The sequence below is a fragment of the Mangifera indica genome, chromosome 1 (genome assembly GCF_011075055.1).
Source record: "Mangifera indica cultivar Alphonso chromosome 1, CATAS_Mindica_2.1, whole genome shotgun sequence".
NCBI lineage: Eukaryota > Viridiplantae > Streptophyta > Magnoliopsida > Sapindales > Anacardiaceae > Mangifera > Mangifera indica.
The window spans coordinates 28379622-28488402 of record NC_058137.1 but is presented as its reverse complement, the minus strand read 5'-3'; the positions used below and the strand labels follow the sequence as shown (position 1 = coordinate 28488402).

Here is a 108781-nt window from a genome sequence, read left to right as displayed (position 1 = left end):
CCTGCTCCAGCCGGATCTACCTACGCTGACCTGACCCTGCCTCGCAGCTACCTCGATCACCTGTACCTGCAATCAGGAAAGAAAAGGGAGTGAGTGATAAGAACACTCAGTAAGGGGAAAAATTAAGTAAACTATCCCTTTTTCCTGTTCTAACTCACTTTTGGGACTCAACCCCACATCCTAACCTCTATAAGAGATTAAGGGGGTAATTTAGTTCACTCTTTACTATTTGGGTTATACTTTGTCCCATCTGGTGTCTATTTAATACTTTCTGGAAGCTAACTATAGGGATTTGACACTTTTTTTTTTTAAGCTCAAGCTCTTTTTCTTTCACTACACTATTTCTGACTCTGAATTAAGCTCTACTGCGAGCATGCTCTACTGCGAGCGGACCCTACTGGGAGTCTATGTCCTACTACGGACGTGTCCTACTACGGACGTGCCCTACTGCGGGCGGTGTAGTGTAAAGTGCCCCCTCATAGTTTATAGCATACATACGGGTCTTATATTTTACTACATTTGCTTCCATTTAATTTTATTCATAACTCACCAGACATTACTCTTGGGACAACCCCTAAATCTTGAGTCCTAAATTCTTTTTCTTATTTTTCTTTCTTTTTCTTTCCTTCTTTTCTTTCCTTTCCTTTCCTTTCTTCTTCCTTTTCTTTCTTTCTTTCTTTCTTTCCTTCTATCCTTCTTTCCTTCTTTCTTTCCTGCCCAAAATTGCAAAACACTGTTCACAGAACAGTCATTTAACAGGGCAACCTTCTTTTTCATACAATTTAACATCCCAACGGTTTCTAATTCATACAAGCTATATATCATTGGAAAGAGGATTCAAAGAGCTTTCCAACGACCTATAATAGCACTCATAATTTAATAGATAAGACAGTCAAAACGTGAGCTAAACTCAGTGATAAAATTACGAAATACTGTTCACAGAACAGACATTTAGCAGGGCAGCATACTTTTTATACAATTTAACAGCCCAAATGGTTTCTAATTCATACAAACTATATATCGTTGAAAAGAGGATTCCAAGATCTTTCCAACAAGCTATAATAGCACTCATAATTCATTCAATCAGGCAGTCAAAACAGCAGATAAAGTCAGTGGCAAAAACTGCCTCCCCTGTTTTTCTTTAGTAAAACAGTCCTTTCGGTTTATACAATCTTTAACAGTCCAAATGATCTCTAATTCATACAAGCTATATATCATTGGAAAGAGGATTCAAACATCTTTCCAACAAGATATAATAGCACTCATAATTCATTCAATAAGGCAGCCAAAACATGGGACGAACGCAGTGGCAAAAACTGTAAATATCATGCAACTCTCTGCCTTAAACCAAATCACACACATAGACATCCCAGATGGCAAAACAACATTCCTCAACTTCAAAATCACCATTTATAACATAGATCCGAGGAATCAAAAGCTTAAAACATGCAACATATCAATAATGATTCCCCTTACCTTGTTTCAAGTCAGATCTTTGCAAATTGGTTTCCTTCTCTTTGTTTTGCTTCCTTTATCACCAAAATCACTTTAAATCAATACCAAAACACTCTAACATATTCACATAACATGCATATAAACATAGATAAAAGAAGAAGGAAGGAGATCTTTGGTTACCAAAGCTTCCAAGTGCTTCCTCTTCTTTTTCTTTTTCTTATTTATCTTCCAAAAGCCTTCCAAATTACTCACTGTGCAGCAAAGAAAGGAAGAAGATTGTCTTCTTCTCTGAGGGTATTACAACTCTTCCCCCCTCACAAGAATTTCGTCCTCGGAATTCACAAAAACAACTCTGGATGCTTCTCCTTCATGGTTTGCTCCATTTCCCAGGTAGCCTCCTCTAACTTCTGGCTTCTCCACAAGACTTTTACTAGAGGAATTTGTCGATTCCTTAGTTGTTTGATTCTTCTGTCAAGTATCTGAATCGGTTTTTCTTCATAACTAAGGTCTTCTGATAACTTAATATCTTCTGTATTCACAACCTGGGAATGATCACCAAGACATTTTCTTAACGATGAGACATGAAATACATCATGAATCCGGTCCATACTCGCTGGTAAGGCTAATCTGTAAGCCACTTTACCAACTCTCTTAAGTATCTCATATGGACCAATAAATCTGGGAGCTAGCTTTCCCTTCTTTCCGAATCTCATCAAATGCTTGAATGGAGCAACCTTTACAAATACAAATTCACCTACATTGAATTCCAAGTCTCGACGTCGATGATCTGCATAGCTTTTCTGTCGATCTTGAGCCTGTTTTATTCTCTGCCTGATCAGTTGGACATCATCAATCATTTTTTTGGGTCAATTCGGGCCCAAGGGATTGGGATAACACATCTCTCTCTCCTATCCCATCCCAATGAAGAGGAGAACGACACCTCCTACCATATAATGCCTCATAAGGTGCCATCTGAATAGTCGTCTGGTAGCTATTATTGTAAGCAAACTCCACCAAGGGCAACATTTCTACCCACGTGGCTTTATGATCTAGGCAACAAGCTCTCAACATGTCTTCCAAAATCTGATTAACCCTCTCCGTCTGACCATCTGTCTGAGGATGATAGGCTGTACTAAATGCCAAATTAGTACCCAAGGATCTTTGGAGACTCTTCCAGAAAGCTGATACAAATCTTGTATCACGATCAGATACTATGGTCCTGGGTACACCATGTAATCTAATAATCTCCCTAACATATAATCTCCCCAACTGATCTGTGGTAGTAGTATCTTTGATGGACAAGAAATGAGCTGACTTGGTTAATCTATCAACAATCACCCAAATAGCATTACATCCATTCTGAGCTCTAGGGAGTCCACTAATGAAATCCATGGAGATATGCTCCCATTTCCATTCTGGAATAGGTAGAGGCTGAAGTAACCCTGCAGGTCTCTGGTGTTCGGCCTTAATTTGCTAACAGGTGAGACATCTAGTAACAAACTCACCTATATCCTTTTTCATGCCTGACCACCAAAAATATCTTTTTAAATCTTGATACATCTTTACACCCCCAGGGTGGGCAGTGTAAAGAGAACTATGAGCCTCTGTAAGAATTTTCTATCTCAAATCAGTTATCTGGGGAACATATACTCGATCTCTGAATTTGAGAATTTCATTCGATACTTGAAAATCTGTCTCAAGACCCTCTTGAACCTTTTGAAGTTTCTGTTGACACCATACATCTTGTGTCTGAGCCTCTCGAATCTCATCTAGGAGAGTGGGTTGAATCTCTAACTTGGCGAGGGCCCCAATCACAAGCTCAATCTGCTCTCGGTCCATCTCTCTCTGAATTTCTCTCTGGACCGTCAATTGTGATATCATCACGTTTCTACTAAGGGCGTCTGCAACCACATTAGCCTTACCTGGATGGTATTTAATATCACAATCATAGTCTTTTACTAGCTCGAGCCATCGCCTCTGCCTCATATTTAATTCCTTCTGAGTGAAGAAATATTTGAGGCTCTTATGATCAGTATAAATATTACATTTTACCCCATACAAATAGTGTCTCCAAATTTTCAAAGCAAAAACCACCGCTGCTAACTCCAAATCATGAGTGGGGTATCGTGTTTCAAATTCTTTCAATTGTCTTGAGGCATATGCTATCACCTTGCCTCGCTGCATCAACACTGCTCCTAAACCACCATGTGAGGCATCCGTGTATAAATCATACTCAACTCCTTCCTCTGGAAGTGATAACACTGGAGCAGTAGTCAATCTTCTTTTCAATTCTTGGAAGCTTGTCTCACAGGCATCTGACCACTGAAATGGTATTGTTTTCTTTGGGAGGGTTGTAAGAGGTCTAGCTAATCTGGCAAATCCTTCCACAAACCTCCGATAATACCCTGCCAAACCTAGGAAACTCCGAACCTCTTTGACTGTCTTTGGTCTTTGCCATTCAACTATTGCCTCAATCTTACTGGAATCTACTGATATACCTTCTGTTGAAATCACATGCCCCAAAAAGGTAACTCTATCTAGCCAAAATTCACATTTTGAGAATTTGGCATATAGTTGTTTCTCTCTCAATCTCTGAAGGGTAAACCTCAAGTGTTGTTCATGCTCCTCTCGACTGCAAGAATATACTAAGATATCATCAATGAATACCACAATAAATTTATCCAGACAGTCGTGAAATACCCTGTTCATCAAATCCATAAATACTGCAGGGGCATTTGTCAATCCGAATGGTATCACTACAAACTCAAAGTGGCCATACCTCGTTCGGAAAGCTGTCTTAGGTATATCCTTCTCTGTCACTCTCACCTGGTGATAACCAGATCTCAAATCTATCTTGGAGAAGACCACAGATCCTTTCAACTGATCAAATAAATCATCAATCCTGGGTAACGGGTACTTGTTCTTAACTGTGGCCTTATTTAGCTCTCTGTAATCAATGCACATTCTCATAGACCCGTCTTTCTTTTTCACAAATAGGATGGGAGCTCCCCAAGGAGAATGGCTCGGTCTGATAAAACCATGTTCTAATAACTCTTGAAGCTGTTTTTTTAATTCTTGTAACTCGGCAGGGGCCATTCGATAGGGTGCTCTTGAAATAGGTGCTGTGCCAGGTGCCAACTCTATGCTAAACTCAATCTCTCTCTCGGGAGCTAATCCCGGTAGCTCACTTGAAAACACATCTGGAAACTCACGTACCACTGGTGTTTCCTCAATAGTTGGGCCTGACTCAACCTTGCTCACTATATGAGCCAAATATCCTGTACACCCTTTTTTCAATATTTTACTAGCTTTTAACATACTGATCATTAAACTCCGGATATGACCCTCACCGAACTCGAATTGATCTCCAGAGTCTAGGTTAAATCTCACTTTCTTCTTTTTACAATCAATTTCAGCTCCGTATCTCCCCAAAAAGTCTATCCCTAAAATCATGTCAAAATCTGGCATTTCAAACACAATCAGGTCCACTAGTAACTGTCGACCCTGAATCATAATACTCTGTCCTAGTAGCATCATCTCACTAATGACTGACCCTCCATCAGGCAATTCAATCATAATCCTCTGGGCTATTCTAACAGGTTGTAACTTTAACCTCTCAAGCAAACCTTTGGCTATAAAACAATGAGTAGCCCCACAATCAATTAAAACATAAATAGGAGTATCAAGATAGAGAATCTGACCCGTAACTGCTGATAGGTTAGCCTCTGCTGGGCCCTGAGTGATCGTATAAACTCTGGCTGTGGCCCCTCCTATAGGCTGATGCTGCTCTACTCTAACTAGGGCAGCTGTACAGAAACGAGCGATATGTCCAGGCTGACGACATCTGAAACAAACTGCCTGACCTGTCAAACACTCTCCTCTATGGTGCTTCCCATATTTCTGGCAAGCTGGTATCTCAGGTACTCTTTGTTTCTTTCCACTCTTCCAGTTCTTTTTCATGCCTCTGAACTGGAGAGGTCGTTTACCTTTCCTGTCTCGCTCTGGAGGAGGGCCTCTCTGTACTGAAGCTGAACCACTACTCACCGGGGGAGCTGGCATGGTAGAAGGAGGTGTAACCTTTTGCCCTGTAGTCTGACCAAACCTCCTCCTAACAAAAACCTCTGCCCTCAAAGCTCTATCAAGGGCTTCTGCATAAGTTTTGGGTGGTTGCGCCCCGGTCATAACGTCTCGAGCTATCTCTGGATCCAGCCCGTACACAAACTTCTGCATACGCCCCATTTCTGTGCTAGCTATCTCAGGGGCATACTGGGACAATTGATTAAACTTTGTGGAATATTCTTTTACAGAGTCTGTCCCTTGCACTAGACTGATAAACTCCTGGGCCCTGATACAAGTAACATCGGCGCCCCTGTACTCTGCCTCGAATCGGCGCCTAAACTCGGTCCATGTCATTTCTGAGACATTGACCGTCTCCCTGACTAAGTTCCACCATATTCTTGCCCCTGACTTGAAAAGATAAGTGACATATCTCACTCTTTCTTGGTCAGTCATGTCAAACAAGGCCATGGCACTCTCTACTGATTCTAACCACTCTTCAGCTGCTATTGGGTCCTTTGCACCATCAAATTTTTGAGGTTGGTGCATACTAGGGAGGTTGAAAATAGGATGTAATTGAGTCCTCACTGGGGCTGCTGTAGATGCTGAAGTAACCTCCCTCATATCATGCCCCTGGATTGGCGGCGTATGAGCCGTCTCACTTCCCTGTGTAGGAGCACCTTTGTGCTCTCTCATCATCTCTCTGAAAATTTCTCGCACATCATGTGCACTGATTGCCCCCTGGGGTACCTGAGGGGCTGTTCCTTCATTTTGGCCCCTCTGAGAGGGATCTACCGGTGTTTGACTCATAGGTCCTGAAAATGAACACATTAGTTTCATAAAACTCAGCAGGTATAAATGAAAACTTAACTTACAGTGATCGGCTGCGAGGGTGGTCAGCGTGGCTGAAGGGTATTTCATCTCTGTGTTACTTTGATTACTCCATTTTGTTTTAGAAAACATCTTTTGGGTTCCAAAATCATGCTCTGATACCAACTGTAACATCCCTCCCTAGAAGTACTACCCACCGAAGGAGGAATGTTACGAATTAATATTCGTAGCGTCTATTTTTTTCTTTTTAAAAATACTTTACAATAAACGCATCTTTAAAAGTGTTTAGAAAGTATTCCAAGAAAACTGAAAATCTGGAAGCGAACAAAAGATGTATATACTCATATGAAGACTCATCTGAAAGTATCTGAAAATAGGGAGTAATCATACGTAACTGTACCATAATCTCAAAAAGTCAAAAGTCGATAAAAACATGCCACTGTATGCATGTAATATAAACCAGAGATAACCTGCTCCAGCCGGATCTACCTACGCTGACCTGACCCTGCCTCGCAGCTACCTCGATCACCTGTACCTGCAATCAGGAAAGAAAAGGGAGTGAGTGATAAGAACACTCAGTAAGGGGAAAAATTAAGTAAACTATCCCTTTTTCCTGTTCTAACTCACTTTTGGGACTCAACCCCACATCCTAACCTTTATAAGAGATTAAGGGGGTAATTTAGTTCACTCTTTACTATTTGGGTTATACTTTGTCCCATCTGGTGTCTATTTAATACTTTCTGGAAGCTAACTATAGGGATTTGGCACTTTTTTTTTTTTAAGCTCAAGCTTTTTTTCTTTCACTACACTATTTCTGACTCTGAATTAAACTCTACTGCGAGCATGCTCTACTGCGAGCGGACCCTACTGGGAGTCTATGTCCTACTACGGACGTGTCCTACTACGGACGTGCCCTACTGCGGGCGGTGTAGTGTAAAGTGCCCCCTCATAGTTTATAGCATACATACGGGTCTTATATTTTACTACATTTGCTTCCATTTAATTTTATTCATAACTCACCAGACATTACTCTTGGGACAACCCCTAAATCTTGAGTCCTAAATTCTTTTTCTTATTTTTCTTTCTTTTTCTTTCCTTCTTTTCTTTCCTTTCCTTTCCTTTCTTCTTCCTTTTCTTTCTTTCTTTCTTTCTTTCCTTCTATCCTTCTTTCCTTCTTTCTTTCCTGCCCAAAATTGCAAAACACTGTTCACAGAACAGTCATTTAACAGGGCAACCTTCTTTTTCATACAATTTAACATCCCAAACGGTTTCTAATTCATACAAGCTATATATCATTGGAAAGAGGATTCAAAGAGCTTTCCAACGACCTATAATAGCACTCATAATTTAATAGATAAGGCAGTCAAAACGTGAGCTAAACTCAGTGATAAAATTACGAAATACTGTTCACAGAACAGACATTTAGCAGGGCAGCATACTTTTTATACAATTTAACAGCCCAAATGGTTTCTAATTCATACAAACTATATATCGTTGAAAAGAGGATTCCAAGATCTTTCCAACAAGCTATAATAGCACTCATAATTCATTCAATCAGGCAGTCAAAACAGCAGATAAAGTCAGTGGCAAAAACTGCCTCCCCTGTTTTTCTTTAGTAAAACAGTCCTTTCGGTTTATACAATCTTTAACAGTCCAAATGATCTCTAATTCATACAAGCTATATATCATTGGAAAGAGGATTCAAACATCTTTCCAACAAGATATAATAGCACTCATAATTCATTCAATAAGGCAGCCAAAACATGGGACGAACGCAGTGGCAAAAACTGTAAATATCATGCAACTCTCTGCCTTAAACCAAATCACACACATAGACATCCCAGATGGCAAAACAACATTCCTCAACTTCAAAATCACCATTTATAACATAGATCTGAGGAATCAAAAGCTTAAAACATGCAACATATCAATAATGATTCCCCTTACCTTGTTTCAAGTCAGATCTTTGCAAATTGGTTTCCTTCTCTTTGTTTTGCTTCCTTTATCATCAAAATCACTTTAAATCAATACCAAAACACTCTAACATATTCACATAACATGCATATAAACATAGATAAAAGAAGAAGGAAGGAGATCTTTGGTTACCAAAGCTTCCAAGTGCTTCCTCTTCTTTTTCTTTTTCTTATTTATCTTCCAAAAGCCTTCCAAATTACTCACTGTGCAGCAAAGAAAGGAAGAAGATTGTCTTCTTCTCTGAGGGTATTACAAAAGCCTTTTTGTCAACATGAAGAAGAGCAGAATCTCTAGAGTAAAAATTGGAAATGGAGATTTTTTGCAAGTGAAAGGAGTTGGTACAGTTTCTATCACTACATCATCAGGTACAAAAATGATTAATGATGTTTTGTTTGTGCTTGGTATAGCTCTTAATTTATTGAGTATTGGTCAGATGCTAGAGAAAAATTACTCCTTAAAATTTGATAATAAAAAATGTCATGTTTATGATTCAAGAGGAGTAGAAGTAATGGTGGTAAATATGATGCATAGAAGTTTTTGCTTAGAGTTAAATGAGTTGAATGCTTAAGCACTTTTTAGTAATGATCAAGAGTCAATTAAATGACATAAAAGACTAGGCCACTTTCATGAAAAAGGGCTCAAACTTTTGTATAAAAAGGAGTTCACTGTTGGAGTGCCAAAGGTGGCAATGATGAAAGGAGTATGTGAAGCTTGTCAATTAGGCAAGCAAACAAGACTTTCATTCTCAAGTAATGAAGCATGGAAAGCCAAGGAGAAGCTGCAGTTAGTACACACTGATGTGTGTGGCCCCATGACAGAAAATTCCTTAAATGGCAGTAGGTATTTTATTCTATTTATTGATGATCTTAGTAGAATGTGCTGGGTTTACTTCATTAAGCTGAAATCTGAAGTTTCAGATGTGTTTCTGAATTTTAAGAGACTTGTAGAGAATGAAAGTGGATGTAAAATAAGAATGGTAAGGAGTGATAATAGAGGGGAATATACCAGTGAAAAATTCAGAAAAATTTGCATGGAAAATGGCATTAAACATCAACTCACAACTCCTTACAACCCTCAACAAAATGGGGTGAGTGAGAGGAAGAATAGGACTATGATGGAAATGGCAAGATGTCATTTGTTTGAAGCTAATTTGCCAAAAAGCTTTTGGGCAGAAGCTGTGAATACAGTAGTGCATTTACTTAACAAATTACCAACAAAAGCCTTGAAGGAAATCACACCTTATGAGGCTTGGTTTGGTTCAAAGCCAAATGTGAGTTATGTGAAGATATTTGGCTGTATTTGCTGGACTTATATACCAGAAATTAGGAGAGAAAAGTTGAGTAAGAAAGCTAAATTAGGCATCTTTGTTGGCTATAGTGACTTGTCAAAAGCATATAGAGTATATCATCCTTTAACTAGAAAAATTAGCATCCACAGAGATCTAAAATTTGATGAAGATTCAGTGTGGAATTGGGAAGCCAATGAAGTTCAAGTGAAGGTGAAAAATGAGCCTAACTTGCAAAGTGAAAAGGTGGTAGAAGATAAGCTTCAAGCTAGTAGTGATGATGAAGATAAAACACCCAAAATGAAATCACTTTCTGAAATTTATAGCAGGTGTAATACAACTATATTAGAGCCTGCAACATTTGAAGAAGCATCAAGGTTTCCTACTTGGAGGGCTACAATGCAGGAGGAGATAAAGATGATTGAAAAGAATCAGACTTGGAAGCTTATAGAGAGACCTCCTAATAAGCATATAATAGGTGTTAAATGGGTGTACAGAACAAAAATGAATGCTAATGGTTCTGTAAACAAACTAAAGGCAAGGCTTGTAGTGAAAGGATATGCTCAAAAGGAAGGTGAAGACTACTTTGAAACCTTTGCTCCTGTTGCAAGGTTTGACACCATCAAACTCCTTATTGAATTAGCAGTATAAAAAGGTTGGAATCTCTACCAACTTGATGTTAAATCAGCATTCCTCAATGGTGAATTAAGTGAAGAAGTGTACATTGAACAAGCTCTTGGATTTGTAAAGAAAGGTGAAGAAAATAAAGTGTGCCTACTTAGAAAGGCCTTGTATGGCCTAAAACAAGCTCCTAGAACATAGTATAGCAAGGTGAATGCATACTTGCTGAAGCTTGGCTTTGTAAAGAGCCTAAATGAGGCTACATTATATGTGAAATTTGTTGAAGAAAATGTGCTAATTGTATCCATTTACGTGGATGATCTTCTGGTCATAGGAAGCAATGAAGAATTGATTGCTTGGTTGAAATTGGAGATGCAGAATGCCTTCGAAATGACAGACTTGGGAAAGCTCAACTTCTTTTTAGGAATTGAAGTAATTCAATCTGATGTTGGGACCTTTATTGGTCAAGAAAAATATGCAAAGGAGATACTGAAAAGGTTTGGCATGGAAAATGCAAAAGGAGTTGATAATCCTTTAGTGCTAAACCAAAAGCTGGAAAAGAATGATGGATTTCTGGAGGTTGAACTATCTATTTATAGAAGCTTGGTAGGTTGTTTGCTTTATCTAACAACAGCTAGACCAGATATAATGTATGCCACAAGTTTACTTTTCAGGTTTATGCAAAAGCCAAGCCAACAACACTTCAAAACAACCAAAAGGGTACTTAGATATGTCAAAAATACAGCTAACCTTGGAATTTTTTATAACAGAAAATTGGAGCTGAATTTATGTGGCTATGTTGATAGTGACTGGGGTGGTTCAATTGATGACTTTAAAAGCACTTCTAGTTATATATTTTCTCTTGGATCCGGTGTTATATGCTAGAACTCTAAAAAGCAAAGTGTGGTAGCTCATAGTACAGTAGAAGCTGAATACATAGCTGTTGCTTCAGCTGTAAATCAAACCACTTGGCTGAGAAAAATTTTAGATGATTTGCATGAAAAGCAAGTGGAAGCTACACCTATTTATTGTGATAACAAAGCTGCAGTAGCCATAACAAAAAATCCTGTTTTCCATGGTAAAACAAAGCATATCAAGATCAAGTATCATGCCATTAGGCAAGCAGAAGAAGAATCAGAGGTGAGGCTAATTCACTGCAGCTCAGATGAGCAATTAGCTGACATTTTGACCAAGACATTAAATACCAAAAGGTTTGTTCAAATGAGAAAGAAGTTGGGTATGATAAGCAAGTTTGTCAAGGAGGAGTGTTGAAGCTATGAAGTTGTGAACTTGGCTGCTGAAAATTCTGAATTTTTGAAGATGGTTTTGCTACAGAAAGCTGAAGATGATATGGATTATTTTCTGCAGCCTTAAAATGGTGACAAACTTCCTTAACCATTTTGTAATGTTTTTAGTTAGAATGCAACCAAACTAAATTGTATTTGTTATGTTAGGTGTACTTTGACTTAAAGTTTGGTTAGCTTGTAAGAATTTGTGTGGATAAACTTAATTTAAGTTGCTTTTGTACAGGGGTTAGGAAAGCTATCTAAATATACATATATGGCAAAGAAATGACAATGTTTTTCTTGTCACAAAAGCAAAAGAAAAGCAGACTTCCGTTCCAGCTCTCTGTTTTGTTTTTTTTTTCTGCTTTTTCATTTTTCCTGCTTTTCTTTGCTTCCAGATCTCCATTAAAAAATCAACAGAACTAAGGTCAAGGCCAATGACATCACCTGTAAAGCTATCACAAGTGACCCAATCGCAGGAGCAACGATTGCTACCCTTTTTCCAGGAGTTGGTCTTAGGATAATAATGTTCATCACAGTGACTAGAAGCTGAACTGTGAATTGAAATGGTGTTCTTGAAATGGAGTAAGGCATGACTTTGTTGAGGAGAGCAAATTGGCAAGAAGAGTTTAAAGAGGATGAAAGAGCAAACTGAAAATGCGAGAACAAGGATAGGAGGCATGGCACTAGACTCTGGCAATAAAATCCCCACTTGTTACTTACTTCTTCATATGATTTTGGGAAGATGATATGTCTATCTGTATCTTTATAGAAATAATATAAAAACTTCTTTCTTGTTCTGTCTCATTAAAAACTGGCTACAACATTGGAACTTCCATTGGGAGAACTGTGGACAAAACTGAAGAACAAACAAAGATGAAGAATAAAAATATATTTCAATTAAAGTTGAATTAAATTTCTTGGTTGCTTGTGCAAACATTTTGGCCGGCAAAAGCAAATATTGTTGAGTGATATATACCAATTCACCTTTACGGATTTTCCAATGCATGCAGTCCTCCCTCAACAATCCTTACAACCCACTTGTTCTTCCTTTTTGAGAACACACGATATCCCATCGTCACTCTTAATATCATTTCACATCCATAGCCAATCAACACTTCTTTCCAATCGAATCCAAATGAAGATTCCTCGTAATCTTCTAATTTTGAGACTGGGGGTGGTGTCTCATCATAAGTGTCACCTTTATTTGACAAGGGAAATCAAGATAATGCCAAATTCCTGCCAAATGGACTGTTTGGGAAGGTATCAAAGGGATGGTCTCGTGTTATAGGCCCGTTGAGGCTGTTTTGTGACAAATTCAGAGCTTGAAGAAAAACTAATCCTAAAAGTTTATTTGAAGAGGATCTAAGGATTTAGAGTAATCATATTTCCAACAGTCTGGATACAACCCATTAGGTTGTTTTGAGAAAAATTGAGAAGACAAAGAGCATGAAATTTTCCAATTGCTTTTGGAATCTTTTTATGAAAACAATAATTTAAGAAATCAATGGTAGTGAAGATAGTTCAGGACTACTTCTTGAATTATTGATCAGTCTTGGTCTTCACTATATAAATTTGAAGAAATATCATTCAGGACTCAAAATAGTCAAGATCTCAAGGATAAACCTAATTTATTAATGTTAATTATAAGTTAATAACTCAATTATAAGCCTTGGTCTACTAACTAGAAAACAATATTGTCTATGTTGATTTCCAATCTCACATTTTATCTAATTTGTTTTATGCAGAAAAAGAAATTTGTAACGCTTGAGATAATCTAATTTGAACAATAAACCACACGCCAAAGCAGAAGTCCAGATGTTCACAGATGTTGCAAAAGAGAAAATAGATACTTTGAAATTGATCAATATGGCCAATCAAACACGTATGAAATATTAAGATCTCTAAAATAAGCCTTCACAAACGAACAAGGCTGCTGAACTGGTAAATGAAACCTGGGAATTTTTTCTGTTGCATCAAACAAGTAGCTTTTTCTCTGACTGTAAAATAGCACAATTGATCCACTTGGACTTGCTAATTTCTTCTTCCCCTATATCTTCTCTTCAACCTTCTCTCATTCATTGGTAGCAGTTTTTCAACTATCCATATAAACCACTGAGGTTCTCTCATAAAGAACACAATATATCCTATGGAAAAGCCTAACACCAATCCACATCCGTAACCCATCAAAGCGATTTTCCAATCAAACAAGCTCAATGCATTGTCTTCTTCCTGGAAGATTGATGTTGTTGGTGATGGTGGCTCAGTTACTACATTCTTTGACAATGGCGGTCCACACAACCCAAAATTTCCAATATAGGAATCACTTGAAAATGTATTAAACTGATTTCCTTGAGGAATAGATCCCACAAGTTGGTTGTATGCAAGGCAACACGAAAAGAAATGTTAAACTTGCCAACTGACTAGGAATCTTTCCTAAAAGCTTGTTGCAGGAGAGATCTAATGATTCAACTTCCGTTAAATTTTAGAACAGAGATGGAATACTATTGGTAATATTATTGTGAGATAAGTTGAGCACTTCGAGAAACTTAAGCTTTCCAACCATATCTGGAATTTGTCCTTGAAATAGATTACTTGACAAATCCAAAGCTGTGAAAGTGATCAGAATTCTCTGGGTTTCCTGGTCAACTCCTTTCAAAGTAAAAGTCATAGAATAATATGAATCAAAACCTGAATGCAGATTACTCAATCCAACAGTACATAATGCCCTTGCATCATAGCTTTAAAGTTTTCAAAATACCTCATCGGCAAAAGACCAGTGAACTGATTATGAGACTGGTCGAGTACTAGCAACTTAGGGAATGGAAACCTTCCATTGAAATTGCCTGTAGGACCATGAAATCTATTAGATCTTAGGATAGCAACTTTCAAAAGTGGAAGAGTTCCTAACCAATGAGGAAATGTGTCAGTAATCATGCTATTTCCAACATCCAGCACTTCCAATATACTGCAATTAACCAAAGAAGGTGGCAATGGTCCCTCCAGCTGATTCCCATTAAGTTTAAGATATTCTATGCTGCCCTTTGAAGTGAATGTTGTATGGATTCTACCATGGAAATTGTTCATTCGTAGATTCAACACTGATAGCTTGTCTAAATTTCCTAAACATTGTGGAATGGTTCCACTCAGTTTGTTATTAAACAAGTCAAGATATTGAACGGAGCTCAAATTGCAAAACCATAAGGGGATCTGTCCGAAGAATTTATTATTTGAAACTGAAAAATAAACTGTGGAAGGTGGACGAAATGGAAGGGGTCCTTAGAACAAGTTGTTTTGAAGTTCAAGAAATTGCAGGCTTATCATTGATGGAGTTTGCTCAAAACTTGTCAGAAAATTGTGAGAGATTTAGGATGTACAATTTCTGCCACAATTTTGATTCCATCTGAGGAATTTGGCCAGAAATTCTGTTGTTGGAAATGTCCAAAAGCTGCAAAGTTTTGGAATTCCTTAAGAAACTTGGGAATTGAGTTAAGTCGCAAGAACAGAAACCGAACAGCATAAGCTTGAGCAAGGTAAAGTTGATACTGTTGTGGGTTAGCTTCAGTTGGCTATTATATGAAAGTTCAAATACTTCAAGATGTTTAAGTTTCGGTAACAATTCTGACTTGACTGTGCTACTTAAGTTGTTTACTGTCAAGTCAAGAACTGTAGATTGTAAACATATTGTACTTTACCCTAGCTTCGTTTCTTCTTTGTTTTACTTCTCCTCACTTCAAAGTGTCTTAGTTTTGATAAAAGATCAAATGGTGTTCCAGAGTTTAGGTTTGATTAGTTAAAACAGTTATGTTTGAACAGTGCTGATTTAGATGGCAAGTCTGGCAGCTGATTTGTTGTATAAATTCTGTGTAAAAACCTAAATCGAATCAATTTAAAAAGTGTGGAGGAATATTCAGTAACTGGCGTATTCTTTCATTCTATTGCTCTGTTTTTTTTTTCCATTTCTTGTTTGGCTACTTTTATTTCTGCTAATTCTTGGAATCTTTCATTAAATGATGTTGGAATTGCTCCTTCGAACAGACACTGTGAAAGGTCATGGCCAGTCACTGAATCACATGTGTTGACATCCCAAGAGCAGTAGTCATTATCCTCTTTCCATGACATCATTTTTGGATAAGAAAGGACATTATTATATTCACAAGAGGAGAAGTGTTTTTGAAGGAAAAAAGTTGCTTGAGCTGCAGTATTGCAGCAGAACTCTGGTGATGAGTTGCACAAGTTTGAGAATAAAAGAGGAATGGAATGAGAATAAATTATACATTATAGCTGCTAATTCCAGCTCCAAAATTATTTAGAATGGTATGATAAGACTGTGTAAAGACTCCAAGATTCCTCTACAATATCAAAACAATTGCAAGGACAGTCAAAATTATTAATTAGTCAATAAAATCATGCTTATAATTCTGCCACTCAAAGAATAAGCATTTAAATGCATCACCTTCTCAAAAGGTGGCAATTTCACTTCCACAATGTTAGATTTTTAATTAATTCAAAGGAAGATATTGTAAACCTAACAACCCATTTAGGGTTTCCTTTCCCATTGAGAATCCTAGATATCCCATCGTCACTCCTAATACCATTTCAAATCCATGTCCTATAGCTAAAATTTTCCAACCAAATCAATTTAAGGACTCTGCATAATTGACTATGGTGAGTGTCCTATCATCAATGCCATCTTTATTTGTGACACAATAATTGAACTGGTTGTCTCAATGGGGAAGAGGAAATCACTCTATTAATTGCTCAAAGTAAGATTGTTGGTTGTAATCTTTAGTAAATAATTAAAATTTATTTAAGTTCTGGCCATAGATACGCTTGGCTCATTCAATGCCTCATCAAATAACCATTTTAAAAATCTTACTAAACAGAAAATTTTCGAAATTACATAATGATTCTTTAAAAGAAAACTTACAGTGTGCAACACATTGGCTATTATTATAAAAATGTTCAATGCTGTTCACCAGTGTGAAAATATTACATTAAGTTGGCCTTATGCTAATTCCACTAAATCTTGTCTCATGTAGTGGAGATCCCATAACTAATTAGTATGAATTTTGACTAGTGAGTCAGCTATAAAACCAAGTCATACTCATCCACTAGTAAGAACCACTCCATTAAAGTCTTGGTCGTGCACTATCTAGTGGAGAATAGGTAGTGCATAACCAAGACTACCATTATTCAACAACTATTCTTTGTCTCACTCGTTGTCCAATTTGTGTAGTGGAGAACGAAGCTGAATATCACTGTATTGCCACTCAAAGTCACAGTTTTGGTTGTAATCTCTCTAGTATATAATTTAATTAGGATGAAATCTGAAATTTTGCTCGAGTGTGAATAATATGGGATTGGGATTTATCATATTGTAGCCAATCTATGTTCTCTTTCGCAACATCTGTGATCATTTGGACTTTTGCTTTGGCATATGACTTCTTGCTCAAAATAAAATATCTCAAGCACTACAAGAATTTTTCTTCGTGGAACAAATTAGATAATTTGGAAAGGGAAAATGAAAAGCACAGATTCAGAGTTTTTACTTGTTCAAACTACTCTTATTGTTGTGAGACAAAGACTTTGTGCTTGTTAAATTATTGAAGAAGACCACTACGACTACCACAATCCTCACGCTCAACTTTCTTTTTCTTTTTCAAGAAAATTTTAATCCTTTTATGATAATATTATGCTTGTATTGATTCATAACGTTCACAATTTATATTCACAGGCATCATAATCACAAAAGAAAAAGGAAATGGTCTTTTAAAAGCATAGTATTATCATTGGTCACATATATATTCACCTTATCTTTAAACTTGAGTTGTACAAAATTTCAGATTTTTGAATGATTAACTATCCAAAATTATTCGAATATACTCTAAAATGATTTCGTTATTGGAGAAGTCATGCACCCTATTCTTCACCGCATCAGCCTAATTGTGAACAAGTATGAATATATGTTGTGATCAACACACATGGACTCAGTAATTTTGCTTGTATCATTAATTATACTGATGTGTTTGAGAAGAGAAGTTAAAAATAAAAAAAAAAGACATTAAATATCATAAACTTCTGCATAACATATATCTCAATCAACCTCTGTTAGTCATAAATAAGGACATTAGTCATAACATGATTTTTTAAAAACGAAAAACTTTATACAAAAATAAAGTTATTAATTTTTAAAATCTAAAAAAAATATAATAAATTATATATTTTTTTAAATATTATTTTTAAAATGATAACCCTTATATATAATTAAGAATTTTAATCAAATTTAACTTATAAGTGACATTTTATGTTTTTAAAAATCAGCGTAAGAATTTGAAATTACATCAATGATCAAACCTTTGAGTGGGAACAAGTCTTTTGGCCTTTTAGATATATTTACTATTCTAAGTCCTAAATGATATTTCCTGGAATGTAATGTGAAGGGCAAGACTAATCAATAATTTATGAAGTAGTCTTTACTCTGGAAAAGTTATTTCCTCTTTGACAATGTAGGCTGCCCCAAATGCTAGGGGAAAATACATTAAATTTTGAAAAAGGTAGCCAAGTAATAATTTATTTTGCCAATCCAGGCAACATAACTTAATAAACAATTTGTTCAATTAATTATTACAGCCATACTTATTAAGTTCATAGACGAATTGAACCTTCTGCGTTGAATTTTTCATATACAAAAAGTTGGGCATCACTCCATCCATAATAATGAACAGGCATGCAAAAAATCCATAAAATTCAATTTATTTAATATATTATATAGATGCGACTTCTGCATAAATCTGTCAGGTTAAAGTAAAATCACCAAAATTACAAGGGCCAATCAGAGGGCTATGATTCAAGACCCTTAAAAAGAGGTGCAATCTGTTAATAGAAGCTAATTTTTACCAAGCATGTCAAAAGTATGGTTATAACAATAAGCATGAGACAACACGAAAATACTAAGTTATACATATATAATAATTAAACGCACAACCACACAGGATAACAATATTAAGAGATGAGGAACTATCATGTTTTTTTTTTTTTTAATTAAAGGTATTGAACTCTTTGTGATTTCGATTGAAGATATCTCACAAAACAATATCATTTATTCAATAATAAGGAAAATAACATTATTTTGTTAATAAAACACAAATTTGAGTCACAAATTTAAGTTATGAATTTAAGTCATACTCAAATTGAACTCTCTCTTACTCAAATTTGACTCGATTTAAAAAGCGATTTGATTCTCTTAATTGAAACTTTGCTCAAATTTGAATTAAATAAACTTAAACTAAATTGACTTCTAAGATTGAGTTGATTCGATTTGAATCTATCTCTCGTCCTAAAAGGCAAAATATATATTTAACCTAACAAAAAAGAAATTATTAAAAAAATGGGACCCAAAATTTAGAGGGCAAGCGTGGCATAATTTGAGCGTGTGTGGGTTGATGGACCCAAGGCTTTCATTTAGTGGGCCCATAATAAATGATTAAATAAAAAATAAAATAAAGGAAAGAAACATAAAAATGAGAAGCACTGTGTTCTACATCACTTTGATAATGACATCAGTAATTTATAAGAAGTTTACATATGGTTGACCAAGACTTTAAATTAGTTGCTGATGTAGTGACCCCCCATTTTTCCTTTCTATATATAATGATACATCTTCTTGTGATTTCTTCATAATTAAGCAAAGATGGGTTGTCTAACATGCTCTTATCAACTTCTTTTCCTCCAATTTTTCCTCTTTTATTTTCAAACTTGTGCAACACTCTGTTCGCATCACCAGACTGCTGCATTGCTCCAGTTCAAGCAACTATTTTCTTTCAAAAATACTTCTACCTCTTATTGTGAATATAATCATGTCATTTCTTATCCAAAAATGATGTCTTGGAAAAAGGATAATGATTGTTGCTCTTGGGATGGGGTCACATGTGATTCAATGACTGGTCATGTGATTGACCTCGACCTTAGCTGTGGTTAGCTTTATGGAAACATCCCTTCAAACACTAGCCTTTTTCTTCTTCCTCAATTGAAAACACTCAATCTAGCTTTTAATGATTTTAAACTCTCTAAAATTTCCCCTGATTTTGGTCGAATAACTAGTTTGACACATCTGAATCTCTTATTTTCAAACTTTAGTGGTCATATTCCATTTGAAATCTCACATTTGTCAAAATTGGTTACACTAGACTTGTCCTCAAACTATTTTGAGATTGACAGTTTTTCAATCAGAATTGAAAGACCAATTTTCAAAAGGCTAGTTCAGAATTTGACGGTGTTAATAAACCTTGTTCTTGATGGTGTGGACATGTCCTTCATTGTGCCTAGTTCGATGAAGAATCTCTCTTCCTCTCTAACTTATCTAAGTCTATGGTATTGTAAATTGCAAGGGAACTTTCCAGTTGATGTCTTTCGCCTACCAAATTTACAGATCCTTTGGTTAGGAGGTAACTTCAACTTGACAGGTTATCTTCCCAAAGGTAATTGGAGTACACCACTCAAGTCTTTGTATGTCTCTGACATGTGCATGTCCGAACAGTTACCAAACTCAATCAGCAATCTCTTGTACTTGAGGATATTGAGTCTTCAGAATTGCACTCTACAAGGATCAATTCCTCCAGTACTTGGAAACCTTACACAACTTACATCTTTGGACCTCTCATGTAACAATTTTAATGGTCAAATACCATCATTTCTTTCAAATCTTGCCAATCTTGAGGATTTATCACTTTCGTACAACAATTTTATTGGTAAATTTCCTGAATTTTTTTCAAACTTAACACAACTTCAGTTTTTAGCCTTGTCAAGTAATCAACTCACTGGCCCAATACCAACATTTCTTTCAAACCTTGCCAATCTTCATAGTTTATATCTTTATAACAATAGTTTCATTGGTCAATTTCCTAAATTTCTTTCCAACTTAACACAACTTCAGTCTTTAGACTTGTCGAGTAATCAACTCATTGGCCCAATTCCAGTTTGTTTTGTTAACTTATCGCAATTTTCTTATCTCTACTTGTCAAGTAATCAATTAACTGGTCCAATCCCAAGTTCGATCTTTGAACTTGTGAGTTTAACATACCTTGATCTTTCTTCAAATAGTTTAAGTGGTATTATAGAGTTTCACATGTTTTCAAAGCTCAAAAACCTTAGGTACCTTTCTCTTTCTCATAACAATTTGTCTGTGACCACTACCAGATTCAATGTCAACTCATCATTTCTTCAACTTGAATCTTTGTATTTATCCACTTGCAACATTAGTGAATTCCCAGGTTTCTTAAGAAGCCTAGATCATTTATATCAGTTAGATCTTTCTGAAAATAAAATTCGTGGTCATATACCTAACTGGATGTTGGAGATTGGAAAGGATTCTCTGTTCTGGCTAAATCTTTCCCACAACTCTCTCACAGGCACAATACAACTTCCATGGAAAAATCTCCTATATTTAGACCTTCATTCTAACATGCTCCATGGATCGCTTCCAATTCCACAACCTTACTTAAGGTTAATTTCACTGTCAAACAACAATTTGACTGGGGAGATACCAAACTTGATCTGTAGTATGAGCTTCATTAAGATTTTAGATCTATCAAATGACAGTTTAAGTGGTAACATTCCAGAATGCATGGGAAATTTTAATAGTCTTCATGTGTTAGATCTACGGAAGAATAGATTTAATGGCTCCATTCCAAGAACATTTGCAAGGGGAAACAACTATAGGACCCTTAACTTCAACAACAATGAATTGAAAGGGTCAATTCCACAATCATTGATCAACTGTTCAAGGCTCGAAGTTCTTGATCTTGGAAACAACAAGATAAATGACACATTCCCATATTGGTTGGGAAATCTTCCAGAGCTACAAGTGTTGGTTCTTCGTTCCAACAAATTGTACGGTTCTAATTGGGGTTGTTCTAAGAAGAAAAATTGCTTTCCTAAGTTGAGAATCTTTGATCTCTCAAACAACACAATTAGTGGTTCTTTGCCAGCTAGGTATTTCAAAAATCTTAATGCCATGATGGACTTTGGTGAAACTGAGAGAAGGTTGCAATACATGGGTGAGAATTATTATCAAGATTCTGTGATGGTAACTTGGAAAGGATTTGAGTATCAACTAGTGAAGATTATCACTATTTTCACTACCATTGATTTTTCAAATAACAATTTTCATGGAGAGATTCCAGAAGTAATTGGGAAGCTTCATGCTCTTCGTCTTCTCAATCTTCCTCAAAACAACCTAATAGGTTGTATCCCACCATCTATTGGGAATATGAGTGACTTGGAATCCTTAGACCTTTCTTCAAATAAGTTAGTTGGGAAAATTCCTCGGCAATTGACCAAATTGAATTTTCTTGGATTTCTCAATTTGTCAAAAAACCATCTCAGCGGACCCATACCTCGAGACAACCACTTCGATACCTTTCCAAACAATTTATATGATGGGAATTTGGCATTATGTGGATTTCCTCTGTCAAACACATGTGAAACTTATGAGAAGACACCACAACCACTCTCAAAATCAGATGATGGAGAATCTTCAAATGGTTTTGGTTGGAAAGCAGTATTGATTGGCTACAAATGTGGAATGGTATTAGGAGTTACGATGGGATATCTTGTGTTCTCAACAGGAAAGCCTCTGTGGGTTATAAGGATTGTTGAAGGAAGACAACCTGAAGAGGGGAGAAGGTTGAACAACAAACGTGGAAGAAGAAGTACTTAATTGATTCAAAAAGTTCTCATGGGTGAGTAGTAGTGCAAACTAGCTTGTTGATAATATGCAGTATTTTTTTTTCTCTTGCTTTGAATCTTGTGTATTTTTTTTCCATACAAGCTGTCAATCGCTATGTAATAAATCCTTTAATAAAATGTTGAAGGGTGGACTCTGTTGTGTGATTTCTTTTCATTATTTAAATTAGTTAATCTCTTCAAACAACATAACAATATACAATCTAATACTCTTATTTTACATTCATTAACATTTACAGTCATAGGAAACTTTACTTTAAAGTAGAAAATTAATATGAAGTCATGACTCATGAAGAACTGATGGAATTTGTATTCATAAATATTTTTGTTTACTGAGTGACATGGATATTTTCGATTAATGAAAACTCTTCTCATTGTTCTATTCAGCTCATTCTCCTTTCTCTTAGCATTCTTTCTATCAAATTAATTGTTTACATTCTGGAAACTGTATGAAATTGTTGAGGATTGTTTCAGAGTTCTCTACCTCAATCCTCACTGCATCAACTTAAGAACAATTTCTGCATTTCAGACTAATACAAGAATGTTTAATAACCACAAATTTGTCTTATCATCTATTCATTTAATTTCTTTTTCAACAGTTGCAATTAAGAACTGTCAAAACCTGAGAAACTTTGGACCAAACATCCTTCAACGACAATCTGCTCTGTCCATAACTCCACACCCTCCATTAATTTTCTGCATTTTCCACAACAAAAAACTCTGAAAAGAAGGGTTTAGTGTGTTGTGTATTGGTCGGTGAGAAAGAGATTCACCCTTAGAGATGTTTGTGTATATGAATTGCGAAGGTGATGAGATGAATTTAGGCCTCCTTTGGAAAAAGAAACATGACATTCTGATACATGCTACTCCCTCTGCATTTCAAGAAACAGGACATTCTGTTACAATTGATCAGTGAAAAATAGTACACTTGAACATACTAATTTCTTCTTCTCTTCGACCTTCTCACAGTCATTCGTTGCAACTGTTCAACCATCTGTACAAACCATTGTGGTTTTCTTGTTCACTCGGTCAACTGTTCAATTAATATCAGCATTTACAAAATCCTGTTTGCGTAATTACCAAATAAATAGGAATATTAAAAGTAAAATTTAAAATATAAATTCAAAATAAGGTTAAAAATGTTAATTTATAGTATTCTCTATCTTAAGAATTATGAGTATTGGAGCTACTGAAAGCCGTTGCAGATTGCCGCCACTGGGTTAACGCGACACTGAATTAATGCCAAAAGTAGTTGGAGAGTTTGACTTAAAAAGAAAGAAATTTATGTGAACTTTAGTTGAAAAATATTTTGAGTCTTAATCTCTGTTTGTTTTTCAGATTTGTCCTCAGTTCTACCACCGGAAGTTCCAATGCTGCAGCCATCAATGATACACAGGAGCACTCGTTGGTACCAACTCACCAATTATTGTAGAATTTCGTATCAAATTGTAGTTCCATAAAGTCAATTCACTTGGATCTCATTTGGTATGCATATGCGAATGATGAATAAACTCTTCTCTCGTATCATCCAGGTAGATGCTTTTAGTTTTACTAGACGCAATCCTTGAATGACATCCAACCCCCTTTATCTTGTTTTCAATACAAAATTTCTTGTTCGATATGGAAGGCTCCTTGGAACAGAGTTATGCTATTTGCTGGGCCCTGATGGTGGAACTGGCATTTTTGGGGGGAAGAAAGCGGCCCCCTTTTGCGGCAGAGTGGAACCCTCCATAGCAGATTTCCCAGAACATACGAATTTCTTCTCCCCTTGAATCTTCTCACGGTCATTGGTTGCAGCTAGATTAGTCTCAAAACCGAATCACAGGGCCAATTCCACAGGCACCCCATTTTGATGCCTTCCCAAATTTTTCATACGCTGAAAACTTGGGATTGCGTGGATTTCCTTTGTCAAAAGAATGCAGAAGTGATGGACCACTACAACCACCCTGAATATTAGAAGATGATGAAAAGTCTTGAAGACAGTAAATGGAGAGAGAGCCATATTTGTTTCCAAGAAAGTAGACCAAGACTTCATACAAACTAATTAAATTACACTGGATGTTCGTGCAGAAATTGTCTCAACTCATGCCCCTTGGTTCATGGAGATGACAATTACACGATAGAAAAATACTGCAAACTAACAGCCACCTAATTGAAAAGCCCTTCCTATTTCTTCACTGCATGCTTTTTCTGTTTATAATGGCCAGATTTTCCACATTATATATAATCTCCATCAGCAAAGTTTATGAAGTTTCAGCTATGGTGTTCTATAGCAAATTATTTTTTGCGTTTAACATTCAGTGTTAAATGCAGAAAATAATTTGAAGTTTAACTTATTACCTTCAAAATTTTAAGTTCATAAGTATTTGCAGTCACAGGATCTTGACCTTTGACTCAAAAAATAAATGCAAAGGAAACAAATAATGATAACCATACGCATATCAACCTTATCATATTATGGCCAATCTATGTTCTCTTTCTCAGTATCTATGATCATTTGGGCTTTTGCTTTTGCCTGCAACTTACCTGTTCAAATTGGATTATCTCACACACTACAAGAATTTTTTTCCCGTATAAAACAAAACAAACTAGATGGGATGTGAGAATGGAAATTAACATAGACAATATTGCTTTCTAGATAGTAGACCAAGACTTACAATCTTTGTTATTGTCTTATAATTAACATAGACAAAGTAGGTTTATTTTAGATATATTGACTATTCCAAGTCCTAAATGATATTTCTTGGAATGTATATGTGAAGACCAAGACTAATCAATAATTCCTGAAGTAGTCCTTACTCCAAGAAAGGTATTTACTCTTTCCATGAAAATCGTCTAGACAACAAGTTTCATGGCTGGAGAGGTGAAGAAACAAAGACGACGATGGTTTAGGGTGAAAATAGGGGTGAAGTTGTTAGTTTTTAAAATTTAGGAGAGAATTATAATAAATTATATTTTTTTAATATTATTATTAAAATGAAGATTTTACTTTTATATCTAATCGAGAATTTTAATACAATTTGACTTATGATTGGGACTTTGGATTTCTTAAAGTCAGTAGGTGGGACTTTAAGCCCTAGGAAAGGGAATGCAATTTTTCAAAATTGGAAAACTTTAGACAAGGGTGAAGTTTTAGTTTTTAAAACCTAAGAAAGAATTATAATAAATTATATATTTTTAATATTATTGTTAAAATAATAATTTTACTCTAATATCTAATTTAAAATTTAAAAAAAAATTCGACTTATTATTTGAACTTTGGGTTTTTTAAGTTGGTAGGTGCGGGTTTGAAATTACATCAAATCTTGGGCGGGAACAAGTCTTTTGGCCTTTTAGATATATTGACTATGCCAAGTACTAAATGATATTTCTTGGAATATATATGTGAATACCAAGACTAATCAATAATTCATGAAGTAGTCCTTACTCAAAGAAAGGTATTTACTCTTTCGATGAAAATCATCTAGACGATGAGTTTCATGGCTGGAGAGGTGAAGAGACAAAGACAACAATGGTTTAGGGTAGAAATAGGGGTGAAGTTGTTAGTTTTTAAAACCTATGGAAGAATTATAATAAATTATTTTTTAAATATTATTGTTAAAATAAAGATTTTACTCTTATATCTAATTGAGAATTTTAATAGAATTTAACTCATGATTGGGACTTTGGGTTTCTTAAAATTGGTAGGTGGGAGTTTGGAATTACATCAAACCTTGGGTGGGAACAAGTCTTTTGGCCTTTTAGATATATTGACTATTCCAAGTCCTCGATATTTTTTGGAATGTATATGTGAAGACCAAGACTAATCAAATGAATAATTCATGAAATAGTCCCTACTCTAAAACGTTATCTACTCTTTTCATGGAAAAAAGGTTGGAAAGTCGTTTGTATAATGATTTAGCTTTAGCATCACTATAGTGTAGTCTGGCTAAGTGAATTTTTTCCTTTACCTTTTTAATAAAATGGGGTATCAAATTATGAATTTTTTTTTAATTTACGATACTAACCTTTCTATAATTCTGATTGAAAGTACCTTACAAACACAATTAATATTATTCGTTTTATTTTGTTTTGAAAGTAAGACAATTAGTTTGATACCTTCTATAAAAAATAGTGAAAGTTTAATCTCTTGAATGAGAAAATCTAAAAGTTTGATACTTTTAATAGAAAAACTTGAAAGTTTAATTATTTTAATAATAAAAAAAAGATAATTTGATACCTTTAACTATTGTTTTCCCATTTATATTCACATAATATAGCAGAATGCAGTAGTGTGGCCATATTATAGTATTATATATAGGTTCAATATATATTTGAACAAGAGAAATTGAGATTAAGCAATACATGAGTTTACATTTTCTTATCAAGTTCACAAGAATGATGATTTCATAGACAATTTGCCTGAAATCACAAATTCAATCAAATAAGAAGAAAAATGTGATATAAACAGAAAATTTTCGAAAATACATAATGATTCTTTGAACAAACAAAAAAAAAAGTAACAACGTGCAACACATTGGCTATTATTATTAGCATTTATTTTTCCTTTCCCCGCATGACTTGCTTTCAATATATAAAAATGTTCAATCCTCTTAACCACTGTGAAAATATTACATTAAGTTGGCCTTATGCTAATTCTACTAAATCTTATCTCATGTAAAGGAGATGCCATAACTTAATTGCATGAATTTTGACTAGTGACTCACTTATAAAACCAAGTCTTAGTCATCCACTAGGAAGAACCACTCCATTAAAGTCTTGGTCATGCACTAGCTAGTGGAGAATAGGTAGTGCATATCCAAGACTACTGTTATTCAACTACTATTCTCCTTTGTCTCACTCGTCAAATTTGTGAAGTAAAGAATGAAGCTGATCTGAAATTTCACTCGAGTGTGAATGATATGGGGTTGGGATTTATCATATTGTAGGCAATCTAAGTTCTCTTTCGCAACATCTGTGATCATTTGGACCGTTTGGCATAAATTGTAAAGGGAAAATGAAAAGCACCGATTCACAGTTTATGTTAAACTCACTACTTGTGCAAACTACTCCGCTTGTTGTGAAAGCAAGACTGTGTGCTTCTTAAATTATTGAAGAAGACCGCTACGACTACCCCAATCCTCACGCTCAACTTTCTCTTTCTTTTTCAAGAAAATTTTAACCCTTTTATGACAATATTATGGTTGTATTGATTCATAACGTTCACAATTTATATTCACAGGCATCATAATCACAAAAGAAAAAGGAAATGGAATTTTTAAAAGCATAGTATTATCATTGGTCACATATGTATTCACCTTATCTTTAAACTTGAGTTGTACAAAGTTTCAGATTTTTGAATTATTAACTATCCAAAATTTTTCGAATATAATCTAAAATGATTTCATTATGGGAAAAGTCATGTACCCTATTCTTCACCGCATCAGCCTAATTGTGAACAAGGATGAATATATATTGTGATCAACACAAATGGACTCAGTAATTTTGCTTGTATCATTAATTATACTGATGCGTTTGAGAAGAGAAAAGTTAAAAAAAAAAAAAAAAGACATTAAACATCATTAACTTTTGCATAAGATATATCTCAATTAGTCTCCCTTAGTTTGGTCAATATGGGGATTCCATATCTAATTTCTTTGGCACCACTTCGAAAATGACATTGGTCATAATCAAGGAAATTAGTCATAATGTAACTTTTGAAAACTAAAAAACTACATATAAGAGTAAAGTTATTAGTTTTTAAAATTTGAAAGAGATATAATAAATTATATATTTTTAATACTATTATTAAAATAACGATTTTATCTTTAAATCTAAGTAAACATTTTAACCGAATATGACTTACAAGTAAGATTTTGGATTTTTAAAAATTGATAGATAAAATTTTAAAATTACATCAATGATCAAACCTTGGGCGGCGGGAACAACTCTTTTGGGCTTTTAGATATATTTACCATTCCAAGTCCTAAATGATATTTCCTGGAATGTATATGTGAAGACCAAGACTAATTAATAATTCATGAAGTAGTCCCTACTCTGAAAAAGTAATTTACTGTTTCCAAGAAAATAATGTTGGAAAGTAGTTTGTATAATGATTTAGCTTTAGCATCAATATGGTCTAGTCATGCTAAGTTATGCTTTTCTTTAATGTTTTAATAAAACAGGATAACAACACCGAGAGTTATCGAAATATCACTTTTTTGGTTGGTTGAAAATACTGATCTTTTTGTAATTTTGATTAAAGATATCTTACAAACATAATTAGAATTATTTGTTTTATTTTGTTTTGAAAGTAAGATGATTAGTTTGGTACCTTCAATAAAAAAAATAGTAAAATTAATCATTTCAATAGAAAAATTTCAAAGTGTAGTATCTTCAATAGAAAAACTTGAAAGATCCACTGTTTTAATATTAAAAAAAGACAGTTCGATACTTTCAAATATTGTTATCCCATTTATATTCATATAATATAGTGGTATGCAGAGTATTATATATAGGTTCAATATATATTTGAACAAGAGAAAGTGAGATTAAGCAAAACATGAGTTTACATTTTTCTTACCAAGTTCACAAGAATGATGATTTTCGTAGACAATATGCCTGAAATCACAAGTTCAACAAAATAAGAAGAAAAATGTGATGTAAACTAAACCACATATTAGACATAAATTGCATGTGATCGAACGAGATGGAGACATATAATTGTTTTCTTGTCGGTAGACCAAGACCTTGTGCTGATTAAATTATTGGAGTCCTCAAATTGCATGTGATCGAACGAGATGGAGACATATAATTGTTTTCTTGTCGGTAGACCAAGACCTTGTGCTGATTAAATTATTGGAGTCCTCTACCCCGATCTTCAAGATTGTTTATATCATCTATCAATTTATTTTGTCTTTCAAAAGTTGTAATCAATTGGACTTTTGCTTCCACTCATTACATAATTGTATGTGAACGCAGGACTTTCATTATTGGAGAAGTCATGCACCCCGTTCTACACGGCATCAACTTAATTGTGAACAAAACAACATGGACTTGGTAATTTTGTTTATTTGACCAAGTACACTGATGTGTTTGAGAAGAGAAAACTTAAAACAAACACATTAAACATCATTAACTTCTGCATAAGATATATCTCAGTTTTTTATTAGTGATTAAAAAAACAATTTAATTAGATTGACAACATAAAAAAATTCTTATATATTATTAAGATAAAATTATTTTAGAAAATACAGATATCAAATATTTAATTTCAAAGAAAAAGAAGTTAGTGATAAACTTATATCATTTAATTCCAAAAAATCTTAATCGCCATTTCACACCTTTTCTCACTCAAGGCAATTTTGGACCGCAAAATAATTTATCAGGTGGGGTCTGCTCTCATTCCTTTTTTTGAATAAATTGGCACTTAAATTGTGGAAGCTACATGATGGCTGATGCTTATGCTGTTTAAAAATGACATCAATAATCTATAAGAAGTTCACATATGGTTGACCAAGACTTTAAATTAGTTTATGATGTAGTGACCCTCCATTTTTCCTTTCTATATATAATGATACATCTTCTTGTGATTTCATCATAATTAAGCAAAGATGGGTTGTCTAACATGCTCTTATCAACTTCTCTTCCTCCAATTTTTCCTCTTTTATTCTCAAACTTGTGCAACACTATGTTCTCATCACCAGAGTGTTGCATTGCTCCAATTCAAACGACTTTTTTCCTTCAAAAACACTTCTACCTCCTTTCCCTATTGTGAACATAATCATGTCATTTCTTATCCAAAAATGATGTCTTGGAAAGAGGATAATGATTGTTGTTCTTGGGATGGGGTCACATGTGATTCAGTGACGGGTCATGTGATTGGACTTGACCTTAGCTGTAGTTGGCTTTATGGAAATATCCCTTCAAACACTAGCCTCTTTCTTCTTTCTCAATTGAAAAGACTCAACCTAGCTTTTAATGATTTTAAACTCTCTAAAATTTTCCCTGATTTTGGTCGAATATCTAGTTTGACACACCTTAACCTTTCCACCTCAAACTTTAGTGGTCATATTCCATTTGAAATCTCACATTTGTCTAAATTGGTTACACTAGACATCTCAAACTACATTGCGATTGATAGTTTTCCTGTGAGAATTGAAAGACCAGTTTTTGAAAGGCTAGTTCATAATTTGACGGTGTTAATAGACCTTGTTCTTGATGGTGTGGACATGTCCTCCATCGTGCCTAGTTCGATGAAGAATCTATCTTCCTCTCTAACTTATCTAAGTCTCTCGGATTGTAAATTGCAAGGGAACTTCCTGACTCATGTCTTTCATCTACCAAATTTGCAAGTGCTTTGCTTAGGAGGTAACTTCAACTTGACAGGTAATTTTCCCAAAGTTAATTGGAGTACGCCACTCAAGATTTTGGATGTCTCTGACATAAGCATGTCGGAACAACTACCAAACTCAATCGGCAATCTCTTGCATTTAAGGGAATTGTATCTTCAGAACTGCACTCTACAAGGATCAATTCCCCCAGTACTTGAAAATCTTACACAACTTACATATTTGAGTCTTGAGAATAACAAATTCAATGGTCAAATACCATCATTTCTTTCAAATCTTGCCAATCTTTACTATTTATCTCTTTCGAACAATAATTTTAGTGGTCAATTTCCTGAATTTTTTTTCAATTTAACACAACTTTTTTATTTAGACTTGTCAAGTAACCAACTCACTGGTCTAATTCCAGTTTGTTTTGTCAACTCGTCACAACTTTCTTATCTATACTTGTCAAGTAATCAGTTAACTGGTCCAATACCATCATTTCTTTCAAATCTTACCAATCTTTACTATTTATCTCTTCCGAGAAATAATTTTATTGGTCAATTTCCTGAATTTTTTTTCTTCTTAGCACACCTTTCTTACTTAGACTTGTCAAGTAACCAACTCACTGGCCCAATTCCAGTTTGTTTTGTCAACTCATCGCAGCTTTCTCATCTCTACTTGTCATGTAATCAGTTAACTGGTCCAATACCATCATTTCTTTCAAACCTTGCCAATCTTCATGATTTATCTCTCTGGAACAATAATTTTATTGGCCAATTTCCTGATTTGTTTCTCAACTTAACACAACTTTATTATTTAGACTTGTCAAATAACCAACTGACCGGCCCAATTCCAAGTTCAATCTTTGAATTTGTGAGTCTAACTACCCTTGCTCTTTCTTCAAATAGTTTAAGTGGTATTATAGAGTTTCACATGTTTTCAAAGCTCAAAGACCTTAGGTACCTTTCTCTTTCTCATAACAATTTGTCTGTGACCACTACTGAATTCAATGTCAACTCATCATTTCCTCAGCTTGAATCTTTGTATTTATCTGCCTGCAACATTAGTGAATTCCCAGGTTTCTTAAGAAGCCTAGATCACTTAGATCATCTAGATCTTTCTGAAAATAAAATCCATGGTCATATACCAAACTGGATGTTGGAGATTGGAAAGGATACTCTGTCCTGGCTAAATCTTTCCCACAACTCTCTCACGGGCACAATACAACTTCCATGGAAAAATTTGGAATATCTGGACCTTCATTCTAACACGCTGCAGGGATTGCTTCCAATTCCACAGCCCTACATGAGATTAATTTCACTGTCAAACAACAATTTCACTGGGGAGATACCAGACTTGATCTGTAATATGAGCTTCATTGAGATTTTAGATCTATCAAATAATAGTTTAAGTGGTAATATTCCAGAATGCATGGGAAATTTTAGTAGCCTTCATGTGTTGGATCTGCGGAAGAATAGATTTAATGGTTCCATTCCAAGAACATTTGCAAAGGGAAACAACTATAGGACCCTTAACTTCAACAACAATGAATTGAAAGGGTCAATTCCACGATCATTGATCAACTGTTCAAGGCTCGAAGTTCTTGATCTTGGAAACAACAAGATAAATGACACGTTCCCATATTGGTTGGGAAATCTTCCAGAGCTACAAGTGTTGGTTCTTCGTTCCAACAAAATATACGGTTCTAATTGGGGTTGTTCTAAGACCAAAAATTGTTTTTCTAAGTTGAGAATCTTTGATCTCTCAAACAACATGATTAGTGGTTTTTTGCCAGCCAAGTATTTCAAAAATCTTAATGCCATGATGGACTTTGGTGACGCTGAGAGGAGGTTGCAATACATGGGTGAAGATTATTATCAAGATTCTGTAATGGTAACTTGGAAAGGATTTGAGTATCAATTAGTGAAAATTATCACTATTTTCACTACCATTGATTTCTCAAATAACAATTTTCATGGAGAGATTCCAAAAGTAATTGGGAAGCTTCATGCTCTTCGTCTTCTCAATCTTTCTCAAAACAACCTAACAGGTTGTATTCCACCATCTATTGGAAATATGAGCGATCTGGAATCTTTAGACCTCTCTTCAAATAAGCTAGTTGGGAAAATTCCTTGGCAGTTAATCAAATTGAATTTTCTTGGATTTCTCAATTTGTCAGAAAACCATCTCAGCGGACTTGTACCTCGAGACAACCACTTTGATACCTTCCCAAACAATTCATATGATGGGAATTTGGCATTGTGTGGATTTCCTTTGTCAAACACATGTGAAACTTATGATGAGACACCACGACCACTCTCAAAATCAGATGATGGAGAATCTTCAAATAGTTTTGGTTGGAAAGCAGTATTGATTGGCTACGGATGTGGAATGGTATTAGGAGTTATGTTGGGATATCTTGTGTTCTCAACAGGAAAGCCTCAATGGGTTATTAGGATTGTTGAAGGAAGACAACGTAGAAAGGGGAGAAGGCTGAACAACAAAGGTGGAAGAGGAAGCAGTTAGTTGATTCAAGAAGTTCCCATGGGTGAATATTAGTGCAAACTAGCTTGTCGATAATATGCAGTATTTTTTTTCTTGCTTTGAATCTTGTGTTTTTTTCTTTTAGTGCAAGCCATTAATCGCTATGTAGTAAATCCTTTAATAAAAGGTCGAAGTATGGATTCTATTGTGTCATTCCCTTTCATTATTTAAATTAGTTAATCTCATCAAACAACATAACAATATATATAATCTAAACCACTTATTTCACATTCATTAACATTTACAGTCACAGGAAAGTTTACTTTAAATTAGAAATTTAATATGAAGTCATGACTCATGAAGAACTGATAGAATTTGCATTCATAAATATTTGTATACACCAGAAAATGCTTGGTTAAAGCATATGTTGTGTTCAGTTTGGCATAAAGAACTCACTGCTGAACTTATCTTTGTCTAAGAAAATATACCTACAATCACAAATTCAACAAAATAAAAAAATCGTGTGATATATTCATAAACACATATTAGAGATGAATGATTAAAAACTAGAGTTAAATTCTATGTGAATGAACAAAATACTATTTCCAGAAACAATTGAAGCACTTTTATTTTCCGCTTTGATGGAAATTTGGATTTACCATGAAAGCTTGCTAATAACAGACTGCTGAAACATAATATATAGACCATGCTGATTCAATCGGTTGTACTCCTTGCTCTTGTCAAGCACCTGTCTCTGAAAAGAAAAGAAGCTTGAAAGATTAATGCAGTTTATTTTCAGATTCTCACAGAAGAATATATATATATGGATGCTGTAAAAATCCAAGCACTAACCTTGTTAAGAGCAGCACTTAATGTCATTAATTTCTTAATATTGGATTAGTTCTTTTCACTTTTGTTATGATTCTAAGTCTCACTCTTTCAACTGTTATTACAAACCATAGAGGTCTTCCTGTAGTGATTACAATATATGTTAGATCTAGTGATTCAAATTCAAGAAAGGTGTTTTAGATGAAGAATTGAGAGTTTCACCACCAGAACAGACATTTCAGACATCGAAGCAAGTCAAAACGAGGTTGTTCCACCTGTTGTTCATTGGTCCTTTCAAAAGTGTTTTGGCCATTTGTGAATTTATTACTTAGTTGGGAGAGTTAAGTTATACAATATATTCACGAAGGCTATCAATCCTTTGCATTCTTTTTGTAATTAAACATCAATATAGTGAAATTTCTCTATCCTCTACCTGTGTTTGACTAGACTAACAAGCAAGTAGAGTTCTAACCATTCCAATTACTCAAGTGTATACGGAAAGGTCCAAACAATATGCACATTGAACTTTTGATCTGTTAACTTTTGACAGTTATACTATATTTTTAGCTCTTGCAGTAAGGAGTAGAGGAGTGATTGATTATATCAATAGTGTCTTGGTCTATTGAGTACAAGACATTGTGCCTACTTTCCAGTGCTCACATTTATTCTTGTAAAATGATATAAAGATTGTTTCATATGAAGGAAAAATATCAGTTTAAAATGCATTATTCTATTTCTTTCTCTTGGGTTTCAGTAAGTCATCATAGGAAAAGAAAAAACAAAGGATATTCATAGTTGGAACTCACTTTCTTGGTTCCTTATCTAGTAAACTAGAATATATATATGATATTTGATACAATTTCTGTGCGAACACTAAGATGAATTTTTAGTAAATAACCATTTTCAGTGGCCATTTTTAGTAAATAACTATTCATAAGATGAATTTCTGTTTGTGAATATGAATTGTGAAGGTGAGAAGATTAATATAGGCTTCCTCTGGAAAAAGAAAATTAAAGCTCACAATAGTATTAATTTGATACATGCTACTTTCTCTGCATTTAAAGAAACAGGGCATTCTGTTTTACAATTGATCATCTTAAACATACTAATTTCTTCTTCCCTTGAATCTTCTCTTCAACCTTCTCACAGTCATTGGTTGGTGTTGTTCAACCATTTGTACAAACCATTGTGGTTTTCTTGTTGTGAATACAATTTATCCCATGGAAACGCCTAGCACCAATCTGCATTCATAACCCATCAAAGCGATTTTCCAATGAAACAACCTCAATACATTGTCTTCTGTTATTGGTGATTTTAACCCATCATTACCACGGCTCTTTGATAATGGCAGACCACACAACCCAGGGTTTCCAATGAAGGAGTCATTTGAAAATGTTTTAAATTGATTTCCTTGAAGTATTGATCTCACAAATAGGTTGTAAAAAAGGTTCAATACTGAAAAAAATGATAGATTCGTTAATTGATTAGATATTTCTCCTAAGAGCCAGTTGAAAGAGAGGTCTAATGACTGAAGTTGTGTTAAATTTTCTAGTGATGATGGGATATGATCAATCGGGTTATTGTGAGAAACATTGAGGACTATGAGTGAATCAAGCTTTCCAATGGCTTTTCAAATCGGTCCTTGAAATTTATTGCTTGACAAATCCAAACCTGTGAAAGTGATTGGAATTCTGTCCATGTCCAGGTAAACTCCTTTCAATGTAAAAAACATAGAATAATATAAGTCAAAACCCGACACCAAATAACTGAATCCAACATTATGTTTATCCCCTTGGATCATAGCTTTAAAATTTTCAAGATATCTTGTTGGCAGATTTCCAGTGAACTGATTGTAAGAGAGGTCAAGGATTTGCAACTCAGAGAAGGCAGAACTTGCATCAGGATCACCAATGGGACCATAAAATCTATTACATCCCAAAGCAACTACTTGCAAATATGGAAGACTTCCTATCCATTCAGGGAATTTGTCATCAATCATGTTATTTCCGACATCAAACACTTCCAACCTCAAGAATTAGCCAAAGGGGGCAATGGTACCTCCAACTTATTACCATTAAGGTTAATATATCTGATGTAGCCTATTGAATTGAATATTTGAGGGTTACTACCACTGAAGTTATTCATTCCCAAATTCAAGACCCATAGCTCACCTAAATTTCCTAAGCATTGGGTGATTGGTCCACTCAAGCTATTATTAAACAGGTCCAGATATGTAATAGATGTTGAGTTGCTAAACCATGAAGGGATCAGTCCAAAGAGTTTATTTTTTGCGGCTGAAAGAAAAATCATGGAAGGAGTTACAAATGGGAGTGGCCCTTGAGGCAAGTTTGCTCGAAGGTCAAGAAATTGTAGGCTTATCATGGATGGATTTTGCTCAAAACTTGTAAAGGAATTGTGAGAGAGATTTAGGAAGAACAATTCCCTCCACAATTCTGTTTCATATCGGGTAATTTGTACTGAAATTCTATTGCTAGAAACATCTAAATATTGCAGGTTTCTTGAATTCTTTAAGAAAGAAGAGAATTCAGTTTAGCTGCAATAAGAGAAACTGAAAAACAAAAGGTTGGGCATGGTGAAGCTGAGAGTATTGTGGCCTAATTCTAGTAGGCTATTATAGGAAAGTACAATTATTTAGAGTTTTGCAAGTTTCTGAAACATTTCTGACATCAGAATGCCTCTCAAGTTGTTTATTGAAAGGTCAAGAAAAGATAGGTTCAAAAGTTCAAACATGGTGTTTGGAACCGGATCATGAATCTTATTACCCGCCAAAGAAACATATTGCAGTATAATTGTAAAAAGTTAACACATCAAATGTTTAATGTACATGTTGTTTGGACCTTCCCGAATATAATTAGCAATGGTTAGGATTCTATCTGCTTGTTAGTCTAATGAAATAGAGTGGATGCAATCAATGGATTGGAGTGATCTGTTGCAGTGTAATTACAACCTGATGGGGAAATGCGATCTACGAGTACATGTGTAAAACATCTGTCATCTAGGATTTGTGTATATAGAAAGTCATATTAAAGTGTATGCAAAGAGAGGGAATGACACAAAAATAGAGTGAGCTAAGATTAAGAGCTCACACAGAGAGAAAACAAAATATTTTCTTGTCTCATTATCTTTTTCATTCATAGTGAAATTTTTCCATTGTCCATCTATCGTTTTTCTTGTATTAAGTTTTCCTCATAAATACTCCTGTATTTGAAAAATTTGTAATTGATTATCTATACATATAAATAATATAATAGAAAAATAAGTATTGACCATAGATGAGTTAATGAGTCAAATTACCCATGCAATACGATCTTTTAAGCTCATGCATGTAACTTTGGATCAGAAGATAATTCAAATCCATCTCGAATATGACTTAAATGATGTGTTATTCATTTCATTAGAATCTGGTGTTTTTCCATTTCTAACCAGCTTATTCTACACGGTGCATAAAATATATCTCTGCTTTTTCACTTTGAATGATGGCAGGTGGACGACTAAAATAGATAGTCAAGGCTTTTGTGCGAATTAGAGAAAATTTTGGTACCCAAAATGACTTTTAGCTTCAGCAATGCCACTGGTGTCAATATTTTAAACCTTTATGTTCAAATGACGCAACATTTAGTACCAAAAGATAGATATTTCAACATACAGAAATTTTAAGTTCATATGTATTTGCTGTCACAGAATCTTGATCTTTGACTCAAAAAATAAATAGAAACAGGGGAAATATAGAAAAAAATGTATGAGATGAGAAATGTATGAGTGCTTTTCTTCATTAAACAAATTAGATAAATTGAAAAGGGAAAATAGGGAGCACAGATTCACAGTTTAGGTTAAACTCACTAACCTCTGACATTATTGAATTCATTTAGTGAGACCAAGACTTTGTGCCTGTTAAATTATTGAAGAAGACCTCTACACCAATCCTCACGCTCTAGAAAAATTTAATCCTTTTATGACCAAATTATGGTTATACTAAATCAGCTTATCACGTTCACAAATTATTTTCACAAGCATCGTAATCACAAAAGAGATAAGAGAAGGCCTTCTAAAAGCATAGTATTAGCATTGGTCACATATATGTTCATCTTATCTCTAAGCTTGAATTGTTCAAAGCTTCAGATTTTTAACTAGTTAAGTATCCAAAATTCCTGTACTGTACTCTAAAATAATTTAGTTTGAAGCATTTCAGTTTTATATCGCAATTCCTGTACACCTTACATTGATATAGAGCCTACTCCTATTTCTGTTAGATTTGAATCCCTATCTTGCATAAGCAAATCAAAGCAGGATCCCCTTCTCTTGTAACAGAATGCCTTGTATCATATAGATACAGTTTATCATTTTAATCATCTAAACTCCCTTTTTCAACATTAAGCTTTCGCTTCAGCGTGTGGCTTACTCTTCAAATTATATTCCCAGATAGTATATTCTGCTTGCCAAATCTACGGATGCTTAGTTTAAGAGGGAACTCACAGGATCTTGATCTTTGACTCAAAATAAATTGAATTTTCCAGAAGTTCTGAATTTTCTTCAAAATTTTAAGTTTATAAGTATTTGCAGTCACAGGATTTTGATCTTTGACTCAAAAAATAAATAGAAAGGAAACAAATAATGATAACCATACACATATCAGCCTTATCATATTATGGCCAATCTATGTTCTCTTTCGCAGTATCTATGATCATTTGGGGTTTTGCTTTTGCTTGCAACTTGTTCAAATTGGATTATCTCACGCACTACAAGAATTTTTTTTCCCGTATAAAACAAAACAAACTAGATAGGATGTGAGATTGGAAATTAACATAGACAATATTGCTTTCTAGTTAGTAGGCCAAGACTTACAAACTTTTTTATTGTCTTATAATTAACATAGACAAAGCAGGTTTATTTTAGATATATTGACTATACCAAGTCCTAAATAATGTTTCTTGGAATGTATATGTGAAAATCAAGACTAATCAATTATTCATGAAATAGTCCTTACTCCAACAAAGTATTTACTTTTTCTACTAAAATCATCTAGACAACGAGTTTCATGGCCAGAGAGGTGAAGAGACAAAGACAACAATGAAAGGAAAGGTCATCGAAGATGGAGATGGTAGCTGGAGAGGTGAAGAAAAAAAAAATCTTAGGTTTGGGGGGGGGGGGGGGGGGGGGGGGGGGGGGAGAAAGAGGGAGAGGAGGATGTGACTTTTCAAAACTAAAAAACTTTAGGCAAATGTGAAGTTGTTAGTTTCTAAAACCTATGGAGAATTATAATAAATTATATAATTTTTAATAATATTATTAAAATGACGATTTTACTTTTATATTGAATTAAAAATTTTAACAGAATTCAACTAACGGTTGGGATTTTGGATTTTTTAAAGTTGGTAGGTGGGGGTTTGGAATTACATCAAACCTTAGGTGAGAACAAGTCTTTTGGCCCTTTATATATATTGACTATTCCAAGTCCCAAATGATCTTTGTCTTCATCTCTCAAGCTTTATTTGATGTCAATTGGATGTCCGACTAAGTGGAGAGAGTCACCAGAGAGAGAGGAAGCTTTCGGGGGGAAAGGTTGCCAATAATAGAGGTGGAGTTTGAAAACTTAACCTTGAGAGAGAAATGTCATTTTTTAAAACTTAATCTATAAGAGAAATGATTAGTTTTTACGGTTTAGGGGGAGAAAAAGAAATAAAATTTTAAGGGGTTGAGGTTCCTTTAATTTTAACCTCTTATGGGTAAGTAAATGAGAAATAGTGTGAAGACCCTTTTTTAAAGTTGGTAGGTGGAGGTTTCGAATTACATCAAACCTTGGGTGGGAACAAGTCTTTTGGCCTTTTAGATATATTGACTATTCCAACTCCTACATAATATTTCTTGGAATATATGTGTGAAGACCAAGACTAATCAATAATTCAAGAAGTAGTCCCTACTCTGAAAAAGTAATTTACTCTTTCCAAGAAAATAATGTTGGAAAGTAGTTTGTATAATGATTTAGCTTTAGCATCAATATGGTCTAGTCATGCTAACTTATTTTTTTGCTTTAACTTTTTAATAAAATGGGATAACAACACCAAAAATTATCAAACTATCACTTTTTTTTTTTAAAATACTGACCTTTCTATAATTTTGATTGACGGTATCTTACAAACACAATTATAATTATTTATTTTATTTTGTTTTGAAAATAAGGTGATTAATTTGATACCTTCAAGTAGTATCTTTAATAGAAAAACTTGAATAATTTATTCTTTTAATTAAAAACCAAAGATTAATTCAGTACCTTCAAATATTGTTATCCCATTTATATTCATATAATATAGAAGTATGCACTAAGTAGTGTGGCCATACTATAGTATTATATATAGGTTCAATATATATTTGAACAAGAGAAATTATTTTTCTTATCAAGTTCACAAGAATGAAGATTTTCATAGACAATATGCCGGAAATCACAAATTCAACAAAATAAGAAGAAAAATGTGATGTAAACAAAACCACTTATAAGATTATTAGTGATTTAAAAAAATAATTTAATTAGATTGACAACATAAAAAATTCTTATATATTATTAAGATAAAATATATTTTAGAAAATACACAAATCAAATATTTAACATTATATATGATAGTTTAACCAATTACAATACTAATTTATAACCGATAATATTTTAAAAGTATTTAAATAAAATAATATTTTAATAATTTTTTTATTATTTCAATCAAATGCTATAATCATTAGTACATATTAAACTTTATTAAAATTAATAATAATTTATATTTAATAATATTATAACACAATTTAATTTTGTAATAATCTCTATTTTTTATAAAATATTAATAACACCGAACAATTAATTATTTTATGCTATTCAAAATAATTAACAAAAAAAAAAAGTTAACGATAAACTTATATCATTTAATTTTAGAAAATCTTAATCGGCATTTCACACCCTCTCTCACTCAAGGTATTCTAGGCCCCAAATAAGCTATCAGGTGGGGTCAACTCTCATCCTATTTTAAATAAATTAGCACTTAAATTTTGAAAGCTACATGATGGATGATGCTTCTGTCGTTTGAAAACAACATAAGTAATTTATAAGAAGTTTACATATAGTTGACCATGACTTTAAATTAGTTTCTGATGTAGTGACTCTCCATTTTTCCTCTCTATATATAATGATACATCTTCCTGTGATTTCATCATAATTAAGGAAAGATGGGTTGTCTAACATGCTATTATCAACTTCTTTTCCTCCAATTTTTCCTTTTTTACTCTCAAACTTGTGCAACACTTTGTTCTCATTGCCAAATTGTTGCATTACTCCAGTTCAAGCAACTCTTTTCCTTCAAAAACACTTCTACCTCCTATCTCTATTGTGAATATAATGATGTCATTTCTTATTAAAAAATGATGTCTTGGAAAGAGAATAATGATTGTTGCTCTTGGGATAGGGTCACATGTGATTTAGTAACTAGTCATGTGATTGGTCTTGATATTAGTTGTAGTTGGCTTTATGGAAATATCCCTTCAAACACTAGCCTCTCTCTTCTTCCTCAATTGGAAACACTTAATCTAGCTTTCAATGATTTTAAACTCTCTGAAATTTCCCCTGATTTTGGTCGAATAACTAGTTTGATACACCTTAATCTCTCCTTTTCAAACTTTAGTGGTCATATTCCATTTGAAATCTCACATTTGTCTAAATTGGTTACACTAGGCATCTCAAACAACTTCTGGATTGATAGTTTTCTTGTGAGAATTGAAAGACCAATTTTCGAAAGTCTAGTTCAGAATTTGACAGTGTTAATAGACCTTGTTCTTGATGGTGTGGACATTTCCTCCATCGTGCCTAGTTCGATGAAGAATCTCTCTTCCTCTCTAACTTATCTAAGTCTATGGCATTGTAAATTGCAAGGGAACTTCCCAGTTGATGTCTTTCGCCTACCAAATCTACTGATCCATCAATTAAGATCTAACTTCAACTTGACAAGTAATTTCCCCAAAGGTAATTGGAGTACACCACTCGAGTATTTGTATGTCTCCAACATGAGAATGCTTGAACAGTTACCAAACTCAATCAGCAATCTCCTGTACTTGAGGAAATTGGGTCTTCGGAACTGCACTCTACAGGGATCAATTCCTCCAGCACTTGGAAATCTTACGCAACTTACATATTTGAGTCTCTCGTGTAATAAATTCAATGGTCAAATACCATCATTTCTTTCAAATCTTGCCAATCTTCAAGATTTATTTCTGCGTGACAATAATTTTATTGGTCAATTTCCCGAATTGTTTTTCAACTTAACACAACTTCAGTCTTTAGACTTGTCAAGTAATCAACTTATTGGCCTAATACCATAAGTTCTTTCAAACCTTGCCAATCTTCATGAATTAGAACTTCGGAACAATAGTTTTATTGGTCAATTTCCTAAATTTTTTTTCAACTTAACACAACTTCAGTTTCTAGACTTGTCGAGTAATCAACTCACTGGCCCAATTCCAGTTTGTTTTGTTAACTCAGTGCAACTTTCTTATCTCTACTTATCAAGTAATCAATTAACTGGTCTAATCCCAAGTTCAATCTTTGAACTTGTGAGTCTAACAGTCCTTGATCTTTCTTCAAATAGTTTAAGTGGTATTACAGAGTTTCCCATGTTTTCAAAGCTCAAAAACCTTCGGCACCTTTCTCTTTCTCATAACAATTTGTCTGTGATCACTACCAGATTCAATGTCAACTCATCATTTCTTCAACTTGAATCTTTGTATTTATTCGCTTGCAACATTAGTGAATTCCCAGGTTTCTTAAAAAGCCTAGATCATTTACGTGAGCTAGATCTTTCTAAAAATAAAATCTGTGGTCATATACCAAACTGGATGTTGGAGATTGGAAATGATGCTTTGTCCTGGCTAAATCTTTCCTACAACTCTCTCACAGGCACAATCCAACTTCCATGGAAAAATCTTAAATATCTAGACCTTCATTCTAACATGCTCCAGGGATCGCTTCCAATTCCACAAACTTACTTGAGCTTAATTTCACAGTCAAACAACAATTTGACTAGGGAGATACCAAACTTCATCTGTAGTATGAGATTCATTGAAATTTTAGATCTGTCAAATAATAGTTTAAGTGGTAACATTCTGGAATGCATGGGAAATTTTAATAGTCTTCATGTGTTAGATCTGCGGAAGAATAGATTTAATGGCTCCATTCCAAGAACATTTGCAAGAGGAAACAAGTATCAATTGTTCAAGGCTCGAAGTTCTTGATCTTGGAAACAACAAGATAAATGACACATTCCCATATTGGTTGGGAAATCTTCTAGAGCTACAAGTGTTGGTTCTTCGTTCCAACAAATTATACGGTTCTAATTGGGGTTGTTCAAAGACCAAAAATTGCTTTCCTAAATTGAAAATCTTTGATCTCTCCAACAACAAGCTTAGTGATTTCTTGCCAGCCAAGTATTTCAAAAATCTTAATGCCATGATGGACTTTGGTGAAGTTGAGAGGAGGTTGCAATACATGGGCGAGGATTATTATCAAGATTCTGTGATGGTAACATGGAAAGGATTTAAGCATCAACTAGTGAAAATTATCACTATTTTCACTACCATTGATTTCTCAAATAACAATTTTCATGTAGAGATTCCAAAATTAATTGGGAAGCTTCATGCTCTTCGTCTTCTCAATCTTTCTCAAAACAACCTAATAGGCTGTATCCCACCATCTAGCGGGAATATGCGTGACTTGGAATCCTTAGACCTTTCTTCAAATAAGTTAGTTGGGAAAATTCCTTGGCAATTGACCAAATTGAACTTTCTTGGATTTCTAAATTTGTCAAAAAACCATCTCAATGGACCCATACCTCGAGACAACCACTTCAATACCTTCTCAAACAATTCATATGATGGGAATTTGGCATTATGTGGATTTCCTCTGTCAAACACATGTGAAACTTATGAGAAGACACCACAACCACTCTCAAAATCAGATGATAGAGAATCTTCAAATGGTTTTGGTTGGAAAGCAGTGTTGATTGGCTACGAATGTGGAATGGTATTAGGAGTTACGATGGGATATCTTGTGTTCTCAACAGGAAAGCCTCTGTGGGTTATAAGGATTGTTGAAGGAAGACAACCTAAAAGGAGAAGACTGAACAACAAACGTGGAAGAATAAGCACTTAGTTGATTCAAAAAGTTCTCATGGGTGAGTATTAGTGCAAACTAGCTTGTTGATAATATGCAGTATATTATTTTTCTCTTGCTTTGAATCTTGTGTAATCTTTTTTTTATACAAGCTGTTGATCGCTATGTAGTAAATCCTTTAATAAAACGTTGAAGTGTGGACTCTGTTGTGTGTTTTTTTTTTATTATTTAAATTAGTTAATCTCATCAAACAACGTAACAATATATAATCAAATATTCTTATTTTACATTCATTAACATTTACAGTCATAGGAAACCTTAAAGTAGAAAATTAATATGAAGTCATGACTCATGAAGAACTGATAGAATTCGTATTCCTAAATATTTATGTTTATTGAGTGACATGGATATTTTCTATTAATGAAAACTCTTCTCATTGTTCTATTCAGCTCATTCTCCTTTGTTCTTAGCATTCTTTCCATCAAATTAATTGTTTACATTCTGGGAACCGTATGAAATTGATAAGGATTGTATCAGAGTCCTCTGCCTCAATCCTCACTGCATCAACTTAAGAACAATTTCTGCATTTCAGACTAATACAAGAATGTTTAATAACCACAAATTTGTCTTATCATCTATTCATTTAATTTCCTTCTCAACAGTTGCAATTAAGAACTGTCAAAACCTGAGAAACTTTGGACCAAACATCCTTCAACAACAATCTGCTCTGTCCATAACTCCACACCCTGCATTAATTTTCTGCATTTTCCATGACAAAAAACTCTGAAGAGAAGGGTTTAGTGTGTTGTGTATTGGTCGGTGAGAAAGAGATTCACCCTTAGAGATGTTTGTGTATATGAATTGCGAAGGTGATGAGATGAATTTAGGCCTCCTTTGGAAAAGGAAACATGACATTCTGATACATGCTACTCCCTCTGCATTTCAAGAAACAGGACATTCTGTTACAATTGATCAGTGAAAAATAGTACCCTTGAACATACTAATTTCTTCTTCTCTTCAACCTTCTCACAGTCATTCGTTGCAACTGTTCAACCATCTGTACAAACCGTTGTGGTTTTCTTGTTCACTCGGTCAACTATTCAATTAATATCAGCATTTACAAAATCCTGTTTGCGTAATTACCAAATAAAGAGGAATATTAAAAGTAAAATTTAAAATATAAATTCAAAATAAGGTTAATGCGACACTGACTGAATTAATGCCAAAAGTAGTTGGAGAGTTTGACTTAAAAAGAAAGAAATTTATGTGAACTTTAGTTGAAAAATATTTTGAGTCTTAATCTCTGTTTGTTTTTCAGATTTGTCCGCAGTTCTACCACCGGAAGTTCCAATGCTGCAGCCATCAATGATACACAGGAGCACTCGTTGGTACCAACTTACCAATTATTGTAGAATTTCGTATCAAATTGTGGTTCCATAAAGTCAATTCATCTTGGATCTCATTTGGTATACATACGCGAATGATGAATAAACTCTTCTCTCGCATCATCCAGGTAGATGCTTTTAGCATTACTTGATGCAATCCTTGAATGACATCCAACCCCCTTTATCTTGTTTTCAATACAAAATTTCTTGTTCGATATGGAAGGCTGCTTGGAACAGAATTATGCTACTTGCTGGGCCCTGATGGTGGAACTGGCATTTTTGGGGGGAAGAAAGCGGCCCCCTTTTGCGGCAGAGTGGAACCCTCCATAGCAGATTTCCCAGAACATACGAATTTCTTCTCCCCTTGAATCTTCTCACGGTCATTTGTTGCAGTTGTTCAACCATCTGTATAAGCCATTGTGGTTTTCTTGATGGGAATACAATATATCCCATGGCAATTGGTAAATTTAAACTTTCTTCAAGTGCTAGATTAGTCTCAAAACCGAATCACAGGGCCAATTCCACAGGCACCCCAGTTTGATGCCTTCCCAAATACTGCATACGCTGAAAACTCGGGATTGCGTGGATTTCCTTTGTCAAAAGAATGCAGAAGTGATGGAACACTACAACCACCCTGAATATTAGAAGATGATGAAAAGTCTTCAAGACAGTAAATGGAGAGAGAGCCATGTTTGTTTCCAAGAAAGTAGACCAAGACTTCAAACAAGCTAATTAAAATACACTGGATGTTTGTGCAGAAATTGTCTCAACTCATGCCCCTTGGTTCATGGAGATGACAATTACACGATAGAAAAATACTGGAAACTAACAGCCACCTAATCAATAAGCCCTTCCTATTTCTTCAATACAAGCTTTTTCTGTTTATAATGGCCAGATTTTCCACATTATATATAGTCTCCATGGCAAAGTTTACGAAGTTTCAGCTATGGCGTTCTATAGCAAATTAATTTTTGCGTTTAACATTCAGTGTTAAATGCTGAAAATAATTTGAAGTTTAACTTATTACCTTCAAAATTTTAAGTTCATAAGTATTTGCAGTCACAGGATCTTGATCTTTGACTCAAAAAATAAATAGAAAGGAAACAAATCAAGATAACCGTACACATATCAACCTTATCATATTATGGCCAATTTATGTTCTCTTTCACAGTACCTATGATCATTTGGGCATTTTCTTTTGCTTGCAACTTACCTGTTCAAATTGGATTATTTCACGCACTACAAGAATTTTTTTTCCCGTATAAAACAAACTAGATAGGATGTGAGATTGGAAATTAACATAGAAAATATTGCCTTGTAGTTAGTAGACCAAGACTTACAATCTTTGTTATTGTCTTATAATTAACATAGACAAAGTACGTTTATTTTAGATATATTGACTATTCCAAATCCTAAATGATATTTCTTGGAATGTACATGTGAAGACCAAGACTAATTAATAATTCATGAAGTAGTCCTTACTCCAAGAAAGGTATTTACTCTTTCCATGAAAATCATCTAGAAGACAAGTTTCGTGGCTGAAAAGGTGAAGAGAGGAAGATGATGACAATCTAAGGTGGAAAGGGGAGGTCGTTGAAGACGGAAATGGTGACCAAACAGGTGAAGAGAAAAACGCTAGGTTTCAGAAGGGGGATTGTGACTTTTCAAAACTGAAAAACTTTAGGTAAGAGTGAAATTGTTAATTTTTAAATCCTAAGGGAAGGGAAATTATAATAAATTATATTTTTTGAATATTATTGTTAAAATATCGATTTCTCCTTTATATCTAATTGAGAATTTTAATAGAATTTGATCATTGTTGAGACTTTGGGTTTTTAAAAGTTGATAGATGGGAGTTTGGAATTACATCAAACCTTGGGTGGGAAAAAGTCTTTTGGCTTTTCAGATATATTGACTATTCCAACTCCTAAATGATATTTCTGAGAATGTATATGTGAAAATCAATACTAATCAATAATTCATAATTCATGAAGTAGTCCTTACCTTGGAAAAGTAATTTAGTGTTTCCAAGAAAATAATGTTGGAAAGTAGTTTGTGTAATGATTTAGCTTTAGCATCAACATGGTCTAGTCATGCTAAATTATTTTTTTCTTTAACTTTTTAATAAAACGGGATAATAATATTGAGAGTTATCAAACTATCAATTTTTTTTAATTGAAAGTACTGACTTTTCTGTAATTCCGATTGCAGGTATCTTACAAACACAATTAAGATTATTTGTTTTATAGTGTTTTGAAAGTAAGATAATTAGTTTGGTACCTTCAATTAAAAAAAAATAGTGAAATTAATTATTCCAATAGAAAATTTTCAAAGTGTAATACCTTTAAAATAAAAACTTGAAAGATCAATTCTTTTAATTTAAAAAAAAAAAAAGAGATAGTTCAATACGTTCCAATATTATTATCTATTAATATTCATGTAATATAGAAGTATGCAGTAGTATGGCCATATTATAGTATTATATATATTTGAACAAGAGAAAGTGAGATTAAACAATACATGAGTTTACATTTTTCTTATCAAGTTCACAAGAATGATGATTTTCATAGACAATTTGCCTGAAATCACAAATTCAACAAAATAAGAAGAAAAATGTAATGTAAACTAAACCACATATTGGAGAAAAAAGATTAAAACTAGAGATAAATTGCATGTGATCGAACGAGATGGAGACATATAATTGTTTTCTTGTCAGTAGACCAAGACCTTGTGCTTATTAAATTATTGGAGTCCTCTACCCTGATCTTCAAGATTGTTTATATCATCTATCAATTTATTTTGTCTTTCAAAAATTGTAATCAATTGGACTTTTGCTTCCACGCATGACATATTTGTATGTGAACGTAGGACTTTCATTATTGGAGAAGTCATGCACCCCATTCTACACGGCATCAATTTAATTGTGAACAAAACACATGGACTTGGTAATTTTGTTTATTTGACCAAGTACACAGATGTGTTTGAGAAGAGAAAACTTAAAACAAACACATTAAACATCATTAACTTCTGCATAAGATATATCTCAGTTTTTTTATTAGTGATTAAAAAACAATTTAATTATATTGACAACAAAAAAAAATTCTTATATATTATTAAGATAAAATTATTTTAGAAAATACAGATATCAAATATTTAACATAATTTAACCAATTACAATACTAATTTATAACCAATAATATTTTTAAAACATTTAAATAAAATAATCCTTTAATATTTTTTATTGTTTCAATCAAATACAATAATCATTAATACATATTAAACTTAATCATACATAATAATAATTTATATTTAATAATATTATAAAACAACTTAATTTTGTAATAATCTCAATTCTTTTATAAAATATTAATAACACCCAACAATTAATTATTTTATGCTTTTGAAAATAATTAACAAAGAAAAAAAAAGTTAATGATAAACTTATATCATTTAATTCCAAAAAATCTTAATCAACATTTCACACCCTCTCTCACTCAACGTAATTCTGGGCTCCAGAATAAGGTATCAGGTGGGGTCTACTTTCATCCTATTTTAAATAAATTGGCACTTTAATTTTGAAAGCTACATGATGGATGATGCTTATGCCGACTGAAAATGACATCAGTAATCTATAAGAAGTTTACATATGGTTGACCAAGACTTTAAATTAGTTTATGATGTAATGACCCTCTATTTTTCCTTTCTATATATAATGATACATCTTCTTGTGATTTCATCATAATTAAGCAAAGATGGGTTGTCTAACATGCTCTTATCAACTTCTCTTCCTCCAATTTTTCCTCTTTTATTCTCAAACTTATGCAACACCCTGTTCTCATCACCAAACTATTGCATTACTCCAGTTCAAACAACTTTTTTCCTTTAGAAACACTTCTTCCTCTGTTTGTGAAGATAATCATGTCATTTCTTATCCAAAAATGATGTCTTGGAAAGAGGATGATGATTGTTGCACTTGGGATGGGGTCACATGTGATTCAGTGACTGGTCATGTGATTGGCCTCGACCTTAGCTGTAGTTGGCTTTATGGAAATATTCCTTCAAACACTAGCCTTTTTCTTCTTCCTCAATTGAAAACACTCAACCTATCTTTTAATGATTTTAAACTCTCTAAAATTTTCCCTGATTTTGGTCGAATATCTAGTTTGACACACCTTAACCTTTCCACCTCAAACTTTGGTGGTCATATTCCATTTGAAATCTCACATTTGTCTAAATTGGTTACATTAGACATCTCAAACTACTTCGGGAATGATAATTTTTATGTGAGAATTGAAAGACCAGTTTTCGAAAGGCTAGTTCAGAATTTGACGGTGTTAATAGACCTTGTTCTTGATGGTGTGGACATGTCCTCCATCATGCCTAGTTCGATGAAGAATCTATCTTCCTCTCTAAATTATCTAAGTCTCTGGGATTGTAAATTGCAAGGGAACTTCCCAACTCATGTCTTTCGTTTGCCAAATCTGCAAGTGCTTTTGTTAGGAGCTAACGCTAACTTGACAGGTAATTTTCCCAAAGTTAATTGGAGTATGCCACTCAAGATTTTGGATGTCTCTGACATGAGCATGTCGGAACAGCTACCGAACTCAATTAGCAATCTCTTGTACTTGAGGGAATTGTATCTTGACAGCTGCACTCTACAAGGATCAGTTCCTGCAATACTTGGAAACCTTACACAACTTACATCTTTGAGACTCTCAAATAACAAATTCAATGGTCAAATACCATCATTTCTTTCAAATCTTGCCAATCTTCAGGATTTATTTCTTCATAAAAATAATTTTACTGGTCAATTTCCTAAATTTTTTTCTAACTTAACACAACTTCAGTCTTTAGACTTGTCAAGTAATCAACTGACTGGCTCAATACCATCATTTTTTTCAAACCTTGTCAATCTTCATGATTTATATCTTCAGAACAATAGTTTTATTGGTCAATTTCCTGAATTTTTTTCCAATTTAACACAACTTCAGTCTTTAGACTTGTCAAGTAATCAACTCACTGGCCCAATTCTAGATTGTTTTGTTAACTCATCGCAGCTTTTTCATCTCCACTTGTCAAGTAATCAATTAACTGGTCCAATCCCAAGTTCACTCTTTCAACTTGTGAGTCTAAAAGACCTTGATCTTTCTTCTAATAGTTTAAGTGGTATTATAGAGTTTCACATGTTTTCAAAGCTTAAAAACCTTAGGTACCTTTGTCTTTCTCAAAACAAGTTGTCTGTGACCACTACTGGATTCAATGTCAACTCAGCATTTCCTCAGCTTGAATATTTTTCTTTATCTGATTGCAACATTTGTGAATTCCCAGGTTTCTTAAGAAGCCTAGATCATTTATATCACCTAGATCTTTCCGAAAATAAAATCCACGGCCATATACCAAACTGGATGTCAGAGATTGGAAAGGATACACTGTCCTTGCTAAATCTTTCCCACAACTCCCTCACAGGCACAATACAGCTTCCATGAAAAAATCTCATATATCTAGACCTTCATTCTAACATGCTCCAAGGATCGCTTCCAATTCCACAACCTTACATAAGATTACTTTTAGTGTCAAACAACAATTTTACTGGGGAGATACCATACTTGATCTGTAACATGAATTTCATTGAGATTTTAGATCTGTCAACTAACAGTTTAAGTGGTAACATTCCAGAATGCATGGGAAATTTTAGTAGTCTTCATGTGTTGGATTTGCAGAAGAATAGATTTAATGGCTCCATTCCAAGATCATTTGCAAAGGGAAACAACTATAGGACCCTTAACTTCAACAACAATGAATTGGAAGGGTCAATTCCACAGTCATTGATCAACTGTTCAGCACTCGAAGTTCTTGATCTTGGAAACAACAAGATAAATGACACATTCCCATATTGGTTGGGAAATCTTCCAAAGCTACAAGTTTTGGTTCTTCGTTCCAACAAATTGTACGGTTCTAATTGGGGTTGTTCAAAGACCAAAAATTGCTTTCCTAAATTGAAAATCTTTGATCTCTCCAACAACAAGCTTAGTGGTTTCTTGCCAGCCAAGTATTTCAAAACTCTTAATGCCATGATGGACTTTGGTGAAGCTGAGAAAAGCTTGCAATACATGGGTGAGAATTATTATCAAGATTCTGTGATGGTAACTTGGAAAGGATTTGAGTATCAACTTGTGAAAATTATCACTACTTTCAGTACCATTGATTTCTCAAATAACAATTTTAATGGAGAGATTCCAGAAGTAATTGGGAAGCTTCATGCTCTACATCTTCTCAATCTTTCTCAAAACAACCTAATAGGTTGTATCCCACCATCTATTGGGAATATGAGTGATTTGAGAAATCAATGGTACTGAAATTAGTTGGTAAAATTCCTTGGCAATTGACCAAATTGAATTTTCTTGGATTTTTGAATTTGTCAAAAAACCATCTCAATGAACCCATACCTCGAGACAACCACTTTGATACCTTTCCAAACAATTCATATGATGGGAATTTGGCATTATGTGGATTTCCTTTGTCAAACACATGTGAAACTTATGAGGAGACACCACAATCACTCTCAAAATCAGATGATGGAGAATCTTCAAATGGCTTTGGTTGGAAAGCAGTGTTGATTGGCTATGGATGTGGAATGGTACTAGGAGTTACAATGGGATATCTTGTGTTCTCAACGGGAAAGCCTCTGTGGGTTATAAGGATTGTTGAAGGAAGACAACCTAGAAAGGAGAGAAGACTGAACAACAAACGTGGAAGAAGAAGCACTTAGTTGATTCAAAAAGTTCTCATGGGTGAGTATTAGTGCAAACTAGCTTGTTGAAAATATGCAGTATTTTTTTTTCTTGCTTTGAATCTTGTGTTTTTTTTTTTTTTTGTGCAAACTGTCAATTGCTATATAGCAAATCCTTTAATAAAATGACAAAGTGTGGACTCTGTTGTGTGGTTCCTTCTTATTATTTAAATTAGTTAATCTCATCAAACAACATAACAATATATAATCTAATACTCTTATTTTACATTCATTAACATTTACAGTGATAGGAAACTTTACTTTAAAGTAGAAAGTTAATATAAAGTCATGAATCATGAAGAACTGATAGAATTTGTATTCATAAATATTTATGTTTATTGAGTGACATGGATATTTTCGATTAATGAAAACTCTTCTGATTGTTTTATTTAGCTCATTCTGCTTTGTTCTTAGCATTCTTTCTATCAAATTAATTGTTTACATTCTGGAAACTGTATGAAATTGTTGAGGATTGTATCAGGGTCCTCTATCTCAATCCTCACTGCATCAACCTAAAAACAATTTCTGCATTTCAGACTAATACAAGAATGTTTAATAACCACAAATTTGTCTTATCATCTGTTCATTTAATTTCTTTTTCAACAGTTGCAATTAAGCACTGTCAAAACCTGAGAAACTTTGGACCAAACGTCCTTCAAAAACTTTCTGCTCTTCGTTAACAATTGTATCCTTAGAAAGCTCTTCATTAACAACAGTTGCAATTAACTCCACACCCTGCATTAATTTTCTGCATTTTCCACAACAAAAAACTCTGAAGAGAAGGGTTTTAGTGTAATATACAGTTTTTGTATAAAGGGAAAAAGGAAACAAGTATACTTTTTGATAAGAAGATATGAAGAGATATTAAGAGTAAATAGATATGGTTGCAAAACAAAAATTAAGGAAATTATGTGTTGGAGGATTATAAATAAGGATTTTAGGATTTGATGGATTTTTTTTAAAATAGAAAGAAGGGATATGATTGGATTGATTGAGAGATAAGAAGATATTGATTGATTTTAATTAAAATAGTATTTATCCCTTTGAATAAATTTTTATTGGCTATAAAATTATTTCTCTAAAAGTTTAGACCTCATAAGTAAATCAACAATATTAGTTTTTATTTTTATACTTGGCAATTGAAAAAGGGAGAGGTGTAAAGTTATTTGGATCAACAAAAAGGGTTGGAGATTTAAGTAAGTTTAATCTTTCAATTTTATTTTATTTAGTTAAGTTAAATTTAGATTTAAATTATGTTAGCATCATAGTTAGGTCAATAATTGTGTTTGTGCATATTAGAAACTAAAAATTCTGGACAGTTTGTTATTCTATCTTTATTAAATGTTTTGATGAAGAAATTTATTTTATTTGCAATCGAAAAAGTTTCTGGAAATTTTATAACATGTGTTTTTAATTATAGCAAATTTTCGTGAATTTTTGATAATTACAGAATTTATTAAAAATCTTATAGCTATGACTGTTCAATAGAAAAAAATCTGCATTCTGGCAATTTGATGATCTGAATTTCTTGAACATTTTGACAAAGTATTTGAACTCAATTTTATCTGAAAATTTTTCTGCAAATTGTATTATATGCCTATTCATACATGCCCAAATTTCATAAAGTTTCAATGCGTATAGAAATTTTTAAAAATCAAGAAATAAGGGCTGTCCAGTAAAGATCTGGTTTCTTTGACAGTGTTGATGTGCTCTCTTTATTGAACGTTTTGAAAACGAAATTTAACTTTGTTTCATTTGAAACTTTTTGTCAATATTTTACTACATGTCTACTTTAATTTGTCCGAATTTTGTGAATTTACCATGAGTGAGTAATTTATTAAAAATCTTGCAATCATAACTGTCCAGTAAGAAGTTTGTATATGCACAGTTGGGTTTAATGGAGTTTAGTATGATTTAACACTAGGGTGATGATTTGTAAGGTTTATAGGTTTTTAATGGATACTTCTAAGATTAAGATCTGATAGTATTAAGTTTGAATTATGATTGCTAGGACAACGTGAAGATATTGATATCTCGTTGGTTGATTAAAGGCATAGTTAGAAATTATTGAGGTAAGTAAAAGCTTACATAATACGTAATGATTTTTGCTCTGTATGAAAAATGTTTATATGGTTATTTATGTTATAAAATTCTTTTACTATGATTGATAAATTATGTTATGGTTTTATTTTAGAAGTATATGATCTTGTTACCTAAAATACTTTCGAAAAGTGTTTTGATATTTTTCTATAGAAGAAAACTTATGTTATATTATATGATTATTAAGATAAAAATATTTGAAAGAATTTCTTGAATAAAGTTTATGCTATTTTTCAGAGATAAAGATTTCTTAGAAAAACAAGTTTTGTAAGATTATTTTGCCAAATGTCCATAAGATTTATGGATCGATAAATATGACCGGATCATAAAACATCCAGGGACATATGTTGAATGATGAAAGGTCTGCGGACCAATTATGAATATGAACATAATGAAGGGTCTGCGGACTAATTATGAAAACGATGAAAGGTCTGCGGACCTATTATGAATATGAATACGATGAAGAGTCTGCGGACCAATATGAATAAGAATATGAATTATGAAAAGTCTGCGGACTTATGATGAATATGAATAAGAATCGAACCAAGTCACCACGAATGTAGGTGACACTATGTGACAAAGGCTAAGTACAAATTTTATGTTTTTTTATGAGTAATGTTTATGAACTATTTTAAGATTATCCCTTATGATTGATATAAAATATTTATGTTTGTTTCTCCTTAGGATAATGACTATGAACTTGTTTATATTGTTTTTTTTCTTAAAATTTGTGGAAATGTTTTAGTTCCGTTATAGTTAAGGAATATCAAGGGTTTTATTTATTTATTTTGACTAATTATTTTGAAAATAAAGACGTTTTATGATGTTTATTTATTAAAAAGTTATGTATTATGTTTGTTTTTATTTACCGAGTTGACGGCTCACTCCTCGTCTCCTTTATTTTGCAGAATAAGTTTTCTAGATTAGCTAGGAGGGGTGGAATAAAATGAACTCAAGCTGAGTTGGGAGATTGAAGAGTTTTGATGTCTAGATTTTATTGTTTATGAATATTGTAATTGTGAATTATTTATAAGACATTATTATGTTTAATTATTTTTTTCTTTTGGGGATTATTTTTGGCAAGAATAAGAATATTTTATGCTATAGAATTATTTCTTTTAGAATGAAGTCATGGATTAAATTAGTTTTGCATTTTCAAGTGAGGTTAGAATCTAGGGTGTTACATTTAGTGTGTTGTGTATTGGTCAGTGAGAAAGAGATTTACCCTTAGAAGGCTCTTCATTAACAATTAATCCTTACAGTTTTCTTTCTAAATAAAAAGAGAAAAATACAGAGATAGCAAAAATTAATCTTCATGATTTTGTTATAAGAGTGATTTTATTTAATGTTCATGATTTATAAGAAATAAAAAACTGACAATAGAAGTAATAAGTTCAGAAATTAACTGTATTTTGTAGAGCAGAAAAAGTAGTAGCTTACCATCAACTTATGTCTTACAGCACTTCAAAGCAAAAAAAAAACAAACAAAATACTATTTCCAAAAACAATTGAAGCGCTTTAATTTTATGCTTTGATGGAAATTTGGATTTACCATGAAAGCTTCCTTGTAATAGTCTGCTGAAAGATAATATATAGACCATGCTGATTCAATCGGTTGGGCTCCTTGCTCTTGCCAAGCAACTGTCTCTGAAAAGAAAAGAAGCTTGAAAATCCAATGGAGTTTATATTCAGATTCTCGCAGAAGCATGTATAAAAATGCATGCTATAAATGTCAAAACACTAACCTTGTTATGATTCTAGGCCACACTCTTTCAACCGTTATTATAAACCATAGAGGTCTTCATGTTGTGAATATAATATGTATTCAATATGGCGACTCAAATTCAAGAAAGGCGTTTCAGATGATGAATTGGGAGTTTCAATATCAAAATAGGTGTTATGGTGAGGTGAATGTGCATTCTAGGCATCCTAGCAAGTCAAAACGAAGTCGTTTCACCAATTGTTCATTGGTCATTCCAGAAGGGTTTTGACCATTTGTGAATTCATTACTAAGTTGAGAGAGACTTATTTGCATGGTTAGAGTTTTATACTTTTTATTCAAGAAGCTTATCAATCCCCTGCATTCTATTTGTAATTAAAATTCAGTATAGTGAACTTTACTAACAAGCAAGTAGAATTCTAACCATTCTAGTTTCTTAACTGTATTCGAAAATGTCTCAACTACATTTACATTGAACTTTTGATGTGTTAACTTTTGACAATTATAATATATTTTTATTTCATGTTGCGAGGACGGGGTAGAGGACCGATTGATTATATCAATAGTCTGGTCAGCACCAATGTCTTGGTCTATTGAGTTCAATACATTGTGACTATTTTCCAATGCTCAAATTTATTCTCATATATAGATATGAAGATTGTTTCATATGAATAAAAAATACCACTTCTAAATGCATTATTCTATTTCTTTCTCTTGGATTTCCTTAAGTCATCATAGGAAAAGAAAAAGAAGGATCTTAATTGCTGGAACTCGCTTTCTTGGTTGTTTATGTAGAAAACTAGAATATGTGTGTGTGTGTATATATATATATATTTAGAGTTGACATTTGATAACATTTCTATTCCAACACTAGGATGAATTTTTAGTTACTAACTATTCTTCTTGCCATCTTCAGTGATTAGAGATGTTTGTGTATATGAATTGTGAAGGTGATGAGATAAATTTAGGCTTCCTCTGGAAAAAGAAACATGACATTCTGATGTGACTTGCTAAAGATCCTTTGAACTTAAAGGAAAGCAGTATGCTCTAGTCCTGCCATTTTCAGTGATTAGAGATGCCTGTCAATATGAATTGTGAAGGTTATGAGATGAATATGAGCTTCCTTTGGAAAAAGAGAAGCACACAATAGCAAAAATTTAATACATGCTACTTCCCCTGCATTTCAAGAAACAGGACATTCTGTTACAATTGATCAGTGAAAAATAGTACACTTGAACATACTAATTTCTTCTTCTCTTCAACCTTCTCACAGTCATTGGTTGCAGTTGTTCAACCATCTGTACAAACCATTGTGGTTTCTTGTTGTGAGTACAATATATCCCATGGAAGTGCCTAAAACCAATCCGCATCCATAGCCCATCAAAGTAATTTTCCAATCAAACAACCTCCATACATTGTCTGCTATTATTGGTGATGGTGACTCATCATTATTACAGGTCTTTGATAATGGTGGACCACACAACCCAGGGTTTCCAATGAAGGAGTCATTTGGAAATGTTTTGAATTGATTTCCTTGAGGTATAGATCCCACAAATAGGTTGTAAGAAAAGTTCTATACTGAAAGATATGATAGATTCATCAATTAATTAGAAATTTTTCCTGAAAGTCAGTTGAAAATAAGGTCTAATGGCTGAAGTTATGTAAAATTTTCTATTAATGACGGACATGACCTGTCAAGTGAGAAAAATTGAGGACTATGAGTGAATCAAACTTTCCAATGGCTTTTGGAATCGATTCTTGAAATTGGTCGTTTGACAAATCCAAAGCTGTCAAAGTGATTAGAATTTTGTGTATAACTAGGCTAACTCCTTTCAAAGTGAAAGTAATAGAATAATAAGAATAAAAAATTGACACCATATATCTGAGTCCAGCATTATTTTTATCCCTGCAGCATAGCTTTAAAATTTTCAAATATCTTGTTGGCAGATTTCCAGTGAATTGATTGTAAGAAAGGTGAAGGATTTGCAACTTAGAGAAGGCAGAACTGGCATCAGGATCACCAATAGGACATCTCAAGACAACTACTTGCAATTTTGGAAGATTTCCTATCCATGCAGGAAATCTGTCATTAATGATGTTTTTTCCGACATCAAACACTTCCAACCTCAAGCAATTAGCCAAATGGGGAAATGGTCCCTCCATCTTATTACCATTAAGGTTAACATATGTGATGTAGCGTGTTGAATTGAATATTTGAGGGATTCTACCACTGAAGTTATTCATTCCCAGATTCGAGACCCATAGATCGAGAAAATTTCCTAAGCACTGGGTAATTGGTCCACTCAAGCTACTATTAAGCAATTCCAAATATTGAATAGATGTTAAGCTGCAAAACCATGAAGGGATCTGTCCAGAGATTTTATTGTTTGCACCTTTTCAATGTGGTTGTTTTTGCTCAAAAATCGATTTGATTCGGATGAGATTTCTAGTTATCAAAAAATTAGAGTTGACTGGTTTCACATTTGAGTGTTAAGTATGACTCAAATACCTGAATGACCCAAACCATCCAATTTAGAGCACTTTGATCTTCTGATATCTCTTCGTTCTACTCTTGACACAAACAATCACCTATTTCTCATTAAAATTCAAATGTTGGAGCCGGATTTTGATCCAAGACTTTGGGCCAATTAAAATGTGCTCAGGCCCAAGAAGGAGCCCTTGTGCAAGAAGAAGAGAGAGAGAAAGGTAGAGTCGGGTTTTTGGTGTACTGAAAGTACATCACTACCGCTTATGGAGGAGCCCTTGTGCCATTTATATTGTTGGCACAAATTCTCTTTCAGATACTTCAAATTGGCAGCAATTATTGGATGGCTTGGGCAACTCCTGTGTCTGAGGATGCGAAATCACCTGTTGGGGGCTCTACCCCGATAATTGTGTATGTTGCATTGTCTGTTGGCAGTTCCTTTTGCATCCTTAGCAGAGCAACACTTCTTGCAACGGCTGGATACAAAACAGCCAGTATTCTCTTTAATTAAATGCATCTTTGCATTTTCCGTGTCCCCAAGTCCTTCTTTGATGCGATCCCAAGTGGACAAATTGTAAACAAAGTGTATATGTATCTTTCTCTGTGATATCAGGTGATTGAACATTGGCAGAATTGTATTTAAAATTATCTTCTCTGCTTGGGGCAGAGTAGCACTTTTCTGTCTTTTCTTAATTCTGTGAAGAACAATATTATACCAGATATTGAATTTTCTTCCTTTTTGTGCTTTTAATTGTATATGCTTCCACCGATCAAAGTGCATTGGACATGAACTTTCCATATCAAGTTGGGGCTTTTGCATTCTCAATAATCCAGCATCTAGGAATCATTATTGTGATGTCTCAGGTTGCATGGAAGGTTTTTTTTATTTTATCCCTGTGTTAGCCACCAGCATTTGGTATCAGGTAATCCTTCTGCTCTTGGCGATTCTTCTGAAGCTATTCCAAATTATGGCTTCAAATCAATTCTCCTATGCGATCTTGACTATTACTGCATGGTTTTCTGTATTGTCTTTTGTTTTATTTTGTTTGTCAATGAGAATTGTTGATGTTCTAGATTATGCATTACCTATAATTGCTTGTAAAACAGATGCCGTTACAGAATTTCCAAGGAAGAATCACAGAAGAGTTAATATAATGTGAGTATGTTAAGTCTGTTCATTGGGATATTTTCTTACCATTTTCCGATGTGTGATTTCTGACAGTGATATAATTTTGCAGCAATATTACATACCTTGGCATGAGAACTGTCACGGTTAGTTGGAGTATGCAATGCTCCAGTGATACAGCAATTTGCTGAAACAATTTCAGAATCAACAACTATCAGGAGCTTTGATCAAGAAACAAGGTTCCAAGACACAAATATGTGGCTGAATGATGCATATTGACGACCCAAGTTTCATATTGCTGGTGCAATGGAATGTCTATGCTTTCACCTGGATATGATGTCTTCTATAACATTTGACTTTTCTTTGATTTCCCTAATTTCTATCCTGAAACGTTTAATTGATCCGGGTAATTGATTCTGCTATCTTATTGGTAATCTATTTGGCTATTGACAATAAATCTCGAAGAAGTTATTAAGGGAACATTTTTTTTGTTATTTTATTTTTAAAGCAATTGCTGGATTAGCTGTGACATATGGGCTCAATCTAAACATGTTACAAGCTTGGGTCATATGGAATCTTTGCAATCTTGAGACCAAGATTATTTCAGTTGAGAGAATACTTCAATACACTTGTATTCCTAGTAAGCCACCTCTTGTAATAGATGAAAATCGGCCCGACCGTTCTTGGCCGTCGCATGGAGAAGTTGACATCTGTGGTCTACAGGAAACTCTACTGGTTTTATACTTCCATTCTCTCATTCTTCTGTGACAGGCATACCAATGATTATGGTTTGGGTGTAGGTCTGCTATGCCCCACATATGCCTCTTGTGTGGCGAGGTCTCACTTGCACTTTCCAGGAGGGATGAAAACTGGCATTGTAGGGAGAACTGGAAGCGGTAAATCTACTCTCATTCAAACACTTTTTCGGATTTTTGAGCCTGCAGCTGGTCAGATTATGATAGATGGCACCAGTATCTCATCCATTGGACTGCATGATTTGCGGTCAAGTCTAAGTATCATTCCTCAGGATCCAACCATGTTCGAAGGGACTGTTCAAAGCAATTTGGATCCCCATGAAGAATACACAGATGAGGAAATTTGGGAGGTGGGTTGGTTTTAATTTGATTGTAGAATCAAATTTATGTGCAGTAATTAAAATGGGATGCTAACATTTGTAAAAATGGTTTTAGGCTCTGTATAAGTGCCAACTTGGAGATGAAGTTAGAAAGAAGGGAGGGAAACTAGATTCCAAAGGTCCGTCTCCTCTTCTTCCTGTTCTGTGATTTGTAAATTTTTTGAACTTAAGGCACCTATATTTTATTGTATATGGTTAAATGGCATTTGCAGTTACTGAGAATGGAGAAATTGGAGTATGGGTCAGAGGCACTTGGTGTGGTCTTGGTGTTTGATGAAGCTATCGCATCTGTTGACACCGCTACAGAAAATCTGATTCAACAAACTCTCTGGCAGCACTTTTCAGACTTCACAGTCATGACAATCGTTCATCGCATAACTTCTGTTATTGATAGCGATATGGTTCTACTTCTAAAAAATGGTTAGGATAGTCATTGAATTTAATTTACCAATAGATTTGTTAGTGTGACATATTTTTGATTTTTCATTACATCTCTGTGTAAGACTTATCAAGGAAAGTGATGCTCCGTCAAAGTTGTTAGAATATAAGTCATCGTCCTTGGCACAGCTTGTAGCAGAGTACAGTGTGAGATCCAATTCCAGTTTTGAGAAGTAACAGGAATTCGAAGGTGAAACCTTTATAAAACACAGTTCGGATGAGTTTCTTTATGATGACAAAAATAGTTACTGTGTTAATTTTGATTATGTTGTGAAAACAAAAAGCCAGAGATCTTGAAGATCCAGTTAGAAGTTGTTAGTGTAATCTTAGTGATGCTTTATTACAGATTATGTACACTAGTAAACTTTTGATCTCAATAATCTACTTGAATGCAAATCAGAGTTTTTCACATTTCAGTTTCTGTTGTGTGCATAGTATTTGATGTGTAAGATCTCTGTTTATGATAATGCAATATTATAATTTGACAAAACCTGTGAAAAACCACATCTTTAAAGTTAACTATTGAGATTGAAATGAAGAGTCCAAAATCATATAAATTTAACACGAAGAGTCAACATTTTCTGATGTGGGATTTAAGTCGCATATCTACTATCTGAATAATCAAATATTCAAAGTTCCTGCAATGTACTCTAATTAAGTAGTCAAAATTCCTGATGTTTGAAGCATTTCAGTTTATAGAAGTGATTGATATTTCTGTACACCTTACATTGTTCTGGGGCTTACTTTATCTCTACTTTGAATTCCCTCAAGACAGAATCCTCTTCTCGCACAAAATGCGGGGGAAATAATTAACATCTGTCAGCATTGTGATAATGAGCCCTGTCCTGTGAAAATATGTGAACATGAGAATGCCAATGTATTGTGAAATTAATTGACCAAAACTTGATGAGGGTGGTTGTAGTGGTCCATCATCACTTGGAAGCTTGAATGCTCTTGAACTTTTAGACCTCCCCTCCAATAAGCTTGGTGGAAAAATTCCATGGCAGTTGGTAAATTTAAACTTTCTTCAAGTTCTATATTTGTCTTGAAACCAGCTCACGGGGCCCATTCCATGGGCACCCCATTTTGATACCTTCCCAAATACTTCATAAGCTGGAAACTTGGGATTGCGTGGATTTCCTTCGTCAAAAAATATAGAAGTGATGGACCACAACAACCACCCTCATTATTAGAAGATGATAGAAAGTCTCGAAGTGTGATACCCTTAGGCGAATCCCACATCGACAAAGCACGGAAGAGATGCTGGGTCTGTCTATGTATCCCACATTGGTTAGTGGTGAGAGAATTTGAGTGGTTAAATAGCCTGTGAACTCCTTAACTGTTAAGACGCGTTTTGGGTTGTAAAGCCCAGAAGCAAACCCATGATGGACTGTGTGTCCAAAGTGGACAATATCTTGACAGTGGGCCGGGTTATTGGACCAGAGATGTTACAAATGGTATCAGAGCAACTCCGCGTGTCCTCTTGAACGATGGTGGGACAAACCTCAGCGAGGACGCTGAGTCCCGTAAGGGGGGGTGTATGTGATACCCTTAGGCGAATCCCACATCGACAAAGCACGAGAGAAATGCTGGGTCTGTCTATGTATCTCACATTGGTTAGTGGTAAGAGAATTTGAGTGGTTAAATAGTCTGTGAACTCCTTAACTGTTAAAACGCGTTTTGGGTTGCAAAGCCCAGAAGCAAACCCATAATGGACTGTGTGTCCAAAGTGAACAATATCTTGACAGTGGACCGGGTTATTGGACTAGGGATGTTACACGAAGAGAGTAAATGGAGACACAAACATATTTGTTTCCAAGACAGTAGACCAAGACTTCATACAAGCTAATTAAATTACACTAAATGTTTGTGCAGAAATTGTCTCAACTCATGCCCCTTGGCTCATGGAGACGACAATTACACGATAGAAAATTACTGGAAACTAACAGCCACCTAATTAATAAGCCCTTCCTATTTCTTCACTACATGCTTTTTTCTGTTTATGATGGCCAGATTTTCCACATCACATATAATCTGCATCAGCAAAGTTTATAAAGTTTCAGCTATGGTAATCTATAGCAAATTATTTTTTGTATTTAACATTCAGTGTAAAATGCAGAAAATAATTTTAGTTCATCTGATTACCTTCAAAATTTTAGGTTCATAAGTATTTGCAGTCACAAGATCTTAATCTTTGACTCAACAAATAAATAAAAAAGGAAAAAATAAATCATATTGTAGCCAATCTATGTCCTCTTTCACAATATCTGTGATCATTTGGACTTTTGCCTTTGCCTGCAACTTACTGTTCAAATTGGATTATCTCACGCACTAAAAGAATTTTTTTTAAATTGGTAGGTAAGAGTTTGAAATTACATCAAACCTCGGGTAGGAACATGTCTTTTGGCCTTTTAGATATATTGAAATTACATCCAACTCCTAAATGATATTTCTTGAAATCTATATGTGAAGACTATGACTAATCAATAATTCATGAAATAGTCCCTACTCTGAAAAAGTAATTTACTGTTTCCAAGAAAATAATGTTGGGAAGTAGTTTGTGTAATGATTTAGCTTTAGCATCAATATGGTCTAGTCATGCTAAGATTTGTTTTCTTTAACTTTTGAATAAAACGGGATAACAACACTGAGAGTTATCGAAAAATAGAAATGAAAAAAAAGTCATCATAGGAAATGAAAAAAAAAAAAAAAGATCTCAAAAGCTGGAACTCACTTTCTTGGTTGTTTATATAGAAAACTAGAATATACACATAGTTGACATTTGATACAATTTCTGTGCGAACACTAAGATGAATTTTTAGTAGATAACTATTCTTGTTGCCATTTTCAGTGATTGGAGATGTTTGTGTAAATGAATTGTGGAGGTGATGAGATGAATATAGGCTTCCTCTGGAAAAAGAAAATTAAAGCTCACAATTGTAATGATTTGATACATGCTACTTCCCCTGCATTTCAAGAAACAGGACATTCTGTTACAATTGATCAGTGAAAAATAGTACACTTGAACATACTAATTTCTTCTTCTCTTCAACCTTCTCACAGTCATTGGTTGCAGCTGTTCAACCATCTGTGAAAACCATTGTGGTTTTCTTGTTGTGAATACAATTTATCCCATGGAAAAGCCTAACACCAATCCACTTCCATAACCCATCAAAGAGATTTTCCAATGAAACAACCTCAATGCATTGTCTTCTGTTGTTGGTGATGGTGAACCATCATTACTACAAAACTCTCTTGCAACCGAACACCAAAACCAAATTGATCAAAATCTAAACTTTCTCTAAATTTGAATAAAAGATCAACATTTTTTTCACCGCCCACTTCTAGTATTCTTGTTCAGTGATTTGCTGGGCTCTGAACAGAAGTGTTTTAGTGTGTTGTGTATTGGTCGGCAAGAAAGAGATTTACCCTTAGAAAGCTCTTCATTAACAATCATATCCTTACAGTTTTCTTTCTAAATAATGCAAATAAAGAGAGAAAAATACACGGATAGCAAAAAATGATCTTCATGATTTTCTTGTAAGAGTGATTTTATTTAATGTTCATGATTTGTAAGACATAAAGCACATACAATGTAAGTAACAAGTTCAGATATTAACTGCATTTTGTGGAGCAGAAAGAAGTTGTAGCTTACCATCAACTTATGTCTTACAGCACTTCAAACAACAAAAATAACAAACAAAATACTATTTACAGAAACAAATGAAGCACTTTCATTTTATGCTTTGATGGAAATTTGGATTTACCGTGAAAACTTGCAAATAAAGGACTGCAGAAATATTATATATAGACCATGCTGATTCAATCGGTTGCGCTTCTTGCTCTTGTGAAGCACCTGTCTATGAAAAGAAAAGAAGCTTGAAAAATTTACGGAGTTTATATTCAGATTCTCGCAGAAGCGTTAATAAAAAAGTATACTATAAAAATCAAAGCACTAACATTGTTAAGTGCAGCACTTGAAGTAATTAATTTCTTCTTCTTAGATGAGTTCTTTTCACTATTTTTATGACTCTATGTCTCACTCTTTTAACCGTTATTACAAACTATAGAGGTCTTCCTGTTGTGAATACAATATATGTTAGATATGGTGACTCCAATTCAAGAAAGGTGTTTCAAATGAAGAATTGGGAGTTCTAGTATCAGAACAGGTGTTCAGTTGTTCATTGGTCACTCCAGAAGCGTTCTAGCCATTCCAGTCTGAACAGAACTGTTCCATTTGGAATGGGCTTCTTCCGTCTGAAATAGGCGTTTCATAAGATGGAATGGCCGTTTTCTCACAGATAAAAAAGCTGCAATTCATGAGTTCATTACTAAGTTGGGAGACTTATTTCAGTGATTAGAGTTTTGAGTAATACACTATATTCAATGGGGCTATTAATCTCTTGCATTCTCCTTGTAAGTAAACTTAAGTAAAGTAAATTTCTCTATCCTCTGCCCATATTGATTAGGCTAACAAGTAGGTAGAATTCTAACCATTCTAGTTACTCAAGTGTATTCGAAGAGGTCCAAACAATATGTACATTGAACCCGGATGTGTTAACTTCTGAAAATTATACTATATTTTTTAGTTCATGCAGAAAGGGGTAGAGGACTGAATGATTATATCAATAGTCTGACCAGCACCAATGTCTTGATATTTTTTAACTTATGAAAATAGGCGTTTCATAAGAAGGATGGAGATTATATGATGAAAATTATACTATATTTCCAGCATATATTTTTTAGTTCATGCAGAAAGTGATTGATATTTCTGTACACCTTACATTGTTATGGAGCTTACTTTATCTCTACTTTGAATTCCCTCAAGACAGAATCCTCTTCTTGCACAAAATGCGGGGGAAATAATTAACATCTGTTAGTATTGTGATAATGAGCCCTGTTCTGTGAAAATATATGAACATGAGAATGCAAATGTGTTGTGAAATTAATAGACCAAAACTTGATGAGGGTGGTTGTAGTGGTCCATCATCACTTGGAAGCTTGAATGCTCTTGAACTTTTAGACCTCCCTTCCAATAAGCTTGGTGGAAAATTTCCATGGCAGTTGGTAAATTTAAACTTTCTTCAAGTTCAATATTTGTCTCGAAACCAGCTCACGGGGCCCATTCCATGGGCACCCCATTTTGATGCCTTCCCAAATACTTCATAAGCTGGAAACTTGGGATTGCGTGGATTTCCTTCGTCAAAAAATATAGAAGTGATGGACCACAACAACCACCCTCATTATTAGAAGATGATAGAAAGTCTCGAAGACAGTAAATGGAGACACAGACATATTTGTTTCCAAGACAGTAGACCAAGACTTCATACAAGCTAATTAAATTACACTAAATGTTTGTGCAGAAATTGTCTCAACTCATGCCCCTTGGCTCATGGAGACGACAATTACACGATAGAAAATTACTGGAAACTAACAGCCACCTAATTAATAAGCCCTTCCTATTTCTTCACTACATGCTTTTTTCCGTTTATGATGGCCAGATTTTCCACATCACATATAATCTGCATCAGCAAAGTTTGACTTTTCAGCTATGGTGTTCTATAGCAAATTATTTTTTGTATTTAACGTTCAGTGTAAAATGCAGAAAATAATTTTAGTTCATCTGATTACCTTCAAAATTTTAAGTTCATAAGTATTTGCAATCACAAGATCTTGATCTTTGACTAAAAAAATAAATAGAAAAGAAAAAAATAAATCATATTGTAGCCAATCTATGTTCTCTTTCACAAAATCTGTGATCATTTGGTCTTTTGCTTTTGCCTGCAACTTACTGTTCAAATTGGATGATCTCACGCACCACAAGAATTTTTTTTCCGTATAAAACAAACTAGATAGGATGTGAGATTGGAAATTAACATAGACAATATTGCTTTCTAGTTAGTAGACCAAGATTTATAATCTTTGTTATTGACTTATAATTAACATAGACAAAGTAGGCTTATTTTAGATATACTGACTATTCCAAGTGCTAAACGATATTCTTGGAATGCATTTAGTGAAGGCCAACACTAATCAATAATTCATGAAGTAGTCCTTACTCCAAAAAATGTATTTACTTTTTCCATGAAAACCATCTAGACGATGAGTTTTATAGCCGGAGAGGTTAAGAGACGAATACAGTGACAGTATATGATGGAAAGAAGAGGTCGTTGGAGACAAAGATGATGGTCGAGGTGAAAAAAAAAAAAAACCCTAGGTTTAGGGGGGAGGAAATATGACTTTCCAAAATTGAAAAACTTTAAGTAAGGGTGAAATGATTGGTTTTTTAAAACCTAAGGGTGAATTATAATGAATTATATATTTTTTAATATTATTTAAAAAAAACAATTTTATCCTTATATCTAATTGAAAATTTTAACTAAATTTGACTCACAATTAAGACTTTAAGTTTTTTAAAGATGGCAGGTGGGGGTTTAGAATTATATCAAACCTTGGGTGGGAACAAGTCCTTGGGATATATTGACTATTCCAAGTCCTAAATGATATTTTCTAGAATGTATTGTGAAGACTAAGACTAATCAATATTTCATGAAGTAGTCCCTTCTCTGAAAAAGTTATCAACTCTTTTCGAGGAAAAAATGTTGGAAAGTCATATGTATAATGATTTAGCTTTAGCATCACCATGGTGTAGTCATGCTAAGTGAATTTTTTTTTTACCTTTTTAATAAAATGGGATAACAACATTGAGAGATATCAAATTATCACTTTTTTTTTTTAATTTAAGATACTAACCTTTCTATAATTCTGATTGAAGGTACCTTACAAATACAATTAATTTTTTTTGTTTTGTTTTGTTTTGGAAGTAAGACTACTATTATTTAACAACTATTCTCCTTTGTCTCACTCTTCAAATTTGTGTTGTAGAGAATGAAGCTAATCTGAAATTTCACTCATGTGTGAATGATATGGGGTTGGGATTTATCATATTATAACCAATCTAAGTTCTCTTTCGCAACATTTGTGATCATTTGGACTTTTGCTTCGGCTTATGACTTCCTGTTCAAAATAGATTATCTCAAGCACTATGCAAGTTTTTCTTCGTGGAACAAATTATACAAATTGGAAAGGGAAAATGAAAAGCACAGATCACAGTTTATGTTAAACGCGCTACTTGTGCAATCTACTCCGCTTGTTGTGAGACCAAGACTTCGTGCATGTTAAATTATTGAAGAAGACCTCTACCCCAATCCTCACGCTCAACTTTCTCTTTCTTTTTCAAGAAAATTTTAACCCTTTTTTGACAATATTATGGTTGTATTGACTCATAACGTTCACAATTTATATTCACAGGCATCGTAATCACAAAAGAAAAAGGAAACGGTCCTTTAAAAGCATAATCTTATCATTGGTCACATATGTATTCACCTTATCTTTAAACTTGAGTTGTACAAAGTTTCAGATTTTTGAATTATTAACTATCCAAAATTTTTCGAATATACTCTCAAATGATTTCATTGTGGGAAAAGTCATGTACCCTATTCTTCACCGCATCAGCCTAATTGTGAACAAGGATGAATATATATTGTGATCAACACAAATGGACTCAGTAATTTTGCTTGTATCATTAATTATACTGATGCGTTTGAGAAGAGAAAAGTTTAAAAAAAAAAAAAAGACATTAAACATCATTAACTTTTGCATAAGATATATCTCAATTAGTCTCCCTTAGTTTGGTCAATATGGGGATTCCATATCTAATTTCTTTGGCACCACTTTGAAAATGACATTGGTCATAATCAAGGAAATTAATCATAATGTAACTTTTGAAAACTGAAAAACTACATATAAGAGTGAAGTTATTAGTTTTTAAAATTTAAAAGAGATATAATAAATTATATATTTTTAATACTATTATTAAAATAACGATTTTATCCTTAAATCTAATTAAAAATTTTAACCGAATATGACTTACAAGTAAGATTTTGGATTTTTAAAAATTGATAGATAAAATTTTAAAATTACATCAATGATCAAACCTTGGGTGGGAACAACTCTTTTGGGCTTTTAGATATATTTACCATTCCAAGTCGACTAATTAATAATTCATGAAGTAATCCCTACTACTCTGAAAAAGTAATTTACTCTTTCCAAGAAAATAATGTTGGAAAGTAGTTTGTATAATGATTTAGCTTTAGCATCAATATGGTCTAGTCATGCTAAGTTATGCTTTTCTTTAATGTTTTAATATAACGGGATAACAACATCGAGAATTATCGAAATATCACTTTTTTGGTTGGTTGAAAGTACTGATCTTTTTGTAATTTTGATTAAAGGTATCTTGCAAACACAATTAGAATTATTTGTTTTATTTTGTTTTGAAAGTAAGATGATTAGCTTGGTACCTTCAATAAAAAAAATAGTGAAATTACTCATTTCAATAGAAAAACTTGAAAGATCCACTATTTTAATATTAAAAAAAGACACTTCGATACTTTCAAATATTGTTATCCCATTTATATTCATATAATATAGTGGTATGCAGAGTATTATATATAGGTTCAATATATATTTGAACAAGAGAAAGTGAGATTAAGCAAAACATGAGTTTACATTTTTCTTACCAAGTTCACAAGAATGATGATTTTCGTAGACAATATGCCTGAAATCACAAATTCAACAAAATAAGAAGAAAAATGTGATGTAAACTAAACCACATATTAGACATAAATTGCGTGTGATTGAACGAAATGGAGACATATAATTGTTTTCTTGTCGGTAGACCAAGAACTTGTGCTGATTAAATTATTGGAGTCCTCTACCCCGATCTTCATGATTATTTATATCATCTATCAATTTATTTTGTCTTTCAAAAGTTGTAATCAATTGGATAGGGCTAGATTCAAGCCGAACTGAGCTCGGCTTGCAACTAGTTCGGGCTCGGCTCGATTCATATATAGGCGGCTCGAGCTCGATTCGGTTCGGCTCGGTTCGGCTCGTTTTTTATTATCAAAACGACATCATTTTTAATATATATTGATCAAAACGATGTCGTTTTATATAAAAAAATTTTTAAAAAAATTTACCGAGCCAGCTCGATCGAGCCGAGCTGAGTCCGGCTATTTTCGGGCTCAACCGAGCCGAGCCCGAGCTCGAGTCCAGCCCTACAATTGGACTTTTGCTTCCATGCATGACAAAATTGGACTTTTGCTTTCATTATTGGAGAAGTCATGCACTCCCCATTCTTCACTGCATCAGCTTAATTGTGAACAACTCACATGGACTTAGTAATTTTTTTCATTTGACCAAGTATACTGATGTGTTTGAGAAGAGAAAAGTTAAAACAAACACATTAAACATCATTAACTTCTGCATAAGATATATCTCAGTCTTTTATTAGTGATTTCAAAAAATAATTTAATTAGATTGACAACGTAAAATAACTCTTATATATTTTAGAAAATACACAAATCAAATATTTAACATAATATATGATAATTTAATCAATTACAATGCTAATTTATAATTGAAAATATTTTAAAAGCATTTAAGTAAAATAATACTTAGTATTTTTTTATTATTTTAATTAAATACAATAATCATTAATACATATTAAACTTTATCAAACATAATAATAATTTATATTTAATAATCTTATAAAACAACTTACTTTTGTAATAATCTCTATTTTTTTATAAAATATTAATTACACCAAACAATTAACTATTTTATACTATTCAAAATAATTAACAAAGAAAAAAAAGTTAGTGACAAACTTATATCATTTAATTCCAGAAAATCTTAATCGACATTTCTCACCCTCTCTCACTCAACGTAATTTTAGGCCCAAATTAAGCTATCAGGTGGGATCTACTCTCATCCTATTTTGAATAAATTGGCACTTAAATTTTGAAAGCTACATGAAGGATGATGCTTATGCCCTTTGAAAATGACATTAGTAATTTATAAGAAGTTTACATATGGTTGGCCAAGACTTTAAATTAGTTTCTGATGTAGTGATCCTCCATTTTTCATTTCTATATATAATGATACATCTTCTTGTGATTTCACCATAATTAAGTAAAGATGGGTTGTCTAACATACTCTTATCAACTTCTCTTCCTCCAATTTTTCCTCTTCTATTCTCAAACTTGTGCAACACTTTGTTCTCATCACCAGACTGTTGCATTACTCCAGTTCAAACAACTCTTTTCCTTCAAAAATACTTCTACCTCTTATTGTGAAAATAGGCATGTCATTTCTTATCCAAAAATGATGTCTTGGAAAGAGGATGTTGATTGTTGCTATTGGGATGGGGTCACATGTGATTCAGTGACTAATCATGTGATTGGCCTCGATCTTAGTTGTAGTTGGCTTTATGGAAACATCCCTTCAAACACTAGCCTCTTTCTTCTTCCTCAATTGAAAACACTCAATCTAGCTTTCAATGATTTTAAACTCTCTAAAATTTCCCCTGATTTTGGTCGAATGACCAGTTTGACATGCCTAAATCTCTCATTTTCAAACTTTAGTGGTCACATTCCATTTGAGATCTCACATTTGTCTAAATTGGTTACACTAGACTTGTCCTCAAACTATTTTGAGATTTATAGTTTTCCTGTGAGAATTGAAAGACCAGTTTTTGAAATGCTAGTTCAAAATTTGACGATGTTAATAGACCTTGTTCTTGATTTTGTGGACATGTCCTCCATCATGCCTAGTTCAATGAAGAATCTATCTTCCTCTCTGACTTCTCTAAGCCTATGGTATTGTAAATTGCAAGGGAACTTTCCAATTGATGTCTTTCGCCTACCAAATTTGCAGATCCTTTCATTAGGACGTAACTTCAACTTAACAGGTAATTTTCCCAAAGTTAATTGGAGTACACCACTCAAGTCTTTGTATGTCTTTGACATGAGCATGTCGGAACAGTTACCAAACTCAATCAGTAATCTCTTGTACTTGAGGGAACTAGGTCTTCAGAACTGCACTCTACAAGGATCAGTTCCTGCAATACTTGGAAACCTTACACAACTTACATCTTTGGATCTCTCATATAACAATTTTAATGGTCAAATACCATCATTTCTTTCACATCTTGCCAATCTTCAAGATTTATCTCTTTCATACAACAATTTTGTTGGTCAATTTCCTAAATTTTTTTTCAACTTAACACAACTTCAGCATTTACACTTGTCAAGTAATCAACTCACTGGCCCAATACCATCATTTCTTTCAAATCTTGCCAATCTTCAGGATTTATCACTTTCGTACAACAATTTTATTGGTAGATTTCCTAAATTTTTTTTTAACTTAACACAACTTCAGTTTTTATCCTTGTCAGATAATCAACTCACTGGCCCAATACCATCATTTTTTTCAAACCTTGCCAATCTTCATGATTTACATCTTCAGAACAATAGTTTTATTGGTCAATTTCCTGAATTTTTTTCCAACTTAACAAAACTTCAGTCTTTAGACTTGTCGAGTAATCAACTCACTGGCCCAATTCCAGTTTGTTTTGTTAACTCATCACAACTTTCTTATCTCTCCTTGTCAAGTAATCAATTAACTGGCCCAATCCCAAGTTCAATCTCTGAACTTGTGAGTCTAAAATACCTTGATCTTTCTTCAAATAGTTTAAGTGGTATTACAGAGTTTCACATGTTTTCAAAGGTCAAAAACCTTAGGTACCTTTCTCTTTCTCATAACAATTTGTATGTGATCACTACCGGATTCAATGTCAACTCATCATTTCCTCAATTTGAATCTTTGCATTTATCTGCTTGCAACATCAGTGAATTCCCAGGTTTCTTAAGAAGACTAGATCATTTATCTCAGCTAGATCTTTCTGAAAATAAAATCCATGGTCACATACCAAACTGGATGTTAGAGATTGGAAAGGATACTTTATCCGGGCTAAATCTTTCCCACAACTCTCTCACAGGCACAATCCAGCTTCTATGGAAAAATCTTCAATATCTAGACCTTCATTCTAACATGCTCCAGGGATCGCTTCCAATTCCACAGCCTTACATGAGAATAATTTCACTGTCGAACAACAATTTGATTGGGGAGATACCAGACTTGATCTGTAATATGAGCTTCATTGAGATTTTAGATCTGTCAAATAATAGTTTAAGTGGTATCATTCCAGAATGCATGGGGAATATTAGTAGTCTTCATGTGTTGGATCTGCGGAAGAATAGATTTAATGGCTCCATTCCAAGAACATTTGCAAAGGGAAACAACTATAGGACCCTTAACTTCAACAACAATGAATTGAAAGGGTCAATTCCACGATCATTGATCAACTGTTCAAGGCTCGAAGTTCTTGATCTTGGAAATAACAAGATAAATGACATGTTCCCACATTGGTTAGGAAATCTTCCAGAGCTACAAGTGTTGGTTCTTCGTTCCAACAAATTACACGGTTCTAATTGGGGTTGTTCTAATACCAAAAATTGTTTTCCTAAGTTGAGAATCTTTGATCTCTCAAACAACACAATTAGTGGTCTTTTGCCAACCAGGTATTTCAAAAGTCTTACTGCCATGATGGACTTTGGTGAAGCTGAGAGGAGGTTGCAATACATGGGTGAGAATTATTATCAAGATTCTGTGATGGTAACTTGGAAAGGATTTGAGTATCAACTAGTGAAAATTATCACTATTTTCACTACTATTGATTTCTCAAATAACAATTTTCATGGAGAGATTCCAGAAGTAATTGGGAAGCTTCATGCTCTTCGTCTTCTCAATCTTTCTCAAAACAACCTAATAGGTTGTATCCCACCATCTATTGGGAATATGAGTGACTTGGAATCCTTAGACCTTTCTTCAAATAAGTTAGTTGGGAAAATTCCTTGGCAATTGACCAAATTGAATTTTCTTGGATTTCTGAATTTGTCAAAAAACCATCTCAGTGGACCCATACCTCGAGACAACCATTTCGATACCTTCCCAAACAATTCATATGATGGGAATTTGGCATTATGTGGATTTCCTTTGTCAAACACATGTGAAACTTATGAGAAGACACCACAACCACTCTCAAAATCAGATGATGGAGAATCTTCAAATGGTTTTGGTTGGAAAGCAATGTTGATTGGCTACGGATGTGGAATGGTATTAGGAGTTACGATGGGATATCTTGTGTTCTCAACAGGAAAGCCTCTATGGGTTATAAGGATTGTTGAAAGAAGGCAACCTAGGAAGGGGAGAAGGTTGAACAACAAACGTGGAAGAAGAAGCACTTAATTGATTCAAAAAGTTCTCATGGGTGAGTATTAGTGCAAACTAGCTTGTTGATAATATGCAGTATTTTTTTTTTTCTCTTGCTTTGAATCTTGTGTATTTTTTTTTCCATACAAGCTGTCAATCGCTATGTAATAAATCCTTTAATAAAATGTTGAAGGGTGGACTCTGTCGTGTGGTTTCTTTTCATTATTTAAATTAGTTAATCTCATCAAACAACATAACAATATATAATCTAATACTCTTATTTTACATTCATTAACATTTACAGTCATAGGAAACTTTACTTTAAAGTAGAAAATTAATATGAAGTCATGACTCATTAAGAACTGATGGAATTTGTATTCATAAATATTTTTGTTTACTGAGTGACATGGATATTTTCGATTAATGAAAACTCTTCTCATTGTTCTATTCAGCTCATTCTCCTTTCTCTTAGCATTCTTTCCATCAAATTAATTGTTTACATTCTGGAAACCGTATGAAATTGTTGAGTATTGTATCAGAGTCCTCTAGCTCAATCCTCACTGCATCAACCTACGGACAATTTCTGCATTTCAGACTAATACAAGAATGTTTAATAACCACAAATTTGTCTTATCATCTATTCATTTAATTTCGTTTTCAACAGTTGCAATTAAGAACTGTCAAAACCTGAGAAACTTTGGATCAAACATCCTTCAACAACAATCTGTTCTGTCCATAACTCCACACCCTACATTAATTTTCTGCATTTTCCACAACAAAAAACTCTGAAAAGAAGGGTTTAGTGTGTTGTGTATTGGTCGGTGAGAAAGAGATTCACCCTTAGAGATGTTTGTGTATATGAATTGCGAAGGTGATGAGATGAATTTAGGCCTCCTTTGGAAAGAGAAACATGACATTCTGATACATGCTACTCCCTCTGCATTTCAAGAAACAGGACATTCTGTTACAATTGATTAGTGAAAAATAATACACTTGAACATACTAATTTCTTCTTCTCTTCGACCTTCTCACAGTCATTCGTTGCAACTGTTCAACCATCTGTACAAACCATTGTGGTTTTCTTGTTGCGAATACAATATATCCCATGGATATTCCTGACACCAATCCACATCGATAACCCATCAAAGAGATTTTCCAATCAAACAACCTCTATGCATTGTCTGCTGTTATTGGTGATGGTGACCCATCATTATTACAGGTCTTTGACAATGGCGGACCACACAACCCGGGGTTTCTGATGAAGGAGTCATTTGGAAATGTTTTGAGTTGATTTCCTTGAGGTATAGATCTCATAATAAGTTGTAAGAAAGGTTCAATACCGAAAGAAATGATAAATTTGCCAATTGATTAAAAATTTCTCCTGAAAGCTTGTTGAAAGAGAGGTCTAATAACTCAAGTTGTGTTAAATTTCCTGTTAATGATGGGACATAATCTCTTAGATTATTGTGAGAAATGTTGAAGACTATGAGTGAATTAAGCTTTCCAATGGCTTCTGGAATCAACCCTCGAAATTGGTTGCTTGACAAATCCAAAGCTATGAAGTGATTAGAACTCTCTCTATATCTAGGTCAGCTCCTTTCAAAGTGAAAATAATAGAATAATATGAACCAAAACCTGAGTGCAACATTATTCTTATCCCCTTGCATCATAGATTTAAAATTTTCAAGATATCTTGTTGGCAGATTTCCAGTGAACTGATTGTAAGAAAGGTCAAGGATTTGCAACTCAGACAAGACAGAACTTGTATCAGGATCACCAATGGGACCATAAAATCTATTACATCTCAAGACAACTACTTGCAAATATGGAAGATTTCCTATCCATTCAGGAAATTTATCATTAATCATGTTAGTTCCAACATCAAACACTTCCAACCACAAGCAATTAGCCAAAGGGTGCAATGGTCCCTCCAACTTATTACCATGTATCTGATGTAGCGTGTTGAATTGAATACTTGCCAAAGCATTGGGTAATAGGTCCACTCAAGCTAATATTAAATAATTCCAGTTATTGAATAGATGATAAGCTGCAAAACCATGAAGGGATCAGTCCAGAGAGTTTATTGTTTGCAACTGAAAGAAGAATCATTGAAGCAAGTTTGATCTAAGGTCAAGATATTGCAGGTTTATCATGGATGGATTTTGCTCAAAACTTGTAAAGGAATTCTGAAAGAGATTTAGGAAGTACAGTTTCCTCCACAATTCTGTTTCATGTTGGGCAATTTGACCATAAATTCTGTTGCTAGAAATGTCCAAATATTGCAGATTTCTCGAATTCTTTAAGAAATAAGGGAATCCAGTTAAGCTGCAATGAGAGGAACTGAAAAACCAAAGGTTCAGCAAGGTGAAGTTGAGAGTATTGTGGGCTAATTCTAGTAGGCTATTATATGAAAGTACAATTACTTGGAGTTTTTCAAGTTTTTGAAACATTTCAGACATCAGAATCTCACTCAAGTTGTTTAATGAAAGGTCAACAGAAGAGAGGTTCAAAAATTCAAACATGGCATTTGGAACTGGACCTTGAATCCCATTACCCACCACACCCCCACCACCCCCACCGCACCCCCCGCCCCTACACCACCACCCCCACCCCCCCACCCCCCCCCCCCCCCCCCCCCCCACCCCCCCCCCACATTACTTAGATAAACATTACTTAGTTTATCTAAGTAATGTTCTCTTATCGGTTTTTTTCCAATCCATAAATCTATTTCTGAAATTTTTTTAATCAGTGAGCCATATGTTACTGAAGATGAGTTGAAGCTGATGTTGCATGGAGCTGAGTTGAGTGGGGCAATAGAGGAGGAAGAACAGGTAGTAAAATTAACTAATTATATTTTTCTTCTATTTTCATGTTTTGACATTAAATATAAGTAATCTTGTTTAGTTTCCGAACTGTGGTAATCAGAGAAATCTGTAAAGCCATGAATTTTATTCTTCATCCTATTGCCTTCTTGCCATTTCTTGGCAGAATAGATTGCTGACTAGTTAATTGTCCTTATCCAAGTTGATATGGCTCATTTTGTTTATTTCACTTTTTTTTTTATAGCTAAAGGGGCATTTTTTATTAAAACGAACTTACTACCTACAAAGTATTGTCATCTATTTGTGATTTTTTTAACTGCTTATTACCTCAAGAAATTATATAAAACTTTCCAAGAATTTGTTTTTATGGTTCAAATGCTCTTTTCTTAAGAATTTCTTTGCAGGATATGATTGAAAATGTGTTAGAGATAAAGGATACACACGTTAGAGAGGTGATGACGCCTCTTGTTGATGTAGTTGCAATTGATGCCAGTACCACTCTTGTTGATTTCCACAACTTGTGGGTGACTCATCAGTATTCAAGGTAAACTAATTCTTACTTGTAGTTTGTTTCAGTGACTGCATATCAAAACAGTGAAGAAGTCTGAGGATGGTTGTTTAGGGTTCCTGTGTTTGAGCAACGCGTTGACAATATTGTGGGCATTGCTTACGCAATGGATCTGCTGGATTATGCTCAGAAGGTCAGGGGATTTCTATTTTTGTTTCTCCCTCTCTTAGGTTAGTAGCACGTTTCTTATTGATTTTATGCAACAATCTCATAGTGTGCAGAATTTTTTATCTTTCAATTTTGAAGGGGGATCTCCTAGAAAGTACTGCAGTGGGGACATCGCCCAAAAACCTGCATACTTCGTGCCTGGTAATCCTTATGGCCAATTTTGAGTTGATGCTTTGTTTTTTAAATGAAACTTATTGTATTATTTTTTTTATGTGAGTCAGTTGTTTATATCATCTGTCTGAATTTAATAGGATTTTGTTATTGGTTTTGAAGATTCAATGTCAGTTTGGAATCTTCTCAGAGAGTTTCGCATTAGGAAAGTTCATATGGCTGTTGCTCTAAATGAGTCTGGTGGAACTGTGGGGGTATGTACTTGGATAACTCAGATAGTACTTTTGACCTTCAGTTTTGATGGCCTAACCCTGGAAGATGTTGTTGAGGAAATTGTTGATGAAATCTTTGACAAAAATGATTCAAAAGTAAATCTCACTGTTAATATTTCTCTTTGTAATAACTTTGCTCAATGATAGACATAATACAGGTTTTCAGTAATTTTTCATCATTATATGGATTTATTTGCATTATCTGCCCTTTATCATTCAATAAGAGGAGGAGATCCAGAAAAAAACTGGCTACATTGTGATGCGAGCAGAGGGAATAGATGATGTGGATGCTAATACATCTATTGATCAGCTCTCTGAAGACTTAAATATCAAAATGCTGGAGGTATGATATTCCTTCAAGTAATGCTGTGTTGATGCCAGTATTAATGCCTCTCTAATGTTTATGTTAAAATGTATATTGATTAGCTAGGACGTGAAGTACTTATGGTGGCAGGATTACCCTGTCACATTTATAATTGTGAAGCATCCTTAATTCCCCTTCATCTGTAGAAACCTGTTGATGGATAAACTTTATTGAGATTATCCCTTTATCCCTATTTGAGGGACTAGTACTGGTAATTCTTATGATAATTTAGTAGTATTTCATTACGGCCAAAAAGAATTTGATTAATCACAGTAATACACTATATGTTTACCATGATCTGTTGACTGATCTGAGACTATTTAACTACTGGGTTATGCATTGATGTCAATGGGTAAAAGCTGTATCGTGATAGTCTTCCTTGTGCACATTGGGGCTACTATCTGATGTTTCAACTGAAGAAATTGTACTTGATTATATGCTGTTTTAAGTCTCCATGATTGCTTAATTTCACAGAGTTACCTTTTTCTTTCCTATTAATTTATAGGATCATCAGTATGAGGTTTTATATGTGAGGCCTTTGGATACATTCCAAGGACTGGTGAGAGTTTGAAAGTGGTCCTTGAAAAGGAAAACCAGGAAGAAAACGAAGAACATGATGAATCTGGATCTGACTGCCAAGAATTGAAAGAAAAGCATCTAATTTACAAGCTCGAGGTATGGTCTCAATCCATTTGTGCTACATTTACTCATGGAAGATCCAGCAAGTAAAATTGTGGCTATGGTTTTATTTTAGGGCTTAGGGTCTCAAGCTTGCAACCTTGTAGCTCATCAAGTTTGAGCTCAAGCTTTGCCTAAATACAATTGAGTTAAGTAATACTTGGCTAAATTGCATATCTAGTAATCAATACCAAAAGAATCAACTATATCTTCCCTTGTTTAGTATCATGCATGGTGAACTATGTTTTCCCTGTGTGTAAGTAAACCTTCAGATCCCAGTACTATCAATCTATCATTTGTTTTTTCTACCATGTTTTGTGTTACGTGGGTTTGGTCGATAAGATAAGACAGCGGTGTCCACGGATTTTAGATTCTTGAAATAACCTATGAATTTATACATGTGGATCATACTTATAGTGGTTGCAAGTCCTGTGAAATATCATTTGACCATTAGTTCAAGCATGTTATTTTATTCTGATTTTCTAGTATGCTAAATTTAAAGATTTTAGAATCTGATGAGTCCTACTCCGAACACACTACAAGATTCACTGAATAACTTCTCCTTTCAATCCTTATAAGTGCATGCTCAAACAAGTCTTTTTTTTTTTATTATTAGTAGCTTTAACCGTTATTCTTGTTGTCGTCAATGCAGATACTAGCCGGAAATGCCAGAAACGTTAGTGCTGTTCGGTTTGAAAGGATAAACAATGATGAAGCGAAGTTTAAGGCAAAAGAAGAAACTCGCTTGGTTCCTAAACTCGTGAAGAGAAAATGGAGCAGTGACGATGAATCAGACAGTAACGATTATGACAGTGATGCATACTCAAAAAGACTAGAGGATGATCCCTCTGGTGACCATGTAATTTCTGAACATGTGGGTGGTCGTTATGACACCACTGTAAAAACATAGTTACATCGCACTTTTTTCATTAACAAAACTATGTTCACTAACAAAGAATATTAATTTTTATTCTTACACTAACATGAACAGTGGTTAAAACATTGAGAAGTTAATGAATTTTAATTTTTTTTCTTTTCAACTAAAAAGAAGTATCAACAGCTTAACAATGGCAGTTTTTTCTACAGGGCCATAAGTAGTTCCCTGGAAGAAAAGTATGTGTGGTCTGAAGGGCAGAATACCTGCTCAAAGAAATAGCCATGGAGAGGTTCTTATCTTAAGTGGTGTGTGTGTTCGCAAAAACCCTTTTAGAACTAAAGCTAGAATATGTTGACTTCATAAAATATATTGACTTGAAGAATTCCAACTTCCATCATGTACTTAGCGTAATAAAGTATGTCAACTTCGTGCACATCCATTCTATACAGTTGAATGGACTTGAACTCATAACAGTGCTGGCAATTCGTAGAACCAAAGCAAGATTACATTAGCTTAGTGTCAATGAAAGGAAGTCGTTCATATAATCCATAAAAGGTGGATCTTCAGTTCTTGAAACTTGCTTAATATTCCATATACACCATGTGCAACATTTACTGGGCAAATTCTCAAGTGTTGGTCTTTCCATTTAAAGTTCAAAATGAAGCTCCTTTTCTTCATATCATATTGCAAAACATCAATTCTTTAGAATCTCTAAACAATAGCCTAACTGTATTTTTGGCTGGCTAATATGAAGGTAAGAAAGAAGCTTCATTATTCTATCTATAATTTGCATGGACTCTAAGGAAATCCCACATCGACGATGCTAAGAGAAGATGGGTTAAATTTCGGTGTGTTCAGAGTGTTTCATTATGATGGTAATGTTATTTGATATTTAATTTTGCAGCAAAGGATAGTCACAAAGGTGCAAGTGACACGTGAGAAATGCAGGTCCAAGACCATGGAGACAGCCGCCGCCGCAGATGGTATTAAATTTTGATAAAATAATAAATAAAAATCAGCCATTTGCCAATATTTTATTATCTTTATATTGTTTAATTTTTTGTGACTGATGTAATATAATATAGGTGTAATCTCTGTGGCATTAGAGGGGGAAAAACAAAGACAAATTGGTGGTGGTCGCTGATGGAGTTGATGCAGCCGACTTGACAATCCAACTGAGCAAGAAGCTTGGCCATGCGAGCTTAAAAATGGTGGAACAAGTAGAGGAGAAACAAGACAACAAAATTGAAGCCGAAGAAACAAAACCATCTACCAGTTCAAGTCCTCCGACCTCACCATATCCATCAAGTTATTATCATGGCAGTGGTGAGTATGAGCTATGGAAAGTTTTTTACGATCCTCAGCCTGCAGCTGGCCCCTGTGCAATCATGTAAATTCAACTTCTATTCAATTCTTTTCCCCTCTTCTTCTTCACACTATATGGTATGAAACTTCCGTATTTATATGTAGTGTAACTTATAATAAGAGCTTCAACAGGAATGCATATACATTTACCAAATCAAGATCATATGTTAAATCAATAAAAGCAAAGATTTTTACTGAAGTATACTTCCTCATTAGTAAATATGGGAATGGAAAAAAAAACAGTATGTGAATTGTACTAGTGTAATACAATAAATAATGAAAAATACATTTGTAAAAAAAGACCGATAAAATTTGTATACGGGAAAAGTACAGAAATGTATATACGGATTTAATACGACACATCATCAATAATATGTTTCTAAAAATACAGTAATATCATAATTATTTTAGTATTTTTCATGAATCTACTATTGAAAATTAAAAATTCTTTTGAATGTATTTAATACACAAATAATACACATATTTATTTACTATAGTATATTTGCATCAATACAGTATAAACTCACGTGAATAATCGTCTTCCATATCTAAAATTTACAAAGATTGTAAAAGGAATACTTGAATCAAAGGAAGTATTATCGAAGAATAAAATATATAAAATAATCTATAATGTGTAATAAAATGTCTAGTCCTTCACGTTCTTTAAACAAATATAACAAATTAAGTTTATTTTCATCCAATTATATATTTAATTATAAATTATATAAAATTATTTTGAATATTATTTTTAAGCAGTTAAATAGTTCAATTTTTAATTTAACCAGACTATCCCTTCCACTAGGTTGACATTTAATCCAATTCTGAAAACATTAGTTTAAATATATTCTTTTACCACCAATGTGTTTTTATGATTGTAATATACAATTGATGCGTTTCATATAAAAGCATATAGGATTGATAGATCAATGCATTAAAATTTGGCATAACAATATATTAAGTTGTCATATATATATAAATACATATATATACATATCTACCATTTCTGCTTATTACAAAATTCTGAATGGACTAAGTTAACAGTTTAATAACAATCATTCCCCCAACTCTAAGTGATTCCATCAAGATACTATCGAAATTTTCTACTGGTTCTGGTAATTGACTTATAAAATGTTGACTTCAAATCAATTTTATAAATTGGCTTGAACTCAAGACACTGTTGAATCTATTAAAAGTCAAGCAAGCAAAACTATATCAACTCACATGTATTAAAGGAATTATATTGGTAAATAAAATCCATAAAGTGTGGATCTTGCGCTCTTGAAACTTAATTTGCATGCAATGCAAGTTCATTAACTTGGCCAAACTCACATGCATTTACATAATATATTGGATTCAATATCTATATATAGCTGTTTTAATTTGTTCTTTATCATAAGGTGACACAGCCAGTTCATTATAATCTCTATGCAATAACAAACACAGGCTGAATAACTATGAAGGTAAGCTAGCTATGACATTATCAATCTGTCTCTTTGATTGATCCTTTTTTTTTTCAAGGAAGATGATCTTTTTTTTTTTTGGTTGTTGTTGTTGTTAGCTTCATTGTAATGCATGTTAGTACTTTGATGGTGCAGCAAAGGATAGCGATCAAGGTGGACGTTATAAAATGTGACAACTGCAGGTCCAAGGCCATGGAGACAGCCTCCAGCATGGATGGTATATATGTTGAATTTTGATAAGAAAATGGAGGAAACGCAAACCATTTTGCCACATTTTGATGTTAATCTAAAGTGTTTTGTGATATGATAATAGGTGTAATCTCAGTTAGATTGGAGAAGAGAGAAAATATAATGGTGATTGGAGATGGAGTTAATGCAGCTAAATTGTGCAAGAACTTGAGAAAGAGACTTGGGTTTGCAAGCTTAGAAATTCTGGAGGATGTGAAAGAGGAAACTGAAGATAATTATGAGGCAAATGAAAATCCAAATACATTTGCATCATATACATCAAGTTGCGAAAAGTGTAGAGATCCTGACTCATGCTGTTGCACCATTCTTTGATGTAAAATATTCCTTCCTTTCCCCTTTCTAAAATTTATAGCCCTGTTTGTTTTTTAATTGTACATAGGAAAATGTGTTTAATTCGTTGATTCCTCGACATTACTTTAATTGTTTCTTAATGTACCCCTAAGTATATCCTTTTATACGAGATTTTTTATATTAATACAATTTTGTAATTAATTAAGGGGTTGGGCCTCGCATTATGTCTGTAAATAATGTTATCTTGATCTCTAAATAGTAGAAAGTGATGAATTATTTGTTTTAAACTTTGTCAGTTTCACAATTTTTGTCCTTAAAAGACGTTCTGTAAGGAAGAGAGTTACGATAAGTTTATATCGGCACAATCCTCTCCACCCGTCGGATACGGTATTTTTAGTAATCAACAAGAAGAAATTTAAGGAATAGGAAGGATATATGTCATAAGGAATATTATTTTTTCCTCGTCAATTTGCCTTGAACAAGAAGCGGATGTTGTCATAATCTTCAACAAGGCATATCAAGTTCCAAGCATTAGAAGGATAAAGATTTCAGCATCAGCATAATACCTTTATATATGAAAAGCCAACACTGTCATGAAAAACACTTGTTTTTAGAACTGATATAACAATAAAGTTCCGAGCATTTAGTAGTGAATAATCGTGTTTGTCAGTAAAAGAACAAGGAAGATAAAAGGGAAGTCGAGGCAATACTTCATACACATGACATCGTGCATGATGCACACCAGCAATAAAATATGACCTAATTATGAGTCACAGTCTATAATATATAAGGAATGGCCATGTGATAATATGATACAGCTTTAAGAGAATCACCAATTTCAGCATCATCACATGGCTTCATGCTAAGTTAAATATTTGTATACAGAAAGTCAATACACGATATAATTTCAACTTGTTCATTCAGAAAAAAAATATTTTCTTGATTATGAATGAAAATTGTTTCAGTCTTCTCTCTCAAATAGATAAGCTCAATTCCTATCTATCCAATATTTTTTTGATCTGTAGCAAAGTCTCATTCATGGCCGTGTAAATTGTATTTCTGATGATATTTGGTTTATTTGAATTTCTCATAGAATAATTGTAACACAATTTGTCATGATTTTATTTTAATTCAAAGGCTATTTTAACTAATTTCTTACGATAGAAGATACTTATATATATTTAATATTTCTCATATTTTGTCGATATGAGATTTAATTATGAATATTACTATATAACTAATTTTTTGTAATATGAGATTTTCATACATATTTATGATGTCTCTTATGTTTTATGATATTTGACTAGGAACATTACAATAAACATATCCATAAAAAATCAAAAACAAAAATTAAGTATATCTTCTTGAAAGATTAGGCCAGATTCCGGTAGAACTAAATTATTGATAAATACCAAAACTTGGTCATGTATGTTTTAATTTCTTGCCTAAACAGCTTTAAGAACATAAAAATACAATGTCACAAGAACAATTACAAATAAACTAAAGAAAGATAAGCCTTTTTCTGCTAATTATAAAATTCTAAATAAACTTAATTTCAATTAAATAAAAACATTCCAGTTTTCATAACATGTGATCATCCAAGTTTTTATACTATTTTCATAATTGACTTAAAATCTATACCAAACAATTGACTTAAACCAATGACAGTGATGAATTCATTGGAATTCAAGCAATTCTAGTTAGCTCGGTGTGAATGGACATTATAATTGTACATAAAATCCATAAAATCTGGATCTTGAGTTCTTCAAACCTTAAAATATTCCTTTTACTATATTAAATAATTGACCATGTTTGTGCATGAACTCATTTGGAGGCTTCTCCTGTGTTGACATATATATATAGGAATCAGGAGCTGTTATTCTTCATCAGGTTGCGACACATTCAAGTCAAATACTTGTGGTTGTGGCTGGCAAATATGAAGGTTTGTAAGCTCTAACATGATGAATAATTTTTCCTTCTTGTTTGAGGGTTTATTTGATTTAATTTTGCAGCAAAAGATAGTTATAAAGGTGCAAGTGAGATGTAAGAAATGCAGGGCCAAGGCCATGGAGACAGCCGCCGGAGCAGATGGTATGTGCAGCATGCATATTTAAATAAATCCGTTTTAGAATAAATTTGATCAGTAAAAGTGATGAAAGACAGCCCCAGTTGCCCACTATTATGTTCTTCAAGCTGCTTAATGATTTTGTGATATGATATAGGTGTAATATCGGTGGCATTGGAAGGGGAAAACAAAGACAAAGTAGTGGTGATCGGAGATGGAGTTGATGCAGCAGACTTGACGATGGAATTGGATAGGAAGCTTGGCCATGCGAGCTTGGAAATAGTGGAAGAAATGCAGGAGAAAAAGGAGCAGAAAGATGACAAACCACCTGCTCCCACTCCAACTCCAATCACATATTCGTTTGCAGAAACTTATCAACCTCAGTATGAAATACATAGAATTGCTTATGATCCTCCGCCAGGCCGCTGCATCATCATGTAAAACTTAAATAATTTCTTATTGCAAAGAGTGTAATTCTTATATATTTGTTTGCGAAATTTTTCTTCATGCATAAGAGTTTTCACCTTCTGCTGTCATGGTATTGATTTTTGGCATGCCAAGATATTATCCTATTTGGTCATACAACCCATCATGATTTTGTATTTGAGTTTTATAATCTTAAAACATCTTCAAAGTATAAGAAGCCACATGTTATTTCACCAGTTTTGGGTTAAAATTCTAAACCATATATATATATACATACACACAGAATCTCTCTATTATGCTTCCATGTTGTCCCATTGAAACTAGGGATGGACAAGTCGAATTAAAATAAAAGAAATTTCAGATCAAGATCAAAGTCTTGCCGATGTTGTCTGTACTGGAGCTTGCCTATTCTTGTTCTTCTCGTACTTCACCTTAATTTATATTCCTGTAATTAATGTGTCACGTGCAAGGATGATTACGAATAAATCAGAGAATTTAATTTAGTTGTAAGCCTATAATTAATATGTATATAAAATTCTAATGAACTCAATTTCCAATTAAATAAGAACCATTCTCAGCCTCTTAAGTGATGCCAATATCATATGGTTGAATCTTAATACTGATTCTCAAATTGTGGACTAAATTATAATCAAGTTCTATGCATACTTAAAAAACTAGAGTAGGATTCCATTTGAACTATTCAAGCTCAAATTTAAGATTATATCGAACAAGCTGAGTTTAAATTAAAGATTGAGTTTAAATTGTTTTTAATCAAATTTAAGTCTTAACTAGTCAATTTCGAATTAACTTTTTTATATTTAAATCAATCTTGGGATAGGTCTTGTTTAGAATCGAATTCTAGTCTAGTTAAAACTCACGGGAGTGGTGAATATATTAGAAGCCAAGCAAGAGTATATGTTAATGCAGATTGAATGGAATTGCATTTATCAGTACATACGATCCATAAAAAGTGGATCTTGATGAAACATTCAGAAATTCCTTAGGCTAGTGGGATGTTCATTTTTCACCATGTTCAAGTTAATTTATTCAGCAAAACTCACATGCGTTGACATATATTATTTTCTTCAACTCAATTCGTTCATAAGTCTACAAAATAACAGCACAACATTTCCAGAGCAACTCGTTCATTCATCTAGTGATACTATTCACCATGTTGATGACATTATTTGTCCCATCAGCACTCTAAAGACATAGTATATCAATTTAAACAAATTCAAACTCAAATAAAAAATTATGGATTTGATCTGAACTTGAGCCAACCCTAGATTCAGTTCAAATCAAATCTAGCCCTACATGAAAAGAAAGATGAAATGTTATTTCTTTTAATGACAGGAAAAGAAATAAATGGGGAACTTGAACAAAAATGAGAAGTTAGTTAGTAGCCTTGGATGAATACGATTGAAGAACAGACCAGGTTTGCCGTTGACCTTCAGGTTCCGGCAACCTGACGTTAGGTGCCGTGTAGGGGTAGATGAATTTCCAAGGTCAAAATCATCTAGATCTCTTTCGGAGTGCGTTTGTAATTATAAGAAGTTGAAAGGGGTTCTGTGTAATCATTTTACTATTATGGGGTTATTTAAACAGACAAAAATACAGGGGTAATTGATATCAGGAGAAGATGATGGTCGGTTTAGTTTTACTTTTAACCCATACACTTTTGCTCCTGGTGAAGCCCATAATGTTTTAAAACTAACATAAACTCCCCCACTTTCACTCTCCATTCTCCGACTGTCTTGAATCATTGTTCGGCTTAAACAAACCAAACTTGAATCATTGTTCGGCTTAAACAAACCAAACTTGAGGTTAAGTTTCTACTTGACAATCGACACTTCACCGATGTCATTGCAACACCGAAGCTTGTCTCACCAACAATTCCCCTTTTCTGACAACTCTTCTTCTCCGACGTCACTAAATGTTCAACAGACTCTATCTCAGCTAACCCCTATTAGACTTCGAATATGTTCGAATCAACCCCAACTAACTTTACTTAATCTTTCTTTCCCTGGTTTTTTTATCTGCAATTGGGTACATATTTCACAGATTTAACCTGTCACTAATACTATAAAAAATAATATCCATTCAAAGCCCAGAAAGGCAATTTTAACGCTGCCTCAAATATCAAAACAAAATTGAGTATAAAGAACAATGTCAAGCAATTGGGACACACCTCTCTACAGAAAGCAAATGCCTAAGGGTTCTTAAAAATATAAAACACAAGTAAAAATTTTACTGACAATAAGTTATGCTACCAAACAAAAAATTTATCTGCTGCATTTCATTATGAAAAAAAGGAAATTATCCTATAGTGAAGCAACAGATTGTCGTCTGCAAATCCTTCCAGTGTACATGATCATTATCGACAACTCGACCATCCACATTTTGCAGGGAACTTGGGGTGGAAATCAAAGGTTATGCACGGTATTGAACAAATGCTCATATCATCTTCTCAATGAAGCACAGAACAAGCCACCGGTATCTCTGCAGCATTAGAGTGAAGATTAGAAGATACCAAATGTAGAACTTGATTTATAAAAATTGGCAGTCATGCCAATAGAAACACTGAAATTTATTTTTGAACTCCGGATATCATTGTGCATTCTTCCAGTGTAAACAACATTTTTGAAGCAGCCTCTACAATAAAGAGGTTGGTAGTTTTAAGTTATTACCTTCGTACTACGGATTTTGCTGTACTTGTCGATGTATCTGCAGAACCCAATCAACATAACCGCTGCTACCACCGATCTGGTCCTCAACAAGGTTTGTAAGGAGAAAGAAGCCTTCTCTGGGCTGTTCACCTTGTCTAACAAGATGACACAGCTGATAATAGGAAAGGTCAATCATTCGAAGTCCCTCCAATATCTTCAAGAACTTTCTTGACATTTCGCTATCACGCTTACCAAGGGTAACCTGATTCAAAGAATTAAAAAAGAACATAATACCAAGTTAATTCAATTACAGCCTCATCAAGAAGAGGCACAGAGAAACAGGAAAATTGATTTATCATGAGATAAACGTTTACACACATAAAGTCTTCAACATTCAATTAAACAAAACAAACAAAATTAAAGATCAAATTATCAAGGCCACAATATAGGGACACTGGACAGCTAAGGCTAAACTTTATATGGGTTCCACTTTCTTTTTAGTGTTTCAGAAATTTCAATTTTTGAAACTTCAATATTATCACTAGATCAATTATGTTACAAATGATCACAACCTACATGATTCAAACCCCAACTTTCATTTATTTTATGAACTCAAGTAAAAAGTCTATCAAATAATCAATCATCCACCATAATAAACCTACATATATGTCCAAGATCAATATCCATGTTGGTATATTAAACTCTAAACACCGACAACATTCAGTATGGACTACAAAAATGGCATAACATACCTTAGATAACTCAGCCGCGAAGTCTTGGCCAAGCAGATTCATTGCTACATCAGGCGGGAGCATTTTACCAAACCATATAACAAAACGGAAACCATCATCGTATATATAAAGTCCTCTAGAATCTAGACTGTCTGCAGCCAGTGGTAACCTCTTCATGTTGTCTAAAAACTCCTTAACGTCACCAGATGGCTGCATATATCAAATGCAAACTGTTAATTCTGTTAAAATTTTATTTTAAAAGTTTAGATGCACAAAATTCTTTTACCTTTAAGAGAAAATCATCAACTCGTATCAAGCTGGGGTACAAAAGTTTCAACAAGTTTTTAACAGGTAATGCCATCATTGTGTAACCTGCTGCACACCGTTCATCAAGTGAAGCATCAGCATATCCTCCCCGTAGTGGCGTTGATTTACAAAGTGCTAAACCATACAAAGGCAAATACTTCAGAGATTCAGGATATATCATCCTGGCTCCCAAGCGATGCTGCACAGCATGGAGATTTCGATATTCCTTCAGAGCTTTGACAATCCTTTGCTGCATGGCGTTCCGTGCATCTTCCAGCTTATTTGATAATGTTTTCTCAATTGCTGAAAATTATTTCGAGTTCATTGACAAATATACTGAAAATTATTTTGAGTTCATCAACATATATATAACCAAGAACCAACTGGAAAAAAAAAAATGATTACACATGGCAGTACTAGCATAGGTATAGATCAACCTACCTAACCTAGAAAATAAAGAAACAATGGCACCAGTGTCTGCCTGGCGATACATCTCACTTAGATCTGAAACAACAGGAGCTGATAACGTATGTACCCGGATACGCCTCTCTCCACAAGATGCAGTGTATCTTTTAATTGTCAAAGAAACATCAATAAGTGGTACACCTTTTTCTTTATTTATTTATATTTTTTAAAATTAAAAGTTCCACTTTTGTTACAAAAAATATTACCTCACCATTATAGGCAAACAAATTAAAAAAAAAAAATGATTTATTCTTTCATTATTCAAAAAACTAAAATCACTCACTATAAGAATTTAACGCAAGAATACAAGGGAGGTAAGACAGCAGTGAGGATCAATGTCTTACAGAAAAGTCGAGGAAATATGAGAAATCAAGATTTCAAACAGGAGAGAAATTAAAAAACAGACATTCTAATACCTAACACAAATTTTGGATGGAGGGCAATATCCTGAGTATTCAGAACAGGAAATGGTTTAACTCTTGGTCGACAAATTAAAAGAAAATAAGATCAAGTATAAATTATATTTTACAGGAAACAGCCCCAAGTAGATAAATGCTAGAAAAAGGTTATCTCATAAGAAAAGGAAAACATGCAATAATTAATGTAGGCCAATCTTAAGAATGTGGCATATTTTCTCTATTTCTTATTCTGCTATTCTTACTCACTGACTCCAAAATTTCATAAGGAAATGACAAATACAAAATTAACAAACCCTAAATTCAAAATTTATAACGTAAAATTGATACTTTGGGTGTGAAAAGGAATGTAATCAGATTCTTAAGTACCTATATATTGAAACCAACTGAGTAGAATTTTCACTTAGCAGAATCATTTCACATTTCTTAAGCATGCACAGCCATCACATATGCATCTATTTGTAGTTTGGATTTCAAATGGATGCTGATTTCTAACTCAAGAGGATACAGCAGAGCAACTTGAAAATATACTGTCTGAGTTGACAGTAACGTCTCTTCAAGAGATAACTGCATTGCATATGCTTTATCACAATCCACAGCTGGAAGAGCTAATAAATCAGTGGACCTCAACATAAAGTTTCCATGATAAGACGTAAACCGAATCCCTAGAAGCACGAAAGACAAAAAAGAATCAGCTCCATCCACATAATAACCATAAATGACTGCAACTGTATGTGTCTTCGATAGAACAGACATTCATATATAAAAATGAGCTGACCTTTTCCACATCTTATGCGCATGACAGCCTCCCAAGCAGTTTCCCTGGTTAGATCTCGTGATAACTCATGTGTCAACTTGGCTCCATGAAGGGATGACTGGAAGTTTGGGTAGTAATATACCTGACCTCCAGTGTATTTTGCCAAAGTACCTATACGAGAAAAAAAAATTATCACCCGAATTGCTACTAAGTTCAAAACTCAGGAAGGACTTTTTCCAGTTCACATAGCTTGGAATAATTAATGCCCAAAACAACAACCACTCACCTAAAGAGGCTATATCAGTGTATTTGTCACTGAATGCATACAAATTCACAGCTATCTGGAACTTGGTCAAATCAGCAGCCATTTGCTTATAGAAGGGATCTTCAGGTATTCTTAATGTATGTTCTTTGTCAGTCCCATATACACGAACATCATCTCCCCTCAGCTTCAAACGCCCAACACCAAGAGAAGGCAAGGTGTTCTGAAATATTAGCAACTTTCCTCCAAGTCGACTCTGTTTACAGACAGACAGAGAAATGATAAAAGGGAATGAATTAACAAGGTCATCATGGTTCAAACTACTTTAAAATGGCATAAAAGGTGAATCAAAAGCAACAATACCCTGGAAATGAAATCACTATCAAAAATTTTAAAGGGAGAAAAGAATTATCAATTGAAGAAGTTCAAAGTAATGGAGAGCATTATACAAACCATAACCATAAATGCTGCTTTAAGAGCTGAGCCAAAAGCAGACTCTACATTGACATTGTCCTGAAACATGGTCGGTAAGCTATCTAAGAATGTTCCCACTACATTTCTAGATTCAGACAAGTTGACAAGGAGATCATCTGGCAATGGGACGAATACGTCATCTAGATCAGAGACCACCATCATCTGAGGATGTGTCAAAGAAGACTGCATGGTCAAACCAAGAATTTGTTTAGCATGATAAATTGTTTGAAACTGAAAAAATGGTAGAATTACATGAAAAAAAAAAAACAATTTTAAGATGATTTAAGTTACTTGCCTTCATATTATAAAAATGAATTGTGCTATCATAAGTAATAAACCCAATCTGAGTTCTGGGGAAGCCTGGCAAGTCATCCAAACATGACTTAATAGTTTCAGCCACAACCTGCACAAAAATCAAAGAAATTTTTGTTTGATTATGTGAACCAAATTAATCATCACCCAAATGAGAGAGGAAAATATTAGCATCATTCCCATTTTCAGATATACTTTCAAACCTTACCAAAAGCCCATGGGATTAATAATTCATCCCATCAATTAATTCACTAGCCAAGACTTGGCCTCTTACAAGCAAACCTTACCTTATTGATTCTGGACATGCCCAAGTCAGTCCAACTGTGATCAATCCTATTATTCTACCACTAGCAATGTATACAATCATAAAATATACTAAAAATTTATTCCCAATATTTTAGGATGATTCTAAGAAGCTGTCTTAACAAATGCATATAATGAAAGAGAAACAACCTGAGTGTTATTACATCAGATAAAAATGCAACATATAAATCTCAGATTAAATAGCCCCAACATTTTGTGGTTATTTTAGCACATCCTAAGCTGAAAGTGCTTACCTCAAGCATACCACTTCTAACTGCAGATATTGACACATCAATGAGAAAAAAGTATATAGGCGGCATTGGAGGCCGCACCATATACTCAGTAGGAGCAACAAATTCTACACTGCCCTTCGTAAGCTCAGGTCGCTGATCAAGATCAATTCTTCTGCCAGTAGCATCTAAATGGGCAAAATAATCACCTGGAACTGAACAGAAAATTGAAGTCAATTAGCCACTATCAGTTGTCCCAGAAAATGATAAACCACCAAACAACCACTTTCTGTTCATTATCATTATTTAGAAAAATATCAGGTCATGGCATTTGAACTTCAGAGAAAAACTTTTAAACCAAAGAAAAAATGACAAACCATAACTAATAAGCATCAAGTACATGAAAATTATCAAACATGAAATTATTCTACTAAGCCAACTAGTAATCAAAGATTCCAAGCAATGGCTTACAGAAGTTGGCTACAGAGTCACTTCAAGCTTAATTCAAAATTTTGTTTCTAAGACATTTTAGAGGCTTACCATCATTAAGTAAAGAACAGATGTTGCAACGCCACTTTCGTCCAGCATCAGTAAATGTCACATAAGGATTCACATATGTCCTACATCTCCGACAACGAATAATCCCAGTTGAAGCAAAATTAACTATGGGCACTTCCTCCTGACAAACAAAAGAGTAAATATTGATGAAAACAAAAGAAAAATCCAATAACTGCCAATTAGTACATCAAAATTCAATCTTGTCAGAAAACAGAGAAACTAACCCCTGAAGGAGCTTCAGCAAGAGGACAAACAACTGCTCCTAGAGGCAAATGCCACCTTGAAACCAAAGATGAGGAATTCGGTATTGCCGTAGTAGTAAGCCTTAGATATCTAGAATGGCAATTCAAGGGGTACATCTCAGCAAATGAATTTGGCTCCACATCCCCCTCCAATGGCCTTGGTAATGCTTTCAAATCAACTCCAGGTTCAATTGATCCTGGATGAGACCCAAAAGAGAGAGAACTGAATTCTTCTGCTAAACCTTGCATGACACCACCAGGGGGCCTGGATGTTGGGAAAACATGCCTGGTGCAGTTGCGGCTGACATAGGTGAGGCAAAAGCTCCCTGATGAGCAGGAAAAGAAGAAGCCAATGTTTGTGGAGGAGGTACGTAACTTCCTCGATAAGAAGGATAAGAAGATGGCATAGTTGGCAATTGGGAGACTGCATTAGGCTGTGTGTTCACATATCCAGGCAAAGGAGGCTGCAAAGTGGCTCTTGCAGAAGGATACGATGAATCCACAGAAGTAATTGAAGGCTGAGTGCTTGGCCAAGGAGCTGAAAATGAAGAATCAGAAAAAGATTGTGGAACATTCATACTAGGTTGTGCAAAACTTGCTCTTTGAGCTGGAGATCCCATCGGCACTGAAGGAGGCTGTGGACGAAATGAAACTGGAGGAGTTGAAACTTGACTAGCAAATGGCTGAACCAGTGGTGGGCCAACAGGCGGAGCACGTGCTGGTGGACCTTGGGTTGTTGAAGGAAATTGAGGTGTAGGAAAACGCTGGAAAGGTCCACCAGTGGGTGGGATGTATGTTGTTGGTGTAGATGGGAGGTATGTTGTTGTTGTAGAAGACACTGGTGGGCCATTGAACCTCGGTGGTGCAGTAGGTCTGAAACCAGAGCCATCTGATCCAACTGCTGGTCCAGATGGCACAAAAGGCCCGGTAGCCTGAGGAGGGGCAGGTGGAGTAGGCCTATAACTAGAGACCTCTGGTCCAGCCAAAGGACTGGATGACAAAAAAGGTGTCACTATTGGAGGTGCAGAGGCAAAAGGTGAAGGCGAAGGTCTTACGGGAAAACTTGGACGACCAGAATTTTCTGTCCCCATGGAATTGATTAATATTACTTGGTCCAATAGCTATAATCAAGCTTCCATCACCTAAACCTGCCAAAACACACAAATCAACAATTTGACAAACAGAATAAAGTTTTCATTTCAAAATGGCATAGAATATATGAGTGTCGACAGAATACTAAATGATAGAGAGGACACACACATTATGGCTATTAACAAAGAAAGCAAAAATTTTCAAACATGAAAATAAGATTTTAATAATTGCCCAAAGGAAAAGGCATAGTATCTAAGTCATGAATCAACAGAAAACAGTTGAGAAATTTTTTCTTCTGAGCTGTAACCCTTTTTTTTATAACTGAGTATTCCCATAATAATACCAACGATAATCAGTTCTCACATTTCTAAAACGATGGAGCTGAAACACTACAATTTATGAGTTCAAATTTTCAGAGTCAAATTCTACAATTTTATGTTTGACATTCTTTGCTCAGCAACTACATTTTACACTGCTTACCCAAAAACGCCAGAAACTCTATCAAAGGAGTAGAGTAGAGAATCTAGTTTGTTTTAAAGCTCTATCAAACTGTCACATCCCACCAACACCTAGCAAATGAGCCCGGGATTCCCTGCTCAAAAGCAAACCCATGCAGGTAGGGGCCCAAAGTGTACTAGTTCTACCTGTTTAGACAAGGAGTTAGAAACAACATTCGAAATCGGCTCACTTCCACTCACTATTTTCTTTGCCCAAAAACAAAAAAAGCCTAAGTTTTATGGTATGCACCATACTACCCGTTGATCAATAGACGTTAACATGAGAAGGCTAACATCATCCATTCCCAATAAAAAAAAAAAATCATAAGCACCTTTTTAACCATAAAACTCTCTGTCTATGCAGTATTATAACCCGAAATATTTAAAATACGAAAAGGTCAATCCTGGTCATCCTACAAAGTTTCAAACTATTGATTCAATGCGTAAATTAAGTCATCAGAACAGTTCTCCACACCCAATTGCAAATTTCTCTAAATGACACAAATTCATTCAAAAACTATCGAATATCGATCCCAGCCGTCAATTCCCGGACGAACACAAATTCAAATAAACATTAAAACGAGAACAATAACAAATATATACGTAATAATTACAAGTACCCAATTGACAAATTGATCCAAAAAACAAATCCCAGTTCACAAAAAACATAGATCAAACCTAGAATCCCTCACTCACTGAAACATAAAAGTGAAGTCGAAGATTCAGAGAATTACCTGATCACAGAACAATTCACGTGAGAAAGCTACAGAATTTTGACTCAGTAGAGACAAATAAGCTAGACCCAGATGGCAAATAAGTGAAAGAGGACCTGCAGTAAGTTTAGGCTGACCAAAAAAAACTCAGGAAAGATGGCGATTTAGATCGAAGAAGCAGAGACTGGTGACGGTGAGTGTAAACAGAAAAGAGGAGGGCCCAAGTTCAGATCCAACGAGGAGGCAAAAACCAAGTAGGTAGTAGGCGATCAATTGAGAAGAAAAAACGGAAGAGGAGAGAGAGAGAGAGAGAGCAAGTGACACACTATGACGATTCAACGCTCGGGTTTAGCGGCTCCGGCCCATCTGACTTATGACCCGTTTAAGTTTAACATCACTTAATATTTAACTATTCTTTTTAATGAAAAAGAACTGACCCCCGGATTTCTTTATCGAAGATCTGAATAAACCGAATTTTATTGTTTTTGTATAAAAGAAATCAAGCTTTTGAGAATTTTTTATTAAAAATATAAAACAAACATAATTAAAAAAAATTATTTTGTTTTAGAAGAAAAGTTATTAATTTAACATCTTTGTTAAAAATAGTGATATAAGAAAATTAAAAAATTAAACCAAAATAACTCGATTTGATATTTGACTTGATTTATATTAAATTTAACTTAAAATTTTTATTTGGTAGCTAAGCTAAAATCTCTCACGGATGTCATTATTTATACTATCGATAATACTATCCATCTCATCAATAACCCATAAGAAAACTCAAGTCAACCATTTGAATTTAACTCAACTTAAAATCCATTGCAATGCTTCAAATGGTGGAAAAACCTCTTGCCACTCAGCCTTGTTTTGGCTGCTCCACGGATGGCTTGAAAGTTTCGTAAGGTTTTAGGAGAACTAATAAAAAAAATTTTAGTGTTGGATACATGCTATTGGATCTCTCTCCCATCCCAATAAACTAGAAACTAGCTTAAGATTGAGACTTTCCTAACACTTGTACACCCACATACAATCAGTGTTTTATCTCAACTACTATTTTGACCTCAAAACTATAGTTTCCTTGAGTTCTTTTCCCTTCCACTTTTGGGTATCTAAAGAGAGCAACAATGTCATTATCATCCATGTACAAGTAAAAAACCTAACAGGAAAGCTCAAAGCTCTGAAGCTCAGCAATTCAATTCATTTACACAAACAGATTGACCAAATATAAAAGCGAAAATGGCGTCTTCATTAGGCTAGAAAGAACGAAGATTAATGAACAACATACATCACATTTTGAGGAACAAGAAGACACCTGGGACTAGGTCAAAAACACAGCTTGAAAATGACATCCTGCCTCTCCTGGTTCCCCAAGGAACTGTTGAATATTGAATATTGAATATTTTGCATTAGTTGGCCAATTCCTAGAGGAAGACAACTATCAACCTTTCAGCTGAGGAATCCAATAGATCTGCCTTCTGATAAACAAATTCTGATGAGACCTACCAACAAACTTAAAACTGACAAAAAAACAGCCTAAGTACTCTACTTTGTGAAGGATTCTGCAAGGAAATAGAAGATCTGATGCTTTTGTTCATGTACAAGCACATTGCTTCAATAATCAGCAATCCAGCCTAACATAGAAAAGGTTAAGGTATGCTTTAGCAGCCAGGTAACAAATACACATAAAAAACATGAGAAGGAGTAACCTGGAAAAGCATATTTACACTTTTTCAAGTGTCCAACCAATTTTACATTTAATAGAGATACAAAAATAATTTTATCTAGCAGGAAGTATCGGCAGGGCAAAAAATAATTATATTTGAACCATAAGAAAAAAGAAGTATATGTGTCCATCGGTTTGGGAAAACTTGCAGTTTATACAACTTGCTCCTTCCAAAAGTATTCTTGATAAAATATAACTAGGCTGCAGCAGCCTGCAATCGGTCAGGTAACAATCAGAAAATGCGAATTTGTAACAAGTGCTACACACATAGAAGATCTGAAGACAAGAGACATTACCAGAAATAATTCAGTAAAGATCTTAGCATACAGTAGAACATGTAAAATAAATAGGAATATAAAGCTTTCTCCTAATAATTGAATCTTTCTAAAAATGTAGTCATCTAATGGTGTACAAGCATAATGCCAAACTAGTACGACATTTAAATAGTGAGGAATTACATGCCAAAGAAATAACAGTATTTATATTCATGCACACTACCATCGTCTAATATTCAGCTAGAATTTCTACAACTCCAACCCAAATCTCCAAAAACTAACCTTGTTTTTATGTACTATACTTGAAATATTTTATCTTCATACATAAGCAGTTAGTAAAATATTCTCATCTGAATGCCTCCAAGAGAAAGTTTAAATGACAAGTGAAATAAACAAATATCTGGATCAACTCCTGCATACAATATGACACCAAATACCATGTCATAATCATAAATCTATTATATTCTAAAATGCAAAACACAAAGGATTATTTGACAGAAATTGACCCAATGGCTTACCAGTGCTAATATTACTTCTGTAACCACTCCACAAAACCAGCTTCACCGGTCCCTTAAATTGGGGAATGATAACTCTGCTACTACAAAACTTTGGTAGTATAAACAAAGAACAAAATGGGAAAATATATTATTCCCGTTTATCATATTTATTAGCAAAATCCTTGAGTAGCAACCTCTGCCGAAATGCCAAATATTCATCTAAACTAGTACCAGCCCACTGCTGGCAAAAGCTTTCATCTGTTGGAACCAGTGAGCTTAGAGGAAATGGCCCTTTTGGAGCTTTCTTAAGGGAAACCAAGAATCTGTGTCGTGGTCTAATTCTCTGGTCCAAGGACAAGCTTAAGTACATGGGATATTTGGTCAAGGACTTCACCTCATTGCGAAGCTCATTAACCAGGTATGAGTACTTCGGTTTTAGATTATCTTCCAGTGAGAGGGACAATACCTGCAACACATTTAACAATAGATTCAATCAAGGATAATGGTATGATATTAGAGAAACAGAATGAAGGTAAACAATACATTGCAAATTCAAAAAAGAGTGTTGAGAAAACAACTCTATTTCTTTTGATATGAAGATGTTCAAAGGAAAAGAAGAGAAAGCTCAAGAGTGGCCACTAACCTGTGTAAGGCTTGTCAAGACTTTCAAGATTTCAGAATTATGCATTCCAATACTTCTCAGGAAATTTATCCTTGGTAGTAATCCATCATCAATGCTGTAATGAAGGAGTTGAGGATGTTTTGTTACCATCTTGACTATACTATCTCTAGGAGCTCCCAGTTCTTCTGAAAGAAAAAGATAACGAGTGTTCCAGGACATATCAATCCGCTGAACCAGAATTTGAGGGCTCAGTTGCACAACTTTACCGATACTCTTTTCGTTAATGCCAACCTCTTCAACTAAGTATCTCACTGTTGGTTTTAGTGATTTCTCAATACTGTAAGAAAAAAGGGATGGAGCAGCAACAATTATCTGTCCTATTCTGGTACTTGGGATACCCAAATTCATCAAGAAATTTACATGGGACTTCAAATTGTTATCAACAGTATATTCCAAAATCTGTGGTTGTCTCAGAAGAATCCTCCTGACATCTCTCTGTTTGACACCAACACTTAACAAGTATTCCAACCTTTCCTGTGCAGAACATACATTTATCTGAAGGGAAGGCATGTGCCTCTCATACATTTGGATAAAGTGAGATTCACTGAACCCAAACGTGCTTAGATAATCAAGAAGTGGGAGCCATTTCTCATCCAACTCTATTTCTTCAGATAGCAATTGATATCTATTCTCCATGGAACTCCTTGTCATATGCTGCAACCAAAGGAAACATGTAAAGCTCCTTTTTCCATTTGCACAGTTCATAAAAACACTTGACAGAAATCATACCTTTCCTCCACCATCAAATGAATTAACTTCCTTAGTATAGTAGGAAGCATGATAAGGATTTCCATTACTATTCTTCCCTAGAGTATTTCTTCTATTTCTTCCATCCAATTGGTTTTCAGCAATTCTAAGGCTTCCACCAGATTTTAATGACCCAATGCTCCTGCCTGTAACTGGTGATCTCTGACTGCCTGAACAAAAGAAGTTATGTTTTAACCAGTCTCTTCCTAAATTTTTTGGGAAGCTATTTTGAAAGCATACCTATTTTAGAATTCCATCTCTTCTGTGACTTATACTTCTTTCCATTGACAACATATTCCTTAACTTCTGCAAAGTCATCCTGAAGAAAATATCACAACTAACCGTAAGAACCAAAGACATGACAAACAATAATAATCTTTGAATCCAGGTAAATTGTAGATAACATAAATTAAAAAAAAAAAACATATTAACATGTAAAACAAGAAAGATGCCCAAATGCTATAGGATCAATTCCGGTAACCTTAATCATGGATATCAAAGCACAGTCTTTGCTAATCAGCAACATGTTGCTTTGGAACAACACTAGGAAACTAAGTTCTCCTACAATGGAAATGATGAATTTCTAATTGATATGCAGAACTGAGGTAATGAAATGACTTTCAATGCAAAATAATTGTTTCGTCATAATGCCAACCAAGACAAAGACTTGAAGACACCACCACACCAATCTGACGACTAGAAAAAATAAAGCACTATATGAACCCAAAGAAAGAGAAACAATAAGATACAAAATTTAAATTCTATTAGTGAATTATTCCCAGTTGGCTCTCAAAAACCAAAATTTCAGCAAAAAGAAAGTAGCTTCTGCTTTCAAAAAACCGGAAAACACTTACAAGAAAACCTTACAAAAGGAGGGAAATTAAAATACGAAAACAAAAAGTTTAGCTTTGGAAAAGCAAAGCCAAGCAAAGCCACCTAAAAGAGTAAACTAACAACAGCAAAACAATGAAGAAACAAAAACTCACATCATCATCGACCAACCAATCATCTTCTTCCACGTCATCTTCATCTTCTTCCTCCTCTTCCTCTATATCCTCTTCACTATTATCATACATAGACAGTTGCCGTCCATACCTCGACTTCCTGTTAGTCTTAATAATCTTAGCGTTGGAGTGAGTGGATAAGGCCACAAAACGGCGAGTTTTAGCTCTCGTCTGACCAACAGAGTGAAGTGGGGAGTGAAGAACTCTTGGGTTACTACTGAAAACTGGGAAGAGAGACAAAAGTGACATGGTTTCACAGATAAACGAATGAAAGAGTTAAAGAGAATATACCCAAAAACCCTAAACCAGAAAAATATCTAAAAGCTTTAGCTTATATTTCTTTCTTGCTCTGCTACTGTCTCCGTCATTTCATTTCCCTTACCTGTCTGAGTTTTCTGGGTAAAAGATGGAAGGCATTTTCTTTGTCCACATCTTTTAAAACAGTAGCGGCAGTAACTTGAAAGTTTTATTACAGACTGGAATCTTTATGTTCTCTTGACAAACTATAGGGTCAAATATCCACACACTTCTGACCTCAGATTCATTTGGAAGCCGATAAAATATTATGTGCATTTTGATATTTACAAATGGCTATAAAATATCAGGGTGTGGTTGTGGCGGCCCATAAATTTTGTGCATTACCCAAGTTTGGTTCAGTTCACAAAATTACGAGTCCAGTCAAGGCCGTAAATGAATCGGTCCATGTAGAACTCTCACGTGAAGGCCCATAGATCAGTTTGATACAATTTGCAAAAAATTAATCAAAATTTGTGGGCCGATATAGTCCTTTGGAGCCCGCATTTTTAGAGGTCTTAGCATAGCACAGCCGGTAACATGAGGACCACGCCAATTTTCACTAGGCCTAGTGTCGACTTGGTGATATTTAGCCTTCTAGCGAAAACACTTTTAAATTTAGAATCAGTAAATTCAAATCAAGTTAATTTGATTCGAATCGATATTTGGTATTGGTTAATTAATTGATTTTAAGTTGTTAATTATTAACTTAACTTATTGAATGTGAAGTTAAGTCAATAATTTCTATGAAAAAATATAATTAATTGTTTTAACAGTTTTTCATTGAGGATCTTCGATAAAATTATAATAGGATCTTCTTTAATAATCTTTAGCTTGACTTATGTTAATACGTGAATCAAAATGCATTTAAGCATGGTCATTATATCAAGATGGTCTTAACAAAAGAATTATTAGTAGATAAGGTTAGATTCCATTTAGATTAAACTCAAATAATATTAAGTACCACCTTGTATAAATGTATCTATATTAATTAATTACCTACTATTAATCAATTTTTTTCTGAGATTTTTACATATCCAAAACATTAAAAATAAAAACCATTCCCCAATCGAATTTTTAGAATTAGAGGACAAAAAAATCTTACAAATAAAAACCATGTACAAAATCTTCCACAAAATCCACCAGATGAATCCCAATCTAGAAGCTTTAACATGCATGAAACTGACACCGGTTGTTTCCAAATGGAGGCAACTGGACCTCTGCGGCCTAATAAATACATCCCTCAACAGTAACCATAGAGATCTCTGCCTCCTTCAATCTATCTTCCTCTTCTGAAACTATTAGGGTTACGGTTAGGGTTGAGCTTTATTTCATTCTCATCACCAAGAGAATTAAAAAAATGGCTCAAACTTTTGGAATTTCATGGGCTGATCTCCCACCAGACCTCCTTTCTCTCATTGAAAAACGCCTGGATACCCGCATTGACACGCTCCAATTTCGAGCTGTGTGTTACTCATGGAGATTCTTGACTCCTCGCTCTGAGAAACCTCCTCCTTCACTACCCAAACATATACTGTGTCCTATCAATAATGCTCCAACTGTGAGCCCTCCTATGGCTCCTTTCACTTTGTTCAAAACCAAAGTCCTTCGCCTTGAAGTCCCTAATACCTTCCCCAAAAAGAGCTGGTTGATGAAGGTCAGTGAGCCAGTTGAAAACAAATACCGTCTCATTAGTCCATTTTCAACTTCCCCCGTTCACAACCTTCCTGACGGCGAAGTCTTTCCTCAGAATTTAAACCTGCTCAACTTAGGCGTCTCAAAGGTTTCCGAAAACTTCTTCCTGAAAAACGATAGCCCTAACGTAGACCATCGTATCTCCAGGAATTTCTTCGAGGTGGGCTTGTCCAGCCTCTTCGATTCAAACAAAAAGTTCGTCCTCATCGAACAAACAGACCTGCTGTGCGTCACAATTGGTGAAAACATATGGCGGCCGGTGGAAAGACGCTATGGAATCAATGATTTTATACGCTACAAGAACCATTTCTTCACTGTAGATCGAGATGGCATCGTCAAAGTCGTCGACGACAAAACATTTAGATCAGTTCTGACGGTCCCTCGATCATTACCTCGCTACGGAGAGTGGTACATGGTAAAATCCCGTGGATATCTTTACTTTGTAGTTAGAGATCTTCAATCTTGCGATGGCCAAGTCTTTTTTCATTTAGCCCTTTTACGCAATGTTAATCTTGATCCAAGGCGTCCACTTTCAGTGCAATTCAAAGTGTTTAAGTTGGATGATCGTCACGGTGTGTATAGAGCTAGATGGAGGGAGGTCACCGATTTGGGAGATGAAATCTTTTTCATCAGTCGTGATTCTTCATATGCGTTTTCAGCTTCTGATTTTGCCGGCGTTAGAGGGAATAAGATCATTTTCGTGGATGAAATTAAAACTTTAACTGATTATGCTCGGGGTTTACGTGATCATGGCCAAGTGATGGAATCTTTAATCGATGGAAGAGTGAGAGTTGGTGTGTATGATTTAGCAAATGGAAGCAGTGCACCCCTTATGGCTCTCCCTAACTATTTTCAAATGTTCTGGCCACCTCCGGCTTGGCTCATGAGGCCACCACCGGCTGATGATCTGAGTTCGTCGTTGTCCGATCTGGGTGTTTCATCATCGGCTCCATCTTCATCTTCATCTTCATCTTCAGGATGAAGTCATAAGCTTAATAAGGTATAAATAAATTCATCCGTTCTCTTATGAAGCATCTTAATTTTACATTTTATTCTCTTCAAAGAGATAAATTTAGTCTATATTTTGATCATTTTGAACAATTTTATGCAATTTGAACATTTTGAAGGCACAAACAGGCCAGAACTTGGTGCTTCAGTACTCTAGGTAAGAAAGCACTTATTGTTATTGAAATGAAATTCAGTCATTCTGATAATATATGAAGAAACCCTTTAATCTGTGGCAGGTTTCTGTCGATGAAGATGATCCCTTGAGAAGTGAAAGATGCTAGGAATGCAATGTTGAAGTGGATTCATCGTCTCAATGAGCATGCCTAGATTATTGTTGTTTTAGTGTTTGTGTTATGTTTTATCTTATATATTTACCTTTAATAAAGAACTTATATGTAGCTAAACTTGGAGCTTTGCTCCTTAAGTTTATGTTTCAAGAAGAGGGTTTGTTAATTTGCTTTGATTTTGATGTCACTTTCTCGTTTCTCTATCGATTATACTAATTAACTTTTCAGCTTATATAAATAAGTTAATAAGTATAGTTTTATCTTCTTCTTTTTTTTAATTTACTTCTTTTTTTTTATTTTCTTATAAGTTTTTTAACTTTTGAGGATCACATACAACTTTCAATGTCCTTAGAAAAAGAAGTCTGTTCCAACGCAATCTTAAGATTTTAAGACATTGTTATCAATTTAGTTTATTTGGTTCTGATGGCATTGATTTAATTTATTAAATCTACTTATATATGAAAGTGGTCAAAAATATGGTACTTAATTACTTCAATTTCAAATATAATACTCCCTTATGAAGCATATAGGATTACTTTCCTTTTATTGTTATGATACTTGAAAAAATGTAGAGACTTTTTTCATTTGTAATACTTATATATGATCATTATATATTACATATGGTAACATATATTTGAGTTTTTTTTAATGTGGCATGCACAAGTACGAAAAGATTTCTATTTATTTAATGAAGCGAAAACATAAATTATCAATGTATTTATTTATTTTTATTTTTATAATACTTATAAAAATATTTTTGAATTTCTAGCTAGTACTTAATTGTATATACTCATCATTTAATTTAAAATCAATAGTCATATGAATTATTTATATGAAATAATAAATTTTTGCATGTTGACACGCAAAAGTACGTAGCATTTTCTATTTATTTAGTTAAGGGCAATCATAAGTTATCGAGGTATTTATTTATTTTTATTTTTATAATACCTAAAATTACATTTAAAAATATTTTTGAATTTCTAGCTAGTACTTAATTATATATACTCATCATTTTATTTAAAATCAATAGTTATATGAATTATTTACATGAAATAATAAATTTTTGCATGCGGCATGCACAAATACGTAGCATTATCTATCTATGTAACAAAACAACAATACTAAGCATTAAATTACTATTTTTAAGATCATTTATAATATATAATATCTCGTTTTTCCTTTTTTACCCTTCTTTACGACATAAAATTATGTTTGAGTTATATTTTTCCCCCTACCACAATTGTTATCATCTCATTGCCACTTATTTAATACTTTATGATCATTATATTATTTTTAGGGGTTGTTTGGTCAAATGCTTATAAAAATTATTCTAGTAATCTCTTTTATTAGTTATATTCTTTGTTTGGTTTATAAATAATAAAATATTTTAGTAATCTTCTATTACTAATGGTGATGTGGTAAGTAATATAAGAGGTAATCTGATTACCACTTCTACCTTAGCTACTAAAAGATTACTAAAGTAATCTTAATTTTATTATAATTATATTTTTATTTATTAATTTTTTAAGGTAAAAATAATCACATTTTTAATTAATATAACAAATAACATAAAAATATTTTTAAAATAATTAAGCATTTAAGTAAAATAATATACTAGAATTCTTTTATTACCTTCAACCAAACATAATAATTATTTATACCTACTCATTTTTATTAAATTTTATCAAATATAGTAATAATTTTTACCCAGTAATATTCAAAGTAATTTATTTTTAAAGTAATCTTTTCATTTTAGTAATAAAATAATTCCCCAAACCAAATACCCCCTTAGTAGGTTATGGATAAGTTCTTTTTACATGAGCTTATTTTAGTACTTTGAGTTATATGTTCCGCCATTATCGCAAACATTACCATCACCACAACCACCGATAGGATCATTGTATTATATTTAGTAACTTGTATATAAGTTATTTTATATGAAATAGTAGATTTTTGTATACATCATGCATAAATACGTAGCGTTTTCTATTTAGGTAATTAAACGCAATTGATCATAAGTTATCAATTATTAATCTATTACAAGATTCAAAGAAAATTCTTAATATATATATATATATATATATTACTTTTGATATTTCGTTTTCTAAAACCCTTTGCAATATGTAACATTTTTAAAATTTTAACCATTTTTTCATAATCAGATTTTTTTGGATCTCATATGGCAATATATTCAAGTGTAACTAATTACATGTGTGTGTGTATATATATATATTTTTCATTTTTATAATACTTAAAATTACATATGAAAATATTTTAATTCATTTTTAGTACTTATAAATACTCATCGATATTTATTTTAAAAAATTAATAATTCTAAGAATTATTTACTTGAAATAATGAATTTTTGCATGCGACATGCATAAATAGGTAGAGTTTTCTACCTACATAACTAAACAATAACGCTAAGCATAAAATCACTTTTTTTATAGATTAATTTCAATATATAACATATTGTGTTTCCTTTTCACACTGTTTATATCATAAAGTTTTTAAATTTGAATTGTAATTTTTTCGTTATCGCTACCATCATCAACATTATCATTATTAATTCTTTACATTAGTCTTCTCCACATCAACTGTTATATATCACAATCTCTTCAGCTTGTCACAATTTTCTCTTAATTCAATTTATAAAAAATTTAAAGAAATTATCATGAAAAATACCAAACAAGTGTAATTATTAATTAATTACATGGAAATAAACAATAAGTTTTTTCTTCATTTTTTTGTTATTTTTCAGGAAATAGAATCTCACCAACGCCTCATACGTTACAATGACAGGGCTGACACACAGTGGTCATCCGTCAGCTGGACCTCTTCTGGCCTACAAATATCACCCCTCTCTTGGACACTGAACACAGAGATATCCACCTTCTTCAACACTCATAGTTAGGGTTTGCGAACATGCTTAGAGCCAGAAACATGAGTCCTTCCAATATTTCTTGGGCTGATCTCACTCCTGATGCCATTCTCACCATCTCTGAATGCCTTGATACCCATTCAGACCGTCTCCGATTCCGGGCTGTTTGTCATTCCTGGAGAAAGCCCGTTCCCCCTCCCCAAGACAAACATCTCTTGCCCAAAGAAATGGTTTTTCCATCAAACATTAATGTGATGGAGCAGTTTAGCTATAGGTACGTTTTATTTCAATCGACGATCTACCGTCTGGAAGATCCGGAGGGCCCTCCGAACGACGGTTGGTTGATCATGGTGAATGAATCAGGCGAACAAGGCAAGTTCTCTCTTCTTAATCCATTCACAATGCAAGAAATTGAAGATTTGACAGAGGCATACTTCCCCAAAGAGCTCAACTCGCTCGGGTTTCGCGTCACTGAAGTGACTAAGAGTTTCACTCTTAGTTGGGTCAGAAATGAACCCAACAATCCTCAACAATTCTTAATTGGCGGCGCTAATGACCTCAGAGAACTCGAACACAAGGCAGTTTTATCATCAGATTTTGAATCTGATAAGAGATTTTATGTGATAAGTGACTCTCGCTTATGTTCAATAACAGTCGGGGAAGACTATTGGTCACTTTTGTATCGAAATATAGAGTATCGCGACCTCGCAAGCTACAATGGTTTTGTCTACGGTGTTGATCGTTTCGGAGTTGTAGTTGAAACCGATGAATGGAGTCACGACAGCATCACAATTCCGTCTCCTTATCCATTTATGGGCGATTGGTACCTTGTAAAGTCAGGTGGAGATCTTCTTTTGGTGGGCAGAGACTATTCTGTGTGTCATGATCAAGTCTATTATCTTAACTCCACCGACAGTTTCATCAAAAGGCCTGGTGTTCGAGAGGATGTGTTTGTGGATTTCAAAATTTGTCGGCTGGAGGAGATGGAGGACGGCGAGAATCAATGGGAGGACGTTGACGACTTGGGAGATACTGTGTTAGTCCTCAGCCGCAAGTGGTCGTTCGCCATTGATGCTTCGGACTTTGATGGGATTAAAGGCAATCGCATCATCTTTGTGGATGAAGTGAAGTATCCGGAGTACAGCGATGCTGATGACAGAGAGGGTGATGAATTTTTAAGACTTCTGTTGCAAGATGTCAAAGTTCGTGTCTTCGATGTCGAAGACAACTTTGATGTACCTATCGAAAGTCGCCCCGAATATCATAGCATTTTCTGGCCACCACCGGATTGGTTGATGGATCACCGCCCCCTGCCGCCTCATCAGACCGGCCGCCAGTAGCCACTGAATGTAAGTCTGAGGCACACTATTATTATTACAGGTCTTGTATTGATGAAAGATACCATTAATTAACTTTGATACTTTTTCTCTAACTTGATTCTTCTTATTGTCCAAGATCACAACAGTGTCTTTTGTTCATATAAGGTTCAGATCAGAAGAGGGTTTTGAACTTAAGTATTTACAATTTTTTATACAATTTTTGTTGTAAAGTTGTAG

General features: G+C 34.0%; 11 protein-coding genes, 1 long non-coding RNA gene and 3 pseudogenes across 17 annotated transcripts; 12 read left to right on the top strand and 3 right to left on the bottom strand.

The window, feature by feature from the left end:
• Positions 1 to 21559: 21559 nt before the first annotated feature.
• LOC123217988 (receptor-like protein 33) lies at positions 21560 to 23681 on the top strand. Its single transcript, XM_044639128.1, has 2 exons — positions 21560 to 22250; positions 23593 to 23681. Exon 1 carries the CDS (start codon positions 21563 to 21565, stop codon positions 22226 to 22228), a length of 666 nt encoding a protein of 221 aa, XP_044495063.1. The 5' UTR covers positions 21560 to 21562; the 3' UTR covers positions 22229 to 22250; positions 23593 to 23681.
• Positions 22542 to 23724, bottom strand: LOC123217992. The gene is made up of 2 exons (XR_006502609.1): positions 23675 to 23724; positions 22542 to 23318 (listed from the first exon to the last, which is right to left on the bottom strand). It is a non-coding gene; the product is annotated as an uncharacterized LOC123217992 (long non-coding RNA).
• Positions 23725 to 30041: 6317 nt separating this feature from the next.
• Positions 30042 to 33092, top strand: LOC123197498 (receptor-like protein Cf-9 homolog). The gene has a single exon (XM_044611847.1). The coding sequence runs from the start codon at positions 30042 to 30044 to the stop codon at positions 33090 to 33092; it is 3051 nt and encodes a 1016-aa protein (XP_044467782.1).
• Positions 33093 to 43089: 9997 nt separating this feature from the next.
• On the top strand, positions 43090 to 44073 carry LOC123197413 (receptor-like protein 33). Its single transcript, XM_044611750.1, has one exon. It carries the CDS (start codon positions 43090 to 43092, stop codon positions 44071 to 44073), a length of 984 nt encoding a protein of 327 aa, XP_044467685.1.
• A 5113-nt stretch (positions 44074 to 49186) lies between these two features.
• On the top strand, positions 49187 to 59265 carry LOC123210787 (receptor-like protein 7). The gene is made up of 2 exons (XM_044629268.1): positions 49187 to 52210; positions 57977 to 59265. The coding sequence occupies exon 1, from the start codon at positions 49358 to 49360 to the stop codon at positions 50903 to 50905; it is 1548 nt and encodes a 515-aa protein (XP_044485203.1). The 5' UTR covers positions 49187 to 49357; the 3' UTR covers positions 50906 to 52210; positions 57977 to 59265.
• Positions 51038 to 52188, top strand: LOC123197339 (receptor-like protein 33). Its single transcript, XM_044611628.1, has 2 exons — positions 51038 to 51719; positions 51782 to 52188. The coding sequence occupies exons 1-2, from the start codon at positions 51038 to 51040 to the stop codon at positions 52186 to 52188; spliced, it is 1089 nt and encodes a 362-aa protein (XP_044467563.1).
• On the top strand, positions 58858 to 61629 carry LOC123197260 (annotated as a pseudogene).
• A 9646-nt stretch (positions 61630 to 71275) lies between these two features.
• LOC123210734 lies at positions 71276 to 80399 on the top strand (annotated as a pseudogene).
• A 601-nt stretch (positions 80400 to 81000) lies between these two features.
• LOC123197183 lies at positions 81001 to 81734 on the top strand (annotated as a pseudogene).
• A 1337-nt stretch (positions 81735 to 83071) lies between these two features.
• LOC123197086 (heavy metal-associated isoprenylated plant protein 47-like) lies at positions 83072 to 83638 on the top strand. The gene is made up of 3 exons (XM_044611282.1): positions 83072 to 83077; positions 83213 to 83294; positions 83391 to 83638. The coding sequence occupies exons 1-3, from the start codon at positions 83072 to 83074 to the stop codon at positions 83636 to 83638; spliced, it is 336 nt and encodes a 111-aa protein (XP_044467217.1).
• Positions 83639 to 85553: 1915 nt separating this feature from the next.
• On the top strand, positions 85554 to 86123 carry LOC123196994 (heavy metal-associated isoprenylated plant protein 47-like). The gene is made up of 3 exons (XM_044611201.1): positions 85554 to 85559; positions 85630 to 85708; positions 85840 to 86123. The coding sequence occupies exons 1-3, from the start codon at positions 85554 to 85556 to the stop codon at positions 86121 to 86123; spliced, it is 369 nt and encodes a 122-aa protein (XP_044467136.1).
• Positions 86124 to 88203: 2080 nt separating this feature from the next.
• LOC123221680 (protein transport protein Sec24-like At3g07100) lies at positions 88204 to 96517 on the bottom strand. The gene is given in 15 exon segments (XM_044644574.1): positions 88204 to 88607; positions 88796 to 89036; positions 89527 to 89715; positions 89792 to 90114; positions 90253 to 90380; positions 91201 to 91357; positions 91471 to 91620; positions 91736 to 91967; positions 92165 to 92368; positions 92481 to 92588; positions 93055 to 93245; positions 93571 to 93709; positions 93813 to 94096; positions 94099 to 94978; positions 96154 to 96517. Coding segments are annotated over 13 exon segments (3162 nt in total). The 5' UTR covers positions 94922 to 94978; positions 96154 to 96517; the 3' UTR covers positions 88204 to 88607; positions 88796 to 88802.
• An 840-nt stretch (positions 96518 to 97357) lies between these two features.
• LOC123229702 (transcription termination factor MTERF9, chloroplastic-like) lies at positions 97358 to 101444 on the bottom strand. Of its 6 annotated transcripts, none has more exons than XM_044655629.1 (7): positions 101043 to 101444; positions 100297 to 100375; positions 100039 to 100226; positions 99271 to 99963; positions 98649 to 99093; positions 98413 to 98542; positions 97358 to 98066 (listed from the first exon to the last, which is right to left on the bottom strand). In XM_044655629.1, the coding sequence occupies exons 1-5, from the start codon at positions 101307 to 101309 to the stop codon at positions 98776 to 98778; spliced, it is 1545 nt and encodes a 514-aa protein (XP_044511564.1). In that variant the 5' UTR covers positions 101310 to 101444; the 3' UTR covers positions 97358 to 98066; positions 98413 to 98542; positions 98649 to 98775. The 6 variants fall into 6 exon arrangements, with proteins under 6 accessions (XP_044511564.1, XP_044511568.1, XP_044511575.1 ...); XM_044655633.1 differs by having other exon boundaries at positions 97358 to 98131; positions 101043 to 101436; XM_044655640.1 differs by having other exon boundaries at positions 97358 to 97763; positions 101043 to 101436.
• A 1270-nt stretch (positions 101445 to 102714) lies between these two features.
• LOC123196816 (F-box protein SKIP23-like) lies at positions 102715 to 104031 on the top strand. The gene has a single exon (XM_044610985.1). It carries the CDS (start codon positions 102715 to 102717, stop codon positions 104029 to 104031), a length of 1317 nt encoding a protein of 438 aa, XP_044466920.1.
• Positions 104032 to 107269: 3238 nt separating this feature from the next.
• LOC123196735 (F-box protein SKIP23-like) lies at positions 107270 to 108565 on the top strand. The gene has a single exon (XM_044610873.1). The coding sequence runs from the start codon at positions 107270 to 107272 to the stop codon at positions 108563 to 108565; it is 1296 nt and encodes a 431-aa protein (XP_044466808.1).
• Positions 108566 to 108781: the final 216 nt, after the last annotated feature.

Coding starts and splice junctions, on each gene's coding strand:
- LOC123197498 (XM_044611847.1), top strand. CDS start 30,042: ATGTCTTGGAAAGAGGATAATGATTGTTGTTCTTGGGATGGGGTCACA.
- LOC123196735 (XM_044610873.1), top strand. CDS start 107,270: ATGCTTAGAGCCAGAAACATGAGTCCTTCCAATATTTCTTGGGCTGAT.
- LOC123229702 (XM_044655629.1), bottom strand. CDS start 101,309: ATGTCACTTTTGTCTCTCTTCCCAGTTTTCAGTAGTAACCCAAGAGTT. Junction 100,376..101,042: donor ATTGGTTGGTCGATGATGAT/GTGAGTTTTTGT, acceptor TATTTTCTTCAG/GATGACTTTGCAGAAGTTAA. Junction 99,094..99,270: donor TCTTGACAAGCCTTACACAG/GTTAGTGGCCAC, acceptor AATGTGTTGCAG/GTATTGTCCCTCTCACTGGA.
- LOC123197413 (XM_044611750.1), top strand. CDS start 43,090: ATGGCTCCATTCCAAGAACATTTGCAAGAGGAAACAAGTATCAATTGT.
- LOC123217988 (XM_044639128.1), top strand. CDS start 21,563: ATGGGTGAGAATTATTATCAAGATTCTGTGATGGTAACTTGGAAAGGA.
- LOC123196816 (XM_044610985.1), top strand. CDS start 102,715: ATGGCTCAAACTTTTGGAATTTCATGGGCTGATCTCCCACCAGACCTC.
- LOC123196994 (XM_044611201.1), top strand. Junction 85,709..85,839: donor GACAGCCGCCGGAGCAGATG/GTATGTGCAGCA, acceptor GATATGATATAG/GTGTAATATCGGTGGCATTG.
- LOC123210787 (XM_044629268.1), top strand. CDS start 49,358: ATGATGTCTTGGAAAGAGGATGATGATTGTTGCACTTGGGATGGGGTC.
- LOC123197086 (XM_044611282.1), top strand. Junction 83,295..83,390: donor GACAGCCTCCAGCATGGATG/GTATATATGTTG, acceptor ATATGATAATAG/GTGTAATCTCAGTTAGATTG.
- LOC123197339 (XM_044611628.1), top strand. CDS start 51,038: ATGAATTTCATTGAGATTTTAGATCTGTCAACTAACAGTTTAAGTGGT. Junction 51,720..51,781: donor TTCTCAAAACAACCTAATAG/GTTGTATCCCAC, acceptor TACTGAAATTAG/TTGGTAAAATTCCTTGGCAA.